Source organism: Salminus brasiliensis, chromosome 17 (assembly GCF_030463535.1).
Source record: "Salminus brasiliensis chromosome 17, fSalBra1.hap2, whole genome shotgun sequence".
NCBI classification, from domain to species: domain Eukaryota; kingdom Metazoa; phylum Chordata; class Actinopteri; order Characiformes; family Bryconidae; genus Salminus; species Salminus brasiliensis.
The window spans coordinates 15,718,287-15,862,465 of NC_132894.1; the positions used below are offsets into that span (position 1 = coordinate 15,718,287).

General features: G+C 40.5%; 4 protein-coding genes across 8 annotated transcripts; 1 reads left to right on the forward strand and 3 right to left on the reverse strand.

Annotated features, from left to right (window-relative positions):
• Positions 1 to 11,422: 11,422 nt before the first annotated feature.
• Positions 11,423 to 59,167, reverse strand: xxylt1 (xyloside xylosyltransferase 1). 2 transcript variants are annotated; one of them, XM_072660694.1, is made up of 5 exons: positions 59,021 to 59,167; positions 58,078 to 58,636; positions 50,086 to 50,233; positions 38,310 to 38,442; positions 11,423 to 15,048 (listed from the first exon to the last, which is right to left on the reverse strand). In XM_072660694.1, the coding sequence occupies exons 2-5, from the start codon at positions 58,579 to 58,581 to the stop codon at positions 14,652 to 14,654; spliced, it is 1,182 nt and encodes a 393-aa protein (XP_072516795.1). In that variant the 5' UTR covers positions 58,582 to 58,636; positions 59,021 to 59,167; the 3' UTR covers positions 11,423 to 14,651. The 2 variants fall into 2 exon arrangements, with proteins under 2 accessions (XP_072516795.1, XP_072516796.1); XM_072660695.1 differs by having other exon boundaries at positions 58,078 to 58,742.
• Positions 59,168 to 61,674: 2,507 nt separating this feature from the next.
• On the reverse strand, positions 61,675 to 80,046 carry pik3ca (phosphatidylinositol-4,5-bisphosphate 3-kinase, catalytic subunit alpha). 3 transcript variants are annotated; one of them, XM_072659820.1, is made up of 22 exons: positions 79,674 to 80,046; positions 78,223 to 78,360; positions 76,536 to 76,940; positions 75,787 to 75,996; positions 75,089 to 75,339; positions 73,742 to 73,987; positions 73,238 to 73,323; positions 73,017 to 73,122; positions 72,568 to 72,720; positions 72,182 to 72,316; positions 70,237 to 70,361; positions 70,036 to 70,117; positions 69,002 to 69,166; positions 68,807 to 68,910; positions 68,135 to 68,306; positions 67,803 to 67,909; positions 67,582 to 67,703; positions 67,387 to 67,465; positions 67,118 to 67,288; positions 66,907 to 67,024; positions 66,664 to 66,818; positions 61,675 to 66,133 (listed from the first exon to the last, which is right to left on the reverse strand). In XM_072659820.1, exons 3-22 carry the CDS (start codon positions 76,885 to 76,887, stop codon positions 65,863 to 65,865), a joined length of 3,210 nt encoding a protein of 1,069 aa, XP_072515921.1. In that variant the 5' UTR covers positions 76,888 to 76,940; positions 78,223 to 78,360; positions 79,674 to 80,046; the 3' UTR covers positions 61,675 to 65,862. The 3 variants fall into 3 exon arrangements, with proteins under 3 accessions (XP_072515921.1, XP_072515923.1, XP_072515922.1); XM_072659822.1 differs by having other exon boundaries at positions 76,536 to 78,360; XM_072659821.1 differs by lacking the exon at positions 79,674 to 80,046 and having other exon boundaries at positions 78,223 to 79,666.
• A 757-nt stretch (positions 80,047 to 80,803) lies between these two features.
• zmat3 (zinc finger, matrin-type 3) lies at positions 80,804 to 97,045 on the forward strand. Its single transcript, XM_072660616.1, has 6 exons — positions 80,804 to 81,102; positions 83,368 to 83,723; positions 84,575 to 84,721; positions 84,977 to 85,143; positions 88,772 to 88,869; positions 93,001 to 97,045. Exons 1-6 carry the CDS (start codon positions 80,985 to 80,987, stop codon positions 93,207 to 93,209), a joined length of 1,095 nt encoding a protein of 364 aa, XP_072516717.1. The 5' UTR covers positions 80,804 to 80,984; the 3' UTR covers positions 93,210 to 97,045.
• Positions 97,046 to 108,315: 11,270 nt separating this feature from the next.
• On the reverse strand, positions 108,316 to 120,058 carry s100p (S100 calcium binding protein P). 2 transcript variants are annotated; one of them, XM_072660393.1, is made up of 6 exons: positions 119,597 to 120,058; positions 119,369 to 119,485; positions 118,399 to 118,569; positions 112,885 to 113,080; positions 109,581 to 109,861; positions 108,316 to 109,462 (listed from the first exon to the last, which is right to left on the reverse strand). In XM_072660393.1, exons 2-6 carry the CDS (start codon positions 119,419 to 119,421, stop codon positions 109,390 to 109,392), a joined length of 774 nt encoding a protein of 257 aa, XP_072516494.1. In that variant the 5' UTR covers positions 119,422 to 119,485; positions 119,597 to 120,058; the 3' UTR covers positions 108,316 to 109,389. The 2 variants fall into 2 exon arrangements, with proteins under 2 accessions (XP_072516494.1, XP_072516495.1); XM_072660394.1 differs by having other exon boundaries at positions 108,316 to 109,861.
• Between the last annotated feature and the right edge of the window lie 24,121 nt (positions 120,059 to 144,179).

Sequence of the window (144,179 nt, forward strand, 5' to 3'; positions counted from 1 at the left end):
GTGTAGACCAAAAGAGAGTGTGCAATTTAAGATATCTCCAAGGTTGTGGACATGAGGAAATTACTTCATGTTCACATATTAATTGCAAAGCAAATCAGCTAGATGTCCAAGCTTTGGTGCCAACTAAGGGAATCTCAGTTGTGCAAGTGTTTAGTTTTTAAATATTCATTCAATACTCCATGATTTCACATCGTAGAGACTGTTAGATAAAGCAAGTGGTGCTATAGTGTTTGGAAATGGCAGAGGAAGACAGGAACCTTTCACCTTTCTATCCTCTATTCTGCTGATCAGCTGTTTGCTATTAGGGCTCCGGTTACATTCTGAGTGGGAAGAGTTGGGCCTAGGCCAGCTTTTAAAGGTAGCACCGGAAATTCTTTACAGGCCACTGTTGTCTACCTGACATATTGCGCTTCGTGAAGCACCTGATGTTCTCTACTGATATATTAGAGCAGGTGCTCAAAGGTGAAGGCTTTAGCCTTAACAAAAGACATTTCCAAAACACACCAATTAGCAATTGTCTTCCAATTTGGACTTCCTGCAACTCAATACTCTGTTCAAAAGATGACTTTTACAGTCAGCTATTGAATAACTACCCTGAGATCTGGCCCAGGTCAACCCTCAGCCTGCCTCGGCAAGCCTTTTCTTTCCAGATGTCAAATTAAATGGGATTTGGAACCAATACAGAAATTGTCAGTGGCAGTCTGTCAGTGGCAATCCATATGCCTACAGCAAATTCACTGGCTGCTTGACACAATTTAAGACAACACCTGTCAATAAGAATTTTGGCCTAACGCATGATTTTGAAAAGCTCAAATAGCTAATTTGCAGACATCAATAATGCACAACTCCAATAATGGAAATAAAGAGATTTAAACATGGATTGATGGACACTTTTTTTTTTGCATAAAACAGCTTAGTAATTAGTAGAGCATCCTTGTTGTGACCTGCTACAAATGTGATGCATCGCCATACACCAGCTTTTGGCAAGATTCCAGATGAATCTTACTCCATTCTTCATGGGACATGTTCATTTTGGGGTTTTCTTGCTGCAACCATCTTCTTTAAATCCCACTTATGGGGTTCAAGTCAGGTGACTGTGAAGACCACTCCTGAACCTTCCAGGACAAACCTTGGTGGACTTTGAGGTATGCTAGGGATTATTGTCCTGTTGGATCTATATAGTCACAACTGACCAACACACAAGTTTTAAATGACTTCTAAAAAGATCACTGCACCTTGACTTCCGAAAAAGCACCATGAAGGATGATATGTAAATAAGTTCTACCAGACAGACATCACTTTGGAAAGAAATAAAACACCACTAATCTATTCAGAGGTGTGGCAAATTAAGGGACAAATAAAATGCATAGTGTAGTGTCCTTTCAGGCAAGTGCACTGCATTACACAACTGCATTAAAGACCCTACCAAGCTCTTTGACCATTGATTTTGGATCAAGACCGAAAGGAAAAAGATCTAAGTGACTTTATAAGAAGGTTCGATATTAAGGAACACACAAAGACTGCTCAACTAGACAGTGTTTCAATAATGTATGTGACTAAAGTGACATCTAGGTCTATGGAGAAGACATCAGTAAATAGGATTAGATTGGAAATTGTGGCCAACCATGTACACTTAGTGAGCATAAGGTGCCTTGCTACAATATGTAAGGAAAAACCAAAGAGTAACTGTTCTGCAGGTGTCTGAGAATGTTATTGCAGGATGTAATCATACTGTATCCACTACATAGAGCAGGATATTATGAGTAGGGAAGAGTCAGGACCTTCTAAGCCTTCAGAGAAGGCCTAATTGTTTCTGGGAATTATAAATTACATGGCTGAGCAGCGACAGAAGCTTTAAACTCTTACAAAAAATATACTGTTACACAGCCAGATGAAAGGTAAAAGATACACACGCTTTAACTCTGCGGCATCCAATCTTGTCTGAAAAGGGTCAGTGTGGCTGCAGGTTTTCATTATTAACAACCAGCAGAACACCTGATTCCACTTGTTTAATCAATTGCATGAGTGTAGCGACACATTAAGTAAGTATAATGAGTATAATGAGCTTTGCAATAAAAATCAACAATATAAGAGGGAACAGGAGCAGGAGCACAGCCAGCCTTTTTAGTGTGTGGGTACAAGCAAGAAAGTCTGGATTGGGTGTAACCAGAGCACGCTTTCGCAGTTATAAAAATTGCTGATAAAGAATCTTAGCCCATTCCTAATGGCCAATGGCCTCCAGATCATTCATATTTTTGGATTTGCATGAGCCACTGATGTACAGATTTGAATTGGGAAAAGTGATCTGGTCAGATTAGTCATCCTACTCCGTGTTCTCAACCAGCGCTTATGTGGCTCAAGAAAATAGCAGAAGTCTGAATGCTTGACCTTACACTGAGGTTGTCTGATGACGCTGTTTTGCTGTGGTTGGGAGGGAGGAGTTGCTGGCATGGTTTGGGTCCACATGTTCACATGGATATAAAGGTCACTGCAAATCAGTACAGAGGTATTCTGACTGATAACCTTTATCGTATTACGAAATTTCTATTCTCATGCGAGTGATATCTTTCAGGATGACCCACGAGGGAAGAGACAATGAGTTACTGAATGGTTTGATGAGAAGCTAACATTTTTTCAAATCATATGCTGTGGCCTTCACAGTCAACCAAATTGAGACCCTCTGGGAGCTCCTGGACTGACGGGATAAGACTCTTGATTATCAGCGTCAAAACACCAACGTGGGGGAATCTTTTGGAAGAACAATGTTCCATTCCTCTAGTACAGTTTCACAGACTTGCAGAATCTGTGCCAAGGCACACTTGAGCTAATCTACAGCCCAACATCTTACTAAGACAATTCATACTTCTGTATTTATTAATTTCCCTAAAAATAATATTTTAATTTGTGCACCCACAAATGGGAAGACTGTTACACTTCTTGTCAAGCTTGTCCTTGTTTTTTTTCCTTCATTACATTCCATCAAAATTCTTTCCTGATGGAAAATACACCATAATGGAAAAGTACAATGTCTCCTGCCAACGTGAACAAACGACGTTGCAGCAATCATAGTCTGACACTGCTGACCTTTAAACAGAGGAGAAACCCTGATATCCGCCGCTGAAAGACTGCCCTATATGGATGGGCATTTACTGTCCTTTGTGAATGTTAAATGCCGATCTACAAGTCCTGCTTGGATTTCATTCCATGTTGGCTGAGAGCAGATCTGTTATCAAGCTGTTGTGACTCAGTGAGACTCATGCCCCACTGCTGGTGGGAGCGGTCAGAAGGTTGCATTTCCCAAGCCCACCCGCTGTCCCAATTCACCCCACTGGCAAAAACATGAAGGCCGGGGCCGGTAGTGATGTGGCAAAAATATAATCACATAACTTTTTTTGTGATCCACATGATCCATGTAGATTTGGCCTCCAGATCATTCATATTTTTGGATTTGCATATGATAAATGCTTGGGATAATTGTCCTGTTGGAAAGCCCATGATGCCCAGGTTTCATCTTCTTCACAGAAGGCATGACGTTTTCTCCTAGGATTTCCTGATACTTGATTAGTCTATCTTGTCCTCCACACCCTGCAGATTGACAGTGCCAGAGGAAGCGAAGCAGCCCCATAACATCACAGAGCTACTGCCGTGCATTACCGTGTTCTTTTCAGTGCATGCTTCATTTCTCCTCCTCCAGACATACTGCTGATCCATAGACCTGAAAAGTTCCAGTTTTGTTTCATCGCTCCACAGAAGTTTTGGGATTTATCATCTGTGTATTAAAAACACTTGTCATGAAGGGATTGAATTCTGAAACTGCAGTAGTCATTCAAAGTGGCATTTTGTATTGAGTTAGGAGAAAGACTTGTTCTATTAGTTGTGTTGCGATATTTAAATGGTTCTTGTCCGATGGGTTTATTGCAAACAGCTGGACATTTGTACATTAGTCTAATAAACCTAATTTGCCATTTTGCATGCAACTGTACATGTAAATATAATGCCAATATGGCAAAATCAGAACTACTATGAAGTAAACTTTGTTTCTCTTTGTGGTAAAAAAATAAATAAATCAGCAGAATATTTGTCTACATTTATTTATCTTAAAGCAGCATTATGCAAAAAATCTTGCTATTTGGCTGCCCCTACAGTCAGGATGTGTAAGACAATTTTTACACACAAAAGTTTGGACAAGCTGAGAGGTACAGAACCACCACTGAAAATGAAAGACGTATGTGGACTGATGTGGTAGAGTGAATTGCAGAATTGTACATGAAAATGATTTGCAGCGTTACACAGTTTTTAGAAGAAAGCGTTTCACCAAAGTTACATAGTGCAGCATCATAAGCCAAGTAGCAACGACAGAGGCACTACTCTCCCTATTACAAGTCAGTGGAGCATCATCATGATTTTATACCTGCTATTTTAAGGTACGAATGCTACATATTATTGACTGCTAGTCATAGTAACTTCCCATTGCTATTAACTTGGGTTAGCCTACCTCCTGCACATTGCTCCCTCTTTCTCTTGCAAGTGGCTGGTCCCTTTTTTTATCAATGATATTATAGTAATGTGTGTATTATTTAATTTACTATTGTTTGGTTAGTATACAGCTACATACCTGCAATATCCCTGTTGTATCTGTCTTGGAAACAGACTATTTAGCATTAACAGCAAACTGATGAAAAATGGCCAGTGAGGTTATTTAACATAAAACCATATGGTAGCATTTGACACAATAATCACCATTTCAATTACACTTTTATATGATACCATTGCGATATTTTAGAGGCATTGATGGTAATGGATGCATAGGCGAAAATGGGAAACTGACAAAAATAAAAGAAGAAAATAAGATAATGGCATAATGGGCTGGCATCTATGTCACAGTTCAAGCAGTTAGCATACACTGGTTGTTCTTGTTTACAGACTTTCTATAATTGGTCTAAATTCGTAAATGCAGTTATTCAGTGTTCTAGATCTACTGATAATACCAGAGCATATTTTATTTTTGCCCATCCCTTGCCTTGCTTCTTGCTGACCCCTAGCTTTGGGTGACCTGACCAGCTGACAGCATGTGTGTATGAACAGCAGGCCACTCATAGCAAGCCACCTTCTTCTCCACACGCACACACAAGCACACATGGTGCCAGAACGGCAGCGAGAGGCAGGGGACTGATCTTTTCCAGCTGGCAGCAAAAAGGTGATAACGTCAAGCAGGTTCAGCTTATGCCAATGCTTACATTATTAGGGATCTGAGGTACTGCAGGCATGCCTGGCTGTATGTAAGTCAGTTTCATGGCGCATCTTTGAAGTGAAAACTGTAAGCTGTACTTCCCTGTACGTTTTTTCTGTGCAATGTTACGATTTTGCTTGACATTTTATCACATTTTATCACTCAAAGTGTAGTTACAGTGTTCCACAGTTTTACTATACCAGGACCTCCTTTTTTATTTTTTTAAACAGTGCTTCACAAATTATTTGGCCACGGGCCAGAGGGAGCTCTCATCTGATTTTCACAGAAACCATTGTCTCATTATTTCAATTTCAGACAGAGCATTTTTAACATTTAACCTCAGATGCCCAGAAAACCAGACGAACTGTGTCTCAAGTCACTGCCATGCATGCAATTCTGCTTTCCTTCAGTCATGAGCTCAGAGTTGAGACCATTTAAAACTTAATAGATATAATAATAATAATAATAATAATAATAATAATAATAATTAATCATTTATAATAAATATTATAAAACCATCCTTTGTGGTGTCTTCTCAGTCTTAGTTCTTTTCAATCACAATCCTCCCTTAGGTGCTAACTGATGACAATAGAGCTAATGATACTGGTTGTCCTCAAATGCAGACACTTAACACAGTGTCAAGTCCACTGACTCTACACAGAACTACATTGAGTGTTGAGAGAAAATATGCCCCTTTCTAACATTATTTTCCTATGGTTTCAGCCATGTAGAAAGTTAGCAAATGGTCATCTTACTCCTTTGTTTGTATTCCTTTAAATACTTTTTGTCTGCTGACCTGAAGTGGTCACTCTCCTTCTTTGTCTGTTTGACTACCAACTATATTAATACAGTTAACCCCCTGGAAACTGCGGATAGTCACCCACCTTTGCAGACTATCTTCAAAACCCCCCCCCCTTTGTTGCGTGATGACCATCAACCCCCCCCCCCCCAATGTTGATTCTCCAAGTACTCTCACCTTTATTACCCTCCTACCCCTCCTTTAACTCCTCTTCATCATCCTTTCCCCTCCCACAGTGTATATAAGGTCCTCCCGAAATATCCCTAACCAGACTGGATTCGATTAGACTGGATCAGATCAGACTAGTCTGGGTCGGACTGGCCTAGAATGGACTGGTATGGTCAGACTAGACTAGACTAGACTGCCCCGCGTATATGACTTCCTGTCTGCACGTGAATAAACTCCAACGCTAAAGATCCAGTCTCCTGAATCTGCCTCCTGTATTTCTAACAGTGTGCACTATATTGTACGTACACATTACAGTATTATCAACATATAAGACAAGAAATATCTGAAAAGGTCCCTTGCAGTCATTGTTTGATTGTCCAGTAGCTTTTCTGTCCTTGAGTTAAGCTTATAAAGCTAATGTCCTTAATTTATTTTCTTTTTACATTTTATTTTTCCCTAAGAGGAAGCAATATGCAGTCATAAAATGGCTCTTAACAAGTATTAGAGATTCAAAGAAGCGTTTATTTCCTTTGAAACTTGAACAAAACTCTTGAAAATAAGGGGTTTTTTGAGTGATGCCATAAAATTATTCAATTCAATTCAATTCAATTCAATTTCACAAAGCAGCTTTACAGAGATCCGGGTCCAACACCTCCTGAGCAAGCCAGAGGCAACAGTGGCAAAGAAAAACTCCCTCAGATCTAGAGGAAAAAAAACTTGAGAGGAACCAAGACTCAAAAGGGGAACTCATTCCTCTCTGGTCGACACCAGATAGCAGAACAAATGACAGAACAATAAAAATAGACAAAACAAAACAAAACAAAAAAACAATGATGAACATGTGCGTGAAATGTAAAAGTCTGTGGAGGTAAACGGTCATATGCACAGCCATGCAGTGAGGCGAGAATGAATCAATGTGCAGATACAGAGCAGATGACCACTTTTTGTACCATAAAGAACCACTTTTTTGTAAAAGACTGCAAAATGGATTTGTGTCTATTTTACTAGATGAACATTTACTTAACACATCTCTGCAAAAACGGTTCCTCTATGGCGTCACTAAAACAACCCTTTGTAGCACCTTTATTTTTTCAGAGTGTGGATGTTGTTTACAAGCTCTAAAAGTCCTGATGATATCCAAGATGCACACACACACATTTAATCTCAACTAGAACTCACATTTAAGTACATTAATTTTTTTTCAATCCTATATTGTATCTCATTCAGGTTGCCAGCTCTTTATTACATGCATCAGAACCTAAAAACCTGTGAAAGACAAAAACGTTAAGGTGGAAGTTCAAAGCTAGAAAGCTGTAGAATTTCTCATCTTCTCTCTGATACTTCCACAGACTGCAAGCCAGATTTATATTACTTTCCTTTCTTAACTAAAAATGAGTCTCTTTTGAGTCACGACTGGTTATTTCCCATTTTTATTTTTGACAAAACCTAATGTCCGAAAGAAGCACAGGTTATGAATAGGTGGCCATTCTGAACTCTATCTTCATAAGCACTGCTATTCTTCTCAAAAGTAATACTGTTACCTCCTCCCTCTGCCTGTAAAAAAATAACGAGAAATGAAAATCTGACACTCCATATCTTGATTAAGATGTGCGCTGTGTAAAATACTGTGGTCTGGGGTTTACTTCAGTTCAGTTGGTGACAAATAAGCTCAAATTGATCTTGCCGCCCCCCTTTTAGAAACAGAATCATTCAAATACATTTTCAATTTTGCTGCTGCCACTCTCCACCCTATACCCCCCCCCCCCCCTAATATACCTTGCTTATTTCTTAACACCACATTTAAAGGCCTAACAGCACAACATCTGACAGATGAAGTACGCCCACGCTTTAAACCTTCAGGATGTTGTCTTCCAGAGAAAAATGGGTCAGTGTGTTACAAGTATGTAGGTCAGTTGTGCTATCACCTGTATCCTACAGTGTTTGTAAGTCCAAATGACTGACCTCTCAAAGAAGAAACCTGGCCAGAGAGAGAGGGGACAAAAATAATCATGAAAAGAAACACTACAGCGTCCATATCCCCATAAGAAGGGACTCATGGAGAGAAAAGGACGTTGCCAATGCCACGTATGACATGGCCCCTGGGAGCCTTGAGCTAGAAGGACTAGCAGGCATGCTGTGTAACGCTCCTTATTGCAAAACACAAGCACGTCTTTGTGGCAGACGAGTGAGCGGCTGGCTAGAGGAATATTGCATAAAGACAGACGAGGTCTGAGAGTTTGACCCATATTCAGGAGGACCAGTTTCATCTTCATTTCCTAATCTCATTCTTACTCACTTATTGCCCCTTCTTTTTCATTCCTGCCCCTTCTTCACCTGGAACACAATGAAAAGATGAGTAATAAAAACAGACCTCATAGCTGGGAACTGCACAAATACAAAGATATTATAATACATAATATTATATAAAAATATAACAGCTGCCCGACCAAAACAACAAATGACAGAGAACAGACAATTTAAAGGAATGCCTTTAAAGGGTCCATATGAAAATTCTTCTTATATTCTTTGTATAGGAGTTTATAAGCATACCATGTGACATTGCAGGATGTGCAATGTCCTGTGAGGTCAATTAAAACAAATGTCATGCTACAACATTTTGGCTGCAAAAGGAAATTTTGCACTGTTTTGCACTGTTTGCACAGAGTGGGAAGGACAGGAATGCCATTCTTCCATATTACAAATCAGTACCAACAAAATCATACTTTCATTCTTTACAGTCTTTCATTTTCAGTGGTGGTTCTGTGTCTCTCAGCTCGTCCAAATTTTTGTGTGTAAAAATTGTGTCTTACACTTCCTGACTGTAGGGGCAAGAATATTCGCATAATGCTGCTTTAAAATAAATACATCTATAATCAAGGGCTGGAAGGACTGGGAAGTGGTTAAGTAAAGGCAAATTATAAACAATTTTTTCGTTTTTAGAACATAAACCCGACCAAATGTTTTACGTAGACCTTAGGTGAAACCATAAAATACAAGAAAAATGTAGGATATGGGCTTTTAACTCTAAGGCAAGCAATAAAAACATCACATAGTCATAGCACTTTGCATTAAGTGTTAAGAGTTTTAAGAACAAGCATTGTTCCTTTCACAATAGCCAATAATTATGTACACGATTAAGGATCCAAACCAATTAAAATTCAGTTACAGGTGCACCCTGCACATCGTCCAAAAGCGAGATACAATCAGTGCTACTTAATGAAAAGCTCTATGGGCTTTTAAACTGAAAGGTTGTTAATAAAAATGAATAAAGACTGCTGTGTAACTATTGTGTGCTACTAAATGTACAAAGCCGGAGCTGTAATACTAACCTACATACCTACAACCTACAACCTCAAATTTCATAACAAGTACAGTTGTTTACATACATTCATCATAGAGATGAATGCAATGGGAGTACTGGGCTTTCATTGAATTTTTTGAACTGTTCTTTTTCTGGGACAGAATGAGTGAACTGGTACATTGCATAAAGTGGATGGAATAATGGAGGAGGACTACCTCAGAATTCTTCAGTATAACCACAAACCATCAACTAGACGATTGAAACTTTTGGAACAATTGGATGTTCCAACAGGACAATGAGCCCAAACACACATCAGAGGTGGCTGCGGATGAAGAGGATAAAGTCCTGGTGATAACACACACTGCACGTTTGAAGCGTCCGCAGTGTACTGACAAAGCCTATGATTTATATGTATACACTGTATGAAAGTAGGCTAAAATATGGGTGCTCACACTACAGAATTCTACAAGCATTCAATTCAGCAGAATGTGGTACCCTGTATATCAAAGATGAGCATAGCAAAAGCGCCTTGAGATGTCAGAAATCCATTCGGCCGTCCGACTGCTCACTCTGAGCTTGTTTTAGCAGTTAATTGAGCATCGCTTTCCCTCTCACACTATATGTCTCACGTGCCAGCCGACTGAATTCTGATCGATCCTGAAATTCAGGGGGCTACGACCAGATCAGGCTTAAAAACTGGCTAAAATTTATATGACAGGGAGTTCCGGGCCATTTTTTCTATTTCAAATCAGAACCATCTAAATAATTTTGCTTTAAGGGCTGGAAAGACTGGAAAGTGGTCAGGTAAAGGCAAATTATGAATTCAGTTTTTGGAACATAAGCCCAACCAAATTTTATGTGAAACCATAAATACAAGAAAAATGTAGAATATGGGCAAACAATGAAGACAACACAGTCATAGCACCTAATAATTGCCTTAATAAGTATTAGAGTCAGCTAGCCGACTGATTTCTGGGCTATCCTGAAATTCAGCTAGCTCGGGCCAGATCGGGCTTAAAAAACTGGCTAAAATTGTACAGTGTTAGGCAAACTTGACATTAAGCTTTTGGAGTGGTCTTCCCAAAGTCCTGACCTCAACCCTACAAAAACAGACAAATTTATTTGAACTCTACCAATTCTGCCAAGAAGAGTGCTCAGATATCTGAACCAGAACCAGAAATCTGTCTGAAGCCTTAATGTGCATTTGACAAAATATTAGGCGTGTTGTTGTGTGCATATATGTTGACCCTGTATGTATATTTCTGCCATTAAATATGTATGTTGTATACTCAATCTGCCTCATAGACCGAACATGACATGACATTCATGTCCATGATGAGTGTAGGTAATCGTCTGACCACAACTGTACATTCTACACTACTAAAAAATAAAGGTGCTTCAAAAGGTTGCCATAGAATGACCACGTTTGGTTCTTTAAAGAGACATTTTGTAAAAGAGGTGTATGAGGGTGAAGGACCTTTCAAAAGTTTCAAAGAACGTTCATAGGATGTAAAGGTTCTTTAGGAATTTAAGGGATCTTTACACTCATCTATTTTATGAAGTGGTTCTTTAGGAACGCAGAAGTGGGTTCTTCTACGGCAACACCGAAGCATGCTTATTTTTAAGAGTATATATTGACATATACACATCATTTCAACAAAGTTCTGCTTAAAATGATCCCTGTCCCAGCTTACTAAACATTGAAAACTGGGACTTGGAGCACTTCAAATATAGGCTACAGGCAAGAGAAGTGAGGAATGAGGCATAGTTTGAGCACGGCTGACAGAAATGGGTCTGTGTGAGTCAGTAAATTCTTTATCTAAGATGATGTGCAGGAGCCTTAGCAGTACAGAGAAATATGAGTGCACAGCCAGTTCAAATGTACGTCAGAACTAAAGTAAATCTGATAAAAAATAAATAAATAAATAAATAAAAAATAAAGAGAAGAAAATCTATAAGGTTTAAAATCGAATTAATCCCATGTCTTGTACATTTTAGTTTTTTTATTTCAACCAGTGTCAAAATATCAAATGATCAATGTGGTTCAAGATAAAACACTGAATGACAGACTAGAGAACATTAGTGCATACAAAAGGAAGTCCATGAAACATTCATTTCTGTGCATATTCTGAATATATTCTTCAGCAATTCAATGATATGTGATGAACAAATCAAAGAGCAGATGGGTCACATGCTAACAGGAAATGCTACTCTTTGGTTTTCATACATTCTTCTTCATTTGAACATTCAAAAATGAAGAATTCTTCACATTTAAAAGAATAGGAAATCATAGACAAAAGCAAAATGATAATAAAAAGTGGTTTGGTTTAGTCAGGTATTTAAATCAGCCTTCAAGCCTCTAGATCCACAGAAGACTCCATTGCATGTGTTAAACGGCAGGAAGTATTTTCCAGGAAGATATACTATTTTTTCATTTAGGTGATCTGTTTAAATGCTTGCAGGCAACTGACTACTGCTGTCTTAAGTCTTTTGCTCTTTGACACAAAATATTACTAATAAACAAAACACTATGGGTCAGATTCAGGAAATGCTATGCCAGACTCACCGTGATGTTAAGCAGAAATAGCACTGCGGGAACTTTAGCTCATTTATAAAGTAAGATTGCTGACATGCTGTATCGTGTGTGTGATATGCATCATTTGTTTGTGCCATTAGCCATTCCTATTAGCCAACACCACACCGCTTCGTAAAACACCACCACATGAATGAACCTACAGAACACGCTTAAACACATAATTCAACAAAATTGGCTTTGTACACGACTTGATCAGATCAAAAACACATATGTAAACAGGGGACAACATTTTTTTTGGGCCAGTTTCTCAGACATCAATTAAGTCTAGGACTAGTCGAGGACTACACAACATTTCAGAAGCTAATTTTCCATTGAAAAGCAAAAACTGTCCAAGACTAAGCTTAATATCCATCCTGGAAACCGTCCAACACTCCCAGCTAATGTGCAGTTTATGTAAAGAACTGGGATGGTGACATAGGGATGTGTTTTTTTTTCTTTTCTTTTTTTTCCCCTTGCCACGATTTTTTGACAAAAGATGGAGGTTACTGGTGCACAGTACCAAAACTATTATTACCAAACAGTAGTCCTCTTGTAATTTTTGGTCTACTTTGAAAAGAAAGAGGCAGAATTGGTCATTAATATGCATTAGCACATTAAATGAGGATTTTGATTGCCGTCTGAAATACTGTAGCGGTAATAAGAGAGAGAGATGTGCTGGGAATGCAAACTGTATTAATTGCATTTAAATATGGTAACGGATTTAAATTTTGCAAAACTGTTTTATGAGTCTGATCCAAAAAGGCAAACACAGTGTAAACAACAAAACACATGAAAATGAGGAGGTTTAATAATAAAAAGTAGTCCTGGAATGCTGTAAGGGCTGTAAGAGCTGGAATGCTGTTGAATCACGGACTACTTTGCTCTTGAGCTGAGCTGGCAAAATCAGGCGGGGGGATGGGTGGGTTTTGTCATTGCTATCAATTCCCTTTTTGTGTCAGAACGTGTTGCTTGGCTCATCTGGACTAAAACCCAAACTTCGGCCAGGTAGCACACTGAAACGTTTGGTTCCAAGGGATACCCAACTCAAACAAAATCTCACAACATCTAACAAGCTACACCACACAGCCAGGACCAGGTCTCATGACCTGCTGGCAAAACATCAAGGAACTCATTACAAAGGACTTTAAAAGGCAAGAGAACTGTCTGCCTCTGATGCTGCGCAGATTATTACATATTTTCAAAAGAGGAGGTGGGGTGCTGGCAAAAGCAGCACTCAATCGGTAAGTGCCAGCCAAGCACATCTAGCATGCTGCCTGCTCCTTGCACCAAGTAGAGGTTAATCCTGCGGGAATATCTAGAATCCCATTTCCCACCTCTTTCACTTATCCCTGTGCCTCACTAAGGCACTAAGGCTGTTTTCCCGGAATCTGGAGCAGAGGCCAGACAGTGAGAGGAGTCTGCCTTTCGAGCGTTCCAAGGTATTTTGGCTTCTGTTTTGCTTACTCCTGATGATGCACAGAGCAGAGCATAGCATCCTAATTCTTATCAGCAGTCATAACCCTGCACGATGCCAAGAGAGTTGACTGTCAGGTTCCTAAGCGCAGTGGGTTTTCAAAAGTGGGTCAGAATGCTTTTTACGCCTTCCCATCTAGCATCATCCTTGCATAAACACATCCGCGTGGTGGGGGCTTCTTGACTAGGACACATCAGCTGCTTGCTCTGAAGGGATGGCTTGAGGGGGGCTATTGTACCGCAGTCAGGAGTGCAGAGCTAAACCTAGCTATCTGCACAGATGAAAGCCAGGGAAAAGAGGAGATAATCTGTGCCAGTACTTATCTGGCTGCATTTGCCTGCATGGAGGAACAAGAGCCAGCGTGACATGCCACAGCGAAGACCTTCACCGGTAAACAGCAGAACAAGGCATCAGTGGGCAGTGGAGAAAGATTGCTGATTGCTCTTAACCCTGCTGTTTGCAAACAACTGAGCAGATGGATCAGACAACTCAGCGTGGAGCATCTTCAATGAGCACAGATAATAGCGTTGTTGCCTCATTTGCACGCAGAAGCGCAGGAGAGTAGCTCGGTTGACTGAAAGCCATGCCAAAGCTTGGTTAAAACTCAAATGGACAAATGGATAAATTGCAATGGGTAGAAAAAGCAGTGATCATTTAGAGAACACCAAAAAAAGTGATAATCAAAGAGAAAATAATGGTCTAGTGCAGTGGCGTCAAGCCCATCTTTAACCCAAATCTAACACAACCCATTGAACCAACCAAGTTCTTCGAAAGATCGGGTGGGATGGCTCTAGGGTTGGATACAAAGACTGTGGGAAGGTATCTCTCCAGGAGCAGGGTTAGTAATCATTGGTCCAGTGGGTGCTGAAAATTGTTATTGTGGCTTAATGTGTGATATTATATTCGATGCAAAATGAATAAACAAGGGATGACCTTCTGTTGGTGTAGCAAATATCCTCATTACATCCCTTCTGGACCAGCATTTTCCACCTAATTAAAACCTTGAGCATGTATACTCGCTCCTCCTTCATTAAGGCACACAGAACCATGCTGCGTTCCCTCAGACGGTGTAAACTTTAAGGCATTAAAAACTTGCTGTCGCACTCAGTCGTCGGGTATAGGAGTGTTGCAGTTTCCATGATAAATGAACACTGGTCCATCGCAATGGTAGTACAGCTGGAAGATGTCACCATAGCCATGATCCCTCCACCAAGTGCACAGCTGCCTGTTCCAGCCGCAGGCTAGCTGGAAGAACAGCTCGGGGTGTTCCATGCCAATCATGGTAAAGAAGTCTTGGTCGCCGAGGTGGCCCCGGAAGTGATACTGTTCAGCCAGACGGGCCACTCGTTCAGGTTCTAGGAGCTGGTTGTACAGGGCTGAGCGCTGCATGGCCTCCAGATCCAGCAGCATCACCCCACTGTTAAAGCCCGGCAGACCATGTGGAGGTGGGTCGCCCACTCGGGACTTTGGATTCTCTTTGCGGTACTGCCAGAAGGTGTGCCTGGAGGGATAAACACAGGAAGGAAAATCAGTTTAAAGAACAGGGTTCTGCCCAGTCAATTGCCACAATTATGCCCAGTTCTGCTCCATTTCTGCCACATAGAGGCAGCAGCATTTACTGTAATACTTAAATGTTCATTTATTTGTTTATTTTTATCAATTCCCTCCCTAAATTAGTCACGTCTAATTAAAATAGCACATAATACATCCAAGTTATGTGAAGACAGTTAATATAAAATTGTAATGCATTTGTGAAAAATGGCAGCTTACAGACATCTGCAATAGCTAGCATTGTTTTGAGCGACATGGGGGGTGGGGTGGGGTGGGGGGGGAGTAATAATATTACTCTGATGAAAACAAAACTCTTTGTATCTCCAGTGTCTGTGTTTTGACTGCTGTAATGCTAACTGTCCTTCAATAATAAACTAGCCAGCTGTGTTCAAGCTGTGTACAAAATACAAAAAAACCCAAATAAATACATAAATAATCAAACAAATCTGTTCAGCATTCTGAAGTAACTAGTAGTCAAAACAATCAAGATGAAAGAAACTAAAAAAAATAAAAAGTTTAAAGATTCCATTCCACATCTAACCATGAACTCAAGGCAACTTCAGTCTAGTAAATAACATTAGTTGTATTTTAGTTGATGACTTACAGCTGTTGCTGGAAGTCATTGATGACAGGGTTGTGGGTTCGATACCCACGCAATACACAATAACAATAATAATAATGATAATATTAAAGTAAAAAGAGCTCTTGTACTGAAGTCTGTTTCGGTATTGCCAGGTACTGACATCAGATTGGAACCCATTAGCCCATCTCGATTTGTCAAGATGTTGGCCAAACTGACCACAAAATGCTCTGGGTACAATCTAATACCCAACTGCCAAGACTTGACAGTTTGACTTGATTGATTGTGTGAGTAAATGAAACAATTAGCATCAAAGCAACCCAACAAAAAGTTAGTACTTTATGGGAAATCAAGTAATAATCGCCAAGACACGCGGGTCTAAGTGCTTTAACAAAGGCGAAAATCTGGTGTTCAGGCTAGCATGCTTGTCTCTCCTCCAGCTGGCAGAAACTCTAAGGACAGTACTGCAGCTGAACAACAACAAAAAAAAAACAACAAAAAAAAAAGAAAACATGACTTGCACATAACAGGAAAAATGAAGAAGCAGGAGCCAGATGGTATGCCAAAGGCCACTGCCAACTCAGCAGCCCCTCCTCCACCCACACACTCTTTCTACACTGAGGCAGCCCTAATTCAGCAGCCATCCCCTACCAACACAACATACCACTCTCTGCATGGAATCCCAAGGGACTTCTTCTTCTGTTAGGACTTGGGGAGTGAAGCTAGGGGACTTCTTAGAAAAACAGACTTGTTACAAGTATTACTTCGAACTATGATCCCATGACTTTGATTTAGGAGGTTTTAGATTTATGATCGGATCTGGATAGCAGAGAAAACTGTATACGATATATTCGATTGGTTTTTAATGACAACATCAGCAACACTGTGAATCGAAATCAAGATTGTACAGCGTTAAAAGTATTAATTGAGGCACTTTTGGAGGTTCTTCAAATTGAAACTGTGGAGGAACCTCTTAAGGTGCTTTGAGGAACCTTCAAGAAAAGGGTTTTAGAAGAGAAGGCTCAAAGCACCTTAAGATGTTTCTCCACAGTTTCAAAAAAAAAAAAACTTAACAGTGTAACATTCAAGTGTACAGAATAAATTATTTAAATGAGGAATAAAAGAGGCATTTTAACAAGGCCACAGCTTGTATGTTTTAAGAGCAGATCGTCCCAGTTGATGGGTTATTTCTGGGATATAATCGTGAGACAGAAATCTGCTAATATAATAATATAATTATATGAATAACTGGGAGATTCCAATCAAACCGTTCTCATTTGAAACAAGAGCTGGTCTTACCAAACCAACACCCCCAATCACAACATGGGCAATGCTCTAAACCTAGTGTCCATTTGAGGAGGGGGGGCTGAGCAGCTTCCCAGGGCAAAGGGCAGGGATCTTACAATGCACAGATTTATAGGTTCAAGGAATCCCCTTGAATCGCCAGCATTCAGAAAATTCTTTTTTGCTCAGCTATGCCCAAATGTGGACTTTGAGAGGATTCAGCAGTTCATAACTGCAGCAGGATGGCCGGAGGAGCCAAAACACTACATAACTTCTAATGAGAAACACCAGGAGAGTCTGAGGGCTAAGGAACCACGGCATAGAGGCGAAATCCTTCTGATGTCAAGAGCAGTTCCCTTTTCAGAGAAAGCTTTGGAGGCAGAGGTTCAGAGCCGCTCTCGCTGCCTTTCTCAAAAAGAATGAGCTGAGGGAACAACAAAGTGATCGCCCGGGCGGCTTCTTATGGCAGGTTCAACTGACAGCAGAGGAGCAGAGGCTGAGGAGATGACACGGCAGCACAGCTTTTATCTTCCTGTCTCCGACTTCAATTTAGCGGAGCTACCAAAGAGGGCTGCTAGAGCTGAGGGCTGCTGAAGTAAACATATATACGAGTGCGCCAAGTTATAACACAAACACACACACACACACACACACACACACACACACACACACACACACACACACACACTTTCAAAGTGAAGCCTTAATGAAAAAGTCTGAAGAGTCTGTGTTCATTTTTCTGTTCTTTAAACCTTTAAACTGAGAAAAGGATGCGTTCAGCTTGTCATTTTGATTAAAAGTAACATTATACACTGTTTTATACTGTATGTGGCTTCCCAAAAGTTTGCAGACACCTGCTTAGTCAACATTTCTTCTAAAGTATATAAAAAAAGAAGTAACTTTCCTATTATTTCATGGCAGCCTTTTACAATGTTGTAAGGGAATTTGAGCCCATTCATCTCTGCAGAGCTATGTTAAAGCAGATCTATTATTGAGATTTCAATTCCACCGCTTTTATCAATTTTAACTGCTTGCACCTTGTTTTGGTTTGGTTTGAGTCTGGATTTTAAGTAGGCTGCCGGAAAGGTTTATCAGTAAATCAGGTCAATGTCTTGCTGAACACGATTCAGCTTCAGCTTCAGCTCATGGCCAAAGGAATAGACAGATGGACAGATGACCATCTGATTAAGAATTCTATTATATAGAGCAGAATCAGGTTTCCTTCAGTAATAGCAAGCTGTCCATAGCCTAAGGCACCAAAACATCCGTTAACAGCCCACCACCACGTCTGAATGTTGGTATGGTGTTCCTACTGTACTGTAATGTAGTACCAGCCTTAAGTCAGATATAAAACAACCTGTCCAAAACATCAAACTTCAGAATGTCTGTGTGTCCATAGAACATTATCCCAAAAGGCTTGGGGGAAAGAGTTGGCACGCATTGATGCTTCTTTTGGTTGGAAGTGTTTTCTGCTTTGCTCTTCTTCCATTAATGGCAATTCTGTCAACTCATTTACTTTAGCTTTAGGCCTTGGCTTAGGCTACAAAGACCTGCAGGTCCTCAGATGTTCTTCTGGAAACTTGGTCATTTTCTGGATGATCTGCCACTGAGCCCTTGGGAATATTTTGGGAGAGATGGATCAATGTTCCTATTACTACTCGATTTATAGACGATGGTCTACTGTGCTTGTTGAGACCTTTATGGCAACTACATTACTGTGATAGTAAGGTTCAATATGAGTGCCTTCTACAGTCACCTGGACTGGCTGCCTTCAAGCCTGGCTGTGTACATTCAGCTATATTTCATTATGAATAAAACTTGAATAAAATGTGAACTGCTGAAGGAGGCAGTTACAAGTATTTTATCTTCACCTGTAATTTAACCTTAAATAAACAAAGGAATGTTTGGTCTAATATTACATTAGGTCCAAATATCTAAAAAGAATTCACATGCAACAAATATATAATAATTTGTCTTTCACAGTACAGCTCCATTTTCCTCTGGGCTCCCATTCCAATTTTGTCCTGACAATGTACAAAAACACAAGCTGTCACAAAAAGAGAAATCTGTTGGACAATGTTACTGTAAACCGCTACATCACATGGCCAATTAAAGCCAGACATATTGGACACCAAAACAAACTGTTAAGAAGAGCCATCGCTTGGCTATCCATCTCAGCCAAGAGACCAATCAAATCTTGAGTCCAGTGCGGATTACTTCTCTGGCTTAGAACTGAAGTAAAAGGCTTCTGTTTATGTCAGACTGGCTCTACTTGGAGAAATGCTCTATCACAGACAGCTGCATGTGTGTGATCACACTGAGGCTTATTTTGAGGAGATCACGCCATGTCTTAAGAGAGCATGACATTCTCTTTCACCCAAAGAACACCAGAGCACAGCCTCTAAATCTAAACAGTCTTCTGTTTTAAAGTGCTGCTCTTCATCCGAGGACAAATCACTGCTCCGTTCAGAAAGAGGGAGAAAGAGAACAAGAGAACGAGAGAGAGAGGGGGACAGGGAGAGAGAAAGAGACAGAGTGTAAATATAAAACAGAGGCCTGATTTTCCACAGACAACATGCAACAAACAAACTACGTCAGTTGATCCTACATGTCACAAGGACTCAAGGGTGTATGCAACAGGCATGTACGTACATGTACATACACACCGAAAAATACAGATTTCACAGCAAGAAGAAAATCTCACGATCAAACTTTCAGAGAATACCAGTCGAGGGAACTCACACGCCTCCATATTACAAACATATAACAATCTATGTACAACAACTGTTAATAATAATAATAATAATAATAATAATAATTCCAACCCAACCTCAATGTAACTTTACAAGTTAAAAAGTAACAACTACAACTACAAGAGAAAAAAAATAGAACATAGGGCTCCATATGACAATTATATTTTTATCATTTAATGTAACAACTATATTATTCTATATTATTCTCTATGCTTTACATACAAAAAAGGTTTTGTATGTGCATCCTCTAATAAACTATTATAATGAGAACAGTATTTCTATTGATATTTCAATATTTTCTTCTTAAAACACTTATTCTACAAGAGCAAATACTGTCATAGTCACCCTGTACCTGAAAATAGATTATCAATACCTGTACTTACAATAAACTTAATTAAACTTGGTTGTAACTTCCAGTACAGTCACTGGGGTAATATGTAGTTAAGGTAATCACTGGCAAAAAATAAAATAAAATATAAATAAATAAATAAATAAATAATAAGAATAATTACAACGATTTACAGACTGTAGCAGTATCCGCAATCAGTGACCCTGATTACAAAAGGATGGTGGGAGTTCCAGAGTTTAGGTGTCACTTCACTACCCTGTGAAAACTTTCGGACATATATTTTTTGTTTAGCATGTTTTCATTGCTGGTTTTCAATAACTTAATATGGTAAAGCCTCACTAACATATTGAGGACTGGGGGTTTTCTCCCTGAACAGCTGAACAAAAAAACCAAAACTAACTGCCAGCTTTGAGATGTCAGCTAATAGACGCCCAGACTGGCTAGCCTCATGGTGAATAAGGGAGGGGCCTCCAACCCACCCAGAGAGAGAGAGGCCAATTGTGCTCTATGTGTACTGGGCACGGATGGCTGGACCAATGCTTAGATGGCGGCGCCACACAGGAGCCCAAACCAGATTTATTTTGAGGGGAAACTAAAACCACACATAAATATTACAGTGTTACAGTAATGAGATAATACCAGCACAGGACAATGTCACACCCCACAAATTTGTCCCCTTGTTTTGATCTCAGCAATGTTTTTGGATACTTAGAACTGCATCTATAGTTGCAAGAAAAGGCAAGTAATGCATTTGGAGTTACATCTTCTGTTGAGGAAACCTTCACAGTGCAGGCTAGAAAAGAATTGACTTACCTTTAGCAGCCATCACCTCCACAAGCCGTTAATTATGATCTCCCTGTAAATGTACTCATATATATCTGGCATGTCTGGGATGTCTTGCACAGCCCTCTTTGGGTCATGCCACAGTATTAATAGAGTTAAGATCTGGGGTCTGCCTTGGCCATTGCAACAATTCTTTCTTCACCACCAAACATCTCTTTAACTTGAGGTCATGGACAAGGTCTTGCTCTTACATTCTCCTGTAAAACGTTCGGATATATCTTTGAATTCATTGTTCCGTCAATGATGGTAAGGCCTGCAGGCCCTAAGGCAGCAAATCAGTGCTCTATTTATATTTACTGAACTTTGCCTACCCCAGGAATGAACAGCAGGATCTCAAACGATAGTGGTGATACGTGTGACAGAAGGGTTGCTAGTCTGGCTTTCGCCTTCATCTAACAACTGCATCTCCAGCACCACCTCAGTAAGAACCTGCTGCTGAAAGCTGCTCATAAAGTCAGGACGTTATTAAGCAAGAACTCCTAATTTCTGGGGCCCACTAAACAAATGCACAGCAGTAGCGTGGGAGAAGATGGCAACTTCCTATCGCTGCTGCTTCTTTTGTCTCTCCTCCTCTTTTTTTTCTTTTGGCCTTATTATAAATAGCTAAGTTTAACCGCACTTCACATTCGTCTGCTTAGTGAGAGGTCCAGGGATCAATCCATAACACTTGAGCAAAACCCAGAAGAGGGCTACGTGCAATGTAACACAGACTGGACAGGAAAGGATGTCCAGTCTGTGTTGCATTGCAACACAGATGTTCAGCACTTGTAGTGGACAAACAAGTCAAGCCCTAAGTGATATTACTAGGTGGTGACAGAGCAACAAGGATTTATGAAGTGAGAAGACTAAACAGCAAAAGTTCAAAGCTGGTGAGTGTTTTGCCGAACGGTGCAGCCTGGCTAGGACATTTTGGTCCCCACAATGCACATGTACAATGTCCACAGACAAGTCTTCACAAGGTCAATTCAGAGCTCCGTGGAAATACAGCACTGAGAGAAACTAACCTGTTTCCTATTGCAGTGAAACATAGCATTAGCCAGGGAGCTAACAGAAGTACATAAGGCGCAACAATACTTCACCAACATCCTACTGCAATACTTATTATAGTTATTACTTTACTTTTGCCTAAAATATTTACATGTAATTATGTAATGTTACATGTACATTAATTAAAGTCACACAACTCAATTAACACTCTGTCTACTGATTCAAGCCTGCATATCTGACCTTGTTCTTTGTTTCAATATCAAGAAATGACAAAAATGTGGTTTGTATGTACAACTTTGACCCTAAAAGAAACAAGCTGAACTGATACCATACAAGAAAGCGTAATGAGGTGCATTATTTCTCACTCATACATCATTCAAACAACCTATCCTACACTTTGCATCAAACAGGAAGTTTGTAATAAAAGAGAAAATTCATAAAAACAAAGTTGCTTGTTGTTTAATGCTGCAGTATTTTTATACATGACCACACAGAATGAATTCACGTAATTTGCATATCTTGTATATGTACCTGTTTGACTGTCAATATGGACCTAAAATCATAACCAGAGCCACAGGTAAAAAAAACAAACAAAAAAAAAAACATATCCATATTCAGGGACTTCCAGATTTAATGAAATTTTTGCAGAGCAGCAGAAATCTCTCTTCTCTCTCATTTTAAAACACTTGCATAAACGTATTAATATTAATAATACATTAATACACGCTGACATTCTTTTCAAGAACGAGAAGCTTGTTTTCACTGATTTTAAAACCAAGTATGTCGGCTGGTTAAACCTATTGAGGTTCCTACCAGAATATTCGCCACTGCGTTCATCCACACGTGTCAGTATTAATGTGGTCAGTGTGGTTTATGAGTCACTATTAGCCCATGACAACAAATAAGGGGAATGGATCACTGGTGCCAGATTGCCCCAAGTGCTAAAACAGGCTGCTAATTTCCACTAAACCTGATAAATCTTTTGCTATGACATTAAACCTTTTTCTTGGAGGCAAGAAGGAGGACCTTCAAACCCAGCCAGAGAGGAAAATCATACTCTCTAGGACCCCCAGTCATGGATGGCTATGGCATCACTAGGGAATGAACTGACTATATCCAAATGATCGGGCCAACGTCTGGATGGCTACGAAATATTTTCAATCAACCATAAATATGTACCATAGAGCAAAAGCTAGTGCTATTCAAGGTGTGGCTCATTAGGTAATTAAACATGGTGTAGAGTCAAGTACCAGCACATTCTGACATGCGTGGCCACCTGTAGTAGTGGAGGTGTGGACAAGCCAACTGGACTGTACGAGTAGCACTGTCCAATGCCAAGCCTGTCTCAATGCATTCTGTCCACTTCTGTGATTCTGTTACTTTGCCATTCCACACTGGACTGCTCCCTCTCTCCTTCCAGACCAGGATGGTAATTAGTCAGCCAAACACTCAGCACTGAGCTGCCAGGTCATCTGCTCTTCCTCTGTGCTTAGCTGAAACAGCTAAACACCACCATGAAGTCACTGTGAGGTGCTCCGAGAGAGAGAGCAAAAATAAATGACAGAACAATCTGTACCGCGCCCCAGCAGAGACAGCCGATGCCTGCCACACTGTTCTCTCAGAGAGACAGCACAGGTCTCGCTGCCTCTCTGAGTACTTAAAATAAAAATCAGGACTGAAGACAGTCTGCTTACCCTAATCTTCTGTAATAGTTTGTGGTCCAGAACATAATTAATCTATCAATTACTCAAGACTCAATACATTCACAGCATTATAATTAAATGCTATATGTTCACATGGGTTCATTTATTTACTTATATTGTGTTTGTTTGTGTTTTTTCCAAAGTTCCTTCCTACCAGAAAACAAGCATTCATGAATATTCATTGGATTTATTTAAAGTTGCTCACAGCCCTTCAGCAACTGTGATGTGTGCACTCCCCAGGAAGCTGACCTGCTGGACTCCACAATAAAATATCTGTGTAGAATTTGTGCTTGAGCACAAAGTTCAAATAGACTGAGCAGGACTTTTTTGGAAAAAATACATTATCTCGTAAAACCTTGTTCAATGGAAGTCAATGTAAAATGAATTTACTGTAAGTCATTTTCTATGGGTCCATTAATCATGAATTTAAAAAAAAAGGAAAAAAAAAAGATTTTTTGCCTGACAGCTACGATATGCAGCATGTAATATGTTATACAGCATGCTTTTCTTACTAACCACTTGAACTCAATTTTTAACTTAAAGAACTGTTTTTCATTAACATCTAAGAACTATTCAATACTCAGCATACATGATTTAGCATCTACAATAAATTATTCAGTATTTGGTTTAAATGATTAAGTATCCAGAAAAATGATGCAACCTTTACAAAAAATGGCTTGGTTTTTACCCTAAATGATTCAGTATCTATAATAAATAATTCAATATTTCATACAAATATTCAATATCTTGTAGAAGTAACGTTGTATCAATAATAAATGATTTGGTCTTCACCCTAAATGATTCTGTATCTACTAAAAACAATGTGGCATTCACAAAACATTATTTGGTCTTTACAATAAAGGATTTAGTATTTACATACAAATGTTCTGGTGTCTAGTATAAATTATGGTATCTACTATAAATGATTCAACATTTACCATAAATGATTCAGTAAGTAATATTTTGATGGCCACAATTTGAATGAGCTCACACACAGGCCTAGGGGTTGAAGGGTTAATACTGCATGCCAGTCCATCTAGTAAACCCCAAATTAAACTTGTGCGAAACAGGTTTGAGTAGATTTCAATATCCACTGCCCTATATTTCAAGCAAACATGTAACTGGGTGCAAGAAATCCAACAGGGATCATTAATATAATGACTGTAATTTTAAACACATTTACTGCAATTTGCAATTGAGGAGAGTTGGCTATTGATTGGGAAAGAGAATATAGGATAACTGAGGCCATTAACAGTGTGAAACATGCCAAATGGCTTGTTTTGATAAAGTGAGCCTGTTTATATAAATCATTTGTCATAGACATTTAATCATGACCTCCGGATGTGATGAAAAGCATGTTCAATACTTCTAGATCTTCCACCTATATGAGACATAACACAGCTAGTAACTGTGCAAAATGAGAACCGAATAAAGTCCTATGAACTATGCTTGGGGTACACAAAAGGACTCTCTTTCTTAATTCCAGTTGCACTGAGCTCTTTGCTTCCATCCGCAAGTGTAGACAAGTCCACCACAGACCTCGTACTGGAATATATTCTGAGAGAATAGCAAATTTTGGCTGTCACAAAGTATGATTGACTCAGTCCACCCACCATCACCTAAAAGGTGCACACTCGGAGGTCTACCACTGGCTGAAAAGGCACACTGGAGTGGCACACAGTCAGACCAAGCCTTGGTGCCAGAATGTTTTCACACAGCTGGGTATCACTCCATTTGACATTCTCACAGTTCTGTCTTAAGACACCTGCCGCTTCACATACCCATGGCCCTAAGCGACAGGCCATTTTTACTAGTTTTTCTTCGTAAGCCAGGCATATGAGTATGAATATCTAATCATCAGCTTGGTGCTGAAGGTGTTCACCAGATGGATGCAGGATAAACTGTGTCCACTGAGAGCAAAGTCTTGAAAATCCTATTGGTTCACTTAATTGGCTTGTATATGTTCCCACAGGGAATCAAGACATGGCTGTCATATTGGCAAAACCTGGAATCACTTCTTCCACTGATGAGAAGGATGCCTGGTGTTCCCAGTTAGGAGTCTTGTGCTTTTTGCAGAGGAGTTTCAATGCCGACTTTGAAGTTGACTGATGATTCTCCCCAGACAGACCTGTTTGTTTGCTACAAGCCTCAAGACTTTGCTGTCCCGACACCCAGGTGGTGCAACAGACATCTCTTACCATCTTCAAACGCCAGCTGAAGACCCATCTCGTTCTTAAAGTACTTATTAAAATGACTGTAATTGCACCATTGACATGTCATATCTACTTTAGATATTTTAAAATTCAGGCATCAGATATTGTATGTCTTTATGTCAGGGATCAGCAATGACCTTTGTTTCAGGCAGCATCGAAGTTCAAGAGTATCTTTACTATCCCTTAGGTATAAGGGCATCTGCTAAATGCTGTTAATGTAAGTGTGAATGCTACAATGGAAACCAGTAGTTTCCTTCCACTGGTATGGGTGGATCAGTCACAGCAGTGCTGCTGGAGTGCTTAAACATTGTGTCCACTCACTGTCCTAACTATTAGATAACCTTACCTATTAGATACCCTTACCTGAGAATGACCCACCACCCGAATAATACCTGCTCTGTGGTGGACCTGTGGGGTCCTGATCATTGGGTGAAAGAAGTATGCAGAGAAACAGATGTACAGACTACAAAGTCTGTAATTCTAAAACTACAAAGTGCTACAAATAAATTCATGATGGACAATGAGTGCAGAAACAAGGAAGTGGTGGTAATATTATGCCCAATCCCACAAAAAAAATGGAAAATGTTCTATGGACAGCTGGAACTTTTTAACATGGTGCCATGCTGTTGCAATAACATGTTTAGAAGGCTTCCTAAACTCCAAGTGTCTAGGGCCTTTTTTGGATCTCGGGTTGATATCAAAAAACAACGGACTGGATATCTGAGGGAGAAACAGAATAAAGGTTGATGCCCCACTAAAAGGAATAGCACACATTCACACGGTGTAATGTCATGTTGGCTGTGTATTTCTTCCACTTCTAAGGTCGAAAGGTCACTTTAGACTGCACGCAAATACCTTTGGATCAGCACGACTGGCAACCTCTCATCTCCAAGCCAGACATGATAAATCTTAATGAAATGTTTATGGTAGAACTACCGGCCTGCCCAGCTTGCCCAGCAATCCGGGACAGGAATGACGTGGTACCAGGCTCTAAGACGGTAAGGCCCAACCCCAACATGCGGTAAGTGATGTAAGCCCTTGCTGTACCTAGAACTGCATGTGCCGCTCTTACGAGGGTTCCCCCCTAATTTACGAGGAGGGAAGTGGGACACAACATGTGAGGACATAGATCTGTTTACATGGACGAGAGCTTCTCACAGTGCTGCCCGAGGTACTGGAAAGCATTTCCTGCATAAATATCTGGCACGAGCGACAACCATACTGCCTAGGGTGGGGAGAAAAAACAAACAAACCAACAAAAAAAAAAAAACAGAGAATTTTGTGTACGTCACAGAAAAAAGCAGGCAAACAACATACAGGCCGAAACATACTGCAGACAAAGACATACCGAATGAGTAAAGGATCTGCGGCTTTGTTTATTTCATGGAGAGAAAGGAAATGAGTTTAGGCTGGCTCAACAAACAATGGGCATTCTGAACGGAAAACAAAGCCGCACTGATATAGACACAAAAAGCCACATCTTAAGAAGCAAAGTAGAGCCTAGCTCCAAATGTAGGAGACTGACCACAACTCCGGGAGAACTTTGATCATAAATCTGTGAATGTTGAGCTGTAGGATCCAAAATAACAGAACCGTCATAACCCAAGCGGCTACCGGAGAATAATTCTCGGTGACCGTGGAGCTGTAGATTTTTAACTTGATCATAGCCAATATTCTCAGTGCTTGCAGCTGCACCACAAGACTTCTATTAGAGCTGAACCACAGCACAATGCATCAAAAGTTTCGAGTTAAAACGACAGACATAATTCACTAGTAATAAAAAGATCAATATAGAACATTTGTCCCTTCTATTTCAGCTTGTCCATTTGCATAAGTAGACATTTTGGGGAGACACCATTTGTTAGAGATGATGGAACACGGAGGCAGACAATTTATCATGCAGGCACAGTGGTCTAGAGAGAATGCATTAAAGTGTTGCTGCTGCACGTGCAGCGTTTGATGATATGTGAGCCCAGCTAAATTGGATCTTTTTGCTCTCCATTTCCCTCATCAAGCACAAAATCTTTCACGTCTTCCTTCCATCTCTTGCTGGGAGAACGTCTTCCCTTCAGTGTTGATGGGATGTCAAACAGTGAGAACAATAGTTTTGCCAATTAAAACCCAATCTTCTCATTGGCACAGTCTTTTCTGGGGCAATGGGAACATAAACTTCATATGCATATGCGTTTTACTCCCATGAAGACACCCATCTGACCCACTGGTCTCCAAAAAATGCATGAGTCATGAGTCGTGTTTTTCTTTCCATGTCAATGAAGAAAATATTTTGTCTCTGCTGACAAGCAAAGATATGAGGCCTGCAACTCTTCGTAGCGATAACAGAAGCATGATGTAATTTCAATATTGCTGTCAACATTTTAACATGATATTAGAGCCATCGTGTCTGAACTACACTGGCTGCTTGTGCACTGTATTCACGGCTGAATCAAAAGCTCCCACACTCTAAAAGTGCATTAGATATCTAATAGTATAAACTGTCCTTTATTTATTTGGTTGCATGACTTCCTATTTAACGCTTAGTGTAGTATTTGCATATAAGACCAATAGTTTCATGATAATATAAAAAGACTAGGTAGTGGGTTGGAATTTAGACCGTGCCCACATGAGCAATGCCACTAAAACTAGCAAGGTTAGCACTGGAACCTAGAACACTGGACAGCTGGATAGCACAATATCCTGTATATAGCTATACAGAGCAAGAGGCCACGGTCTATACTATACACATGCGTAATATGTCCAAATGTTTCTGGACACCCCTTGTAATGAATGCATTCAGCTACTTTAAGTTGAACCAGTCACGTTGACACAAATGCACAGCTAGTCCAGTTCCTGTAGAGAAGTAATGCCGAATGAATAGGACTATCTATAACTACCTATAGGCACCATGTCTAATGCCAGGCTTGGCTGGAGGAGTATAAAGCCCCCCAGCATTGAGCTGTGGAGCAATGGAATATTAGTGTTGGTCCAGTATGTTTGGGATAAGTTGGGGAGTTGGGGATGCGCTGGGTGGTGATCATTATTATCGCCTTCATCCCTGAATGCAATCAAATCCTCACAACAATGCAGTGAAAGAAAGCCTTTATCTGGATAGTAACACAAAAGCAGGATAAACAGTTCTTTTAATACCCTTAATTTTCCTCAAAGAAACAAGATGAGAATAATTCTATGGGCAACTTCCTGTGACCGCTGACCACTGGACACAGTGTTTAAAAGCTCCAGCAGCACTGCTGTGTCTGATTCGCTTGTACCAGCGTAACAACCGAACACACGACCGCCATGTCAGTGGCCATCTAGAAATGAAGCATACTATGTCCTTACATGATTCCCATGAACACGGGAACACGGGTACAATAACCAGAACATGTTTGGTCTTAAAAGTAACTTAAAAGGTAATATTAGTCAATTGACCCAGTTAGCTGGACCACTGTCTGTACTGTGGTGTTTAACCTGCCAGCTTATTTATCTGAGCCTACCTAGCCGGCTATGAGTTCAAATACGGCATTTTTCAATTCTGAATTGCAACCTTCTGTCACTTTAACACCAGGATCTCTCAGAAACAAGTTTTTCTAACGCTTGGCCGTAGCGCAGCAGTCAGTCAGAAAACCAGCTACACTGGTGGAAATCAGTGGACCTGTAGCCGAGCTAGCTAAGCAAAGGTTAGCTTAGAGAGAGGGCAAACGATCAACAGTGGGTGGGCTACAGGTGTTGCCCTTCCAACACCAGCCACTTGATCAGAGACATTATCGGGTAAACTTTTAGAAGTGGTCAGCCAGACTAGGTGAGTAGAATGTTATCATGCTAACTTCTTTCTCCTGATTCAGCAGTTTAACATTTGCAACTGTTAAATTGACATTTTTTGACATTGAAATTTTAACATTGTTTAAATGACTGGTTTAAAATTGTGCAGGATTTTACTTAGTTGGTTATCGTATAAGAAAACTGAACTTCGTATTCAATAGTTTTTGGTGGTGGAAGAACTACACAGGACTAATGTGTAATGTACGCGTACAACCAGCCGCGAATAGCCTCCCCTCGTCCTTCGGTAATACCTTATACCTCGCTAATATTCGGAGATGGTTTCACAGCATGGATATGACATTAGTTCTGATGATGTGTTCACATCATTAAAGTAATGTTTTTTAATTATTAATACCTTCTTATTATTTCGTCCATATAGGTATTCAGCATAATATTTTGTTTTATTTAATACTAATTATGATTAAATATATAAATGTGAAGCTTCTAAACTTTCCATCAGAAATCCCGTTTGGCTTCAAGTAAAACGGCAGATATTTATAATGACTTGAATTTATTGAAAAGGTGCTGCAGACAGCAATACAACCAGACACACTCACGCGAGGTATTGTATGCCACAACAAAGTGCAGATAACGCCACTGTCTGTCATATGCGCTTAATAATATTAACTCACGTGGGAGCTGTCTTTGTCTAGTGCAGCAGGCAGGCACAGGCACCCCGTGTAGTTGACCCTGTTCTGATACGTGTTCACTCTGCCAGTGGCATCCTGTTTTCCCTAAAGAGCTCATGTCAGAAAACAGCCCTTCAGTCTATCGCCTGTTGTCGCATTCTTGTTTGGAATGGCACGTATACACAACGAGCAGCAGAACAAAAAGGGAAAAAAAATAACTCCACCATGCTGCTGTCAACTGTAGTGGAGTCAATCCTTCCGGCAGCCACGAGGGACCCATTTACCTTTGGTAAACAGTCTGAACCTTGCATTGCCTCAGTTCCTCTACAAGCCGGCATTCAGACTAGCAACAATCAGCCCAAGTTCAAAGAATACTTCTTATTGCTCCATCGTTTTTCGAGCCACGGGTCAGATCATTTTTCCAGATCAGCCAAAAATGAAAAGGGAGACAAATATGACACTACAAGCTTTCATTGTTTGTGTTACTGCTACATTTGTATGAGTGGCTTTTATTTTGACATGGTCTGTAATATGGTCAGGCATGGTAGCATTTGAATGGAGCAATTGTGTCCACACTTGTTCTAAAGCTGCCCGCATCAGATTCAAAACCCTGATGCTGGCCTACAAAGCCAAGAAAGGACCAGACACTCCGTATTTGTCAAAAGCCCTTCAATGCTTCAAGTATGGCTCGGCTTGACCCACCATACCCTTAAGCTAGAAAACTAGCTAAGGGTATTTTCTGAGTAAACAGTGAAGCACTTTTGTAAGTCGGTCTAAGTAAGAACATCTGATAAATGTCTTAAATGTTAACGTATTTCTCTCATGCTCCTTTTTATTTTATTTTTCATTGCGCTACACATTAAAACTCAATGGTCAAGTCCATCGTTCTGAAATTGACTAACTTGATGCCTTTACACTCAGCCTGTGTCCATCTGAGACTCCCTGCCTCACACTAATAGAACTCTGCTGTCCACTTACACACCAGAGTGAGCTCACTGCAGATGCGTGTCCCTGCTCGATGTACTGCCTTATGGCATGTACGGCACAATGTTTAGAAACACTAATGGTTTTTATCATAAAGTTTTATCATCACTAATGGTTTGCATCAAGAGTTAGGGATTTACTACTGTAAAAAAAGTATTCCATGCTGTTATGGTTAAACTGTCATTTACTCATGTGCATGAGCATGTGCATCCCGAACTGTGGGGGGCAATCCATACAGAGCTAGTACCACTAGTGCATCACTAGATTAGCGACAGTACTAGTGGCATGTTAAAAATAAATAAATAAATAAATAAAGTAAAGGTGCAAGTATCTGTCACTGTACTATGTACAGCGAAACGTGTCCTCTGTATTGATTCCATCTATGGTAGTGAGCACACACACATCCAGAGTCAGTCCAGTCAACTCCAGCGCCCAGGGAGCAGAGAGGGTGAGGAGCCTAACCCTAACCCTAACCTAAGGGCCCAACAGTGGTAGTTTGCCGAGCCCGGGTATCGAACCCACAACCCTCTCATCAATAGCCCGGAGCTCTAACCGCTGAGCCACCACTGCCAATAGCGCTTTTGTCTACTGCCATTTCGTTGATTGGCATTTTCGTCTATAGAGGCATTCAAGCTCACTTACCCTCACTCTCATTATTGTCCATTTACACTAATCAGTCATTAATAATCTAATAATATAATATAATAAAATTGAATAGGTCCCCTCATGCCTCTGACCATTCAAGGCATGGACTCCATCAGACTCCTGAAGGCTTCCCGTAGTATTGGCCTGCAGCTGATCCTTTAAGTCCTGTTAGTTGTAAGGTTAGATCTCCATGAATCGCATCACTGAGCCTTAGGTGCCCAGGACCATTTTTTTTGTTAGCTACTGACCACTGCACACCAGAAAAAACCCAAGTCATCTAGCCACCACAATGTGTTATTCTAGTCTATTTCAGTCTCTTTTAGAAGCAGAACTGCATATACTTTACTTAAAGCTTCATGAAATGTTTAACTGAAAAACATAAATAGTCATATAAACCTTATTTTTTGGCTTGCTGCCTCGATGGATATAAATATGTTTATGGATTATAAGATGACTCAATTCAAGATTCCGTTATTGTTAGCTTCAAATTTAAAACAGTCCTCGATGCTGCTAACGATGCTAACAGTTAATGAGGCAAATAACAATGGTTGCTACGCAGTGATTGAAGAACAAACAAACAAACAAACAAACATAAATCAGAAAGCTTGGAAATGGTCTATGGAGAAAGTAATTATTTTGTTATTTAGTGAACAGACTGTCACAGACTGCAGGAGCAGGCCAAAATGTATAAATAAAAAGCGAGAGCATAAAATATTATGCCGATTTTCTGTATGGAACAATTGGTATTCATGAAAAAATTGTTTCGGTTCCAAATTAACCAAAATTAAATAATTTGAGCCCCTTCTCACCAGGCAGAAGACCAAAAAAATGTAACTAAATACAGCTACTTAACAGAATATAGGACAGAATGTTAATTACATTATTCAAAAGCTCAAAAAAAATATCCTTTTTTATAAATTCAGAAAATGTGATATATCATCATTTATTGATATATTCAGAAAGAGAGGTGAAAGATGATTGGTTCTCCTCTATCTGAAGGGAATGGGCTCCCAGATGAATACTACTGCTGGCTTGAGCTAAGACTGTGCTTTAATGTTCCATATTGAACCGAGCAGCAGAGAGGGAGGAACTGTCAAAAGCCTATTTCTGCTTGATGAAAGTGGGGTGTATGTGCTTCACTGGCACCACTGGTCAGACACATATAACTCTATTGAGCATTTTGATTTCACCTCGCTTGATACTGTGGGAAAAACATGATAATGAACAACTTCTTTTGTATATCACGTCGCCCAGACCACTGGTCGCTCACCATGCTGTACTCTATTGGCTATAGTTGCTTTAGAACATAAACAACATCAAATCACACACCTTCCAGCCCGATTTTGTACCACAAATCACACAATAAACCTGGAGGGAAATCATTTATGTATAAATTCCACCATGCATCACTGTCTGTGCAGTCAGTCTGAGAAGACAACTGCATTAGTTATTGGTGATTAGTAGCGCCTATTTGCAGCAAAACTGCTGCTGCCGTTTTATAAAACAATGAATTCAACTATTCCGAGAGTTGGTGCAAAAGTTGCAGCTTAATGACGCCAGATTCACCAACATCTTTTGCTCGAACACATATCTAGGAAGCACGTGTCACAGTGGTGGATATAAGCCTGCAGCACCCTGCTTGGTTATCGCCACAATGCTTCGCTTCTAATTTGCAAAAGATTTCTACTTGCTGACTTTACCCACTACGCGCTGTCAACGTTCAAGGTGCCTCCTGTTGTCGGAAATCACTGCCTCTCATTAAAAATGAATAAGTACTGGCCACTTAGTCGCATTGCAACACTGCCATTGTGAATGTAGGGTTAGAGGGGGATATCACTGAACTGAGTACAACTTGCGTCAGAACCTTTTTTTTTTTTATTATTATTATTCCAGTGAAATTATGGCCAAATTCATGTCACAAAATCTGTGCATATAAGCTCAGCAAAACAGATGGAGGGTATCAGGTTCCTGACCACATTTCTGTGCAAGAGAAGCCACATATGTCGGACACTTACTTCCCTCCTGACATCATCAAAACATGACCCAGTGGCCTTTAATCCAGAACAAAAGCATAATAAACCACTGTGCATCCAGTCACTGCAGCGGTCTCAATAATCTCCATTCAGTAGCTGCAACCAAGGGCACTCTTTCAGACCACTCAGTGGTTTGGAGTAGATATCTCCTTTTCATTCTCCTCTCTCTCAAACCTTCATCAAAAGATGAGAGGAACATGCTGTGCTCAAAACGGCTGTGATGGCACTAACTCCCATTCAGAGCAAACCAAACTAAGCAGGGGAGCGGTGGACCCAGATTGTTGTTAACATACTGAAGGTAACGATTCATTTAGCAAGTGCCCCGGCTTCGTGTTTACCCTCATACCAAGCCGTACGAGCAGGGTAGATTCCAGACACTTGGCAGCCTGCCCCGGTGCATCTGGTGCCCTGGAGAGGGCAAGGTTTGGCTCAGGCAGGGGAGAGGCAAGAACTTAAGAATGAGCATGTGGAAGGTGACCTATGTTTTTTTTATTTTTTTTTTTATATCAGGGCTCAAATAGTTTGCTCCATAAACAACTCTGAGAATCAATGAATTGCCCCATGAACGACTTATATATAAGATACCAATCTGGCAAAATGAAAAGTACTGTGACTAAGGGCCACGATATATTGAGTGGGCATTTAAGGATGTATGCCAACCAATGCTGATAGAAGAAATATCTCTCAAAAACACAAGATCGCTTTTCTCCCCCCATTGTCTTACAGTGAAATGTTGCACTGAAACCACAGCTACAGACCACAGCTAAGCGCAGACACGTACAAATGTACAATAATTCAAGGTCAACTGACTGAATGAGTGCAGACAAGACTAGTGGTAACAATGTGGGGCATACCTCAAAGAACTACAGGTAAAAGTAATAATAGAAGTGGAATAAATTCCTGAATAATTGATGTTTTAGAAAGAAAGAAAGTCATGTGTTTGGCACAACATTCAATCAGAACGTTTTGTTCTGGTGATGTGCCCAGGGGTTTGTTTAGCTAGGTTTGGGACACGGAGGCTTTTGTCAAACAAAGAAGTGCATCTAATAGTAGAGAACAGTATGTGGCTTGGGAGCTTAAACCTCATTAAAATTAGTAAACGGGCCACTAGCTTCTTCACTCTGCATATCTGAGCTGAAAAGCTATAGCTATGCAGTGCTGAGGGCTGTCAAACCTGCTCTACTGACAGCTAATAAAAGTTCCAATACCTTGTATGCTCTGCAAACAGTGAATGAGACTCTTGTCTAATGCCATACAGAGAAAGCATGTCATTCTCAGGAATAACATAAGCGCAGCTATATGAAACACCACTTAATTAGCATTTTCTTTTAAAGGATGTTTAAGGGAAACCTACAGGTTTGGTGTGTGGAGCTGTTAATCACTGTATGCAGACATTCTCCATAGTACCAGCACAGCAGAAGTAATTAATTAGGCCAATCAGGGCACTTACACCTGTACAACTATTTATTCATGCAATTATCTGATTAGCAAATCTCGTGGCAGCAGTGAAATGCATACAGTATGGGCCTACAGCTTTCAGGTAATGCTCACATCAACCATCAGAATGGGGGAAAAAATATATGATCTCAGTGGTTTTGAGTGTGATGGCTTCCATCAGTCAAGCACAAAAAGATAAGGCTGCAGTCTGGACGGGGTTACTAAAACTGGACAGCCTGGCTGATTTTTGCTGAGACACAAAGATGGAGTCAGTAGGGTAAGAATGTGGCACTGACAGCATGAATCCATGGACCAAAACTGCCTTGTATCAACAGTCCAGGTTGGTGGAAGTGGTGCAATGGTATAAGAAATGTTTTCTTGGCATGCTTTGGGTTTGTTAATACCAGTCATTTAGCATATATGCTATGTTCATCCCTTCATGACCACAAATGACCCATCTCTTAGTAGCTATAATGCATCATGTGACAAAGTAAAAGTCGTCTCTAACTGGTTTCATGAACGTTCAGGGATCTTCAGTAGTCTTCCTAGTCACTTGATCTAAATCAGGAGATTCACAGCATGAAAGTGCCCCTAAAACTAGAACTTATGCATTGCAATCACATCAACACTGACCAGAATCCCAATAGAATGTGTCCAACATCTTGTAAAACCAAGAAGAATCCAGTACCAGAGTACCCGAATACTAAATTGCCCAAGTGTCCAACAGGTATTTGGAATACTGCACCAATGAGAACACAGTGAATGGTGCTTCCTATGCCTGCCAGAAAAATAGGTACAAAAACAGTGGAAGGGAATGTTAAGAGCCTTGACTCTTACTGGTGTAAGATGCCCAGACTGGTGCATTTGCCCAGAAAAAGAATCAAAGCCCAGTCTGCCTTTTGGAGTGTGGCAGTGTTTCACTATACTAACTGCATGAAATGTGCCAGCCAGGCGGAAGGCGTGGATAGTCCAAACATTAATTATTGTGGCCCAGGAGAGTAGTCCTGTTGCCGCAGGTGTAAGATCTTATCTCCTCAGCTGTACCTACCTCTTGCTGACGCACTGTTAATATTTCGGTGGCTGATTACAGACTCCATGTTCTGGAGAAACAACTCTCTTGGGGATGGCTCTTTCCACAAGCAGAACTACACGTCATAATGTTTCCCAACAAAACTTTAACTTACCTGCCACTGTCCTTGTAATGATTCTCTCTTTTTCAATATATGTACTCACTGAGCTCAATGAAACTGCATCCATGGGCCTAAGGTCAAACTACTTAGCATTTTTCTATCTCAATAAAACACATTTAAAAGAGAACACAATGTCACACTGATGCGTGTGGTCAGATGTGTCCCTTTGTATAACAAAAGGAAACATGACTGCATTTATTGATCTATTGCAATGCTCTGCATTTAGAGTCATCTCAGAAGTGGCTGGCCTTTTACAAACCCAGAAGTACCTGAGTGGGTGTCCTTGAGTAGAGACAGCAGTAGTGAGGAAACAAATCAGAAGAAACAAGGGAAGCGGGGGAAGGGTGAGGAAGAGAAGAGAGAGCAGTGTGTAAACAGCTCCAGCTGATCAGCTGACTGGAGCGCCATCTAGTGCTGCTTAGAGCTGGGCTGCACATTCGTGCCTAAGGTTTAACCTAAAGAACTGATCAGAGAAAACAGCTCATTTCTACATAATCTTTTATGTAAACTATGCCAATACAACATTTTCAGCACGTTCATTTGTTTTCAAAGAAAGGTCCAGAACATTGAATATTGTGTAATGCCCTGTTTCCCGGTTTCCCTCTTTTGTTCCACTGAAAACCTACAAGAAAGCAGGCAACTTAGGTATAAATAACCATTAAAGCATTATTGCCACTAATGCCATCGTTTTCAGCTGGGTCTTTATGTCCTTTTGCAAGTATGTGTGTGTATTATGTTGTGTACCCAGAAAACTGGGCAGCAACATTCAACTAGAAATCTAACCTGCCCTCCAGCACAAAGCCAAACCTGATGAGCAGTACACAGGCATCCTGTTGTTATAGCTCAAAAAGTCAGACTGACTGACTCACACACACACACACACACACACACACACACACACACACACACACACACACACACACACACCACTCCCCCAAAGGAACTTCCTTTGTTAATCCCCCGATACAGCTCTGGCTCTCCTTCTTGTGTTCCAACAGCTCTTAACAGTCAAGCTCGAGGGAAGCGGCCTCAGAAAGCTCACTCCACTGGCACTTGATGGTCAGTACTCACAGGGGGAAACTTTGAATGGCTAACACCTCCATTTGGCTTTTAACATGCCCCAGTTTTAGGGGTGTGACACTGCCCAGCCACAGGAGGACACTGATCATATTGGCTTTTCTCCCCATGAGAAGCATACTGAAGTAGGTCAAGTTACTTGGAGTTCTTTAAAGTTTTGTCTTTTCTCCCAAACTAAAAACACAATACGACTGCCCTGTGGCGTGTCCAGCACTGCCTTGACTAACAAGCCACCAACAAAGCAAGTGCACCAGTGTTACCTGCGTTTGAATTCTTCTACGGCTCCATAAAATTTGCTTTCAAGCTGTGTGTATGTACAACTGGAACCAGAAGTTTACATACACTATATAAAAAGACACATATGCATTTTTTTTCTTACTGTCTGACATGAAATCAGAATCTTTTCCCATTTTAGGTCAATTAGGAGTACCAAAAATATTTCTATATAATATTTTTAATAAGAGGGGGCATTTTTAAGGAAATTTGTATTACTTTCCTCCAAGATTACTATGCCTTTAAACAATTTGGGACAGCCCATATGACTACATTATGTCTTTGGAAACTGTGAAACATGGGGGTGGCAGCATCAAGTTGTGGGGTTGTTTTACTGCAGGAGGGACTGTCATATGTGTATTTTTATATAGTGTATGTTTCAACTGTATGTGTACATGCTATGGATGTGTAATACCTGTATACTGGCTGCATCTCTCTGACAATTCCAATGACTGCTTCTGGAGGGAAGTGTCTGAACTCTTGAAAGAGGTCTCGAATGTTCCTCTTGTATTTCAGATCCAGGTCCAACTGCACAATACGCTTCATTTCTGGGAAGAGAACAGGAAAGCCTGTTATTTGCAAATTGTAAATGTCCTATTGGTATGTGCAACCAATGACTGACAGTGGTGTTGGAGTATCTTCTTGAATCAGTTTCACTATCCCCTTATAAACGGTCACCGAGCTCTTTCAGCAAGTGTTCTATTGGATTTAGATCTGGTGATTGGAAAGGCCAGTGAAGAACACTGAACTCATTGACATGTTCATGAAAACAGCTGGAGACAACTTTTGGCACAAGGCAGGTTTTGTCCATGTTCATGCCACATTCTGACTGTTCGATCCAGCAGCAACTTTATCAGACTGACAAAATTGTGGAACTACACCACAACAGTGGTTATCTGACTTACCACAGCCCTTCTGCCACACAATTAGCTAATTAGAAAATTGTATGAATGTGTTGGTCTACAGGTCTTCTTAATAAACTTATTGGAGAGTGTATATTTAAGACCTTTCTCTAAGACGGTTCTCAGGGCCCAAGCAGACCACATTTTACCTCTGCAGCAGGACATATGGACTGGTTTGGGAGTGATTACTTTAAGATGCACTCTATGCTGACCGTTTTGTAGAATAGTTGTAGAATAGCACTGTTAATAGTACAGGACCCTCTGGAGCAAACACATATGAGCCTAAGGTTACCTTGGTTCTGTTCAATGTAAAGTGGAGTATAAAGACCCCCAGCGCTGGGTTGTGAAGCAGTGAGACGGCAATCACTGGAGTTACTTAACACCACCCAATTTTACTGGGATAAATAACTAAGCATTTAACATAAGTATCTGACCCCACTCTTGTGCAAGCAAATACTCATAGCAATGTTCCACTATCTAGTGAAAAGTCAGCTTGTACTCAGAAGAGTACAAGCTGTAACTGAATCCAACTGATTTCACAAGAAGGGTGGGCAGATATCTACAAATATTTGGGATGGAAAGTATATCTAGGTTACTGCTTGAATGATGCCATAAGAATAAATAAAGACACTAACAAAACACACAGTATAAACTTGAAATTAAAAATAAAAAAGAGGGTAAATTAATATGCTGGCAACAAACAAACTGAATTTGTTCAGAACCACCACCACCAAATTTGCAGTTGGGAGGCTCTCAAGACTTTTTTACAAGCATAATATTCTGAAGTATATTCCTGGCTATTGGGAACTACTTTTTTGTTCATTACCTCAATTAATCATCTTCTTTAACTGCTAATAAATCCAGTGTAGTGATTAAGCCAGTGGTTCTCGAAACAGATCATCAATGATCGCTAGAAGGCACAACCTTTTGCTCCAATCCAACCATGTGGGGATCTATTAGGACCAGCAATATTCCTCTTTATTTGCAAAAGCCTTTGCAAACAGTAAATCTACTACTGGTATGAGCAACCAATAAATTGACTGTGGTGTTGGAGTCTTCTTGCATCAGTTTCACTATCCCCTTATAAACAGTCACCAAGCACTTTCATCGAGTGTTCTATAGGATTCAGATCTGGTGACTGGAAAGGCCATTGAAGAACACTGAACTCATCTCCATGTTCATGAAAACAATTTTTTGCTTTTGCTTTTGTGGTAATTTGTAGTCATGAAGGGACACACATGGTTTAGCAACAAAACTTCAAGTATCCTCAAGTATACAGTGTAGTGATTAAGCCAGTGCTTCACAAAACAGGTCTTTAAGGACCCCTAGAAGGTCTAACATTTTGCTCCATACGAAGCAAAAACATGGACCATGGGGAATCCATTAGCAATATTCCTCTTTGCAAAGCTATTTCAGTTCCTATATATTTCTGCCATGTTAGAATGCTTGTCCATTTCTTAAGGTTAAAGGTTAAAACATGGGCTCAACTTCATTAAAGCAGCCAAGGCCCGCTCTAAATATGACCCCAGACAATAGTGTTTGCTAGGAAAAGCAAATCTAAGCATGTTGGAATTAGAACAATGAAGTTAGAGCAGCAGCCAGAGACAGAGAATCGGCCTGAGGGATTTCAGCCTGAAGTCAGTCCAAACAAGAGGCGGAAACTGACTGAAGAAAGCAAGTCAACCATGCTCTCCTCTCTTCTGCAAACACGGAAGCCAGCAACACAATAACTTCACACGTTATGCTACCAGGCTAAAAGGACAGATGAGCTAAGGTTCATCCACAGAGGATGACCAGGGGCCTTGTTTTCACAGAGGACTTGCTGCACATTATTTGTGTATAATGGACCTGATGGACAGTAAGGGAATTGTTATGACATTATCTGTACTACGATCACACGAGAGCTGAAACGTCATACTGAATTCAAATTGACAAGTGATACGAAAGGGTAAAACTAATTAGAACATTAAGTGCATACAAAATATTCCAACCAGACTGCAAGCTGTCAAAAAAAAAAAATGACACATAGCTTCACGGAGCACATTGCTCCGTCCTCCATCAATTCTCGGAAAAGAAACGGCGCAAAAAAGAGAGAGAGAAAATTCTCTCTCTCAGAGGTGGTGCTACACCTTTAGGCCAAACATCAACAGATGAAGGTACCTGAGGGGGTAAACACTGAAAAGCTTTAATGGTGTGTTCGTGGTCTGCAAGACAGAACTAATTCATCTCACCAGGGCTTCTCAGCCAGGGGCAACACTGATTTCTCCGACACGGGGATCGGAAGTTCACCATGACCGTGCTCACACAAGCATGTGGTGTAGCATGCCCGCATTCCTGTTATACATATAAGCATGATCACCAACGCATGACTACACTCAAACACTGAACATTGTGATGTGGAATTTAGGTTTGTTTGACGGAAATGGAGACATAGATTACACAGTATTTTGTAAAAGCTGAGGTAACACAGAAGACTTGCTACTACCACCTCGTTCTAGCACCCCACTACAGGCTCAAAAGACAATGGCATTGCTTTAGTTTCAAATAATACACATATCAGGAATATTAGAACATTTTCAAGAGCCATAAAGGTAAAAAATAAGCATGTTGTTTAATAACAGAGCAGTAAAACTGTAAAATCTGAGCATATTTCACCCTAACCAAAGTCACATAGTAGTCACAATTTATACAAAATATCAAAAATAATTAATATTTCTATAAATTCATTCTTTGGTACCTTTAAAGAAAAATGCAAGATAAAGGCCTACACTCTTAGCAAAAAATAGGTTCTATATAGTACTGAAAAATGTTTTTTTTTTTACAATAACAATGGTGGGACAATTTTTAAAAGACTCTCTCTATGTATTGTATTGCATTGTATCTTTATTGTATATAAACTATATACAACAAATATTTTTTAAATCACTTTTAAATCTGTACTATACATACCAAATGCCTCTACTAAAGAACCACTGAATAACACCTATTCATAGGGATGTAGGGTAATGCACAGCAACATTGCTTATTGCAACATTTCTCTTAGTCAATAAGCTTTGTCTAAACTTTCACTTTCTGTGAAAGTGTCACTTATTCAAGCACATTCAGTGTCACAGGTCACACTCCCAGCTCCGATCTCATGGTGTGCCACCATCATTGTTCTTTATTCAAATTTTGTTCAAAATATCCTGAGTCATAAATTGTAAATGACCATGAATTTAAATGTACCCAGAGTGCATCATTATACTCCTAGATAACTAGGTAAAAGACAGTCCATGGCAGGTCACCGACTATTGAAGACAGCAAAGCTCTGATGATAATACAGCATGTGGCAGGTGGGAGTCCATCTGGATTTTGTGGATTATGGCTTCTCTCCGTCCCCCGCCTCATTTCCCCGATGAAAACAACAGCAAACGTTGCTTCACACTGATACTCGAGACAAATGTAGGTCAACCTCATTATGGGCTTAATACCTGGCTGTACGTGACCACCCTCCATGCACCCTGCCTGCACGCCGATGCTGCCACTAATGAGGCATGTAGGGAAGCAAAAATGAATCCAGTTTGCATAAGAAAAGAAAGTCTAATAGCTGTGCTATGTATTAACACAGACACGAAGACACCACAGAAGCAGAGACAATACAAGAAAGACTGATTGTGTTTCCCATTGACAAATGAAATATTTGAACCATGTGCCAGACAGACTTTCTTATCGGTAAAACAATATTTGCATACACTGTATACAGTCTCTATATAAACATAAACAGGGCTAGACTCTGGGCAAGATTATGTAGTTTGTGTTTGAGATCTAAACTTTTCAAACAACTTAAAATATGGCACCTTTTGTATCACAATCCACCATTCAAAGAATACGCCAGGAGCCGAAATATATAGGCCATACCACAAGATGCAAGCCACTCATAACCAGTAAATATCGGAAGGGCAGTTGAAATGTGCAAAGAAATTCAGAGTTGAGCCACAACTAATTTTTTCATGGATTGATGAGATCAAGATTAACCTCTACTAAAGTGATGGAAAGGTCAAAGTGTGGAGAAAGAAAGATCGGCTCACAATTCAAAATGATTTAAAATAGATCATCTATTAAACATGGTGGAGGTAGTGTCATGGCTTGGGCTTGCATGGCTGCATCTGGATGGGGCTCATGAATCATTCTTTGGTAATGTAATTTATGATGGAAGCAGCAGAGAGAATTCATCTAATCAAGAGAAATGCCATAATGCATTGAACACTGTTGCAATTTTAGGAGGGACATGGAGTGAGGGCTTTTGGATTTTGAGATCATATTCTTTGTGATTGACGTATTTAGCCAACAATTTAGCAGGCAATAGGAAATGCTATAAGGTTGTGATAGGCATGTGTTTCACTATTACTACCACATATAAGAAGCATTAGAAATGTGATCCATGAGAATTTTGTAGTTCTTTTTCAGCTAATTGTCTGAATAAATTTATGTATGTAGACTGTTACCTACCTTCATTGCCCCCTCCCCTCTTCCTTGTCAAACCAAATCTGCACCCCTGAGCAATTACCAAAAACTAATCAAAGAAACCAGTCAAACAAACAACAACTGAAAGAAAATCACAATAGCAGAATGCAACAGTTTGGGGATGTTGGTGGGTCGCTGGCTCGATGCAGTTATTGCAAGGGACATATAACCATTTATCATCTATTTACTATGAGCTACAGTGTCAATCATAATTTGATTTCAAACAGTCTTTAGTGGTTGTCTCAATGTGTTTGTTTCACTGCTGTCCCAATACTTTCAGAGGAGGCTGTAGGTTCAACAGTATTAAACAGTCTCTCAGTGGGAAAGGGACATCGTGTTGATGGCTTAGCATTCTTCTCATGTCTGCATCTGGAGCAAACATTCATACTGTGTTTTCTTAAGGGCCTTTTCCTCGTGATCTGTTGAACACGTGGGGAAAAAAAAGCCAACCAGAGATGAGGAATGACTGTCATCGCTATCTGTGTTGTCATTTTTAAAAAGTTTGCCAGTGCGCTTAGCCAGAGGCCAGATTTACTTTAATGCAGAGCCATTAGACTCACATCATAGGCCAGTGATCAAGCGTGACTGAAGCCCAGCATGACACAATAAAAGAGAGTAAGAGTGGAAAGTTTTTCTTTAAAGTGAATTTATCAATGGCCAGCACGTGCCTGGTCTTTCCCTTTAACTCTAATGTTCAAGACGGAAAATGACTTCACATGACTCCCATTGAGAAGCCAATTCACGGACAAGAGATAACTTCACTATTATGAACGATCTATGACGCCAATGGCCAGCTCAGAAACTTGTTCTACAATGAGATAGACAGTGTCACTTTCTAACATCCAACTCCAGCCAGAGCCATTTTAGCTCATATTGATTAGTTCATCAGAAAGTGTTCAATAGCTGGAACAAGCCTGGCAGGAGAGAGAGGAAGAGTAATGAGAACAAGCAAAATCCCCCTGGAATACCTGACCGCAAACATTCTTGGAAGCCTGCAGGCCTCTAACTGCCTGCAAATAATGAGTCTGTAACATTGGATTTGATGGTTCTGTCCAATAAATATTAATGTGAAGAACGTCAGCTTTAAATCAAGGTAACTGACATTTATACTGGGTGAACCATATTGGACAACCCTGTTTATATACAGTGATTATAAATAGCTGGCGAATTGTCAGTTAACTGTGTCCATCGGTGATGCAATTTATTTATGTAAAAGAAACAATAACCAAAAAAAAGCAAAAAAAAAAAAAACCCAAACAAACCCCAAACCAAAGTTGAATGTAGACATACCACTGACATGTGGGGTCAGTTGTCTGGGTTGCCTCTAAGTGTCAATACCAGTAAAGCAGGCCATAAAGAGGTTTAAAAATCAGAACAAATCAATTAGAAACATGGCCAGGGCATTAGGAGATAATCAATTAGTGGGTCTGGCAAAAGCAATCAACCTGGCAGGCCAGTAATGGATGAACAGTAGCATGGGCATGTGTAAGTGGAGCTCTTCTCTTTATGATCAGAAACGTGCTACTTAAGCAACAAGAGAGATTTATCAGGACCAATCAGTGCAAGATTGAACTCCACTGAGCTTAATGACATTGCACACATCAACACAGCATCAACAGCGAAGGTGCATGGACCTGATCAATATATGTTTAACTGACAAAACTGTGCTTAGGGAAAATTCAGCAAACATTACATTAGATTATATATATTAAAGAGCAATGCTCAGTGAAAGCCTGTTTCGGGTGTCAAAATGGACAAACAAATGCTATGACAAACAAAAGCAAAAGAGCTCATTTCTCCACATACTGTTCAGTAAAAAAGCAGCAAAACAACATTTGGTAACTGAATATTACTACTATTTTATGAATAAAGCTTTGTGTTACAAGCTAGTCTTTATTATGTATAAGAAATTCTAATGGAAGCATCCACCCTGATTTGAACAGTGTGAAGGAAAATGAGACCTTCTCCTCCAGTAAATACATTAAAAGAAATGGAAATGCTAGCAGAATTGTTATGGTTACATTGTTATTGGTGTAATGTCCTCAACCTGAGGTGTTGTGTATGGGGGACAACTCTGGGAAATCATCATTGTCTGTAGTAATAACAATAATAATAACAATAATAGTAGGTTGTACAACACACACCACAACCTCTCAGAAATGGCTGCATTAGGACCATCGATGAGCTCCATTGGCGTGAACATGTGACCGTGAATTAGACTGGGAGAGCACATGCAAGAGAGAGAGCACAAGGGTGAGACCACAAGAGAAAAATGCCATAAATATGGTTTACATTAGCAGTTATTTCCAGAGCTACTCTTCTAGTAAGTGTAAGGCAACCAGTTCTTAAAGCATGATGGGTACACTGGAACCCGGTTCTACGAAACAGAGTTGGCAAATCAAGGAAAAGATCAGTTGAGCGTCCAAGTTTTGTATTAGCCTTATATTTTAATATAATTCATTGTATTTGATTAATTCTGCTTGATTAAATGCCTTGCAATGTACACACAGCCTTCTATGACAATAAGAGTTGAGGATGTAAACCACACTGTTGTTTTGTTAGTTGGATTTTTATAAATGAATCACTGCAGTATGGAGTGGATTTATGTAGTGAGGAGACGATCCATTAGGTAGCAATAAAGACTGTGAAGAAGTTCTGAAATTGCTGTTTCATTTAGGGTCAAACACACTTATACATGTTAAATTTGAATAATCTGAATCATTTATCACCAAATTGATCTTGTCGATACTGAATTGATTTGTATAGCATAGGAAATGGATAGCATAGTGTATGGAGGTGTCTGTTTTATCATCTGAAGGAGAGAGATTCGCACCCCAATTAACCCTAAAAAAAACTTAAAATAACAAGACAATTAAGTCTAGCAGGAAAATGTACCTTCAAATACTGTCTTTTAATGTGCTAAAACATTATATGGTATAAAACATATACCATGGTGACGAGATAAGCACCTAGTAGATTTTCACAGCTGTACACAATATTCTCACCCTAATACAGCCTCCTACCAATATGAATATTATGAATACTTCTGAACACACTGTGGATAATACTGTGTGGCCAATTTCTACACTACAATGCACAGCAAAATCATTCATTCAAACATCTGGGAATTTAAACAGTGGGAAAAGAATAAAGTGTGCTGACCTACTTCTCAGCAGTGCAAAAGCTAGCACTAATGTTTGTGTGTCTCCAGCCACTATGGTAGAAACCACCTGTCCACAAACATTACCCATACACACCCAAAAAAAAATTAAGCTTTTTTCTGTGTGTATCTATTTCCCCCTTTCCTCTCCTCTCACAGCACATACACCTCTCACTTTAGCCATGAGCACTGGAATTCCCTTAGGTTATAAACAGCCTCTTCACAAAAGAAAGTGAGAGGCACAGCAGGTTGTTTTACTGGATGAATTAGGCGAGCACAGATTTTGAGCTGTGAAAATCCAAACGTACCCTTTTACTTCAAAATATAAAAAATAAGTCATGTGTGCTTGTATTTAAACTCCAAAGCAACATTTTTTTGTGGAAGAAAAGTCTAACCATATATTTCTGCTTTAAATACAACTGTCATGTTTAATTAATATAATTTTCTATTTTCAGGAAATCTATGATCAGCAGCAAATAATACTGGCACAATGTTGAGGAGGATTTTTTTGATCTATTCCTTTGTTTCAGTTCAACAATATTTATGGAATTAGAGCCCCAGCATTTCGATAGGCTTAGGGTCAAGACTATGACTAGGCCATTTTTCTTCAACCATTCTTCAGTTAATTTACTTGTCTGCTTTGGTCTGTTTAATTGTTGCACCACACAACGTCTCTTTAGCTTGTACTGCGGTTCTTACATTCTCTTGTAAAATGTCCAGGCCCTCTGGGATTGCCTGATGTGCTTTTATAGTAATGCAATGGTCATGGATTGTGTTTTGTTAATATATGGATTAATCATCGTCTTTAGCAAAGCACCCAATCTTATCTCCTTAATAGAAACACCTTTTGTTATTAACATAAAGATTCACTCACCTTGTCTAGCCTGCACTGTGAATGTGTAATCAATGTGCTCAATGTTGGTGTGTTCTTACTTTTGAAAGAGTGTATTTTGTAAATAAATGTGACTTAGAAAACAATCAGACCACATTTTATTCACAAGCAGTGCAGAAATCTGAATCATTCCAAAGATTTTGCTGCCTTTTTTGCAACCATATGAAAAACACTCAATGATTCACCACTTAAACACCATCTGGCTTTCTGTACCTGATAAAATGAGTGTAAGTATGAGATAAATGTAATCTAGCAATTCAGCGTATATCAAAAGCCAGATAGGTACACAGACAAGCCAGTATTAAGTAATATGATCACCTGCCTAACAGGTTGTTGGTACACCGTTGCTGCCAAAACCATTGATTCTACACAGCACTTCACAGGTGACCTTCAATTGCTCTAAGGTTGTGTTATGACATTCATATGTTAACTGTAGTTGGGCAGGCGGTTTGACGGTTACACATCGATTGGTGCTAATGGTTTGGTTTAGATAGGCAGGTAGGTAGGAAAATAAGTAAGTAAGTAGGTCGGTAGATAGACAGACAGACAGACAGACGCAGATATATTTCTCACTCTTGCTTTGCATTTAGTAACCACATCTTCATTACAGTGTCCACTTCTTCTGAACTAGTTTAATTGCTCCATCCCCATCTCTTGAACTGTGCCCCTGCCTGCAGACTTCCATAGACCTCACTGATCTCTCCAAAAAGCCCAGGCTGGTGTTTTGATGGTAGGGAAAGCAGTCCCAGGCTGCACTGCTGTCAGAAAGTGAAAAAAAGCTTGGCGGGGTGGACGGCATCAGCGAAGCCTGATGTCCAGGTCACTGTATGAGGACAATCAGAAGCTCCTCTCAGCCCCCTCCACTGCCTGAATACCGTGCCACGTGTTAGTACAGCACCTGTGAATGTGACAGCCTCTCTGACTGACCCCCCCACCGCATCCTCCTCCCACCGCAACAGCACAGCTGACGCTGGCACTGACCCTGTGTCAAACTACTTTCTCTGACTCACTGACTGAAGGGCTATTGTGGATATCCACATCTGTTGAACGTTTTGAACACTGTTACAATGCCCGGGGCTGCTCTACTTTTGCTCACATTATGGAAAACTCTGGTCTCATGGTTTGTCAGGTGGCGGACATTGCTTTCAGTTATAGGTTTGCATAATAGTGTTTAAACATGGAGCTTTAAAACATGTTTATGAGAGATTCTTTAATTTATAAGGACAAATAATATTTCACACACACACACACACACACACACACATATATATATATATATAAATATATAATGCTCATATCTACTATTGCGCATTTTTAAAAAAAATATTACCGCCCCCAATAATACAGTCATTTCCACAACAGCCTGTGATTTCTGTAAGCAAGATTTTACAAAGTTAACACTTATTTAGGCGTTATTAAAACTAAAATGGCGAGTATTTTAGTTTTTTTTTCAGATTTTAGAAAAACAAAAACAAATTTACTGTTCACATTATTTATATGTATTTAAATAGCATCTAAAAGCAGCTGTTAAGTACTATTAGTACTAATATAAATCCATTTTTCTGGCAGTGAACATTACCGCCACATGTCATTACTGAAATGTTCTTCTAACAAACACCTCATTAACATGACTAAAACAGTATATTGTCTATACATCGAAAAGGCACAACATTAAAACCACAGGTTCCCCACTAATATTGTCCACCTGCCTAATAAGTTGTGCCCCCAAAAAACAGCTCGGACCTGTCAAGGCCTGGAATCCACACGACAGCCAGCACTGACTTTTTCAGCTATTTGTGCTACAGTAGCTCTTCTGTGGTGGCTCTTCTGTAGTCTTTGCTCCCCACATGTATTTTTTCCTGCTTCCAACAACTGCCTGAAAGTCAATTGGCAGCCCCAAAGACACTAATTTGTCCATTTCTATCCTCAAGCGATCGTCGCGAAACAAGAACACTCCATGCAACTGTTGTTGAGTTCTTTACCAGTGGCAGACAATTAAATCTTGACTACAGTTCATCCACATGCATGTGGGAGACTGGAGGTAAACTGCAATAAGGAATAATGGAGCCTTTTGGTCATCAGACTAGACGCTAAGTCTGGCGGACACCATACACATGCACATCGCCACAAAAACGCCGCCCCCATTGTGAAGCATTCTCGATAGCAGACCCTGGAAGGCTTGTTTAGGTAGAGGGTAAAATGAATGTAGCAAAATATAAGAAAATCCGGGAGGACAATCTGATTCAGTCTGCAAGAGAACTACAACTTGGACGAAAGCTGCACAGAAATGTTTTAAAGACAACAAGGTGAACGTTCTGGAGAGGCCAAGTCAAAGCCCAGAACTCAATCCAATAGAGAATGTGTGACTGGACTCAAAAAGGGGTGTTCAGGCCTGACCCCTGTGCTACCTAAAAGAGCTTGAGCAGTCTTGCATAGAAGAATAGTGTAAAATTGCTGAGCCCAAATAATCCTTCACTAAATACGGGCTGGGGGTGAATATTTATGTAATCACTTATTTTACATTATATATTTATATTTTACTGAAATGACGTTGTAGGAATCTGTTCAGTTATTGACACTGAACAAATTGATTGATTGATCCCATTTCTAAAAGCAATGAAAGGGGAAAACATCCAAGGGGGTGAATACTTCTTATAGGCACTGAAGCATATTCAAGTTATGCATCATGAACATCATGTGCTTCACTTCTGCTGTGTGTACTTGCCCATCTTACCTGTAGGCATGATACGATGCATGGCCACAGAAAGGAAAAAGATGGCATCGCTGTAGTAGGCCCCAGAGCCTGCACTAAAGTGCCTCTGCATGGCCTCCACAATGGGGAACAGCTTCCCTGTCAAATCACCAACATCATGGAACACCACCTGGAACAAACAATCAGACAAAAGCAAATCTGATAAACAAAGATGTTGTCTGGCGTTGGCCGATACAGCAAACATCTGACACTCGCATGTCTGCTTTCAGTTCACAGTGTTCACAGCCACATTATCTAGATCAACCCTGTCCAACACATAGGTCCCCTTCTCCCGATGGACCTTCATGGCGACCTACTCCACCATGACGCGCCCCCTTAACGTCTCTCCTCCGTTTTAAACCGAACCAAACACAATGCCTTTTGGATGTCTGCAGTACGAGCAGGGACTTAATCCTGCCCTGTGCTGTGCTGCATGGATTTGGCAGCCAGTCAGCACTCACAATCAGATAATGTGGATCTCTCGCTAGATTACACAAAAGAGGATTGGGCGAAGGGGGGGGGGCCCACAGTAACCACACATTTCCCATTAAAGCTTTTATTCCAATGGAAACAAATATGTTCTGGAGTGAGATTACCATTCACCATTCAGTCCAGCGAAGTACAACAGCACAGATTCAACACAAGCTCCCGATTCAGGATTAATCATCAAAACAGCTACCAGATTCAACATCCTCGCAGTGTTTAGAGAGGATGTGCAAAGATTATTTAAAAACATCAGGAGAGATTAAAACTGTCTAAGCACTGGAGCAAGGGAACGGATATCATATACGGCTTGGAGTCATCTGTTAGATTAGATGCTCGAGGAAAGACAGCTGTGTGAGAGACACAGTGAGAGATACTGTTGCTCTATTCACAGCTCATATGATAATATTTAAGGAACAATTAGCAAGTCAGTGATGGTTTTAACCTAACATGGTTTGAAGGTCATTAACGATACTGGCTTCCAATATCTCATAAATGGTTACTTTTTAAAGATTTCTCGAAATCTGCCAAAATCAAAACTAATTTTATGTCATTGTTAAATAATGCAGCAGCTTACAAAGTGGTCAAAAGTGGTCATCCTGCTTGTTAAAGGAGCAGTCTTACCAAAAATGCTAATGCTAATGCTGCAAGCCAATAGCCACAGTTAACCCAAGACCCCATTTACACTGGGACATCTTATCCTGATAAGATTTTAGTCACATGCATCTCCAGTTATTTCGACTGAAATCCAGTTGCCGTGTGGGACGGAACAGGCACATTCGTCCGTTGCAAGGCAATTATTACTGGTGTTTCATTTGTACTGGAGGATGTTTTGGTTGTGGGATGCGTCTTGTAGAGACGGATGCTACAATGTGGCTCAAATGCATCTCAGACCACCTCCTGAAGTGTTTTGAGTGTATTCATTTTAAACGTGTTCTTGGGTGTGTTTACACTTGCAGTTTTTGTGGCTTGGCCTTATCCAGGAATAATCCTGATACTCAAGACGGATAAAGTGACCAGGTGCAAACAGTGTCTAAAACAAAAGATTAACTGTATAATTAACTGTCAATTAGTGTTATCTAGCCTTATCTAGGCTGATAACTAATATTATCAAATATCAAAACTGTTTTTATCGTAAATGTGTTCTCTTTCACAAGCCTCTTTCTCTTTCTTTTATTTAACCATCCCCTTTATAAATGTCCTTTTGCCAGTATTTTGTTTGACAACCAAACAAATGCAAAAAAAAAAAACGGGATGGAAGTGCTTGAAGCTTGCCCAATTGGTAATTATACATATTAGCCATAACATTAACAGATGGAGCGCATTACATCGATTATCTTGTTACAGTGGAATCTGTCAGGAGGTAAAATCTACATATTAAGCAGCAAGTGAACAGTCAGCTCTGGAAACTGATGTGTTGGAAGCAGGAAAAACAAGCAAGCAAAAGGATCATTGTGACTTTGACACGAGCCAAACTGTGATTGTGGCTTGATTGTCTGGGGTCTTCCCATTATGCAGTTGTTAGTACCTACCAAAAGTGGTCGAAGTATGTGCAACCTTGAGGTGGACTGGGGACAAGGTCATGGGTGTCTAAGCCAATCACTTTTTTTACCTTCGATTTTGGAGGTACAAGTGGGACCTACCCAAAATAGGCAGCTGTTTTTTTCATGTTATGACTGACTGGTGCAGGGAAAATGCAAGCTATAGAGCTATAGGGTGATTGTAACTGAGTTGGATGCAATAATATTGTTAAATTGTAATATTGTAGAAATTGTGTAGAGTTTTACATATGACTAGGAGGTCTTCTGAGAGGCCTTCTGAGATAATTCACTCTAAATTTACAAGAGGACAAAACAGACCCAAAACCCAGACCTACCACAAGTTTTCAATTGCCAGCACACATCCAAATTCCACTAAGCAGTTTACCAATTTGTGTGTGTTTGTGTGTGTGTGGGGGGGGCTGAGCTTTCTCAGCATATAAAGCACCTTGAATGACTTGCTTAAGGACGTGCGCATTATAAAACCACAAGGCTGCTAGCTGTATTAAATCCTGAAAGTGTGTCTATTGCAGCAATTGTGTACACGTCCAGCCACAGGCCTTTGAGAACCAATATGAGAATATGACAGCATTTTATAGTTCTCTCTATTAAAAAACTAAAAAAACTAAAGCAAAGACCTGATTACTAAATCAACAACACTGGATTTCTTTTCCAAATTCCTTAAGCAGAGCACTAATCTCTTCAGTAACAAAAGGGGAAAGGTCACGGCAACATGGAACAAAGTGTGCAGGGCTCTTACTGGTAGAACACTTTCATTGGGCCTCCAGTCTGAAACCTCCACAAGGGAAGCCCATGTTATTTCTGACTTCCTTCAGCACTCTTCCTGGAGACGCAAACCATCTGCTGCGGGGTCAGTGTTTGCCTTAAGCTCCTAATAGTTCTGATGAAAGCTGAGGATGCGAAGGCTGATCCCGAGTCAGCTAGGCGAAGAGCATAACTGCGGCTTCCTGAGCAGCTGGCCTGGACTGAATCTGCTTCCCAAAAGCTTGACCACATAACAACTGTCGCTAGGTGAAAGACAGACGGTTTTCCAGACCCAGATTAAGCCTAAGCTCAGACTAAATAGGCTTATTTGTGATGGTGGAACGCCATTAGCATTGCACTTTAGTCCAAGGCTACCAAAGACTACTTAAAAAGAAAGCTTCATGAATAAATAGCTTTAGATAATTGATATAGAAATTTTAAATGACATGCCAAATGCAGTCGGTGAGAGGAAACCTCGGTCGACAATACTGTACATACACACTGTTTACTATGCAAAACCACCAGTTAACCTACAATATATCTATATGTAATGTTGACAAGAGTCAAATCCTGCTAAACCTAGGTTGAGATGGGACTGGCTCTACATGGTGATAATTACATTTTACTACAGGATGTCTGTATTGTTAATGACTGATTCACATGGGTCCTTGACTGACACATCACCATAACACCAAGGAAACCTCCATTTGAGAGTTTAGTGCCTATTGTACCCTAAACTGTGGTGGACTAAACTCTTAATACAGCTGCCAGAAGTGAATCTGCCACAGACTTGTACCAGCTACTAGATTTGTGCCTTACGATGCAGGTTTCACCTACTTACATTTTACCACACATACAGTCAGGTCCTAAAGTATTTGGACAGTGCCAACTGCCCTTATTTATCAAACTTCTCAGAGAAAGAATGCTGATCTGGGCTCAGGTAAGGTTCACTGATTTCATTTGGCCAGCTGATTAGAGGTGATCTTAGATCAGTACTTTTACTCTGAGATGCTGAGATGCTAAGCGAGGCCTATTGCTTGTTATCTTGCCTTTGTACAATGGCTCAATGAATTTAAAATGTGTCCATTTTCATATGATAAAAGGTAATTGGTAGTGATGCTCAATATATCTGCAGCTGATATATTATTTGTCGATATATGTATTGTTTCAGTTCTCTGTTGCGGAGGACCAGGGATTCCGTCGACTGCCTGAGCAAGGATTGATGTTTACTGCTATGTAAAGTGAATTACTGAAAAAGGTATATATTATAATGTGAACTTTTTTTGAATACTAAAAAGGTTAAGTTGCCGGTTTTTAATATTGGCCACAACAATGTGCTAACAATCGGTTATCATTTTGGCCCAAGAAATTAGCTAAAATCACTAAGATATACCAGTAATATAAGAATATTATATTTATTCCTAGTTTTACCCAATTATTCCTAGTTTTACCCAATTTTCTATGCAATTTGGAAAGCCAATTACCCAACCCCACTCATACGAACTCCCCGCATTCTTTGCCCCCCAACACTAGGAGAATAAAGACTGGCACATGTCTCATCCGACACATTTGACGCCAGCAACTGCCTCTCTTGGAGGACGCATCGCTAGGTTGCCAGTGTGCTCGGATGAAAAGAGCGGCTCCCCAGCTCCGATACAACAGTTAACAGACACCTGTGGTGACCAACATCACACCAGGAGTGATGTGGGGAGGAAGTGCCATCAACCCATCCCTGAGAGAGCCAGGCCAAATGTGCTCTTGGCAACCAGCAGGGATTCGAACCAGTATGTGTTATAAATGTAGTCTATTCATAACCATTTCATGTAATAATTTTGTGTGGGAGTTCAGAGCCATAAAACTCTTCAGACATCTGGTTCAAATCACCATCACTGTGAATAATTCTGATTTGATAAGTTTCTCTAGAACATTTGCAGGTCACCTCAAACCACTCTGAATGGCTTTATGTGCATCGCAATCATTTTAATACGCAAAACTTTTCATTTAGGAAAATCAATGGAATTCCCCTTTAAGCAAAGTGTAAAAGTGGTTCTTCTATGGCAGTGCTTCCTAATCCTGTTGCTGGTGATTTACCTTCTTGCACAGTTTAGTTCCAACCATAACTTAATACCTGATCCACATGTTAAAGGTCTTTCAGGGCCTTCTGAATGATCTGAACTCCCCAGGATGGTGGATCCCCAGGGCTGGGAACACTTTTCGGCACCTTTATTATTTTTACCGTTATTTTTCGCCGTCCAAGAAACAAGCCCAGAGAGATTTCAAACTAAGACTTGCTCCAACATGTTATGATTGTTGCTACTTTTGGGAGAACACAAGAGGCTTTAGCTTGTTTTCTGAGCACTTACCTCACTCATTCGGTTATACTGGCCAAGCAAAGCACGAGTATAGCAAGCACTCACCACGAATGTTCAGCCACAGCTGGTTTGATCTTGTATTCCCAGAGCCTACATGCCATTGGTTTGTACTAAACTCTCTTTTAGGAAGGGGGGGCGGGGTGAGTGTGGGAGCTTGAACAGCAGACTCCAGAACTTTCCATTCAGGAGTTCTAAGTGAAATGTGCACTTGCATGTGAAGAAAATGTGTGTGTGTGTGTGTGTGTGTGTGAGATGTGGAAACCACTTGTATATTCTCTTCCTAATCAAAATGCCCACGCTAGTCGAGAAAGAAACAGCACTGAAGCTGTACACTTCAGAGCCTTATGCTACTCATCTGCCTACAATCAACCAGACTGTATGTCTTTCTGTAATAAAGCAGCATTAATCAAAGTGCTCGGGAATCACATGGTGTATGTGCAGAGTGGATTACTTTGGGATGTTCCATTAAGCCCTATGCTCATTATCTTGTGGTGTGTGCATATGTGTGTGTGTTTGTGCGAGCGCGAGTAGGCTGGGAAGAAGTGGATTAAAGGCACGATAAGCTGGACGACCGGCTAAGAGCCAACTGTGCTAAACTGAGCAAACTATCCCTTGATCCAAGGCAAAGGATCATTCTTAGCAGGGATGTTGCTGGGCAGGGGAAGCCATTGTCCACAAGGAGCAAGAAGCTGTGGCTGTATCAGTACAACAGCCTCTAACAATAGAGAGCAGGGTCCATTCTCCAAAGTCCTACTAGACCCCGGTTACACCTGGTCATGTGACTAGCATCCGGACTGTATCCTGATAAGATTTCAGCCACATGCATTTAGATTCGATAGTCAAATGCATCTCCGGTTAGTCGAACTGAAATCTGATTGCTGTATGTGTGACGGAATATGCAAATTAGCTAATTGCGCAGTGATTATTACTGGTGGTTTCGGTAGGACTGGGAGGGGTTTCGGGTGTGAGATGGGTGCATTTACACTGCTGTAACGTGGCTCAAATGCGTCTCTTCAACGAAGTGGTCCGAGTGGATTTGAATCTGTTAAAAGCGTCTTGGGTGCGTTTACCCTTGCAGTGTTATGTGGCTTGGTCTCATCCAGATATAATGCTGATCCTCAAGGTGCATTAAGCAACCTGCTGTAAACGGGGTCCTAAACATTTGGCTTATTGTACACTCTGAAGAAAACTATGAAGAAACATTTTAATTAAACTCAAGTTACAATGAAGTGATTGAAGCCAGCACAGGTAGCTGGCACATGTAGCCAATTCCTTTAGGGGCCAACAGACATACATTCCTCACATACCTCAGTCTATTCAAAGGTGCAGCCTACAGAATATAATCTGAAGTAAGAACTAGGAAAGGATCCTGGCACGGACTCAACAACAAGACAGAACAACACTGCCCCCATGTGACCGGAGCTCTGCAAACACAGCCTGTTGGAAAATGACTATGTATTTATATGAGTCCAACTATGCTCAACCATAGTGTGTAGATTACAAGGCAACTTTATTTAATGTGTATATATTTAAGATATGTATGGTTTTCACTGACATCTCTGCCTTGTTCCCCAATTCCACTGTATATTGATGCTGCTTAGATTTGGAACCGCTCTAATATTTATGGCCAATACTCCAAAAGGACATGTTTTATATGTTTAGGCTGTAAAGGGCTGTTTTGGTTGTTTTGAGAGTATTAACATATGTAGTATGATCTGCTGATCTTAGAGCATTTAGAGCAATGTCTCTATTAATGCTGCTTCTGTGCCTTAAACGCTGCAAAAACTTGACTACTGTACGCAGTTCCGGTCATGAATTGAGTGTTAAGTGCAATGGATTGGACAGCAATGCACTGCATAGTGGAATCCTTCCTCCAGCAGATGAAATCTGGACTTTCGGTGGTTTTCATGTGCACTGCTGAGACACGAAGGCTAATGATTACGTTGATCACCACTCTGTAAGAAAGGTTTATCGCCAGCGATAGGCCGGGCCTTAGGAGCTGTTTACTACAATGGCACAAAGTCTCTTTATTACACAGTTAAGATGAATCGACGAATGACCGTCTGCCTGGTTGATATTTTATTGAGCTTTCACAGCCATTCACAAAGTGAAGGCTCGGGCACTCCTATACTTAAAACTATTAACAGTTAAAGTTAAGATGTGTCTTCTTCTTTAATTGCCATTAAAACATGATTTTAATGTTCTATGTTCTATGTTGCTTTGTGGCTCAGTTAAGATGATTTGGGTTCCAATAAACAACTATATATGATACACTGTATGTAGAGTTTGGAATAGCTGCTGGCATGAGTCTTCCTGTGAGAGCTTTTGGGACTGAGAGATATATAGTGTTTGTCTCTGCAATGATGCAGAGGAAGTGCCTGTTGCGTGACCTTCCCAGCCTCTGGCACGGGGCACTAAAGATGACGTGGGCTTGTTATGTGTGTGCCCTTCTCTATCCAGCAGTGTCACTGCCAGCTGGTGAAGCATGAGGGCAAAGAAAATTTTACAACCATCAAGACTCGCAGAGAGAATACTGTAAGGTGTCTTAAAGGAACACTCCAGTGTATCAGTGTCTGTACCATGAACCATTTGGCATAGGCAATAATTTTGCAATAACATTTATCCCAGCATGTGGGAAATCAACAGAACAGTGACTCACATTGGCTTCTAATAAAGGTGTGCCTTGAGTCAGTAGGTTTTCTGCTCATTTACAGGGACATGCATCAACATGTACTGCCTGAGAGAGCCAATGGTCCATGCAAACCAAGAAGCAGCAGATCACTGGACTGTTCATTTAGAGTCAGATCAGTTCTCACCTCATACTGAAAGGTTGCTTCCAGCAGCAGCTCAGGCAGCATCCTCATCCCCAACTCCTTGCTGGCTGCGTCAGAGACGAAATGAAGAGCCAGAACCTCATCCTCCAAGAAGCGGCCATGTTTGGCCATGGAGCGCATGGCCACTTCGAACTTGCTCTGCAGAGTCCTGCTCTTGTCGACCTTGGTGAACATCATGAGAGCGTGATACTGCTGCCTCTCGCCTGACCTCTTCTCAAGTCCATCTTCTTGGTGCCTAATCGCCGTCCTTTCCTCGCGATGTACAGACCTGGTGTCCACAGAGAGGTCGGCATCATTGCGGTTGGAGTTGTGACTTGCTTGGGTCTGCTTTATCCGTTTTGTGGTGCTGGAGAAGTTTTGCTTATCCGAGCCGAAGTAGTAGAACGCCATCACCGCCAGGGCTGCGGCCAGAAGCAGCACGATCTGATAGGACCTGAAGGTGCTGATCCTGCCCATAGCGACTGAGAACAAACGCAGGACACTCATAGCTCCACACAGGCTGGGATATCTCTCCTCAAAGGCTACTCTGTTGGATGGTCTTCTAAAGTGGTGGAAAGGTCAGAGGGTCTGTTATTCTGTTGTAGATCTGTGTTATATACAGCTTATTCTTCCTTTACAGCTCGTCTTGTGCTTGTGTGGTCTTGGAGCTGCATTAAATTATGAATTATTATATGCATCATCATCATCATTATTATTATGATATTGTTGCTGTTAACTTTACTCCTGAGAGACTAATCATCCACAACCATGTCACATATTTAGACTGGCTAAAGGCAAAGCTGCGATTACCTCGTCAAAATCTGTAACTAGCAACCAGATCAAAGGGTAGATTCGGTTGCTATGGAAACATTAAAGGAGGGCTGGCTCCGTAACCAAGCCTAATACGACCTGCTTAACTAGCTATAGCTGGATTTCACCCACTTACCGCGGTGTTCAGGCGTTCAGTAATAAAGCTACGGGAGGCAGTTAGCTAGCATCTGTTCGCGACGCTAAATGTTCAAAAACATGCCGTTTCACTGTGAGCAGAGCTCCGCCAAGTGACACTATCTGCCATCTTTGCCCCTCACTTCAGCTTTCCTCTCTCCAACAGCAGCGCGTGAAGCCAGGTCTAGTTTCCCACTGACCGGTTTCTATTTCCGTTGAGAAGAATCCATTTTTCGCCCTTATCGCAAAACTTAATTTAATAAATTAAATATTCAGCACATTCCGAGTAAAAAAGTACAAAAAGTACAACGAGCTATGTACGGATGCACGTAATTATATGTGTTTTTATTTTTGTATTGTACTAATCTATTTTTGTTATTGTTTTGTAGACATGGCTTAGCTCCCAAGATGTAGCATCAATTCCTTAGCTATATTTAGCTATATTTATTATTAATGCTCACTGCAGTAAACGTACCCATTTATGCATCAATAGATTTTGTGACTGAAGGTGAACTTTTCTTAAAAATGTAGGGCTAGCTATCTAGCCAACAGTCTTTTGAATACGAAGCTTTTATTTTGACAAGTTTGCAGCTAATCCCGTGTGTGCTATAGTCATTGCCTGATTCACTACAGCAGAGCAGAAGTCAACAGACCTTCCAGCCGCGTGAGGTCCAGTAGGTGAGCTGTGTTATAGTCACCAATAGTCACCAGTCAAATATAACATAGCTAAATATTACATAAATATGACGTTCATGTAACATAATAACATAAGCATCATTTTTAAAGTATGTCCTCATACGTCTCTGTAAGGCGGAAAAGACGGAACACAATATTGGCCGTTTATTTATAATAACCCACACTTTAAAAAAAACCGTCTTTCAGACGTTTTAGATGTTAAATGGATTTACACAGTATTGCAAAAATAGTAATATTAAAGTGTTTTATTTTTTAGCTGTTTTAGGTGTTATATGTGCTGTTTACTTTTATTGATCTGAAACATGCTTTGTAAAATCTAGAATAAACACAATCTTGGAAAATCCTTTAATTGCTGTTGTCCACAGTGATCTATATACTATACTATATATATACTATATGACCAAACGCCATACCAGTATAAAAGCTCGTTCCATATCCCGTTACAAAAGCATTAAAGCATTAAAGCAGCCTTATGCGAGAATTGGTATCTGGTATCTGTCTTGCTCCTTGGCTCCTCCTACAGTCGGGAAATGTCATTTGCTTTGAGACACCCTTCAAGAAGGACATGCTGAAAGATACAGAACCGTCACCAAAAGTGGAGAACTGAGACATGTAGAGTAAATTTACAGGATACACAGTGTTGGGCAGCGTTATGCAGTTCTCGCGAGTGTCGTCCTGCCCGCTTGTGTCCGGAGCCCAGTGAGTGGCAGTGATAGAGATGCAATTCTCCCCCTATTAGAAGTAATTGGAGCATCGAAATGATTTTCAAGCCGTTATTTTATAGTAAAAATGCTACAGAGTGTTGCTTTAATATGGATTCCCAACCAGCTCTAACAGCCTCCGCTGGTCTGGGAAGGCTTTCCACCACATTGTGATGCATCTGTGGGGATTTGTGCCCTAGCTGTGTGCACAAGAGTTTTCGCACATACGTTTGGTTATTTGGAGGGTTTCCCAACCTTAAAAACCGCTTTCCTTCCTATATCACTGTGGAACACTGAATTATAATGCCCTAGAGCTGAGTATCTCCACATACATACATACACACACACTTAACTACACACACATGTTCATGTTCAGGGAATACTATGTGCAATACCCCCCCATTTGCAATTAAGAGTCACTATATTGTGTATATAGTGTAAATTATTTATCCAAATTTTTGTAACTGAGTGTCTTGCTATCTCTTTCTGCTGTTACACTGGGAATTTCCCCACTGCGGGACTAATAAAGGACTATCTTATCTTAATGGTTGAGAAGAACCATAGATTATGAAGGCACGAGCTTATGCCACCATTGGTTTGTCATTTACCATTAATTTAACATCAGGTTAATGGGAACTGGCCTTAGCTGGGCTTACATGTAGGTAAAAGGTCTTGATCCTGCTCACTATTCTGAGACTGTCAATGAGAGAAGTGTTTAACATGTAAATTCAACACCTCAAAAATCTGCGTTTTTTTTTTTTTTGTATAGAGTAAATGAGTTATATGTCATAAGCACTGAATTAAAGTGCTATTGGTGTTATATTCTGCTCAGTTGTCTTTAAAAGAACATAGGAAACTCGAGTAAATCAAGATTAGAAAGTAAAATAGGCCTTATTTAAGTACTCCCCTTTGTGCGAGTTTGCACAGTCAAGCTGTTGTTGCTTCAGACACTTCCATTTCCAATAATTACACATTTGACCATGTTAAATAGCTAGACTGTGTCCCTTTTTCAATGCTTGTTCACATGCATTTTGGGTATTAAGTGCCTCCCAACCCTTAAAACTGTGAATTATACTGCCCCTGATCTGAGTAGAACTGACAGGGTGCCCTACTGCAATGTCTGAAGGGGAGCCAAATCTTAAAAGGCATCTTAAAAGAATTCACAAAAATACAGCTTGATGTTACACACAAAACTTTGTCTACATAGTTTTGGCTTCTGACTTTGAAAATGCAGATGGAAATTTCAGGGCTAGGAAGATTTCTTGAAATAAGTTTATTTGTACATAGTCACATAACACTCAAAATATTGGAGATAGACAGGATACAAAGCAACTTGTCAACTGAGGTGCACAATGGAACAGTAAATAAATGAGAATGAGGGTAATGTCACTGTTAGCAGTTATAGATGGGTACTACAGAGTGCAGTCTTAGGCCAAATGTTTGCTTTTTAATATCTACATATAACAAACAAAACAATATTAGGGCTTTAACTTAAATCTCATGCAGGATGGATGTATGGAACATTATTTGGCCCGCTAAAGTAGTGTTGTTGAAAATAAATGAAAATATAGTTCAACATGTTAATGACAAAAAGGAAAAAAAAAAAAAAAAAAAAGTAATAGTACTGCCCCCAACGATATAGAAATGTTACCACTCCAAAACATATTAGAATATCAGACAGTTTTGACCTTGCTTTCAGTATACGTTTATACAATTATTCACCTCATTTCCCCACTCTTCACATAGCATGAAAAGACGTTTACTGGTTTTCCTTAGAAATCAAAGAATAGCATTTTTTTAAAACAATAAATGCCTGTAAGAGTTTGTCCAGGAGAAACTCTTACAACTGAACTACTGTAACATTCACAATCGGTATGAAATTGCCTATGCAAGCGAACCTTCAGTGCTACACCACATTAACAGATTTGTTCTCGACGTACACGGTGATGGTTCAGAGCGATGATATTCAAGTACATCTGAAAGTGAAATGAGGTTGTTTTTTTTGTTTGTTTGTTTGTTTTTTCCTCCACTTTTTCCTTTTGTTTTCTTGTAACTCATATAAAAGACGCCAAGAGTCCAGCATCTCAAAAGTTTTCCCGGTTGCAACTGGTGGAAAAAAAAAGAATAATAATAATAAGAAGGAAAATACAAAGCATTTGCACTTATTACACATAGAATTGTCAACGGGCTTTTAAACGGGTCCGGCCCCATTAAGGATCTGTAACCTGTACAGACAAGAAAGGAAAAAAGAAAAGCACACAAACTAGTGACTAGATCCATGCAATAAATGGCTTTTGGAGGGCTAACATAAGGCTGCTTACAGTGACTAACTTCTAATTAATTTGTCTGATCTGTTTCAGGCAGTATAGGCGTACAATTGGTAATGCTGCTTAAAATAAAAAACAAAATGACATGCAAGAGAACTACAGAACTCTCCTTTAGGACCAAAGGCATTTGTAAAGAAGGGGAAAGAAATTACAAAGTGCAAAAGCCACCTGCATACATCAGTTACTGTCTGCCTGTGTCCATTTGTTTTACTGCATATAAGAATCACCGAGTGTTTACAAAAAAAATCTGAAACCTTTAAAGTTTAGCACGTGAATGCATAAGAAGTCTGGAATACCACAACAACTTTGTCGTTTTTGTTAATTACACCAGAGAGGGGGGAAATGCCTTCCTTTTCTTTGCATTAATACGTATTGGTGCATTATTGTCCAGTAGAATTGTACATGTTCTTTACAGAATGTAAGTGAAAAGCAAAAAAATAAAAATAATAATAATCACTGTGGTCTTTGCATGGTGTAGACTGTGTCCACTTGGACATTCATCTGAAAGGCAGGTGGTTTGGCCTCTTCTCCAACTTGAAGGGTAGAAAATTCTTACGTAAACAGTGTCATGTTATTGAGAGCACACACACACACACACACACACACACAAAAAACAAAAGTCCTTCAGACTTTCAGACATAGCTGATTGTATCTTCATTAAAACGATGAGCTGTCCAAGAATACAGGCTGCCCCTTTGTAATGCTTCAGGTGGGTATACAGGCGGAAACCATGACTCACGCGTTTTAAGAACTCTCCCACACATGTAGAACTTTGGCTTGAATTAATAGAACGAAACCAAACGAACAGACAAACAAACGAAGTCGGCCAACGTAGAGACTTTCATAAACTAGTGTACTTTTGAATAAATTCTCAATCTCAAGGAGGTTACCTCACCAGTAGACATACATCCATATAGATAGCTTGATTGCACCTCATTTGTAGATTTTCACAGCTTAAAATGTAATACAACAAAAATAACATCATAACAGGCTTTCTCCAGAACCGTACAGGTAGGTCGGATTAACAGCTCACAACCAGGTAGTGATAACGAGTGAACATGGTTCACATGTAGAACAAAACACACTAAATAAAAGGCCAAGTGTTGCACACGTATTCATGATGAAGCAATCAGAGGCCAGTAGATTTAGCATTTCATTGTTGGACCTCGGTGTCTTTTTGGCATTGTTCGCCGAATCGTGACTGACATGATTTTACATGGATTGTTGAGTTGATATGGAACAGGTCCGCGACTGTACCCCTAAGCAACGGCGCGCAGGCCGCAAATGCTCTGGGGGGTGCACGCTCGCTTCCCCTCCCTGCGATTCAGAAGCTGCTCTGGATAAAGACAGAGGTAAAAACACAATTCAAGCAGTAGCTTCCATCAGCTTTGACAGATGTGGCGCATCATTTTTCTTTTTTTTTTCTTTTTTTTAAAGCATATCTATTGTGTTTTTTTGTTGTTGTTTTTTTTTTTTTCATACCCCCAAGAGTAAACTATACACAACATATCTGACACATCCTCACCACACTGACTGTGTAGCGTACAAAAACTATACTGAGCATCAGAAGGCATGTAGAGGACATACAGAAATCGAACTGTTGACATAGAATATAGTGTAACTGGTAAACCACAACCTGTCCTTTCCAAACCCTTCTTTCCATCCAACACATCCATTTCGTCCAGTCTTTTTTTTTTGTCCCCCTCTCTCCTTCTTTAGAGTAATCTATTTAGCACCATTTGTAAGTTCACACAGGACTGTATAAAGCCATCAGCCAACACAATAAAAGTGACCAGAAGCGCAGACAACAAATCCAGACCAGTCTAGTTAAAATTCAGTGGAAAACAAAACGAGAGTCTTTCGAGCTTTCGATCACAACTGCACCGAACAGAAATCTGCTAAACTGCTCTGTTACTCGAACTAAGCACCATGTCAGCTTTTGCTGTGGCATGCGATACACCTGGAGGGAGGACCGTGCATTTTATCCACAGAACATCAACTTGCATTAAGGCTTTATCTGTACACTGCTAGTATGTCCGCTGGCACGTTTATCTCAACTGCTCACGTATGCTGGGCCAAAAGGTTATAAAGTGAGCAATAAAAAAAAAAAAAAATAATAAAATAAAATTCTGCTCATGTTTCATTACTGAAAAAGAATGCGAATTCTCAATTTTAGAACTATAAAAATGTTCAATTTTGTTAACTTCACTGCCATTTTTACTCTCAGAATTACAGAGAAGTGCAATGGCATGAATACAGAGGACCACAGAGTAGTCTTTGGGTCACTTGCATAATCGAGGACACGAGTGATCTCAGTTCATCACTCAAATGTTGTGTTTAATGGCTTACGGTTTGTGTGGAACTACGAACATTTCCCTCTGCAAATTCATAATTCTAATGAAGCAAACAAATGCCCCTGCAACCGGCATCTCCAGGTATTTACAGACTGTCAGTTGGGCCCAGTATTCATGTAGTAAGAAGAGGAGGATGGGGAGGAGAATAAAAACCTTTGTAGTGACCAAGAGTAACAGCGGGCGTTCATGTAAGATCATGGAAGTACCAACTCCACCACATCTGCTTCATTTTCTACAACAACCATCTTTCTGGGGTCCGTTTGGGAGAGAACGATCGCGAACCGAACGACGAAATCTCTTACCCTGTTTAGTCTAGGAGTTCTCGGAGGTTCCATGCATATTTAAAGGCGTTTTTACTTCAAGGAAGACATGAGTAACCTGAAAAGCATCCCATTAGCGTGTTGAGGACTCTTATTTTCCTCCAAACAAAATCAAACAAAACTGTCATGGTCTCTGCAGGAAAAGAGCAGCAAAAATATACCAAAAGAGAGAAAGAGTACAAAACTACAAGCAACAATGTACAACCATTCTGGACAAATATTAGGATTAGTATTCTTCTGTATGGATGCCACAAAAAAAGGGATAAACAGAGAAGAGGAGGGGAAACAAAACTGGATTGTTTAGTGCTCTGAAGGTCAATTGGGGCATCACCCCATCTTTGTACACGAGGTCTGACACAAGGTCTGCCACACTTCTACTGCCACAGAGTGGACAGCAGGTCCTGGGCATAGGTCCGCTAGCTGGCTCAAGATCCTTCCAGTGGGCTCAGTTCTGGGCATGGTGACGGATGGTGTGGAAGATCCAGTCCATCTTGGTGGTCCATCCACCATGATGAGCGTCATTCATCTGTTTCATAAAGTAGTCCAAGGCCTCCTGCTCCGTCTTGTCCAGTGCGAGGGTCTTACGGATGTAGGCAATGTCATCAAACGACTGTAGCTCGGGCATGCCAGAACCAAGCATCATGGAGAAGAGGTTGATGAACAGGTTTGCATGCTGCCGGATGGCCAAGTACGCCTTGTAGCACATCTCCTGGAACCTGCAGAGGGCGCCAGTGAGTCAGAATTAGGAGGTCATGTGGAACGGAAGGTATAAGGTCATGTACAATCTAAAACGCTGTAGTGTGTATGTGTGTTTCCTGTGTATATTTGTGTGTCACTGTGCACAGTACTCACTCATTATGGCAAGAAATGTCAGACAACACTCCATGGTTTCATTCTGATCCTCCCCCACCCACTCCCCTTTTCTATTTGTGACTGCAACCCAATCTTCCCAAATTATTCATACTGTATTAGTTTTTACTCAACCTTAAAAGGTAAAAAAAAAGGGGGGGGGGTGTTCTCTTAAGGCCTCTTTCTGCAGAAATGACAGATTTGATAGAAAGTGGAAGTGGAACTTTGGCAAACAGTTGTCTGTCAGACTACTGTCAGATGGGGAAGGCTGTTTGGATGGGTTCTAGGGAAACTGTTACACCACATTAAAGGATCTATTGTTACTAAATAGCTCTAAAACACACAAGGGACATTGTCTCCTTTATTCACAAACACAAAACAGACTTCACACATGTACCTCTCAAACTCCCTTGTCTTGGTGCATTCTTGAGTTCCTCCTTTGCTAATTACGATTAAAAAGTCCTGGGTTAACACGAACGGAACACGTTCCCGCTTGTAACCAAACTTCTTCTTCTTATGATCCAAGAAGTGGCCAAAATCTATGTGAAATAGCTACAAAACAAAGAAGTTATTACTGCTTATACACACACACACACATCTATTGATAAAAATGAACAGAAGACCAACTGCAGAAGCATACCTGTCCATCATCCTTCACCATGATGTTACTGTTGTGTCGGTCACCAATACCCAGAATAAAGGTGGCCACACAATAGCCAGCACAGGACCGTGTAAACAGATCAATGGCCATATCATACCTACAAAGACCGCAAATGTATGTACAGTTTACCACCATTATTTAAACAGTGAACTTCAAAGAAAATGCCTTTGCTTTGATCAGGAATGCTCACGTTTCACCCTTGTTCTTGTCCTTCAGCCACTGGTGAAGTGTTGAGCTGTTGAACTGCAGTGCTCCTTTGAGGCCTCCTTTACATTGGATTTGCATGATGGTGTGAGAGCTCCTCACAACTTCGATCAGACCCACACAGTCTCCAATGGACAGGCAACCATAGGGGAGCATTCTACAAGCAAATGAGGGGGTGGAAAAACACCACAACATGAGGTTTTGCTTACAAGAAAAAAATAATCAATTTTTATAATTTTCCTGACAATAAAATACCTGAGGTCCAACCCCTGATTTTGCCAGATGTTCTCCATTATTTTAATGATTTGAAGTGTCAGCATATCTTGCCTCAAGTCTAAAAAGGGAGATAAAAATCAGACATTACACTTTTAAAATAGTATAATGCTTCCTCAGAATTTTTTAAAAACTCCGACATTACACACAAATAGTTTTGGTCAAACATTTACTGACCATCTCCATTCTTGAAAATGATCTCATTGTTCTGGAAGAGAAGTTCTGACATGATGTCAGGGTTTTCCCAGTTGAGCCATAGTGGCCTCTTCGCTGACGACATAATTCTGCAGTCTTCAAGTCTAAGGCCATAAACCATTAAATCAAAACAGATGAAGCAAAAGTAATGAAATGCTTAGGTCAATCTTTACATTAAAACAGTTATTATTAAACTGGCATACCGTAGGTTCCCCAGCTGGTGGGCTGGGTTGAGTGGAGAGGTGAAGCTTTGCAGGGCATCCATGTAATCTGGCCTCCTCATTTGCTCCACCAGAAACTTCATCTGCACCTAAAGAAACACCAAAAGCAACAGAACTAAACAAACACCCTTAGCCCACTTACACATCATCTCAGTTTTTATATATATATATATATATATATATATATATATATATATATATATATATATATATATATATATATATATATATATATATATTACACATACACACACATATATACACACAAAGAGAACTCACTAGCCATGACAATTCAATCAGAGAAAGCCATTTACCTTCTGGGTTTCATCCTTCTTCTCCTGCTTGAGGATGTCTGTGAGGTTGATGAGCTTTTCCATGGCCTCCACCTGCCTGCTGAGGTGCTTCAGGTACATGCCGCAGGCCCGGCAGTACGACTCCAGCAGCAGGCCGAAGCGCTGGCTCACCGTTTTGTTGTGCATCTCTGACCTGCAACATCCACAGTACAGTTATATTCCATTTCAGTATGCACTGTGACCTTACAGAAAGTTAAATAAAGTGCATTTAAAGATGTGATCACTCCATTACCCTCAAGACTTGTCACAAATATCAAATGCCTTAACACAATAATCTGTGTATGACCCCCCCCCCCCCCTCAATACTGGTATTGGGACGCTACTGAAATCATGCAGGAGGGTGCACCTCTGGAAGGTCTTGGTAACTCATTCATTAGTCGGATCAGGTGTTTTGGGAGCCAGGAAAATATGCAGAGAAAAATATTTATCTCAAGTGTAAACAAGGCATTTCCTCAAAGATCCAAGCTTCCATTTGCGAAAGGCAACAGTGGTCACAGCAGTCTAAACATTCCTAGCTGATGAACATACAGACTCCTACGACTGTACCCAGTATGGTATCACATAAAATAAAAGACTACTTAAAATCTGTATCCTGTTTGGAAAAAAAATGGGGTGGGTGGAGGCGTTACTCACTTTAAATGCCAGAAAAAGAAATGTCCAATCCTCTGGTTGGTCAGAGCCCTTTTTAGCAGAAATCGCACCAATGGGTTATCGAGATACTGCTCATACTTCAAAACCTTTAAAGAACACAGACAAATAAGATTCATTTTGCTGTAAATGTATTTTATTTTATTTTAAATGAACCAAGAAAGGCGAATAAAGGCTTACCTGGACCAACTGAATAAGATACTGGGACAGTTTATCATCAGTCAAATACTTTTCAAGGCACCGTACTGCAAAGTCTCGAATCATCGGATCTGGATAGTTGCAGTCAAGCAACTCCATTGCTTGTTCTGGTTTTATTGCAGGCCAGTCTTTAAGCAAGCAGTACATCTAAATGAGAAGGGAAAAATACATATTTATATGTTTTCTGAACATTTACTCCACAAAACAGTGTGAAAACGTGTCTCCCCCAAAAAACCTAAACTGACCCATAAAGTCAATTAGTATAACACTACCATACAGGCACATGCTTCACATGTGTCAAAATGGATAAAATGTCTATTTTACAGAAGAAGTAAAACCTCCATTCAGCTATTTTGGAACATTATCAGCCCATTTTTAATAAAATATTTATCAAAAATATATATTTTTTTATATTTTAAATTATAAACAAAATATATGTAAAAATAATCACATTAGCACATTTCCTGGATGAATTCCTTTCTGGTACTTATCAAAGAAAGAGGGCAAGTTCACACAGAGCTGGGCAATATGACAATATTTTATCTTATTGTGATAAATGTTGTTTTTTGGGACACAATATGCTTTTATGAGTATATTGTGGTTATTGTCTGTGCATGAAGAATACTGATTAACTGCACATGTAAATACAAAGAGTGTAATCAGTCCTATTTAATTGAACGGAGTGCAGCATATTTTTAGTCAAAATCACAGTGATCAGCATGGGAGAGAATTTGGATAGCAGTTTTTTAAAATGTAAGGCTGTGCATTTTTTCTACATGACAAATTATTGTGAGAAAACAAAATGACTTTAAATATCACAATATGCATGTTTCCAATATCGCCCAGCTCTACCGCATATCACCTACAAATGATACTACAATGTTGTAGAGTGTAGAGATAAACAAAATGGAATCTGTCTGCAAATACATACTGTACTGTTAGAAATACGATTATACAGACTTTTGACAGTGGTGTTTCTAAGCAGTTTAGAAAAAGTGTTATAATTTATTAACAACCTGTGCGACTTCATCTCTGGAGTTCCATTTTACTGCAAGCAGAATCTTAGGAAGGATCTCTGGTATATTTACACAATACTGCCTAAACAACACAAAATACAAAAGTATACATATATTAATTTTTAATTAATGGGCATTATCAGAGGTCACAATGACGACAGCACTGTAGAGACATAGTGGCTGAGGGAAGTACTAGCGTACCTGTGCCGCCACAGGAAGTCTTTCTCTTGCTCAGTGATCTCAGAAAGCGGGTCTCTGTTCGCCAGTTGCCGCAGCTGGTCAATATCAGCTTCTGTTATGATGTGGTCTCTTGCCAGTCTGCTACTCTGTGGACAAAAATCCCAAAACACTTTTTGTAAAGCTGCTCTCACACAATTCCTAAGAGATCTACAATGTCTTTTTGATACAGAGCACATTAAAGGGAAAGATTACATTATTTGACATCCTTCTTAGGTGATGTCAAGGCGCCCCAGACTTTTTTTTTTTTTTTTTAATATATCTCTTCATACATACATACAATATATTACAATTAAACTGCCTCCCTCCCCTACAACGCCATTCTTAAAAAAAAAAAAAAAAAAAGCCTAAATACATAACCCACACCCACACACACACACACACACACACACACACACACACACACACACACACACACACACACACAGACAGATAGACAAAAAAAATCATATCCTCATGTTCATTACTTTGGCACCCTTTATACAATAGTTAGAGGAAATGATGTTGACAAACTAGCGTAAATAAAGAAATAAATTCCTCTAATTATGATCTAATTTGTAAAAAATGAAACAGAAATCTGGTGTGATTTTAAGCGATATCCTCCTTTAACACACTATTATTTCTCTTTCAACTACTGTAAATACAATGACAAATCCCTAATAAGCCCACCTACATCTAATCAAACATTGCTTTCATGGATGTTTATCAGTGAAATATTCATCTCTCTTTGCATAATCAATCAGCTTTTATAGAATTTAAGTCCTGACTGAGCTAGAAGAGCACTGGTACTCAAATAGGGTCCAATCACTGTTGTATTTCTTATTTTCACTGATTTCCTATTTTCATATGAACCATAGAAACAGTCTATATGTTGCAACTGGGAAATATTCAACATTTTACACATTTAAACTCGGGGCTGCTCCCTCCACGTTTTGGATAATGATAGCATTTTTAGACAAGTCAACTAAGATCCTGTCAGTTTAATTGCAAGTTATGCTTAAAAACCTCAAGAGTGTTTTTAGTTCTCTGTAATTTATTTTCACTCGATCCACACAGTGCCCCTGTTTCTCTTACAGACTTTAAAGACTTGCTTTAACTGTAATTCTACACCAAAAAAGTGTCCAATGTATTATGTGTATTAGAAACAGGATAATGCGGATTTCCATCAGTAGTTTCCATCAAGATTTTTTTTTTTTACTGGAGTAGAATAAGCATGTCAGTAAGGTTTAGCCATGATAAGCCCTACTTGAAAACAATCTGTCATGTAATGGCAGTTTTATATTATGTCAAAAAGTTAATAATGACTAAAAATGGAGCTACAAGATTTTGGCCTGGCAGCAGTAATTTGTCTATTAACAAACAAAAGCACTGAATTAATAGTTTATATAATGGTAATTATATACATAGAGAAATGTGTTGAGTATCTATGCATTTATGCAAATAATTTTCCAAATAATGCTCAAACTGTCTATGATTATCTCATTTATGAGCAAACATGGTAATTTATATACTCATTCAAATCTAGAGTTTGTGATTATTATGAATATTTTCATGTGCGCGACTGAATTTAGAAAACTGTTCTAAAACAGTAAAAAAAAAAAAAGAAAAAAAAGAAAAACAAACAAACAAACAAACAAACAAAAAAAAGACACAAACCTCACAATACCAAACTGATGTTTACTGGAGGACATGCCCAGTATTGTTTTAAATACTCCTAATTTTGAAATGCTTTTGTGGTACTTATGTGGTACTGGGGCTTATTAGGGGCTTTATAATTGCATCAAATACACATAATAATGTCAATGACATTAAGCTCCTTAAGGTGTGCACAACTATATATATATATTATATAGCAGCAGGAAGTGTGCTGCTATAATTTATTAAGCAGGATGCATGTCGTTGAGCTCACCTGTCCAGACTGGCAGTAATTGTATCCCATCTCCCTGGATATGATCCAATTAGCGTGATCCTCTATTGTGGCCATGTCAGGGAACTTCACAGGACTGCTGAAGTAGTCAAACTCCAGCTCAAGACATGGGGTTTCCTGAACGATGCAGATACCAAAAGCAGGAAACAGGACAAAGGTAAATAAAATAGATGATTAAATAATGAATAAAAACAAAGCTCTTACAAAACACTCTTGAAATATTCATCTGATAGTTTCTAATAGAGAACAGCTCACAAATAACAAGTAATAACTACACTAAATATCTAATAATAATAATAATAATAATAATACTATCACTTAAAAAGGTTCATATCGCAGTGTTAAATATAGCCCTGTGCAGCTCATACCTTGTTGGGGTTGGAGCCTGTGACGCCGATGGGGTTAAGGAGATCTTCCAGGCCGTGTGGTACTGGCCACAAGTTCAGTGCCATCTTCCCGGAGACCAGCATGTGTGTGTAGTCAAACAGGTTCACGTTTCCCCAAGCCAGTGGACAGTGCTCCTGAGAGAGATGCCATCCATTTAACAGTAATTATGAGCACTACCACACACAATCAATTTACACAACTACACTATAGTACAAGACGTTGCTGAGCAAAGCATCAATAGTTAATTTTCTGCGCGTCCTCATGACCTTCCTCCCCCAGCCTTTGTAGTTTCACCAGAGGCTCGGTTACACATGTGCTGGACACACAATATACTAGACACGAGAGTAAACACAGATAAAAGACAACTGCCTGTCAGGTCTAGCCATGCTAATTTCAATTAAAAGGGTATCAACTTGAAGTGAGCCGGCACCTCTTTTGCTCCTTTCCTCCCCTTTACAGAGCAGATGGATAGACAGAGGCGAGCAGCCCGGGGAATGTCAGGAATGTACATGTCATACGTAAGCCACTCGTTCCACCTGAGAATGTGGTAGAGAGACATAGGCTAAACATTAATGGAACACATTCAAGCATTAGCACAATCATGCACGGTTTGTTTCAGGTGTCCCGCCGAAAGATTATGCTGTGCGATACCTCGGGTTTGAACACGGTACGCGCTGGGTGTTTACGTTGTCACACATCTGCTCTCCTCCATGATAGATCCCTGTCCGAACATATATCTATAACAGCACAAAAAAAAAGCTGTAAGCCATCATTAGCTACAAAGAGCACACAAGGCCCCATGACAAGACAAAAGGGGGTAACTTCACACCTTTACATCTACTTTAACTTCCTCTACGGTACATTTGAATTAAATGTTAAACTTTTATGCATATTTTTTTGGTGAATGTAACATTTTGGTACACCATATGGACAAATCTACACAAATGTACATATGTTAAATAAACAAAAAATAGTGGGATTTCTGAAGATCTTCTTTTTACTCGAATAAATAAAGTCATTTTACCAGCGGTGCCCAGACATTTACATACGACTATGGTCGTTAAGTCTGGTCCTGATAATCAGAAAGCATACGACTCTGACGTTTCAGCAGCGTAACATGATAAGATAAGATAATGAGACCATTTAAGTAAGCACCTTATCAATATCCCGAATGTTCACATTGACGTATGTGGCGCAGAGGACGCGTATCCTCAGGGTGCTGTTGATGGTCCAAAGGGATTTGCTGGAGGCTTCCCCGTTCATATACGGCGTGGCTGTGGAGATGCGGCGTGAATAGGAGGGCATGGTGAAGTTGTCCATGGGCAACTGAGAGTATAGGCTATCCTTAGACATTAGCATAAGGTTTGGCATTCGACCCAACATAATGCAGCTCCTTACATACTGTGGGAGAGAGGGGGGAAAAGAAAAAAAAAAAGAAAAAAAAAAAAAAGAAGACACTGTGTTTGTAAACCCTAACCTGTATAATAAATCTGATGCACAATTGTGAACAAAAACCCAATTATCCAAAATCTTACAAGCTCTCTATATATACATATATATCTAGCTGCCTAAGCACTATTTTAGTCTGTGCTGTTTGGTATTTTAAAAAAGAGGACAGTAGGACTTCAAATGTAGACAGCAGATACACTAAGGTACTTATTTGGGAGAATGAAAGCTTGGTACAAAAAGTGAGCGAATATTATGAGAGAATCAGAGGCAGAGGACATATCAAAGTGCCCATGTCAAATCAAACGACATAGCCAGCATTCAGCACTAGGCGTGGCACAGAAGTCATAGTTCGGTTTAAACCACAGTCTGGACATCACAGTTCGGTACAACTAAAAAAAGGCAACCTCAATATGCACAATAATTTTTTAATAATCGTACAAGACCTTTAAAATGGGCCGGAAATCAGCAATGTAAACAGAGCTCCATTTAAGTTCAGTGGTTTTACAATCCAGCTTCCGCAATATCAAAACTACTACTACTAAAAACCCCAGAAGAAAAAGATCATCATCATCATCAAACCCCCCCTCTCCTGACTCACAGTGTACCATGCTGCCTCTCACTTGTGTTGTAATGTTTAATGAGCATGAAAAGAGTCGTATAATCTTGTTTTGAAACCGCAACAATCAGGTAAGCGAATTCACGCGTCAAAGTTCACCACAGCTGAACTCGACCTGAAAGTTTGAAATTGCGGTGCATCGACAAAAACCCTGTGTGATAGGGGCTTTACAGCATAGGTTTCCAGGTAGCACTTGCACTTGTGAAATCTGGTTCCACATTATGTGCATCAATTTCTAAAACAATTCTACTGCATATTCTCTATAAAACTGCATGCACCGAACTGTAATGTATGTACTGTGATGGTTTGGGGCAAATAAATACACCCATATTCAGGATATTGTCCAAATGCTTCAATTGAGACTCAAAATATCCCTATAGGTAATCAGGTGGAATTTGAGGTACTCTGATAGTCTTGAGCGCAGATGAGCTGTTTACCTTATATTGACTGATGGGGTACTTTTCCAGTAGGTACTCGTCGCAGCCGCACACTTTGAGGATGTATTTGCCCTGGTACTCCTGTACGCACATCTTCAGCTGTTCGGCAGACAACAGCATGCTTCGTGTCTTTTTCCTGATGGCTTCTGCTATTACCTGCTCAGGGACGCAGTCATGGTTGATCTTCAGGGTGTACTTCTGTTTGTCGTTGTTGGGCGACACAATCACCCAGATGACGACGATGATCTGACCTGGGTTAGAAAGAGGAAAAAAAAATAAATAAATAAAAAAAAGGAAAAAGGACAAATCTTAGGGAGTGCATGGTTTAGCTACTCTTGTGTACATATTTAAATGTCTAGAACAGATAGATGTTTAAGGGTGGGCACAGATTGTTGGAGAAAAGTAAATTCATTTTATCAATGACCGATAAGTAGCAAAAATAAACTGAATGCTTGGAGCCTGTTGAGCATGCATTCTTGTGCTCCACTGCCAGAGGCACTGACTCTTTCCGGAAAAACAAAATGTCATATGCTTCATGATTACTACGAAAAGAACTTAACCACAAATCCAAAACAACAGCTCGAATGAAGCACTGAACTTTACTGGTTATATAAGAAATAAATATTATACTGACAAAATAACAAACAGCATCAAACCGCATCAAACCCATGGCCACAGACAACAGTGGTCCCCTTTACCTTTGTCTAACTTGCCAAAGATGTGCTTCGGAAGCTCTGGTGATGACTCCACGTTCGGAGGGTAAACGTATAATGCTCGACTATGGGGTCCATTCACATCTCGGAGCTCTACTGCATCTTTGCAGACATTAAGTATGTTTCTCCTGAAGTCCTGCACTTCAGGATCCTTTACTAAATCAAACTCACACACAGGCATGCCGATTGCAAAACCTGAAACACAGCAAATGTAGAGAGTTTAGTTTGACACTGCTTTTTGTTAGTAAACACATAATGCGATCCGGATAGAGCGCCAACAAATTAATACATCAAGCATTACACTGCCATGCCATCAAAACCTTAACACGTAACAATTTTTTTTTTTTCATGTTTACCAAACTAAAAGCAATTGATAAAATGAAAACAAAAAGATAACATAAGTTCCTTATTATCTAACTTTTCCAACATACAAATGTACAAGTTTTTATTGTGACAGCAATGATACATAAGGTAAAATTAAGAAATAATAAGTGCTGTTCATGATCAATTCTACTGGGGTCTAATTACTTCTGGACTGCATAATGGTATAAACACAAGAACTTAAGTGACTTCCACCCACCAAAATAATTTTCCACTAGTAAAAGGAAAGTAAAACTTGGTCCTTGGGGACATTTGAGACCCACCAAGACTATGTAATCAATATTTAAAGGGGGGGGGGGGGGGGGGGTGTAATGTATAAGTAATGTAAGACTAAAATTATTTGGGCTTCCTACCAATTTCTCGGTTGAGAATTTTCTCCTCCCTGTTGCCCACAGGTTCGATGACCTTTAGAAAAGGTTGGAAGAGCCTGAGATCGCAGAGTCTCCTGGTCTCATCGTAAAACTCTTCCCGCTCAGCCTCTTGCGTTACACTGACAAAGATGTAGGAGGTCTCCTCCTGTAACAGGTGGTGGAGGGGGTACTTCCTGGCTTCCTTGAACAGTTCATGCTTGATGGTGATTAGTGTGGCCTCACGGAGGCACTCCAGGGTAAGGATCATGCCGTTGGGTAACAGACAATCCACCAGAATCCTGGGGGGCATCAAGTGGATCCCCCATAGTTCTCCAGAAGAGGGCCTGGGAGGCATGGTCTCTAGTCCTCACAATCTTTCAGTACAAAAAAATTAAAGCTGTTTGTCCCCTGCAAAGAGAGACAAAATGTTTTAATGGAACAATTCGTACCTTCATTTATGACTTGATTTATTTAGATGTAGTGTTTTTTTACTCGGTTTCTTGTTTCTTATAATGCGTATTTCCCAGTTCAACCTTGCCTTTGTACTCCCGACTGACTCTTAGCCTGAGATTCCAACAAAGAACAGGTACTACCTTAAAATCAATGTAAATAAGCAGGTAAATGAACAAACAAAGGACCAATAAAACTGAAAGAACGAGGGAGATATGTTCTAGCTGCCACAGGCATGTTGCACAACACACCTATGACAAGCCTAACATACCTCAAGGGGATATCTGCAACAAGTGTGCTAGAAAAATCATATGCAAATGTTTGGACACTCCTGGTAAAACTGCAGGTCTTGCATATGCACTTTTAGTTCCTGTAGAGAACTTATAGTAGTCTAACTTATAAAAATGTCAGAGGCGTTCAAACCATAGAGCACCACTGCAGACCTGTTTCTCTACGTTCATCAGACCAATGTTTCAATCCAATATTTTAGAATGTATTTATTGTACTGCGGAAGTGCAAAACTTATAAGTAACGATGGGCTGCTATTCTACATTTTCAGCATGTTACCCTATGCAAAGCCACTCAAGATTCCCCTGCCATGCTTATCCATGACTGATGGGTTCCTAGTTTCAACATGATATAACTGTTTATGTACCAGAATCAGCATCAGCAGATACACTGTAAACGTGGACACCTTACTGGCTGCAATAACAAAACAAGACGAGTCAGCCAACAGCTTACAGGAAGAAAGGTATGATCCTGTCTCTGAGTCACTCTGCAATGAAAAGAATTCATCAGTGAGCGAGAGGCAAGTTATTTCCCTTCCACATGGAGCCAAAAACATTTGGCACTTCTCACACAACTGGATGACATGTTTTTCCCCCCTCCTTGCACTGACATAAGCCAGCCAGTCTGACAGACAAGTGCATCTAAAAGACCTAAGCCACCACAGACAAGTCAGATCACGCAATTAAATACAATAATAATAATAAAAAAAAAAGACAGGATGTAGGATAGTCGGTTTAGTGAGCATTAGTCACTGCATTTTAAGGAATCATTTGTCAATCACTGGCCACTCTTGCAAGCAACTCAAGCAGCTCACTAGTCCTAACTCATTTCAACAACAGTATGTGGAAACTGGGAGAGCTGTGAAGAAGGAAAAAAAATAAAATAAAAATACTCTCTGAACCATAGCCAGCATCTAATGTATACCATTAAAGTGTAGGAAAAAAGGACTTACCTAAATCAGTTTCAGGGCAATCTGAACACCTCTGGCCTCATACTGGAAGCCCTCAGCTAAGTTGCTCCTTTAGTAGTTTAGTAGCCTCTACGGTCCAGTGCGGTTTTCTGTAGCGATGGCCAAAGCGAGCACGTTCGCCTTCATGACAAACACAACACAAGCTAATCATATAATCAACTACTCAACAGAGGACACGTGTCCTCACTTAGCGGACAGATGCTCATTCAGCTTAGCGTGTCTTTTCTACAGAGAGCCGCGAGCGAAGTTATAAACTAAGCTAGCTATAGCTAAGTGAGCCCAGATTACACGAACCCAAACATACGGTACAATAGGGGCCAAAACAGGCGCGACAGTGACTCGCTAATCACAGGCTTAAAAATAGACAGCACGCCCGCTCGCTTTCAGAAAGCACAGGTTTAGGAAAAGTGGATCCAATTTAGCTAGATTCGTTTAGTCGGTCAAACGATGATGGTTCAAACTTAGCTTGGTAAATAACCCGGTCAGGAGAGGCTAGCTAACATTAGCTAGCTAGCTAGCTGCCCAGATGACAGTAGTGCTACTATCCGGGCAGTGGGAATAAACAGCGCGGCTCGGGCTGCACCGCCGACCGACAGACAGACAGACAGACAGACAGACAGACTGACTGTATAATCAGTTAATTTGGCTATCTAGCTAGCTATCTTACTAAGCAGCAAATCTAGTTACATTAAACTAAACTCGCCAGCGGTGTCAAGCAAAGGGATGTGTAAAAAAAACCCCCACAAATAATCACTGGCAGGGGGTGACAATGTGGCTAGCTATAGCTAAATATCATGCTAGTTAAGATCAACACCCGCAAACCACATCCGTGCAGCGCATAGGGCGTAAATTCAGCAGCTAATGAGCTAGGATAGCTATACCTATTAAGCAACTAGCGAACTATCCCGTCGCCTAAATGCAAGCTTTTGTAAAGTAAGCTAGCGCTAGCCTAGCCTAGCCAGCCAAGTAGAATGGGAGTGTCCTAAATCGTGAGTGCAGCTGGAATAAACAGATGCCCGACTCCGGTCCCTTGCAATTCTGCTACTAGCCAAGTCATCTAGCTAGATAGCACTAAATTAGCCAGTGGGTTAGCTAGCTATGCTAGCTATAGTGTTTGTTTCAGACCTACAGACCCAAGTCTAAGCAACTGCCAATGTTTGGGAATTACGTTAGCTAGCTAGATGTCTGTCTGCTGCCGCTGCAGATCCATAAAGCAGGCTAGCTAGCGAGCTAGCTAACGTTATCTGATTGTAGCTAACTAGCTAAGAACTTTGCAGCTATAGCTATAGCTACCTAAACAGGTCAGCGTTCACCATCTCTCCAACTCTGCCCCAGTCATTTAGTTAGCAATTGAGCTTGTAGCCATTTAGCTAGATAGTTACATACCCAAGTGGTTAAAGGGACACTGGGGGTTGTGGAAGCTAGCTACATACCCTCCTGTGTTCAAATGTGTGAGCGATCCGCTGCTGGCGCTCTCTACTCCAGTCCCGCACAGAACTACACAGCGCAGGCGACGCTCGGGCCTACCCGCCCCGGCCTGACAGGCGCAGTCTCTCCATAGCAACGACGGACGGCTCTGCTGTCTGTTTGTCTTCTCGCAACAGATGAGGCAGAAATCGCTCATTACCGAGAGCGGACGAAGGACACCGTCCCCGCTGCGCGATCGCCCAGCTCGGACATGCTCGAAAACGCTGCAGTCATGACTGCTGTAGTCGTGAAGATTAGTTCGAGTTAAATGAGCTCCGGCACGGTGTTGGGCAGTGTAGCAGGCTAACCGCAGCGCTGCGCCGGTCTGCCGTGCTGTGGCCAGTTCCTCTCTAAACACCCCGGTCCCGCGAGTTTGTGATGCGCTCGACGAGAATAGTGGAGATTGGGGGGAAACTTCAGGGAGCTCTGCTAATCTCCTCCTCTCTACAAACGAGAAGATTTGGGAGAGAGTAATGAAAAATATAGATTACGGCGCTTTTACTTATTCCCATATGATTGTTATTAGTTTTATAATATTTATTACTTTTTAATATTTTTTTATTAGTTACTATATATACTAATACAATTATATATTAACAACAATCACAAGTATAAACGAACAAACTATTAATAAATAATTGCAATAAAAAATGTATACATGAAGCAATATAGGAAAATAAGTAAAATCGCCGAGTCTAATGCCAGATTTAATCACATGTCATGTTTTATGACCTAAATTCATCTAAAATCACATTTCTTTTACATATTCTGTCAATCTGAAACCAAACTGAACAAACCTGTTTGCAGTTGGATTGCTATAAATGTATTACAGACAAATTTGATTAAATAATATGTCAACCGGAAGCTATTCCTTCACTCGTGTATTTCTCCATCGGTTTGCTTCATTTACACCCTGGTTTCTCCTATAAGATGATCGATGGATCCAGCGCATCATTACACTGAAGTGCAAATTTGTCAATCACATTTCTGAGTTCTTTCTCTGTGGGATGTGGACTGTACCACACCAGACGCGGGGAGCTTCAGTAAGGCGCTGAACTGTGTTTCGCACTGAGCGCTGGTCTCAGGCTGCCCTGATGAGTGTGTTTTTCGCAGTGAAGCAGGGCACGCAGGTGTAAGGCAGTGAGGAGCACGAAGCGCCTCGTCTCGAGTTTACTTTTGACACTTTCCGCATTGCTGCACCCCTGTACTGGAGGCTCGGGGCAGGAGAGCCGCGTCTGGCTGGAAGAAGTTCGGCAGCTTTGAAGGATGCGAGGAAGATGGCGATGAATGTGGGGAACAGAGATGCAGTTTATCCAAGTGCTGATTTCTGCAGCACTTACAACGTTCACCCTGTAACGTACGGAAACAGCAGCCATTATTTCCCTCGGGTAGCAGGTAAGGTGGCCTGTGACATCGCGGTGTCGTTGCGCTGTGGCGAATGCGCTGCGCTCAAACGGTGCACTGCATCATTTAGTGCTGCAGTATCAGGGCTTTGGAAAAAATACTAAACCGAGTTTCTCGTTTTTTTTTATTTTTTATTTTTTTATTTATTCACCCACTGACTGAAATGCGGAGTTTCATATTGGTGTGGTTAGTCGGCGTGTGTCGTGTCTGCAAATCCAGTGAAAAGAGCCGCCTTACTTTCTCTAGGTTCTGTCGGTTTGGGGGCTGATAGCGGTTTCCATATTTAATAACACGTTGAGCTGATCGCCTGTGATTACCGAAGAGCTTAATTCATGTACAGCTGGGTGTATAAATTCAGTAATTTCATGGTAACGACCGGATAAACTTAACATTAGATAATATCGGCAAATTGATTACAGTAACGAATTGCAGTATCTGAGTAGTCGGTCTAATGAGCCAATAAGAACGCCTGCTCCGAAATCTAGACCGCTGATTGGCTGTTTGAAGTAGATCCAGTGTCGTGCAGTTATCGTTAGTGCTTATTGATTACTCTGCATTAAAGAAACTATTTATTTATATAAATATAAATAATGTGTATTTGTCATTTTTATGTATAAGTAATTTATACATGGCGAAATGAGTGATATATAAGGTACATCAATAATAGGAATTATTATTATTATTATTATTAACGGGATGTCTCAAATGTTTCAACATCGACTAACACACTCATAGTCTGTCAAAAGCCAAAGCCTCTCATAATGTGGTATTAATATCACCTGTATTTTCCTAAATGGGAGGGGATTGGAAGGGGATTAATGGAGTTGGCTACAGCAACAGTGAGTCATATTAGTAAGTCATATTAGCCAAAGAGTTTAACATTGGGAAATCCACTTAAACAGCAAAGCCAGAACAGGTTTGGGGCCCCATTAGCAGTAACTGTATTTGCCTAAAAGACTCATATGTTTAGCTGCAGGATTGAGGTTCCTTCACATGCCAGCAATCATTCCTGGTATGAGATAAAACATTGCAGTTTTATTACTGCTTGGCTGCAAACTGTTGTATAGGCAGATAAAGCATGCCTGGTTTGCCTATTAGTTAGGCTACAGCTGGTCAATAGTGTTGCAGTCCTTAAAACCTACAAGGATCGTCAAAAGTTTTTTTTTATGGGGGGCAAACAAGTGTCTTCCAAAAACACAAATGGAAAAGAAATATCTTACAAGTGATCTGCACCAGCAAGTCATGTAAGACAAGCTGCGCCAAGCAGTTTCTACCTTTACCTTCTCGTGTACTCAGTGCACCTTGCATTATAGATGCCTAAGGGTACCGTCTTTCACTGAGTGAAAGATTTTACGCTATCTTCCTCCTGCTCTGATAAAAGTTGCTGCCTCAACTGCAGGTGTGCCTTTGTGCCCAAACCATTGGATACAATCTGGATATTAAAAAAAAGTAAGGTTTTGACCTTGAGCTGCGACTATGTAGGTCCTCCTTGAGCCTATTTCTGGACATGTATTCTCTGATGACCAAGACATATCAGGTTTGTCTTCTGGCACCAAATAGAGCGAGGGGGAGGAACAGGAATTTGCATGGAATAGTACAGTTTGCACATCTAGGTAAATAGCTCAAATTGTTACTGACGGCAAATAAAAAGGTATCCCGACCTCATGGTAATGGAATCTTGGACCATCTCCAGCTAGCCAGATTTCTCCTTCCTTTAAGTTTCTGGGGGTTATTTTTCTCCAAGTGCCAAGTCCTTACGGCACCGAGGCGTCCTCCGCCCGTTCGACCGGAAGCAAAACAGTCTTTCACACTCTGGTGCTATTTCAGTCTACTGAATCATTGTCGTCAGGACTACATCGGAACTGATACAGTGGAAACATTGGGACAGCAGTGCAGCAGCTGACTCTCCAACCCCCCACTCAGTCGCAGATCCACTGGAGCATTGTACACACAGATGAGGGCCAGAAATGCCCACAGTTGAGTAGGCAGGAGTCAGCTGTAATCACGTCTATAGTGAGACGTGCAGAAAAGGCCCACTGTTGCTAGAAGGAGGCTCGGTTTCTTCACCGCAGGGACTGAAGATAGCCTTATGTTGTTCACTAAACTGTCAGCCTTGTACTCTACTATTGTAAAGGGGGCTAATTTGCTGCACTTGGTTGCGTATGCCTTTTGAAGACGGATTGCATTATTGCTTTTTTCTGTTCTATTTTTTGTCCTTTTGTTAAGCTCGAACCTTATGTATGGCTTTGCTTTCAGGTCCAGAGACTGTTCTGAAGCCGCCTCTGAATCTAATGTGTCAGCAACAATCTCCAGCCTTCCAGCCTGTAGCCCCTACCCAGACCCTGGGGCCTCCCCCGGTGATGATGTCCCCAGACTCCCTTGCTTTCCCCCTCTGCAGCCCCCTGCCTGCCAAGCCGCCCCCTCACTTGCAGCTGGTCCCCAGCCCACCCATCACAGTGCCCCCAGTCCCCAGCCCCCAGGCTCCTGAGGAGGAGTGTCAGAGAGTCGGCACTGAGCAGGACGCTACCCTGGAGGAGCTGTGTAAACCTCTGTACTGCAAACTGTGCAATGTCACGCTCAACTCAGCACAGCAAGCACAGGCTCACTATCAGGTGATTGAACTGTGTGATGAATAGGATTTCACTTTTTCTCTTCATTTATTGTTCCCCTGTCTCTTGAATGTTTGTCAATCATTGTACCTAGTTGTAACCCTCACCATTTGTTTTGCACATGTATCATATCACTAATTATTTTAGATCTTAAATACAAAATATTTTATACAACCAGAGTAAATAGAAAACATTATTATGTTAGCCTAATTCGTTCAGTTTTTATGAAAAGCTCAAGTGCAGCTGGGTTATGCAGCAAGACAGTGATCTGAAGCATATGAGCAAGTTCTCCTCTGAATGTCCCAGTGAACACAAAATTATGTTGTTGTTTTGTAGTGACATAGTCAAAGTCCTTGAGATGCTGTGGCAGGGCTTTAAACAGGCAGGTCATGCTCTAAAATCCTCCACTGTGGCTGATTGTAAGCAATTCTACTGATTGCAGCTCAGTTTCTGTGAAAGGTGGAACAAACTTTTCACACTTGATTGTGAAACTTTTTTCCAACAACAAATGAAATGATCATGTAAAACTGTGGATTCTGTTTCCTCATATTGTCTTTGTCCTATACTACACTTTGTTTGAGGATCTGAAACCATGTAGTGGGACACACATGCAAAAATAGAGGAAATCTAGTTTTGATTAAAAACTGATGTAACATACTAATGCTTTCTTCTTCATTTAATATAGAACAAAAAATCATGTTTCCTGGATATTAGATACCCTTTGAACACATGGTGGTTTTATCCCTTTTCGGTGATGAAAATATCCACATTAGGAATGCTAATGGTCTTACTTACAATATTCCAGTTTCAGTTCTTAAAATAAAAGCATGATGCATATGTTTGTTCTCTTCCAGGGCAAAAACCACAGCAAGAAATTGAGAAATTTTTATGCTGGTAGTCAGCAGCCACCCCCTATCAGAATACCAGAGGAAGTAGAGCCAGTTTCACAGCAGTCCCTTTCCACTCCACCCACAGAGACTGCCACTGCAGCGGCCAAGCAGGTAAAACTCCGCATACTGTATGTCTTCTTTTCTCATAACAAGCCTTTTCATGCAGAAAAAGCAGTGTAGTCTGCCCCGCGCTACATGCAAATGCCTTTTCACAGTCAGCCAGCGAACAGCCATGGCTTTAAGCGCAGTTTGATTGCATGGTGTCACTCTGTAAGTCTTCGTTCAGCAAGGCCTGTGTGATAGTAATCAGAGCCAGCCTCTGAGCCGGCGAGCCTTTCATCACTTCTGCCCGTCTCCTGCTTGCAGCCGCCCTTCAAGGGCCCCAGCAGGGTTATCCTGGCCACAGAGAATGACTACTGCAAGCTGTGTGATGCATCCTTCAGCTCCCCCGCCGTGGCCCATGCCCACTACCAGGGCAAGAACCATGCCAAGAGGCTCCGGCTCGCCGAGGCCCAGCAAAACGCCAGCCTCTCGTGAGTCTCACAAAGCCCAAAGCAACATACATACGCTGCCAAGCAATTTTAACATTAGTTTAGGAAAAGAAAATTGAAAAAAGGATTCAACCCCTTGGTGTTTTTTTTTTCTTTTTGTTGCATTACAACCTGGAATTAAAATGGAATTAAGGGGGTACTATTCTACCATTTGATTTACATGCTTTTTTGAAGGTGTCAAATATTAGCATTTGCTATCATGGTGTTGTATCAGAAAAAAAACATTAAAAAATGAGAATTTTATGATGAATATGAACAATATGATGAAACACAGTTTAAAAAACATTAACCCTCTGGTGTCTATGAACGCACCGGTGCGCCAAATGCAATGTTTCTTGACCATTCTATTAACATCTTAGCGATAATACAGAGCACAAATATGGTTCAGACATTTCCTCGATCTGTATAGCCTTTTCGATTGTATCTCATTGCCAGATTGTACGTGACTCACAACGAGTGAGTTACGAGGCTGTGAAGACGAGTCGAGAAACTCGTCTCTGCGCCTGGCCTTGTCTAACTGGTGGAGTCGGGTGTCTGTCATCTGCCTCTCATCTGTAATCGCTGGATTCCTGTGTCCATCCATGGATTGAGTGAAACTGACCAATAGACACTCAAACTTGTCTTCTGCCTCTGCCATCTATATAATATCTTTTTCATACATTCCCCTATGTATGTGAACCTAAGACTCAGTTTCAAGCACCAAAACAATATTGCAGGAAATATTAATAATTTCTAAAATCTGACTTCTGACTTTTTCAGTTTTAGGATCCGAGTATCTTTTCACACAGTGCTCTAGGTCACATTGGGTCTCATTATAGTGAGAGATGAGCTTGTTCTGAACATTTTGGTTAAAAATTGTGCATATTATTTCATATGCAAGTGCTTTGAAAGGCGAATAAAAAACCTTAGACTCCAGAGGGTTAATCAGATCTATCTGAGAACTGTCTAGGTGTGGTCCTAATAATGTAATAAACACGGTTAATACCCCTCCAAATGTCTCTTCCCGCTACACAGCAGAATTAAACACAGCAGTGCAGGAAAGGAAGAATGAATCTGCAAATTGGCAGATGGATGGATGAACGACAGAGAGACCGGCAGAGAGACAGACCAGTTAGCTAACTTGGTTGCTTAAGCTTTAGCTACCTAGTTATGTTTACTTGGCAAGTTTCCTGTCCTGAACGGCATGAGAGTGCTTAAGGGATAGCTTTGTAAAAGCTGTGTAGCTGAACAAAACACATCAGCCCTGTGACTGGTAAGAGTACAGCTGACACAAGCAGTACCCCAAGATTAACACCTTCCTGTTGACATCTAAAGGGAACAACCATGGCCATGTACAAAATCCTCTTTGAATTCCATGGTTTTATACATCAGGACATAATGTAAACATTTGGTCTTACAATTAGGTAAATACAACCTCAGATGATCCCTGTCCTGTTGCATGAACCGATTTCGTCCAATCTGACGCGAGTGCTTTGGTATACAGAGGAGTTCATGGTCGACTCAATGACTCCAAGGTCCCCAAGGTCGAGCCTAACTCATCACCCCTCCACCACCATGATTGACAGTTGGTATGAAGCATATGTATCAGTTTTGATATGCTATAGCCAGACATCTCCGCTTCGCTCTTGTCTTTCCAAAGGACATTGTTCTTGTCTTGTGGTTTGTTCAGATGCAACTTTTCAAACTTAAGCTGTGCTGCCATGTTCTTTCTCCTGTCAACCCTTCCAAACAAGGCATACTTGTTCAGTCCTTTTCTACTTGTACTGTCATGAACTTGCACATTTAACATGCTAACTGAGGCCTGTCGAGTCTGAGATATAGCTCTTGGGGGTTTTGCAATTTCTCTGAGCATTACATGGTCTGACCTTGGAGTGAATTTGCCCGGACGTCCACTCCTAAGAAGGTTTGCAGCTGTCTTGAATGCTTTTTACTTGTGAATGATCTTTCTCACTGTAGAATGATGGACTTCAGATTGATGGGCAGCAACAGTTTCTTCTCTAAGGTCATGGTCAGACTTGCTGATGATCAATTAACCCCTAAAACACTTTTGGCCAGCCGACGGGCTGGAAGTGTTATTACAGACGTCTATCACCAAAGATTAGCCCCAGCAGTTTGTACAAAAGTGTGTAATAAGCCTTTCTGCGTTAAGGGGTTTGATTGATAAGAGCTTTTGATTTACAGAACCTGGCTGCTACTTAATCTCTTGTGTCCTATGGAAGCCTAGTTATAGCCTAGTTTTTGTTAGATAAATAACGACAGAATGTAATGCATCATGTGTTGTTAATCTGAGGCTGTGTTTACATAATATCTACTTAATTTTAGGACCTTCTAAAGATCAGATGTTTTGTATAATGCCCTGATATGACAAACCATAGTTTTTCACATGACTGTATATTGAGTGATCACAAGAGCAAGATTCACCTAATTAGAAAGAAATCATGGATTAGGCTTTCCTTTATGATCAAAAATCAAAGTCTTGAGTGTTCATAAGTATTCAATACTTTTTAGAGCATCTTTGTAAATAGATTCCAGGTTCTAATGCAACAAAAAAGGAAGCATGTTTGCAAGTCGCTGCAAATGCACTTTCAGAAGAATGCAACGTGTCCCAAAACAAGATATAGAACAAGCATTTTGGTTCTATAAAGAAGGTGTGAAGCGGTGTAGAAAATAACAATATATCGAGGTATCACAATATGTTTTGCAATACTGTAACGAGTCTCTAAAACACAGGATTCATTTAGAATTAGTAGTTTAAAATGTAATTGCCAGTGTGTAAGCCCTGTATCGCCAGGTTATATGTAGACAGCCGTTAGACACCAATGGAATTTGGCCTCTGCCTACACACATAAACACTGGTGACCATACGCACACAGTGAGTGCACCGCCGCTGCTGCACCCAGAGAGCAGAGAGGGTTAAGGGCATTGCTTAAGGGCCCAACAGTGGCAGCTTGCCGAGTCTGGGTATCAAACCCAGTTACAACCCAGTGCTCTAATCACTAAGCCAGCACTATCTCCACACTGTATGTGTGAAGAACCTTTTAAAGGTTTATAGACATCAATAGAAAGGTTCTTTATCAGTTGACACATTCATCTCACTCAAATTTGTTCTTTTATGGCATCGCTCAAAGAACCATTTGTAAACAACACAGTTCAGTATAGTTTATACCCAGTAGGAGGAAGCTTATAACTAGTACATAGATTTAGCTTGGAGGAAGGATCTTTTTCCGTTTGGTTTTATCTTCCATGTGTCTCCGTCTTGATAACTGGGGAGCTTGTTCAAATGCCAATGTGGCAGGAGAGTGATAACAAGCACAGGAAGATAGGACGCTGCATCCTGCTACACTGCTGCACACTTGATCATATCTGAAGCATGCTAGTTTCGCCACGGCATTGTAGTAAGAGAAAAATCATGCTAGACATAACTGAAGTGGTGAAGTTTAAACAGTACAAAGTATTGCCTTACATTTTCGGTGGCTGTGTGTGAACATTTATAATTCATAAGCAAGCTTAGTTAGCTAACACCTATAACATTACATTTTGTTCTGTGTTCAAAAATAATCTCAAAAAGGATAAAGATTCTCATAGAGAATGTCCTCTTTTTTTTTTGCAGAGACACAGCAGACCTTGCACAGAGGCGTTCCAGGAAAGAAGGGAATGAGTACAGACTCAACAAGAATCGCAGGACACACGTGCCCACTGCCATGCCAGGTACACACAAGAGCCACAAAGAGCCACTATTAACAACAACAGTTGTTTTAAATAGCCATTCCCAGTCGTTCATAGATTATTTAGCCTGTGTAGTAACACTGTAATATGTCCAAATGTTTGTGGACACCCCTTCTAATTAATACATTCAGTGCATGGCTGACACAGAGCTTGTCTAGTCCTTGCAGAGCAGTATTGTCAATAGAACAGGACTCTCTGAAGCAGATAAACATGAACCTATTGGCACCATGCCTAATGCCAGGCGTGGGCATTGAGCTGGAATGAGATGGGGTGGTGATCATCCAGCATCCTGAGCTGGCTAACGCTCTTGCTGCTCAATGCAGTCAAAATGTAGTAGAAAGCCTTCCCTGGACAGTAGAGACAGTTACTCCAACACAAGCAAGATAAATGTTTTGGTTTTTTTAATACCTTGCTTTCAGAACACGCAGTTGTCCACATAATTTTGTCTGTGTAGTGTGTGTGTATATATATGTTGAAGTGATTGTCCATATTATTTTTATTAAGTTCAATTTAGATTACATTTTTGGGCACTAGCTACACAGGGCCCTGGGAACATTGGATCTTGGATTCTTACTTTCTTACATTTATCTGAATGTCTTTTGACATTGCCTCAAATGTGCCCTAACAGTAAACCATCTGTTAACCATCTAAAGTGGGACCGAAATAGCATTTTACACACATTATTCTGCTTTGCATCTTATTCAAAATTTCTGTAACACCGTCTCTGGATTTAGGTAATGGAGCGTCCCACACGGTGTTGGTTTCTGGTCAATGGTCAGAGCAGTGGCGCTAAATGCAAAACTTCTGATCTGTGCTTTGGCAGCAGGGCCTTGTTTCAGCAGCTGGCAGCAGTGTTGAGCGACAGTGGGCCGGCCTGTGCGAATCCAGCGTACCGCGGTAGGATCGCTAAATGCAGGCTCGCGGCCAGGCCTTTGGTGTTTGCAAACCGATACTCCACCCCACGTCAGCCTGGCCCTTCGAACGTCACCCACATGGTGGCAGGTCTCAATCACACACATGCCCTCGCTGACCCTTCCACACTTCCCTGGCCTCTCCCCTATCGACACACACACACACACACACACACACACAGACCCTCCATATAGCATCTGCAAGCTCTCAGATGAATCATAGAACACGGAGCACTACCCAGCCTTTGGGTTTAATCATGTTTTTAAAACAGCACTCTAGAAATAGCAGGGCATAAATTCCATCCCAAAATAAAATGTGGTTAAGTCTCTTACTCCAGACTGTAATCCATGCCTGGGGCAGTGTTAAGACTTTTGCTTATCTGGTTAGGTTTTGATTAAAGAATGCACGATTGCTCGTTAAGTTAGCTACGTAAAAATGCCACATAGAGACTCTGCACAGAGCAGTTCTCATGGAAGGCTCATCTTCCCCTAAGGCTACTGGCATCTGCTCTAATCAGCTCATGCTGAACACACTGGTAGAGAGCTATTAGCAACTGTATGTGGCTGTCGTTCTCCGTGTCTGTGGATCTGAGTGCATCTCTGTGCACTGAATATGTAATGGATTGAATTGACCATAGTCAAAGGTAAACATCCTTTCCACATGAATTAAATATATCACTTCAATCCATTTACTGCCAAAGGTGAGTTAACATAATAATCAAATTTGGTCAGTGTATTATATTTTACTCCAATAATGGAAATTATGCCTATATTCTCATAAGATCAAAGTGCTATTATGAGATCATTTGTGCTATTCTCATATTGTGCAAAGTGCTAGTCTCATAAGATCAAAGTGCAAGTATACACAAGTTTTGAATTTCATGTGATTTACTTCACCCCCTGTGTAGAAGAGGAAATGAGGGTGGTGGTGGTGGTGGGGTTGCTCTCTGAAGAACAATGCCACCGCCAATGTTCTGTAAAACCAAGCCATTTAGTATGTACAGCAGTGGTCACCATTCTTCCACCTGGAAATCAAGGTTTCATCTCCATCCTTCCCCTAATCAGGCAATTCTGAAGGCAGTAATTACATGGATTGGAGCTATAATCTGCAGAAGGGTCGTTCTTCATGTAGATCACTGACATACAGGATGATGGGGCATAGGCCAATGCACAGTGACCAGGAATAAATTGGAAATTGAGCTTTTTTTTAAAGCACAAAAAAGAAAACCTTATGAATAGGGAAATGTATGGGGAAAGAAGCCACTCAGGTAAAGCCATGTGTTTACAAAATGTATGTATTTTCAACAAGATATTAGAAAAGACAAATTACAGTAAAATAAACGTTTTCCTGTTTATTAATTATTCATTTAATCAAATCCTAATGCAAAAAAAGCCAACCTTTAATTAGCAAATCAGGCTGGAGGCATGTCACCATTTGTAATTAGGAACTGTTAGCTGAATGAAAGTTCCCAGCTTTATTAATTCTCTGACTCTCCATACCTTGTACTCATCAAACATGTGCTCCTCTAAGCAGCTGTCTAAAGATCTGAAAATGAAAGCAGTCGATGCCCACAAGGCAGAGGAAGGCTATATGAAAGCAGCCAGGGTGGACTGGGAAACTGTGAAGCTCATGATAAGACCAAGAAAACTCTCAGAGAGGACTGTACGTATGCTGGTGAGAGCAATCAAACCCCCCATATGACCTGCAAGAACCTGCATAAATGTTTAGCTGAGTCAAGCAGGTTGTGCACTGTCCCATAGTACAGAATTACTTACACAAAAATATTGTTCATGTAGGAGTCAGAAGAAGGTCGGTATAAAGGTATGAAAAGAAGACCTTGCCAGCTGTGAAGCTTAGGGTGGATCTATCATGCTTTTGTACTGTCTTGCTTGCTGTCTGGCATGATTAGAGACAGAAACGGATTCCACCACATACCAGCAAATTCTGCATACAAATGTCAAAACATTTGTTAAAATGCTGAAGCTGATGAGCTGATGGCTTCTACAACAGCAGGATAACGATCTAAAAGATGCATAAAATACCATGACTACGTGAAGAAACTGGACAAACTGAATTTTTTGGAATGGCCTTCACAGTCTCCTGACCTGAACAGCATATAAACATGCAGATAGACTTTAAACAGGCTGTTTAAGAAATACAAGAAGGCCTGCAAATGAGAGTGGTGGGGGTGCAGCTACAAGATCTGAAAGACTTTTAGCTGCCAAAAAAAACAAAAACATTTGCAACCTGTAATTTCTCCCAAAGACGGTGTTGCTAAGCACCGAGTCTGCAAGGTGCCCCAATGAATGCTGGAACAAAGCAGCTTCACAGAGACCCAGGTCTGAGCCTTTTTTGAGCAAGCCAGTGAAGGGCGACAGTGGCGTGGTAAAACTCCCTCAGATCGAGACTGGTCGACACCGGATAGTGGAACAAATAACCCGAACAACAAGAAAAAGAAAATAGTGAAGAAAAAACAATAGTGAATTAAGAGCTGTGGCAAATGTGACATCAAGCCATAGTGATGAAAATGTATGTAAAAATGTGTCCAAGCAGGTAAACGGGGACAGAACAGTTAGAACAGGGAAACAGGGAAAACAGAAAGGAAGAGAAAACACAGGGGTCAGGGAGGAGCGCTGCAAAATTAGGGGGTAACCGTGCATTGGGATTTGCTGAACGTGTTGTGCTACACATTTAAAAATGACAAAATGACAAAATGTCATTAAGCCGAAGGTGACCAAACATTTTACATAATACAAATGGTGATAAAAAAGGTAAGTAAATGTAAGTAAACCTGCGCTTAAAGGAATGGCAAGGGACACACTTGGGCGTGATTTTCCCTCGCGTTGCGATAGCGAAGACACAGGCTGACAGGCTCTAAATCAAGCTGTGCGTTGCGCAGTTCACGACTCGCCTAAAAATCACTAAAACAGGTCCCCTTACCTTACTGACCCAAACGTATTACACTCTGCACAAATTAATTAATTAAAACTACTTAATAACAATCCATATATTACTATTATTTAAAATAAATACCTCATCTGACCCCCAACTGTTTCTAGAGGGAAAACGTCTCAGTGCCATTCATTCAGAATTGAATAAGTAGTTTTATGCTAGAATTAGCATAGCCTGTTCAGTAAATGTGTTGCTTTGTTTACTGTGGCGTGCTCACAACTCCTCATGCTTTGTGGCTGTGCATCTCAGGGCCTTACTACAACCCCCGGCCAAGGCAGCGCATCCCACGGGATCTGGCCATGTGTGTGACGCCCAGCGGCCAGTTCTACTGCTCCATGTGCAACTCCGGGGCTAGCGAGGAAGCCGACTTCCGCCTGCACTTGGAAAGCAAACAGCACAAAAGCAAAGTTTCCGAACAGCGCTACCGCAGTGAGATGGAGAATCTGGGATACACCTAGAAGGCCATCAGCAAAAGAAGGCAATACTGAACAGGGAATCATCCATGTAATTCTCCAAGTGCCCAATATTGGCTTTGGTACGGAAGAAGAAGAAGAGGAAAAAAAAAACAACCCCAACATTGTCTGAATTGTGTGCTTTCACTGAACCAGTCTCATAGACTTTGCACAGAATGTGAAAACAGTTGAACGAAAGCTACCTCTTGCAGAATTACAGGTGATTTTAGTGTCAGATTGTGCAGCTTCCTTTGGGGAAACATGGTTGAAGGTTGAGGATCTTTTATGGTACACAAGGAGCTGTGTTTGCTCCGACAATGTGACGAGGCACTTTTATTCATGAAGAAGGCAGGTGGTCTCAGAATTGATATCTAGGATCAGTTTGCCTTCATTATGATCTGACTTATATCAAGATATATTAAAAAAAGGTACGAATCCTAGATAAGCTTATGAGAACTCATCAACCCAAGAAGGCCAGTAGAGTTCCTGGTTCAGCTGTTTTTTGATAGTACTTTATGCTAGGAATATTTCATTCTTTCATCTATTTCTTTAGACATGTTTTGTATAGGTGGTTTGGTGTAGTATTGTGGACTGTTTCTTTTTCGTTTATTGTTACCTAACACCAAAAGTGGTTCTTCTACAGCATCGCTCTTCTAAAGCAGTGGATCCCAGGGTCCAACTTGCCTAACCCATCACATGAGGAGCTTGTCAGTAAGTTGAATTAGTGCTTAGTGTGGCGTTCCTACAACTGGGATTGGGAACCCCTGCTCTAATGAATCCTCTTTGGCACTTTTATTTTGAGGGGGGGGGGTTAGGCTACTTCATATTCCTACAATCCAATGCCTCAAAAACAGAAAGGCTAGGAGCAAACCTCTAGCTCACTGCTAGCTGCAGTTTCACTGTGTTACTTCAGGAATAGGAGCTGAGTGCCGAAACCCAGAGCACTTTCTGAAGAGATTAGCGCTAGCATATCGACTAGGCCTCAGGTTAGCAGGTTAAATAGTGCTGCAGGCTTCTAAAGGACCTGCTGAATGTACTGTGACTGCGATGACAATAATCTTTTTTTTTCTTTCCTTCACTAGTTTTGCACAAGTGTGTTGTAAATGCAGTCAGAAGTATTCACACCTGCAGCCACTGTCCAGTTCATATGCCTAGCTGGTATGCACCCCAGAAAAAGACGAGAAACGCTTTGTCTTTTTGCTCTCAGTCCACAGACTGCTGTTCATCATGCAGCCCCTGTAGTTTTTCCCCATAGCAAGCTTTCACTTTCTCCCAGTGCAGAAAAGCTCAGGGGAACCCAAAGCAGAGCTATTTTTAAAAAAAAAAGGTGACTTTGGGTCAGTCCCTCTGCGCGCCCCTACCTCAAACGTGAATGGTTCTTCTTCTGAAAAAGTAGTCCACAGACTACCTTCAGTAGTTTTCTTAGCTAAGACAGAGTGAAATTAGCAAGCCCACCTCAATTTAATGGAAAATGTAATGTAATACATATAATATATATTGACAAAACATAAATATATTTAAACATTTGTAATTTTTTGTAAGTATTTGCAGAGATGGAACTAAGAACTAAGAAAGTTAAATTTTTGTTTTAGCTATTTTTTCTAAGGCCACTTATGTGTCTTGGCTCAGTATGTGTTTAGTTTTGTGAAGGAAGAAGTTTCCGTTTTAATTTCACTGTATTTTGTAGCTAATTCTATGTGTACAAACCTGTTTACATTCACAGAGTAATATAGATATTGATAATATTTTATCAAGGGTATTTGCAATATGGAAGACTGTCGGTATGCCCCCCTACTATAATAACACTCTAGCCATTCCAGTTTTTGTCTGCCTCTGAATTCTGCCCCTTTTCACTGTTTAATCAATCCTCAATAACCTGCATTGATCCCTGTAGAAACACCTCTTTGCTCTGCGTATCAGTAAATGTGTATATTTAGAAATGATGTGAGCATGATAACATTACTACCGTCGAGTATTTTGTAACGAGAGGACAGTGAGGACCGTGCACTACAAGAGAGGGAGGGGGATCAATTTCTCAAGAGCATTTGCACTTGTTTAAGAAGGGGGAGAGGAAACATACGATGGTGGACAGTTTATTTATTTATTTGTTTTATCATTTTAGTTTTCATTTTTATGTGATCCTAATCAAATGTTTACAGTGGGAATATTACAGGCCGTCTTTGTCCCATATTACTCTACATGGTTCGCTCCACCATAATGAGATATTTGAGGACAAGCATAGCTTGTTCCTAGCTTACTACTACAGACTACTAAACTAATACTCTGGGTTTTTTTTTTTTTTTTTTCTGTTGCTGCACTAATATAGTTGTATGGAGTTTGATCCCATATTAGACTGAGAACTGCTTATTTGTGTGCCTCTGATTCGAAGCACATTTCTTATGGAAGTTCTGTGTTCAGCGTTCAGCTCGTTTACAGTCATTTTACATACTGTAGTTGTTGTTTTCCAACCCCCATTAATGTTGGTTCTCCTGTATGCACTTATGAGGGTTTTTTTTTAGCTCTGCTTTGTTGCTGCTAAAAAAAAAAAAACTCTGGAGTGTGATTAGGTTGCGTAGTTTTGGTCAGGCCCTTGTAATGGAATACTTAATTAGTTGACCGTTGTTTGACAGTTTCAAATCACTTGCCATAATAATAATTATTGGATGCTGTTTATAATATTCCTTGTCCAGTTATCTGCCTTGAGATTGAATCACCACCCATGTTGATACTGTACTACACTGTGTCATGTCATATCTCATATCGGTGAGAATTACAAGGTTGCTGCATTTATCATGTTTTTGTAAACATACTATTTCCAGTAGAATATGGATACTTTACAAAGTGGAAAATTCCAGTATCATGACATCACCGTCACCATCATGAGTTTTATTATAACTTTTATTCACAATTATAGCATCATTCAAATGCAAGTTATTAATATCCTACCAGAATCAGTGCATATTTGCAGCAAACTTGCAGTTTAATATCACTGAAATCAGTGACTTCAAACTTCTGAATGGTGGTATTCTACAGTGTGCCCTTGGTAATCCTCAGACCTCTGTTTTGAGGCATTCATGCTTGCTAAATGAGGCAGAGCAGCTTTCAGATGTAAGGGATTCAGACGGAACATGTCGCTGGCGGCTGTGGGTCGGCGTTGATTGGAGCTCCACGGGTCGGCAGGCGGGGCGTTTCCTGTTGTGAGCAGGAGCAGCGGCGCACATGTCCGCTGTGTGGGCAGGAAGCGGTGACCCTGTGTCCAAACTGGCCTTCCCCACGGAGGCCGGGCCATCTCCAGAGAGAGAGTGCTATCCACAGACAAGCCGATCTGGCTTCTCCCAGCCAAAACCAACATACACTACCACCAGGCTCCTGCTCGTTGTTCACCCTTGCAACAGAGTGATCGAAGGCTTTCCTTTGCCTTCTTTGTTTTCTGTGAAGTCTTTGTGGAGACGCTGATGTTTTTTCTGAAGGGGTTTCGAGTTTGTTTTATTTTGAGACCAGTCAAAATAAGATCTAACTGTAGTGCCTTCTGAAACCACATTTTCATTTCATGGATGCCTTTGGGAACGGCGTCAGAGCGATATTTGGGTTGTTGTTCGTCGAAGGCTGGAATGGTCATGGTGCAATATGTGGCAATATTTGATTTTATTCTGTTTTATTAAAAAAATTTGTAAATGTTATATGAACTCATTTGAAGAGAAAATACTACAATGTAATGAATGTACTGTATGAAGAAGAGTGGATTATATAACTTCACTGGAGAGAGACTGCTGAGGAAAATGGTTTATTTTGAAGGTGTTATCATATATGAACAAATGTTTCATTAAAAGGGGATTACTTTAGAGCTTTGTCGTAGTCATTTTTGCATGTGTGAACATGCATATTGCTCATAACCACCCGCCCATCAGAGGCTTCAAGCATCAAAACAAGCCACCTGAAGGTCAGAGAGGCATTTATAACTTTAGGCCATGGCACATGGAGTCTCCTCCAACTGTTCATAAACAGAGCACAAAATGTTTTGGGCTAAAATAATATCATTATGAACTCATGCTATGGTTAGCAGCCCCACCCATAGTGCGCCTGTGAGATTCCAGGCAGGCCATGGTGAGTGGGCCGCATTGTATAAGGAGGAGTCAGCTGACAAACTTGTGTGCCTCTCTGTTTATTGAGTGTTGTACTGACTGAACCCTGCAGACTGCAGCAGTGCGAATAGTCACTAGCAGCATCTAATGAGCTGACAGTTGTGCGAGAGGGTTTCTTCAGAAAAAGTCAGCTGAAACGGACAGTGCAGCCTTTAATTCTCTATGGCTTCCAAGCTGGAAGTTGAGCAGTTGAGCAGAGGCCAGTTCTTCTTGTAACGGTTAATGACTTGGGCAGACGCTGCTCCAACATCAAAACCAAAACCTTAACTACCAGAAGCCATTGCTGTAGTTTAAGCGTCCGGCTTGCGGTTTGAATTTGGGCTTCTTCAAATGAGCGTACCCTAACAGTTAAGACAGATGTTAGCATGCCAGATATGGGTGAGTCAGGTATGATAAACAACCTGTGATGTATCCAGCTACGGAAACATTTAGAAGGTTCTCTCTTTTTTTTTTTTTTGGATGACGTCACAAAAACTGTATTTACATGTCTACGCATTTAGCTTACTGTGGTTTATGTGTCAGCCTGGACTACTTTTTGGGACCCCAGTTTTCTCTCTGGTCCATAAACCTGTATTCATTAACCAACCATTTCACAACATCTCATTTACACAACATTTTTTTCATATTAATTCATTTATCTTCTTATCAGAGAGTACCTGCAATCATCGGGCACGAGAGCCAAGCCGTCACAGGGTCCGACATACACTCATTCATTCACACAGTCACTCCTATAGGGGCAATTTAGCATAGCCTGCCACAGTTCACCTACCATGTGTTTTTGGAGGTGGAAGGAAACCAGAGTACCTGGAAAACAAAAGAAAAAGAAACAAAAAACACACAGACACAGGAAGAACACATCACACTCCTCTCACACAGTGACTGGACTGAGGATTGAACCCACAGCCCCAGGCCTCTGGATCACACCTCTGGACACACACTCTGCCCCCTTTAGAAATAAACAGGCTATATTTTTGTTGTTTGGTTTGATTAGGCTTTAGATCAGGTCTTAGTTTCCGTGCTTGGATTATTTGGACTGCCAGTGAATGGTACATCTCGGAACATTAATGATGCTCACAAACTACTTTTAATGTTTGCCATTAAAATGTACCTTTTAAATGGAACTTTTTGAATCTTGTGACGTTTCAGAGCTTCAGTAACAATAACACTGTAAGATGACTCTTCACCACTAAGTGTTGAAGGGGGAACGGAATGGCTGTTTGTTCTCTGTGACATGATCTGTCCTGTCAGCGGTTTTCAATGTTGCCATCTGCTTCCTTATTTATGTTTTTTCCCTTTTTTTCCTTTTTTTTTTAAACATTTCATCTCCGCTGCTTATCGGTCCATCAAGTTTAATTCCAGTCCCGTCCATCAGTACAATTGTGCCCCTAAAAATACATAAAATAATATATTAAAACTAATTACTTAAGATAAGTGGAGATTTGGGGGTAAAAAACATCACATTATATAGGGGCATAGACAGTATATTTGTACATAATTGACAGGTTTTTATCCACTGGTAAGCATGTAGGAAGACATGGTTCTAAACCTGGGATAATTAAAAATGTAATATTATATTTGCATGCGTATTTGTGTTATTCATAAGTTATTTTTTCACACTTCAGTTTTCTCTTTCACACATCCAAAAAATAAGGTATTCAATTAATGAGCATACCCAATAAGTGGCATGAGTTATTTTTAAATTAGCTCAGCTTACTACCAGGTTTTTATTTTTCAGTTTCTTTGTCTGCAGGGATATCTTATTGAGTCATTCGATTTTTCATAGTGAAAATTGTTATAGATTAAAAGTTTAAAAATAATGGTTCAAGTGGATAAAAAATGACTACAAAAGTTGCATTAATTAAATACATTACTAATAATTGTGTTAATGTTATGTTTTAGTCATGTATAAAATGAGTCAGGCATTTTCTATTTAGGTCCAGAAGGGCCAGTGTCCAGCAGTTTGGTGATTTCTCTTAAATTAAACCTTTAGACTAAACCCTAGAAACTAACAGACTAGCTGAATCAGCTGTGTTTGAGCAGGAAAATCATCTGTGTTGGACTCCGGGCCTCCAGGACCAGAAAGAAAGAAGCCTGGCGTACATTTGAACTCAGTGCATGACTTCTTCAGTGTGGCAGCTAATGGATTGCTGAAGGGGACAGCAGAGGGAGCCAGATCATTGCATTAGTAGCCCATGTAGACCTGTCTAGCCATGTGTGACACTCCATTGCCAGAATCAAACACAGTCCTCCCTGATGAGAAATCCTTCTCTGATTGGACACTCCTGCAAACGTCCAAACTGTTTCATTTTCTACATAGTGTGCTACTAGTGTGAGACTCATTTGTTGTGTGTGCATCACAACAAATCCCCTCTTTCCACATTGATTTGTTAGGTCAAGCATTTATTGGCACCCTCCACAAATATATATATATATATATATATATATATATATATATATATATATATATATATATATATATATATATATATATATATATATTTGTGGAGGGTAACTACAGGGTTCTACTGAGCCACCAAAAAGAAATTGTTTCCCATGTTATCTATGTAGCTGCAGCCAAGCACAACTGCCTATTGTATTAGTTGAACCGCCAACTTAAACAAACACATGTTGATTAACAGTGAATATTCCATCAGAGCAAAGATCACTCAGGCTTCCTGGAAGTCTCAGACATGTCACTGGCTGTAAATACAAGCTGTAGTCAAACCAGGATTCAGTTAGTTGTTAGAAATAAGAACCGACGGCTGCAACTCGGTGCCAAAAAGGTTGCTTTTAAGCTTCAACATGCAAGAAAATGTTCTCCTAATCTCTCATAAAAGTTTAAAATGTCTGTATTTAATTTAATACAGTCTTAATCTTTCTAATTTAATTGAATTTGATGTCATGAATTGCCCTTAGCCTAGTGTAACAATACTACTACAGTCTCATAGGGGCCTAGCAGAAATTAGCATTATCATAGAGGTGAGTTTTACCTCCAATTTATTGCCACCTATTGCTTGAACTTAAGGCCTACTTCTAATAGTCACTATTCTCCACTAGTACATAGTACTGGTGTCTGTAAAATCGTTTCTTTTCTTTTCTCTTGCTGCCTGTTTGGATATGCAAAGTTTTGTTAGGATAAATATAATAGGAAACAATGTCTTAGCTCACATCCTGTATAGAAACCGACTTGTGTGAATACGTGTTTGTTTGTATGTACTGAAAGCATTAGTGACAGCACTTAATCATCAATGGTGGTTGTGGAATGTTGTGCTCAAACTGGTGACTGACACCTTACACCCTGACATATGGCTGTTGCAACCAAACTGGCATCTGATGTCATTCTGACTGACCTGTAGGCAGCCTCCAAAACTGCAGACTTGACCCTGCCGCCAAGGGTCAAGGAGCATGTCACCAGGGCCAAGTGGCCACATCAAACAAACAAACTCATTAAACCCCATGACATGGTCCATACACCATAACACTCTCTGGTATCCTAGCAAGCTGATACTGGACTATTTGTGCTGCTAAGTGCCATTACGCAACACAGTTTAATGATCTACGCCTATTTGTCATTCAGTGGTTGACTAAGAGGCGAACGTGTAAATGAACTCTTCATATTCTGCAAAGCAAATTTTCAGCAATTCAGCAAATTCAGGTGTTTTTGAGTTTTGAGTTAAGTTGTTAAGCATGAACAGCCCAGCATCTCAACAGGATAAACTCAAAACTTTTACTTTGGCCACTCCAAAACCTTAATTTTGTTTCTTTTGAGCAATTCAGAGGCGCTCTTGCTTGTGTGCTTTAAGTCATTGTCCTGCTGCATAACCCAACTGTGCTTGAGCTTTAGGTCACAAACCAAGGGGCGGATGATCTCCATCTGATGGAGAGCAGAGCTCATGGTTTTTATCAGTTATCACAGGTCATCCTGCAAGACTGTTGGTATGATGAAATAAGACCAGTACTGTAATCTCCCACATGTTAAACACAAACATGATTATCATGAATGAAGATAAATTAAATTTACGAACATGTATTTTTGGAATTCATATAAATCATTAGGTCTTCTCTGAAGGCCTAAAGTCCCTGTGGGTTGACCACTGTAAGATTTGGACTATGGATGAGGTCAAGGTTAGTGTTAGGGTTACACTCGTTGGGTTGAGGTTAACATTAGTCTTACATTTGGCCAGAATTATTGATAACCAACCAATAAGCAATACATCTGCTTCACAGCCCTCAGCAATCAGCAATCATCAATTCAGAAACTGCCTTTTCTGCAAATCTTGTGCCGAGCCCTGGTTGCGAGCAATGTATACCACTTAAACTGGAGGCTTATTATTTAGTGATTTTCATAATAAAATATTTATTATGAGAAGATAACGTTTATGCCTCCATTCTCTATTGCTTTTAATGAGTCAAGAAAAGGGCGGCATGGTGGCGCCACAGGCAGTGCGTGTGTCGCACAACCGTAGAGGCTTGGGTTGTGGATTCAATTCCCACTCCAGTCACTGAGTACTTTAGTTTCCTCCCAAAAATGCTCATGGTGAGTAAATTGACTATGCTAAATTGCCCCTAGGTGTGAGTGCTTGTGCTTGTGTGTGGTATCATTCAGTGAGCTGGTGCCCTGTTAAGGTGGTATTCCTGCCTTGCACCCAATGACTCCCGGTATGCCTTTGACCCACCATGACCCTTTTCAAGACGAGGTAGATGTGAGGATAGATGGATATATGTACCAACAAAAAGTGCTTTCAGACATAGACCTATGTGGGTATAAAAAAAAGAAAAGAAATAACTATTAATAAATAACTAGCAAATATGACTTTTATTTTGTATCAGATTTGACACTTCAGGAATTTATTGCTCATAGCAGATGTATTAAATAAACTAATGCATATAGAAAATTGCATTTTTCAAATTTAGAAATCTGTTATTTTTATATACATTATTTAGTATTTATTTAAGATAAATAATAATTTGATTATTAATGATTCCACAGGAGCATCAAAAACTCAAATATGTAACAGATATGATACACAATACTGACCTGTGTTAAATACAGTGAAAGTTTTTTTCTTCATGATTATGCTTGTGCCAGCCCCTCCTGTTTAGGGCCCTGCGCAGATGTCCTTGTTTAGTGAGCACTGCAGCTGCACGGCCCGAGCACAGGAAGAGCTGTATTTGTAAGGAAGTTTTCGTCAGGCCTGGGCTATGTTTCGTTGCCTGGGGAACAGCAGGAAGTGTGCGGCTTCCTGCTCTCTAAGAAAGAGTCCTGCCTGCTGTCTGCTGAAACCACTTTAAATTCCCTCCCCGGCATTAGCTCGGATGTTGTGTACACCTAAGTGCTGTTAATCTCCTACACTCTATGCTCTCTTCCTTTTCTGCTCAGTGACACAGGCTTATCAATCCAGGCTTATCAATCAGTAACTACGATGGGTTCTTCAGTTCTCCACTGTGAAACTTAGAAGTAATTGAGGTAGTTATATATGACTGATGTAATAAATATGAACTAGCTGATGAGTCTCTAGAGCTTAAGCTGGTAAATGTTGTCTAGCTGAGACTAAATATAATTAGTTTAATCATAGGTCAGCAATACATTTCTATATTTAGTGTACAATATTCACTTTTCCACACAAATTAGGTTAGAGAAGTACACTTGGCCCCAAAAGATTTGATCCCCAGTGCCAGCAACAAATGGGGCATTGGAAGTCCATTCTCAGTACACCTAGCTCTAGAACATTCCACAAAATTAAGCAAATTCAGATATGCTACCACCCTTTACCCACTGTCACAGTCATATCAGTATGTTATGACCATTCTTGGTTTGGAATGAACTCGGCCCAGGACATCACAGATGCCACTTCTCGGCGTTTGCTGCACATGTAAATATACGAGCACACCAGTCATTTGTAGCAGTATGAAAAATGATTGTCACTGGCAAAGGGCACGATTTGACAGATGTCCAAAAGGGCATGATAATAGGGGGATAGCATCTCAGAAAAAGAGGGACACGTCACAGTGGAGGAGTTAACCTCTATAATGAACACCTTCCATCACCTAATACAGTCCAGGCCACAGCGTCTTGCGAGTGTCAAGTGTGGTTATTCCCACTATTAGGTTGATGGTTATAATATTCTGATACAGTTGTGTGTATATAGCACAAAGATAAATAATGTGTATGCTGAAATTATTTCAGTATATGTATTATTAGTTGTTATGTCAGTTATTTAAGTGTACAGAAACAGATTTTCAAGTGTTTTTAAATAAGGGGTGGGACGTAATATCACAAAGATGTAAAGGGATGGGGTTACACAGTTCTGGGCCTGTCACACTAAAAGCAGGTGGGAGTTAAGGGATTGGGGAGAGCTTGGAGGTGAATACCTATCAAGAATAACGGTACGAAGACCTTGCAGGCACAAAAAAGTTTTTTTTTTATTTATTTATTTTTTTTTACTATATACGGAAGTGGAAGTCTTTTACAGTAGGAGTGATATGTTCCTGTTGTCTGGTCTGTGTAAGAACCCTAGCAGCTGCATTCTGGACATACTGCAACCCACAGACAGGAAGGCCAAAAAGAAGAGAATTGCAGTGGTCACACCGAGATATGTAGTGTAAACACAGATGAGGGCCTGAGTGACAGAGTGGGAGAGAAAAGAACGTAAAGTAGACCAGCAATGTTATCAACTGTAACGTTTGTAATGTTCGTAATGGCATTTAGCAGACACTCTTATGCAAAGCGACTTACAAAGTGCTTTGATGTCCATTATGGGAATAAATCCTAGCCAGAACAATATAGGTTGGTTTTGAATCTGATGCGAGTGCCTACACAGAGCCAGTAAAGAAGCGCAGCAGAGGCGTGACATGAGTACACTTCAGAAGGTTGCGACTGGAGACCTGGATATCTGAATACTGGAGACCTGCATATCCGACCACTGGAGACCTGGATATCTGACAACTGGAAACCTGGATATCTGACCACTGGAGACCTGGATATCTGGCCACTGGAGACCTGGATATCTGAGCACTGGAGACCTGAATAGCTGACCACTGGAGACCTGGATATCTGACCACTAGAGTCCTGGATATCTGAACACTGGAGACCTGGATATCGGAACACTTGAGACCTGGATATCTGACCACTAGAGTCCTGGATATCTGAACACTGGAGACCTGGATATCTGACCACTGGAGACCTGGATATCTGAACACTTGAGACCTAGATATCTGAACACTAGAGTCCTGGATATCTGAACACTGGAGACCTGGATATCTGAACACTAGAGTCCTGGATATCTGAACACTGGAGACCTGGATATCTGAACACTGGAGACCTGGATATCTAACCACTGGAGACCTGGATATCTGAACACTGCTGTATGCAAAATAAAGTGGATGATGCTTGGACACTGTGCTGTTAGAACATGTGATTCGGTTGTTGTTGTTGTTGTTAAGGCAGCTAATGCAGAACACTGCAGATGAATAAATTGGCGTTCATGCATCACATGCTGCAGTGTTAGTTTCAGTGTGCTTATTTTCTTGTTTTAAAGCTGCTCATAAATGCTCATCTGTAGGCACCATCATAACATCAGCTTGCATTTCAGTTGGGCAGGGTGGGGGTTGAAGTCTTGTTCTATGTGGGCCTATTAAATATACGCTTTGGTTCAACAAAATTGCAAGTGACCTTTTTATTAGTATTAGGCAGGCCCACCATCAATCAGATACATTGACTGGTTTTATGACCAGTGACAACCAACGGAGGCATCTGATAAAGGAATTAAAATTCACTTACTCTCGTGATTGATGGACAGCAGTGGTGTGGAAGGACCCTGGCAATGCAAGGACTTTAGGTAACTGTATATTCTGCATAGCTGATTCTGGCTGTGGTGTTTCCTAAATGAATGGTTTCCTAAACCTAAGAGTTTGTTATTCAGTTTTTGTAACAACCAATCAGTAAAGTAGATATATACAGACCCTTGCATTTTAAAGGGATGACATAGTCAATAGCTATGTCAGCAATTGCAGCACAGTCACTGGGTATGTCACTCCGCCCCAGCGATGTATTTTGTGCAGGTGCGAATGGTCACAATGTTAGATTGGATGTAGTATTTGGGTTGCTCTGTTTTTTTTTTGTTCTTAGATCTACTAGTGTTTGCCTTGTCCTAATATAGGCAACTCCAGAATTATTGGCACCCCTCAAAACTGGGCATCAACAGTCATATAAAATAAACAATACATATAATGATGATGAGTGTTTCGTTTGATTAAACAGTGTACACTGTTTTCCTGCGAAGTAAATATTAAAGGTTGTACACATGTAAAATTCCTTACACTACCTGTTCCTGAACTCACCTCTATAAGTTCGAACGAAGCTACGAAGTGTAGCACTTGAACAGCAAAATGGCACTGGAGTTACGACTGAAATCATGTGACGTGGTCAGGGGAGATCAAAATCTTTCATTTTGCAGTCACGCAGACCAGCATCACTTTTGGCAAAAACATAGGCACTGCATTCAAGATAAAGCAAATGATACACACTGTTAAATGGTGGTGAACCGTTGATGTTTTAAAGCAGATTTGTTGGTAGTGGTCCAGGTGATCTTGTGAAACTCATCACATCAATGTTCACGATTTTGCTACAACACACCATCAAAGTTCTGCAATGGCCTACTCAATCTTCAGAAACCTGTGGTGTGTATTAAAAGGCAGTCCACAGAAATACACCCCAGAACGTCAAAGAAAAGGAAATGCTCTGCATGGAGAAGTGGTCCGAGATCCCTTAGCAAGTGTTCACCAGCCTTAGTAAGCGTTAAAGAAAATGAGCAAGCACCTAGCAGCCAATTAGCAACACCGTAGCATATTTAGTATTTAAAGTACAAGGCACTATATATTACTAAGACTGCACTTTTGTTTCTGGTCAAAGGTCATCATTAAAGGTCATCCATTTGTACACCCTGGGCTTTATAGATGACTGCTCTGTACTAACTGTTGTAACTGTGCTTTTCTAAATTGCAAAGCAAAAATAGAAACAGTATTCTATTCCAAATCAATCAACAAATTTCAGTCACCTAATTTACAACACTTGCTTTCGATGTGAAATTGTCTCCTCTGGTCAACAGTTACCACGCAGTGGTTTATGAGCAATCCCTCATTTCACATACCCCATAAACCTCTTCACAATGCAGGGGTTATCAACTGGAGAGGACTAATAGTGTGTCATTGCAAATGGACCCGAAGAGAGAGTGAGAGCGAGACAGCGAGGAGAAAATTACACAGTCATCATATGATTCTCTTGTACCCTCCCCTAGGCAAGTGTGAATGAGTCTCTGTCTGAATAAGCAGCCACATTTATCTTCTGTCAATAACAAATTCTTTGGAAATTGCCTCATCAGCTCCAAATAACACGGTACCACCCAGCTGTGCTTTTGTTGTTGTTTTTTTTTTTTTTTTTAACGAATAATTACATCTACGAAGCTCCATCTCAGACAGGATGAAAAAGAGAAAGAAGAGTGTGTCTGGGAGGCAGCTGTCAGAGAGGTCGGAATAAATGTTGTGTGGCCAGGCGGACCAGCCGTCTGATTAGTCTCCGACACTGGCCGTTTCATCACAGCCAGTCAGCTGATTGCGCTTTTAAAAGGTGCCCTTTCAAGATACTTTCAGGTACCATTCATTGCAAATCCATCTCCCAAGGACAGTTAAATCAACAGCTGCTGAAAGCACCGGGCCACGCCAGACTCTCACACACAGAGGTTTAGGTTTTACCTTTGAACTACACCACAAGTCGTTAGTACTTGTTATATCGTCCACTGATCTTTTCTTCATCATAAGCTTTGGTGCGATTTAAATTACGCTGAGGGATCTTCAAAGATTACACTGGCCACAGTCGAACAATGAAAAAAGGGTTTCAGGACAAACGCCATCATTTGAAGATGACTGACTGGCCGCTTCGTCAGAAACCTTGTAGGTTCACATTGCTGGTGTGCAGTTAAGCAGTGTGGTTCATCTTTTACCATGCACATTTGAACTTTCTCTTAACCCTTTTGCCCTTTCTGGTCTGTTTCTGAGCAAAGAATCGCTCTTGGATGGGTATTTTTGGGTGGTGGACCACTCTCACTTGGCAGAGACACTCTAGCTCTTAAGATCCTTTGGCCCACGTGGGTCTTAGTGGTCTGTTTGGGATGGTGTCCTGTTGGAACACCCAGTTGTGTTCAAGTTTCAGCCGTCTAGCTGATAGTTTGAGGTTATGCCTAAGAAGTCTGAGGTATTCCTCCTTGTTCAGTAATATTGCATCCCTTATGTGCAATGTACCACTTACAGCCCCAGAGTAGGTTGCTATAAAAGTTTGCTTAACAGTTGGTGCAATGCTCTTTGGGTTGAATGCCTTACCTTTACTCCTACCAACATCTTTGTCTCATCATAAAACTTTCTTCCAATAGGCAATTTCTTTGTAGTTTGTTCATTATCGGGGGAGTTTTTGGGACAGGGGCTTCTTTCTTGGACGCCAGCCTCTCGTCAGTCCATGGCAATGTAAAACTTGCTTGGCTGTAGACAATGACAATGCTGTCCCAGCAGCTTCCAGTTTATGGTAGGCCTGAATCAATTTCCCTTTTAGGTTAAGGTGACAGTTTGGGTCTTCTTACAGACCATGGTAAAGTGGCTACACCTCCCATTGTGCTGTATGTTGGTCAATCCAAAGAGAGCTGCTAAATAAACTAAAATCTATTATGTGGATGGTAGAGAAGCTACCGACTGCAGTTAATCATGATCACTAACAGGAAATTAGAAGGCTTTGGCAAGGTAAGACATGTTGGAACTAATACTAATAACTAATACGAATCTAATTGGGCAGAAATCATAAAGGAATCACTGAAAGCCCAAAATTGATATGACACTTATGTCCATGATGAGTGTATGTACTGACCATAACTGTCCATCTTCTTTCTGTGAGCAAATATAGAAAGGATTGGGCAAAAGATTGGGCAAAATGTTCACTGAGGTTTATGGTGACACTGTAAACATTAAGTCTGAGCAACACATGAGCTCAATTTCACAGGCATTTATGGCAACAAATGGGGCATAATTAATAACCTCTTTTTAAATGGATATATCTTCAATATAACACTGCTCTTTAAAGAATGACAACAGTCCAATGCATTTTCTTTATATAAATATAATGAATTCGTTCCGAGTCTGTTCCATTTACTTAGGAATTCAGGAATTGTTTTCTTGGGATCTTGGGAATTTAGAAAATCTATAAAACAAATATTTATTAACTAAGGCAATCATCAGGGATAAAGAGCATACTCCATTAGCTACGTACTTACTGATGCATCAGTTATTGAGTGAAATGCAACGCATAGCAGACAGCGCAAGTTAAAGTTGCCTTCTTGTGGAAAAAACTGGACATGTGACCACAAATGAATCAATGTGTGGCTCAATAAGATGTGGACAGAACACAGAGCTGTAATTAAACGCATCATTCATCTTCGCACATGCAACAGCATTGCTACTTGATTACAGATTTGTGCTTTTTAAGTTCAGAAAGGTAACTGTGCTTTGGGTCATTTATCAACTTGTCAGATGCTACTATTGACCTTTTGTAAATGCAGCAGTTCATTTTTTCTAGAATGTCATGAATGACTATGATCACAGTGCCAACGGGCCTGGTTTATGGCGTTTACTCCAGTTTCTGCAAGTGTAATATATGCAGCAAGTCAGCTGTTCGGGGGATATGTTAACCAGTGGCAGTTTCTTGGCCTGTGACCACTGAAGGCTCCACTGGTGCTCAAATGTCATCGACACTTCACCACATCTTCTTTTCAGGGTTTCAGTCAGATGGACTTCATCCAGTATGTGTTGTGTAATTCCTGCTCATGCCATCAGAGAACGTCCAAGATGGCCCGAGACAAAAGCCTATACTTTGTCACCACACTGTGGATTGATTACCAAAGTAGATAGGGGCTCAGCTCAAACGCTGGTCTGCCCAGCCCTCATATGATTGCGCTGCTTCCTGTCCACCATGCAGTCTTTATGCTGTAAAGGTTCCACGGCCACATTCAAACCACGCTGTCGAACTTCGCTGCACTGTCCTTGGTGGTCAAGGCATCTGCTAGTAGAGAAAGACCGATCCTGCGAAAAATACAGCAGTTAGAGATAGTTTCGCTCTGTGTTCTCTCTCGTTCCATTGCATGCCTCATGGTTTCCAAGTCAAACAGCGGGCAGTCTTAGCCGGACCAGGCCGGCTCACCTTTTGATGCGGCTGATCTGCTCGCAGAGAATGGAGAGGTACTGGGTGAGCTTCACCATGGCAACGATGAGCGTGCCCATCACAAGCGTGCACGTAGGCCACAAGAGTGAGGAAAAGATGGCGCTGCGGCCATACAGCCGAGTCAAAAGCACATTGTCCTGCTGCTCGGCTGGGTCGTAGTAACACGGCACCTGGTGCTGAGTCTTCAGACGCTCGGAGATGTTCAGCACTAATGTGTGCATTGCTGTGTGGTCCTTACGACACTTTGGCACATAGAAGCACTGCACGGAAAAAGAATGAGGTGCATTTAGCTACAGGTACACTGTGCTGAAAGAGTAACTTCCAGACTCTACAGCCATTTAAAACAAACAGTGCAAATATCCACTAAACTAAAAGTATTGCTATTGTACTGATACTTTACTTGGCTAGAAATAAAAGCGGGCCCATTAATAAACTATTTTAACGAAGAATCTAAAAATGTATTTATTAAATACAAAACAATACAACATCTCAGCCAACAGATGGTGGAACGTGGGCTAAGTGGGTTCCAGGTGGGTTCCAGGTGGGCCTTGGCTCTGTGTTGTTACTTGGACATAGTTGGGCTTCCCAAATGGGCACCATTATTACAGCCCACCCAAATCTCACATGGATGCCATCTAGGCACCATTTGCGGTGGACAACCCAGATGGGACCCATGTTTAACACTTCCTGGTCCCATCACTGACCCTGGTGGGCAACCATATGTGGGGCAGACATGACAAAATCCAGGAACTGGTTCCAATTTGGGCTAACATGGTCATGTCATCTGCGATATCGGTAGGACCCATTTACATGTATTCAAATGTTTTTGAAAATCCTGACAATGTTCACCAGTGCAGGGTTGTTGCTGACTGATGACTGGGCTTACTTTTTCACTACACTGAGTCACAATGTACTGTTAACAGGTTTTTAACTTGATTGCAAACATTAAAAAATCTTAATGAACTATGACTTGATCATCATTAACCAAAGTCTAATTTGGAAAAAGCTGAATAAACATTTCTGCCTGATCAGGAGTGTGTATGTGTTTTGGAGAGGACCAAGATTGGGGTCCACTGCTGTAACTGAGGGCATTCTCTGGTCTGGTTCAATCAGATTCTGGTTCATTTTCACCCTTGGTGCGATTTGTTTGAGCAGGTGTAAATACTGTAATCACACAAAACAACCACACTGAGACCCTCCAAAGGAGGTGGTCTCAGTCCGGTCCAAAACAAACTCTGGAGTGGTTTGTTTGTGGTGAGAACGTGAGCTGACCCAACTATTTTTAATCTTGGTGCTCTGCTGCTTTGCTAAACGGCTAAACAATTTTCATAGCCTAGTGTTAACCTGGTATACTGCCCAGATAATTACTACAGCTATTAAGTTAAATTGTTAAATTGCACAGGAATACACACTAGTCCAGAACACAGGGCCTTCTTCCTGTATTTACTTTCTCATAGGGTTTGTCGTGAATCATTTTGGTGTGCTTTTTTCCCTGTGTGAAAGCAAAGGGGAAAATGCTGATTCAGACCAGAGCAAACCTACACTACACCTAACCTAACACAAACCTAAACTACAGGTGTGAAAATGCCCTAAAAACATTACAGAGCTAAATATTCAGTCTCTTCTCCACTGTAGCCATGAAATTAGTACCTGTTTTGGGTTCCCCAGTAAGCAAAGTGCTTATTGATTTATCCTCACACGACTTGTAATTCCGCCGGGGCAAACTGCATGATCAATTAACCAGGACATGAAATACTAATGAATGTTTAACCACTAATACATGTGAGTGCAATAATGACTCAGCAGCAGTTACTGAGTTTCAGTTTTTGTCTCACCATTCAGTGATCATGAGGACAGAATGCTCTTGCATTAACTCAATACAATGATCTGCTTTTCTGACACACAGAACATGTTGAACTGCTTAAAATGAGCTGTGTGTTCCTTTTACAGTGACATACAGTCATATACTGGAACTTTTCAATGAACATGTCAAGTTTAATACCATTTAGAGACGAGCGCTGTTTTCTGCTTGTAAAGAAACTGCAGTACTGACCATCGTAAAATACTGTTAAAGTAGTACCACAGGGAGTAGAGAAGTTAATAGGATCCTGGCTGAAAAAGGAGGCCGTATTTCTGCTTCTTTCTGTTTCCCGTTGATTTCAGAGTGTGTAACTGCTTCTGCTATTTAAGACATTTTAACACTTTGTTTAAAAAAAAAAAAGCCCACATAGTGACTTGCAGAAGCGTTAAAGAACATGCAAACGTACATATTTATGAACACCTGAATGTCAGTATCCACACGATGATAAGATGTTTAATAAAGCATATTATAATTACTTCTATTGGTAAATTACTAATATTATATTGACATATTTGTAACACCATAAGGTAGACAGCTGTTTAAGATGCTCTAGAATGGAACATTGTATTTACCTTGGCATAGTTGAGAAATAAGAGTTCATGGGACATGCAAGAGACATAATGTGAACCTCAAACGCTGGTGTGTTCTCTTTCAAAAGCAAAACCCAGGTAATGGAACTGTACAACAGGCCAATTCCAATTGTGTAACTGGCCTGGGCCACTTCCCAAAATTCATTTATACCCCAAAAAGGATGGAAGAGTAGGCCATCCACGAAAAGCCTGTGCATCCATGCCAGGCTAAAAGCCTACCCTAGCAGACCTATCTTCAGCTAGCTAACTGCACATGGAGACGAATGGACATTGAGAGGACACAGAAGGGACAGCAACACTGTCCTGTAAAACTGTCCTAAAACGTTACCATATTGGTTACATTTACATTTAAGGCATTTAGCAATGTTTCGCTATTTACCCAAGAATAACCTCAGCTAGTTTGAATAGACTAAAAATTCAGTTTAGACACTACAAAGCACAAGTCAATATGGTTACAATGTAGCTACTGTGAGTTTTCATGGTGATGTAAACCAGGCAGCAAAAGCAGTTCTTCTTTTTTTTCTCCACCATAAAAGTCAAAAAATCTGATTCTAAATAAAAATGCCATAAATTGGTTCTCAACCAGAGTCACATACGTAATATTTCTATATCAAACAACAGCCTAAATACTGAATGCATGCATTCTATGATACACTGGAACACCAGATGTTGATATACTGTAGCTTAAAATTAAAATCAAATAGCTTCCTTATATTCCCAAAATTCCCCTAGACGATTCTAAAATGTCAGCTGCTCTGACTGTGCGTAGTGTTTAAGACATTTGGCCTATTCCTTGTATGCAGAGTGTGGGTCGTGTGATTTATATAAGCACCTCGGGGTTGGCCTCCTGGGCCTCCTCATTGTGGGAGAGGCGCAGCACTCGGCCGGAAGAGTTCAGGCTGACGTACACCTGCAGGCATGGATATCTGGAACTCTTCCAGCACTCCGAACCACAGCTGTAGCTGCAGTTAATCTCCGATATTATGCTGGAGTTTAACACTGTGCAACTCGACTCCTCTGTCCACACACTGAGGGAGAGAGAGAGAGAGAGAGAGAGAGAGAGAGAGAGAGGGAGAGAGAGAGAGTAATTTTGAGCATTAGGACCCTTAGTTTGGCTTTTTAGTCATATAATAAGACCATGTATCAGTCCAACAAGATAATAAATCAGAAACAATCTTGAGACATATTATGTTGTCTCTCGTTATATGTAGCACTGTTGTAGAATAACCATTAAAAACACCCTTCCTTCATCTGCGTGTGTATAGAATTATTTTATAACAAACACACTATGTGATGTTAGACAAGGCCGTGGGCCAGTGTGCTTATACGACGCTAGCGATGTTAGACAAGGCAGTGGCAGGCTTGTTTATGATGTTGGATGAGGCCCTTGCTGGTGGTAATGCCATGGTTTCAATGTTGGACGTTTTGGATGCTGTGTTTAGAAGTTAGTGGGTCGGCAAACTGCCTACATCGCTATCGCAATGTTAGTATGCTGGCTAATTGGCCTTGTCCAACTATTGTAACCTAGCACATCATTTTGAATTTTTGCGTGAATTCAAATATTTCCACTGTACCAGCAAATATCTGTTTAACCCTAGATGGCTATCCAAGCGTTGCAAAATTTGTACGATACCATGAGATAACGTCATGGCAAGTAATTAGCAAACTGTTGCTACAATTACTGTTGCTGAGAAAGCCAGTTCTCACAAACATTCACAAATGGGACAAAACAATGCCACAAAGTCATGTTACCCATCTATCATCCCTTTTCATGTCTTTTAACATTCAGAGGTCTCTCCACTGTCCAAATTCCTCTCCAATGTGTCTTCGCCCTCTTCTGATCTAAGAACTTTTCTTTTTCTTGGATTTTGTTTGTCAGATTTTTGCCTTTTTGACTGTTCCTCGGCCATCTCTTCTTAACGATGCATGCAGTTCAAAATGCAGTCTCCCCTGCCCCTCTCCCCACTGCTGATTGACTGGAATAGTGTTGTGTGGCTTGACCCGATCCTTTTTTTTGTTTTCCATTTACAGAGCCAGGGCTGAGTGGGAACAACTGACTTTTTTGCCTAGCACCCAAACAGAACAGAGAGCTAGCGAACTATGAGCAAAGCATTAAAGTTCAAATACACTATAAAATAGTATACAGCATAATTAATTGCTCCTACGTAGTTAGTATTACATGTATGAAACTGTTTTTTACTTCACAAAGTCATCTATCCCTATAACATCTATTCCTAGTAACACTGTATACGCTAAGGTTACAGAGCACTATACCAAGTTCTGGTATACTCACAACAGACTTTTTCAAAGTACATCTGGCAAAAACACAACAATGATGACAGAAGCACAATCAAACTGTCTGGCTACCAAAGACGTTTGATTACAGGTAGTGGAAATGAACACAAATCATCTTGGTACAATCAACTGCAGCATTGCTCTCCCACATCCCAAAACAGCATTTTCTCTTCAGTCTCATAACTATTTGAGGCAGTGCTTCACTTCAGTAAAAAGTGACCATGCCATGGCTTGTTCAAGGGATTTTCAATAAACTAGGTACTTTTGACCTAGGTACTAAGTAAAGTGTCCTGAAATGTCCTGTTTGTGAATCACTATTAGATGTAAGTAACAGTTTAAGCCTCTTAAGAATCCTTTATTCCTAAATATGACAATCAAGCACATTTAAAATTCTCCACTTATCCCCTTAACACTCCACAACTGGTGGGGTATTCTCTGGGAAATGAAGCTGGTAATAACACTTTTGGCCCACTTTCAGACTTTTTTAAGCTCTAAAAACCTGACTGATACTGTATTAAGTGTCATAGGCACATTCCATTGTTGTCAGCATTGTTTTTTATGAACAACTGTCATCATGAGTCACACAAATTATATAATCTTGCTATGCATGTAATTACCTTGACTTAGGGAATATGCCAAGCTGTCATGCCGGGTCAGGCGTGGCAGGGAAAACAAGGAAACACTTGCAGGGATGAACAATGCAAGACTTTAATGACAAACAGGGCAATGTAACAAGAAATAACTGAACAAAATATAACTAGGGGTGTACCAAACTAGCTTCCCCTGGGTGTCCGAACGGCCGAGTCGCTCGCTGTCTTCAAACGCAGACTGAAGACCCACCTCTTCCGAGAATACTTGGACGTATAGCAGAGTACTATGGTCACCTTATTGACTTGTGCTTAGTAATATCTAAAGCTTAGAGGTATCTTTGAACTATTAATCTATTCTAACTAGCTGAGGTTTTTCTTGGGTAAATAGCAAAGCACTTTTGTAAGTTGCTCTGGATAAGAGCGTCTGCTAAATGCCGTAAATGTAAATGTAAACTAAGAGACAGAACCAGAAAGCAAAAGCATAACGTAGCAACACAAACTGGGCAAAACAACACACCTGGGACTGGGAGGAAGCTGAGTGAGATACAGGGGAACACATAAAACATACAAAACAACCAAAACACTAGGTGACTAGGCTTGGGCGTGGTGACAAACACAAAACAAGAGGGCTTCGGCAAAAATAATGAACATACGAACAGTGGCGGTGACAAGTGGTGGCAAAACAGAATCAGAATACCAGGGCAAACAAGAGAGCAAGGTTACCAGATACTAGACCAGACAGAAAATGCCTAAGTCAGAATAGGGGAACCTTGAACACACCGTGGAACGCAGTGGTACAGAGGTTGCAACAGAGCTAAGAACGAGTGGGAAATCTTTATATAGGCCTGTGGGCGGAGTCCTGGGATCGCCCCTTGGGAGAGATAACGAGGTAACGAGGGCCTGACAGAAGCATTCTACATTATTATGTATACTGCATAAGGCTTTCATATAACATTATGAACACATGATCCATGAGAAGCATTACTCAAGTGTCAAGTGGTGAACTTTGGAAAAAACTATGTGTATTCATTTATTTATTTCAATCCTAATCAAATCTAACACTACTCGCCATGCAGAACTACTAGTGTTCATACACCTTCAGCTCCCCTTGGCCCCCTTTCCTTACCTTGCTACAGAACATTTGTATGCATAGAATGCAATGACATCAAACTCAATTACATGTGAGGAAGTCCCCCTTTAGTTCCAGCGTCACCTCTGGATTATCCCATTTCCACACTGATGACTTATTTTCCCCTTGACTGCAGGTGAGTCTTTGGAAGTGTTACGTGGCAAGTGGCTTTACTTTGGGAGTTCCAACAAAACTTCTGTCATTAATCAAAGTGTACTTTACTTGAACTTTGTAGAAGGGCGTGAGACTGGTTTGCTGAGACTTAGAACACTTGTTTCTTGGTTTGTGGCGGTAGTGTGGCCTATCATCAGGCCTTAAATGCCTTTCTGTATCACGAACAGCCCTATTTATTATAGTGACCACAACAGGTGTGTCCATGATAACTGTTCATCAGAGTGCGGCGTGACATACCGGAGCTCTTTTGTTTCAGGTGTTTGTGTCGTGGATCACGTCTCGCCCCTTTCTGCCGACCAGGCCTTCTATCTGACACTTGGTGTGTATCAGAGCTCCATCCCTGAGGCTCAGCTGTGATATTAACTGCCTCTGGCACTTCATGTCAGTGCTTCATCCATGTGCATTCTGCGCTGGGTCAGAGGTATTTGCACATGCTCACAGCAGCTCAATATTAGCCCCTGACATAGTGGCTCAATCTGAAGCTTACCCCAGAGTGCTTGACCACTGTCGTCAATACAATTGGCTATTTACACAGATGGAGATGGAGAGCCTCTAGGGAAACATACACAACAAATGTGCATTACAGATTTTGGACAGATTTGGTTCATCCACAAAGGCATAAAAACGTTCGTTTTGGATCTCTCTTGCAAGAACAACAGCACTGCCACACAGAGTTTAATAGTTATATTAAGAGTTATAATTCCTATGAATTTTTTTTGTTATTTTAATTTTCTTGCTTTCTTTGCTTCTCTATATTCTTGCTCTTATTCTTGCTTTATTCTTAGCAGTGGTTTCTATAAATATTCTCAATAATGAAAGCATGGTTTAATAAATAATAATTTATTTAGCATTGGTAGCTCACTGAATCATGGAATTTATCCCAGAAGTGTGCATTCTCCAATCATCTAAAATAGTTATATAATATAATGTAATATAATATAATAATATAATATTTACATATTGTTTTACTGACCCTATTCATTTGTTTTTGGTCCGCCTACCTTTATTGTGAGTGAATCTTTTTTATATTGCTTGGTTATCGATTTTGCCTCATTACTGTTGGCGTGTGGGCGTGTTGCCTGCTACTGACTGCTAGTCACTGTACCTGCTGAGTGTATTTCTACAACAGCGGAGTAGTTTTTTAGAGCAGTAACTAAATGATGTGTGTTACATTTAAACTGACAACATTTGTTGCATTTCCCACTTTCAGTGGTTGTGCATTGCCAAATTTTGCACTGTATTGGAATGTAATTCTTAATGCCTGACTACTGGTGAGAAAACTCCTGCCTGAGAACAGTGGAAGAAATCTATCAAGAAAAAAAATCAACAAAACTATAATAATAAAAAGGAAAATGCAAAAAAAAGGAGGCAGCCACACCCTGAAGGTTAGAGGAGCTGGCCTTATGACAAGAAAGGTCACTTGGTTTGATCCCCTGAACCAACAGGACATGACTGAAGTGCCCTTAAGCAAGGAAGCTATCCCTCAACTGCAGCTAGGGCTGCCCATCACTACAGGCATGGGTCCTTACTATTGGGTTAAAGGCGTAGGTCAAATTCCTGTGTGTCAAAGAACTGATTTATTGGTTCTGAAATTCTGAAATGCATTTAGGTAAAGCTGAACAATTCTTACCAAATGTCCTGACTTGCACAACAACTTAAGATACACATTAGATATTAACACCAACTACATAGCGCCAAAGCAACATGTTTAAGACCACTACAGAGCTTAGCAAAGGATGGTCAGAATGCAAATATGCCTATCAAATATCTTACAAGCTACTTATCACAGTTACATGGAACAATTTGGCAGTCTTCACTGATCCTAACTTTAACCTCAACTCAAATTCCAACCCTCACCATAACACTGTTAAGTATCGACTGAGCTTCAACAGATAGGTTGTTCATAATTTTGACATGTGTAGATCTATGTACATCTATAGATATGTTTTTTGTTATTTCTAGAAGAATTCAGATGCTCAGTCAAACCTGTTAATACAGAATCAAATACTAAAGATAATTCATATACTGCCTTATATGTAATAATCTAATTTTATAGCTACATTTGAACAACATTGTCTCATCATTGTCTTTTAAAGCTCATACCTTTTACACACACTGAAGGTTAGTAAGTACTAGGAAGGTTAGCAGGTGGCCTTACCTGTCTGAGTAGGAGCGCACCATTGTAATACACAGGACAAAGTACATCATGACAGAAAAGAGGATCATGCTGAGGCCCAAAAGAATAGCTCTGTCCTCTCCAGCCTTCAAAGCGGTCACAGTCTTCCTCTTGTCCAGAATGTCATACTCCCTGATCTTCTGATAAATGGTTCTGGTAAAATGGCATAAATAATTGGTGGTATCAGAACATACATGAAAAAGACAAGAATCAGAGAAGAAATAGAGTCTACATACAACCAGAGTATAACGCCTGAAAAGCCCACACAAACACACATACATACACATACACACACAGAAAACAAATGACTAACAACTTTGCTTTTAATACCTGACTGACATTCAGTCAATAAAACTCCAGAGACGTAATAGAATTTAACCTCAAAATCCCACTTACGTAAACAGTTCCACTGAAGTCTATTAGAGATTAAAGAGCAATCAATGAATGATCAATGGTAGAATGGTAGAAAGTTAAAGTGGGGCTGAATCACAAGCTCTGCCTCAAGAAGCAAGTGCTTCATGCAAAATCCAAAAAACCTTTACAAAAACCCAATTTTAAACCGAGATCTTAAAGCAATATTTGCCTAAATGCAACTACAATTTGCTTTAACATTAAATAATGTGGGTCTGGTTATTATTACAGATATTATTATGGTTCAGCTTGAGTGCTGGCTGTAGACAAAGAGATAAAAAAAAAATAATGCCAGATTTTTTCCCCCCTTATGCCTCATTTAACCTTTGTGTTTAACAACTGGAATGCCATTATGGGAATATTTGAAATATTCTTGAACAAAGAACATTTGATGCATCGATGTATGGCAGCTTTATCAGCTCCAACCAATGCTCTGTTTTTCTCAACATCCCTGAACAATGAACCACAATATATGACCAATTCTTGTTGTTTACATCAATTGGAAGTTTCCTCTTTTATTCATAATGACAAAGTGTCGTACCTTCTTTCGTTTCCTGATCCCTGAGCTCCTTTGGTTCCAGCCCACAGGAACATCCTCCCAGCCGCTCCACTGTGTCTGGCACTCTCCAAGGCACTGGTCAAGGACTGATGGGACAATCTACCAAGGAAGGAACACACACTCGCAGTCAACCATGAGCTCACAGATCTCATATCTCACCATTGTTCCAACCAGTGGTTGACAGGAGCTGGAGAAATGTGAATCTCTTACAAGCAAGTACTTCTCTTCGTGTCAGGTTCCAAATCCAGGTCCCTCCCAGTGTCCCAAGATACTTCCCCCAGAGCAGAGGGAGGGTTAACCTCCAACCCAACTTAAAGCATCAAAGAAGAGTCCCCATCAATGAAACCTCTTCATCGATTAAGTTTTAAAAAGCCCAAGCCCAAAAGCCGTAGTCCTGAAGAAAAGTTCTTCTTTTCCAGAGCAGGAAAAGAGCAGGTGACAGCAATTAAAGGATAATCCTCCAGTGGAGTGAAGTCTGTCTACCTGAAAAAAGCAGCTCTCCACGAATACGGAGCACATCAATCGGCGGGGCCGCCTTCATCTGCTCCCTCATTTCCTGCCCGCTTGTTTGTTATTGACTATTCATAGGCGTCGAGCAGCGGGATGGGGGGATAATGAGGAGAGTGGTGGGCAGGGAGAGGAGCGCCCACCACGCCATTGATCCCCGGCTGCGCGAGTGAAGGGACGAGTAAGGGGAGAGCGAGCAAAGCTCTGCTCTGTGCCTCCTCGTCCTAAGCTGCCAGACTCTGATTGGCCTTGATGGAGAGCGCTGTAACACAGTGGTGACACAGGTGTTTGGACCCCTTGCGAGTCGCGACTGACTGCACACCCCTGCACGTGTGATAAAGTGGGCTTACTTGAAGTCCATTTGATTGTGCTGTGTCTGTGTGTGCGTGTGTTTGTATGTGTGTGACCCAAGATGGGATATAAAAGTTCAATGAAGTCCCTTAATAGACCTTTCATTTGCAGTGCTATCCTCTTTAAATTCTAGGCTTATGTTATATTTTTCTGACTGTCTACTGTCAATTATTCAGTAAGTTATGTAGGGATGGGATAGAGGAACTGAAGCCTAGAACCTGTGTCCAATGACAGGTGCTTAGAGTTTAAGGAGTTACTTTATTTACATTACTATGTGTATGTGAGAGAGTGAGTGAGTGAGTGAATGACTGAGGGAGTGGGTGATTATATATGTGAGAGAGTGAGTGAGTGAATGACTGAGGGAGTGGGTGATTATATATGTGAGCGAGTGAATGAGTGAGTGAATGACTGAGGGAGTGGGTAATTATTTATGTGAGAGAGTGAGTGTGGGAGTGGATGATTATATATGACCGAGGGAGTGGATGATTATATATGTGAGAGAGTGAGTGAGTGAGTGAATGACTGAGGGAGTGGATGATTATATATGTGAGAGAGTGAGTGAGTGAGTGAATGATTGAGGGAGTGGGTGATTATATATGTGAGATAGTGAGTGAGTAAATGACTGAGGGAGTGGATGATTATATATGTGAGAGAGTGAGTGAGTAAATGACTGAGGGAATGGGTGATTATATATGTGAGAGAGTGAGTGAGTGAGTGAATGACTGAGGGAGTGGGTGATTATATATGTGAGAGAGTGAGTGAGTGAATGACTGAAGGAGTGGGTGATTATATATGTGAGATAGTGAGTGAGTAAATGACTGAGGGAATGGGTGATTATATATGTGAGAGAGTGAGTGAGTGAGTGAATGACTGAGGGAGTGGATGATTATATATGTGAGAGAGTGAGTGAGTGAGTGAATGACTGAGGGAGTGGATGATTATATATGTGAGAGAGTGAGTGAGTGAATGCCTGAGGGAGTGGATGATTATATATGTGAGAGAGTGAGTGAGTGAATGACTGAGGGAGTGGATGATTATATATGTGAGAGAGTGAGTGAGTAAATGACTGAGGGAGTGGATGATTATATATGTGAGAGAGTGAGTGAGTGAATGACTGAGGGAGTGGATGATTATATATGTGAGAGAGTGAGTGAGTGAATGCCTGAGGGAGTGGATGATTATATATGTGAGAGAGTGAGTGAGTGAATGACTGAGGGAGTGGATGATTATATATGTGAGAGAGTGAGTGAGTAAATGACTGAGGGAGTGGGTGATTATATATGTGAGAGAGTGAGTGAGTAAATGACTGACTGAGGGAATGGGTGATTATATATGTGAGAGAGTGAGTGAGTGAATGACTGAGGGAGTGGATGATTATATATGTGAGAGAGTGAGTGAGTGAATGACTGAGGGAATGGGTGATTATATATGTGAGATAGTGAGTGAGACAGTGAAAGAGTGAGTAAGTGAGTGAAAGGGTGAGTAAATGACTGTGGGAATGGGTGATTATATAAAGTGACAGAGTGTCAGTGAGTGAGTGAATGTGAGGATGCAGGAGTATGCAGAGCTCCAGTTACCAGCAGGCAACAGGTGGGATTGTATGACAGTCTGCAAAGTCGCCATCTCAGTGACCCCTCAACCATTTCATGGCCTGTCTCAGCCTGTATCGGCTGCAGAACTATTTAGATGGACGGGACATTTTTCTGTCTGTCTGCTCTGGCAGAGTACCACATTCTGCTCTCGGAGCGTGTAATTCCATTTGTGAGTGCTCCGCTAGTCAGACTGAGCCATTTGTTTACGAGCTCGGCTCACAGTCGTGCCAAGGGAAACTGGCAGCTCTGCAACTTCTAATTCAGGACGAACGCTTGATAACCCGCAATAAAAGATTCGGACCATGCCCTGTAGGAGAACATTGGCAATGCCACTGATGAGGAAACTGTGTTTCTATGCTTTATTGTGGAGCTATTTTGATTTGTTTTGTCACATTAAAACTCGTTATGGCAAAATCTTTGAACCCATTCTCAAAAACAACACACAAACACGAAACAACACTTAGTAAATTATAAGCTTTAAGATGTTAGCTTTCTAATATAGGATTATATTAGGAGGTTAAAGGTGAAATTTTACTTATTGTACTCTTATTGGTGTAGTGCAACACAGTCACCCAGACCGGGAATCAAACCCCAGTCTTCCACATGGTGTGGTAGCTCTCTGGTAGGTAGTGGTGTTATCCATAGCGCCACACCAACCACTTTCATTGGCTGGCATCTGTTACATTTACATTTACAACATTTAGCAGATGCTCTTTCCAGAGCGACTTACAAGTGCTTCACTGTTTACACAAGAAAAACCTGAATAGACAAAAAATTCTAAGATACCTCTAAGCTTAGACACGACTAAACACAAGTCAATATGGAGACCATAGTACTATACTATTCACCCAAGTATTCTCTGAAGAAGGTGGGTCTTCAGTCTGCGTTTGAAGACAGCGAGCGACTCTGCTGTTCGGACATCCAGGGGAAGTTCCCTACACCACTTTGGTGCCAGAACAGAAAAAAGCCTGGACGCTTGTCTTCCATGGATCTTAAGGGATGGCGGGTCAAGCCAAGTCGTACTATTAGCTGGTGTTGTGAAGCTGGGGACCTTGCGCTTTCCTCCGAGTGTGTCAACTGTGCAACAGTATTTAAAAAGAGGCAGTGGCTGACATTGCATGTATTGGTGGAATCATCAGTGTTAGGTCCTTACCCTCTCAGTGCCAGGGGGAGCTACAAATGGCTGGGTTAACTAGCAGTACCAAATTGAGAGAATAAAGGGGAAAAAATTACAAAAAAGTCATTTTAGAGAATTTCAATTGGTCCAAATTTGAGATTTGGAACATCTACCCAAACCAAATTATGTCAATAGGTGAAAAACTGGAGATACAACGTTTCCTAATAATACTACTTACTACTTTAATTAGTAACTGTCCTGACTGTAATCGTAGCATGATATTGTTACATTAATAGACATTTTGACAACTAACATCTACCATGGCTTTAATGACATCTTATATAGCAGGCTTTAAATAATACGTGACTGTTTTTTCCTCAGTTTTCTCAAGGTAGTACCATAAGCATAAGCTGACATTTAAGCTCAAGCCTCACAGCCTGCAATGCACAAACCCATGTTGCTACTGAATGCCTTGGGGGGTTAAAGCTTAAACACTGTATGTGTAATTTCCTCTGAAGCTCCTTCACCTCTCAGTCATTCAGCTGAGCCCAGAGGACTGCTTTCTCAATCACAGATCAACAGCAAGGCTAAGTCACCCTGACTGGACTGGAGACCAGAGCCAGTGGCAGTTTTTTTTTCTGCTCAGACGGAACTCTCCATGTGCTTTTTATTGTCTGGCCAAATGGTTGGTTTTTGCCCTTGTAATCACCTTGCAGCCAGCCAGTGTCTCATAGGAAGCTCTTGTGTTTTCGCTAACAATGACATTTGGAGCATGTCCAAAACATCTGGACCATTCTGAAATTGTTGGCATGGATCACTGGATTCGCCAAGCCCTTCCTGACTCCAGTGCACACTGACTATGCCATCATTTGTAGAGAGCTGAGCATTTTACATCTGTGTCCTAGTGAAAGATAATGACTTTTCTGCATGCAGAGCAACAGTAGAAGCTACACGCCCCTGGGTAATGATTCTGCAGAGACTAATAAACACCTTGATATGTACATTGGGATGTCGAGGTGCATTCCTGTAAGGTGCAGAGCAGACAGGAGTACAGTGTTCCTGTGAACATTAGCCCATGTGTCAATGTGTCTAGCTAAATGACGCCAAATGCTGCCTTCTGGAGGCCTGACACATGGAAATGATAACTGATTATTCTCCTCTTCTCTAATGACTGTCTGCTAGCACTTGCCACCTGAGCTCTCCTGAGGAATGAGAAGTGAACCATTCACTTATTTTACCATCTAAATCAAACATAAAGCTGAGGATAAAGCAGAAGGTTTAATAGACATGTGTTCCTATGGATTTCCAAGCTAAAGCCCTGCCTAGGTAATGTGCTGCTGCTCAAAGTGAAGAAAGTTCAAGCTAAGAGAGTTCTCTAACAGACATATGCTGCAGTGTCCAGTGAGTCTCGTTAGCAATGCTCTTTTCATTAGCTGTAAGATCCCCTGCTTATGCCACTTATTTAACACATAATTACATTCCTAATCGTGCATGAAATTGTGGCACTAATGACAACAACGAAGGTAAACTCCAAAGGACAACATTGTTGATGGGGTTAAAGGCATTCAATTAGGTGCTGTTATCTCAAACAATGTTGTTGTGTTAACAGCATATTGAGAATCATTATCAGCGGCTCAGCAAATCCAAGGCATGACAATGCATTGCTCCAGGATAAAATAGCATGTATGTGACCCCCTCTGACAGTCTAACCATTAGTCCTGTCACCACAAGGTCACATGTTTGACCAGTAATACCACAGACATGTGTGGCTAGGAATCAAGACAGGGCATAATTGGTCTTCCTCTCAGGGTGGGTAGATTGGCCCTTCTTATCGCCAGCATTATGCTATCTGGCGTTAGTGTTCTCCTCCAAGCATGTTGAGCTGTTCAGTGACATTTTTTTTACAGCAGTCTGAAAAGATACAGTGATGCTTTACATGATATTTTTTGTTGTTTAGTCAAAACAAAACAAAACAAAAATATAAATACCATATATTACAAACAATTAATTCCAGAAATACCCAAAATGTATTTTAAATGTTTTGTTATCTATTGCAATGATTCAGTAAATAATAGCAGCATAATAGTTAGCAATTTACTAACTTTATAACTTCACAAGTAACATTATTTACATTTTGACCTCATTAGCATTAGCTTAGCTATGATAAACTGCTCTCAGATATGTGCTATCAGATCTTTTTTATCCTCTGAACATGTGTTATTTGAGCCTCAGTTAGTTGGACATTTATGGCTACACATTTCTGTCCATGGACCATTTGGTTCTTTAGTAATTTGGTTGGATTGCTGCTGAGTCCAGCTTCCTTTAAGGAGATAATCGCTTGTTTGATTCTTGGTTTGGCCTTTTTTTGTAATAAACACAGCCTTATTGCAGAATGTTTTAACACTCAGTCCAACTAAACAGGTCATGTTCCAGCGGGGCATCTATGGTTTGCATCATTATTTACTTTTATGATTAGGATCTCATCTGGTCACACTGGAGATGCATGTTAATGACAAATGTTAACAGAATCCGGTCAAATTAGATCCAGATACTATCTGGATTTTTGTTTTGTGCACTTCTTTTTACAAAAATGTAAATGCCAGATATTACAAACAATTAATCAAAATGTATTTTAAATGTTTCGTAAACTATTGCAATAAGTTACAGTAATAACAGTAAATATTAGATTGTTATCGATTTATAATATTTTTTGTTAAATCATCTAAATGATCTATTTGAAATTTCAACTTCAACTATCTTTATAACTTCACAAGTAACATGAGCATTATCTTAGCTTTGGTGAACTGTTAGCAATACTTTACTGTATGACACTGTATTTCTAAAGAAGCCACCCAAAGAGACTCATTCTAGAGACTCTAGAGGTTTAGAGAAGTAGTGTATTGGGTGTTTTGGGTAAAAAAAAATCGGAGGTTCGCATTGTCCTCTAGTCATGTGACATTTTCTGTTACAGGAATGTGTTGTAGAACCCCCATTGTTTCTCTAAACAGTTCAGTTTTCATGTAGCAGGACCATTTTGATAAGAAAATGAAAATAATGTATGGGTTGTTGTGCTTTTAAGTAAAATTGGATCTCATCTGTTTACACCTCTTTGGACCGCATATTGAGAGTTCCCAGACTGAACGATTTGAATAGCTACCAAATGCAAACTCACGCCTTTTAGGTCCCTAATTTGTCATAAAATAACAAAGAACCAACCCACACATAGCCATGAAACTGCCTATCAGTTAATGGTTTAACCACTTTTGAGCCTTTGTCCAAATACTTAAGGACCTGACTCTATATTTTTGCTATGTTACTGAGAGTGTTTATTTCATTTCAAAATAAATGCACCAAGCACATCCAATCCAATTGTTGTTTCAAAGTGTGACAACATTTTTTCCCTCTCTATTAATTCATCATTTTCATCAAGCAAATGTAATTACATTTTAATGAGACCATTTTCAGGTCATTACTCTAATGAGAGTTTTATTATGGAAAGTTTCTACACTGTTGGCCAGAAAGGGATGCAATCTAAACACATGCTCATAAAAGTGCATGGAATATTAAATGCTCTTCACTGCTCTGCTGATGCAAATGCAGGTAGATAAACAAAAGAGCCCGCTATGCAAACCGAGCAGCCTGGAGATCTGAGAGTGCAGCACAGCAAGGCCTTCCGTTGCTGCTCAAAAAACTGAATTATGCAGTAGCAAACTAGTTCAGTTGGTTAGCAACACTGTTTGAGCACCTGAACGACTCAGTTTTATAACTCTTCTTTTAGTGAGACATTTAGACAGGTATTCAATGCGTCATGGAAATCTATCCACTATCCTGGCCTGCGCTTCTTTTTAAATCACTCGGATCACTGGTCATATTAACATTGTTTATTATTATTTTTAAGTATATCAATGTTTTACTCATCATTTCAGGTAATTTGGAAACAAGAAAGTTTATAAGAATACATTTCTGAGTCTTGAGATGCATACCAAATACAAGGTAATCTGCATATATATATATAAATCTTTTTACATTCATGATGTTATTAAGTTTTCTTGCTTGTTTTTTATGATCTATAGCACTGTTCTGTGTTCTGCACACTAGCATTTCTAACACCAACAACTAAGGTATAACAGCATACTACAATTATTCTATACATCTTGAATCAGATTTTTTTATTTTATTAGAAAAATGTAATCATTTAAATTCTTTAATTTTAAAATATGCTTTTTATTTTCATCAATGAGATTCATTTTTTTCTTGTCTTTTGGCATAGCTTACTTAAACTGCTCATGAATTCAGTGCATATTTGTTGTGGAATTGAGTAGAAACTCTTCTAGTGGATCCCAAGATGACCCTGTTTGGGCCTACAGATCGAGGTAACCTAATTTTTCGAGGTAACCTAAATTATTTTTGCCCCCTCATCCGATTTGAGTACCTCAATGCTGACTGTCCACAGATACCGATCCAATCTGATCTTTGTGTTTATACAAATAATTAACACTAGCAAACACTAGTAAAATCACTGTATTTTCAGTTTCTATAATCCATTCTGATCTGATTCATTTAGTTTGGGAGCAACTTTTTAAAATGACTTAAAATAAACTTTTGTTTAATAGTTTATAATCCAGTCTGACTGACCTTCCTGACCATTCAACTCCCAGTTCCTTTCATACACTGCAATCAAATCACTTTGCATATGTGTATGTGTGTGTATATAGTGGTACAAACTTTGAACTGATAGCTATTGCTGTTGGTCGATTGCACATGTGAAAGACAGAATAAGTGGTGATTTGCTTTTCTAGTATGTGTTCATTAAACTGCAGACATTAGTCAAATTATTGTACTGTCTACAGTTTTTGCTGTGTTTACATTTACAACAAGGTTCTAAGATAAGCTGAATTAACCAAACCTTATGCCCAACCTTTCTGTCTGACGCTCTTTTTCTAAAACTGACCTAAACATTCATACTTTCAGCCTTATTTCAGTCAACAAAACAAAAAGTGCTTTATTTTAAGCAATATGTGTGATGACGTTACCAGCTAGCAGCCAAAACAAGTCTGAAACCACCGTCTAATTTTAACTGTCCATTCCACCTTAAATAGTGCTGACGTTACAGTGCGTACATTTCTACAGCAGAACGTAACTAGCCCATCATTTAAGGTGGAACGGAAAGTCCGAGTAAGGGGACAACCTCAGCCTTGTTTTGGCTGCTAACTGATAATGCTACCGCACATATCAGTTCAAATAAAGCTCTTTTTTGTTTTGTTCACTGACTTTAGAGCAGTTTTGGAGTTTCTCGCTGTGGCTGGCGACTGCTGAAATCACATGGTTTATCCCCTCAAGCAATCTATGGCCTGTCGACAGGCCCAAAATGTGTTCTTCTAATTTTCTCTTACCAAACAATCGACCCACCAGTTTGTACAGACGTCCCTGTAGTTACTGAATAATATGCCTTAGTGTACAATAAGCCTTTCTGAGTTAAGGAGTTAATGGCACCTACAGGACTCCAGAGGGCGCTCCGCTAAACAAAACTAGATCTGTCTTTAATAGCCGACACTCAATCTATTCAAATATGTCTGGATCTGCCTTGATCATCCTTAGAAAACAGCAGTGGTTATCCACCACCATACTTCACAGTGTGGACTAGCTGCTTGTCTGTGTGACAGTCTTCCCCGTTTACGCCAAGCTCATTTCTGGCAGTTGTTATTAGTAAGTACCAGTAGTTCATCATTCTCCCTTATGCACTCTGCTCCTGCAAAGCACTATGATCAAAGAACTATGATCAAAGCCAGTGCAACATCAACTGCAGACATTTCTCATGTATCACTTACATTCATATTTTTCAGTGATTGCTGGGGATGATAAGACCCAAGGCCTAGACATAAGCAGCAGGGTATATGAAGCCTGGAGAAGGTCAGTGGGCTCAATGGCATGATGTTTAAGCTGAAGAGGGTCACTGCATGTTTTACAGCATGATGCTGGGGAAAACCAAACCAAACACAACACTGTAGCTGCACAGAGGCATGCCTCACATTTCACAACATGTAATTTACAACCAGATGCTACCCTCATCTGCTCTGAAAGTGTGGCGGATCTAGACGAAGGGGAGGGGGAGGAGCCAGAGCTGGAATCCAACCTTCGTGGGTGTATTTGACAAGCAAGTGCTGAAATATTTGTTGGTTGTAAATAGTGTCCAAGACATGTGGCTGGCTTAAAAAAAAGGCAGTTGTTTTCCAGCTTGGCCCTGTTTGAGTACTGGTGCAGCGTAATGTAGTGAGGAATGACTGGGGAGAAGAGGTATTCTGGTTGTGACCAACTGAGAGAATGACCTGAAGATTATGATTTAATGTCAACTATTGTTGTTAAAAGGTCCACAAACACACCGGAGCCTAGATCTCATACACTCCACATGTAATGTGTGTTTTGCATTCTACTCCAGCTGGGGGCTATTTTTAAAAAACTGTGACGAGAATTCAGGGAAACAGATTTTTGGTATACGAGATCATTGTAATTCTGCAAACAGGCTGACTTTCTTTTTTGAGGATGTCCTCTTTCCGATCTTTATGTAATTTTACCCTCAATCACTCCCAGTTAAACACATATCGTCACACTAAAATTACTCTCCACAGGCCAGTGTTCACCATCTAAATTACATGCTACTGGAAACCAATGAGCAAAGCCAATTCCAAAAAGGAAATGTTCATTGCAGCACATCCAAAACATCCCAAACCTTCTTTTACACTCTTGGCAAAGCAATAAACAGTCAAACCAGAGCTGTGAAATTACCTCCTGCTGATTCAATGTCAAAAGGACAAAGGAAGGCCCTTTGCTAACCTGCATTTCTGAATGACAACAGAGCTTTAATCAGTGAAAACAGACACTACTGTCCACTACTTGTAGTACAATACAGCTGTAACCAAAAAGGCGCTATCACACAAAAACCTCATATATCCAAAATAGTAACATTACAGTAAACGTAGAAGGAAGAAATTAGATTCCAGATTATCTATCTATCTATATTTATAATTTTGTTAATGGTTATGATGAGTGGGCCAATAGAAATGCTCCAATTTTTTTTACATTGGCTTCCATTGACAGTTTAGGAGTAACTCACAAACAGTTGCCAATTTGAATGCAACACAAGGTTTTTGCATAATCGCAACAATATGCTGTTAAATACAAACTACATTCATCCAATCAAGCCAATTTTAGGCATTACATTTACAACAAGGCTCTGAGCTAAGCTGACGTATTACATGCTGTGTAGTTTTTTGACATTATTATGACGTTTAGGGACATATTTGGCTGAAACAATGAATGTATATCATTGTTTCAGCCAAATATGTCCCTAAACGTCATAATAATGTATAGTAAATGTTTACAACGAAATGCTGGTTATGACTTTTACTCTTTACAGTGGAAACTCACACCTTAAACCATAAAGTAGAATAAAAGCACAAACCTTTCCTTCGTCTCTTAGTTGGCCCCATGTAAACGTAAAGCGCATCAGTTACTGCCAACATAACTGTTGCTTGATTCACTTTCCACAAAGAAACAAAAGTAACAAAAAGTATCCTTCTAGCGCCAGTCCTACACTCGCTCAGCAAAGTAAATACTGAAAGACCGAACGAACGCTCGTCAGCATTGTCAGTGATTTTTTGTTCAATGCCACCTAAGGCTGCTGTCGGGTAGCAAATATTTGCTTCGCACTACGAGAGTGGCCCGCTTAGCAGAGCCGGCCGAGGCAATTTCCTATGCGAACAATAAATCCTCTCTCTTTATCTAATGTCGTTAGTCAGTTGGGCTTGCATGTTGAAAATACCTGGAATCACACGGACGTCCCTGGCAGGTACAGCACGGGGTGCAGTCAGAGTCAGAGGCGGCCATTACTCGCTCACTCTTAAAGTGGTCAGGCTTCTGTCAACAGATTACTCTGCAGGGCCAGGTTGACTGGCAATAAAAGGCTGACATGCCACTCTTGGGAAGAGTGCAGCGTGCACGTTTGTCAATATTGTTTTGTGGGCTGGAGGGGAGGGCTTCTGACAGTGGCCATCAATTGGCGAATGTAAAACTCACTGTGCTCCTCCGGCCCAGCCTCCAGCCGGGAACCCACTCAGCAGGCTGTTAATCTTGCTCATTTAAGTCCACTCAGGCTGAGACAGAGCAACAGTAGGGTAATAACCCTTAAACAACAGTGATAAATCCAGGTCAGCCCAAATGCACATGGCAGGCCCACAAAAAAGTCTTGAATTGCTCACTTTAACAGTTACACACTCAGTCGTGTGCCACTCAGGTTAATCTTCTTAACAGTCTATGGAAAAAGATGCAGCTATTGATTATCAAAAATTATATTAAGTTGGTTTTGACACGGTCTGACTAAATGTGACTTTAATGGAAAAGCACTAAAAACACACCAGGGTCAAATTTCTCAATCCAGGTTTGTAGACCGCTAATCACTGCTCTGATTCTGACCGGCTTTTGGCTATTTCTGTAGCCGCTGTTGATTGTTGTAATCAAAGCCAGCCTGCAAAAGAGTTCAATAAACATATTCCATTCATTAGCTGCTTCTATGCTGAGCAATCAAGCCAAAAAAGAACTCGGCTTACAAAATTAGCTTCAGTCACCTTTGGCTTTTCATAGTTCCAGCTGTGGGTGCCAGTGGCTGTAATACAGACACATATCTGTAGATCACGTTGTCTAGGTTATCAGCTTCGACTGGGCTCAGCTGGGCTCTCCCAAGTTCCTCCATACACTTTGAACATTTACCACAGATAGTGTGCTGAGAACTGTGGTTGTTGCTCTATAGTTATTCACATTAAAACTGTAATGTATATCTACTTGTGGTTCATTAGGGATTCATCAATTAACTGGGTGATTCTTTAATTGGTGGCTCATTTTGTTAATTTAACTGTTGAAATAAAATGATTCTTGTTTTAATTGTGTCAAAATAATGTTTACATGCTTTAATATAAAGCATGTAATGAGCTTATTTAGAATTTAATATTTTATAGTTATTTGCCAACCAGCATAGTGCAGAAATCCAGGTAATTGCAAATGGTTACCGTTTCTTAGAATTCTCTATAGCTCTCTAGTGATGCTGTACAGCCATACTGAAGCCATGCCTGAAGAAAAGTGACCATTAGCTTTTAAGAAGTAATGCATTGTGAAACTAAAAACATGTCATTACCATCACCAGGTGTCTTTAACATCTCAGTTTTGTGTTGGTAATGACAATTATCAGTATTAACACCCTAGATCATGGATGTCCCAACACTACTCAAAAGCTAGTACAGACTTTAAGTACATATTAATAATATGAATGTTTTTTTTCTGATGATGTTAATGATGCTGAATAAACCTACTCCAAAATGGAAAAGTTGGATAGAAATAAACAAAACTAATACAATGTGTCTAGGTTATTAACCCCTTGCGACCTAAGGATTACTAATGGGTAACTACATGCAAAGCAATGCAAACTGGTGGTTTCAGGGAGTTTAAGAGGTTAAAACTGGAATATTATTTAATGAATTATTTAATGAATCCATCACCATCATTTTATTGGAGCAGAGAAGTTTCAATGTCCAGTTTGGGGACAAGGCCAAAGTTGCAAAATATTGGAAAATGGAAAAAATTTAAAAATGTAATGTAAAAGTGTAAAAATTGAAATCATAATGATAATGATATTGATGCATCAGTTTCTGGATGATGCAGGTAATAACATCTTTAATACCAACACAATAATATGTAATAATAATATTACAATGTAATTTGTAATAAAGCATTTCTAACATGAATTTATAAACTGGGGTCATAAAAGTTCCCCTAATTGAAGAATCGCCCAATTACAGAGTCTGCATAAGAATCAGCTGACCTTCTATTCCCAACTTCTTCACTGATTTCCTATAATCCTGTTTTATGACATATCGGTCACATTCGAATCAGAAGACACCTGCTGAAGAACTTACACTATTGTTCCAATAGAACACGATGACATCAGGCCTGCAAGAGCCAAACATCTATATAAAGTAACTTCCCCATCACCCAGACATGTAGCTAATTCAACCACTCCAGTATCAAGTTGTATACAGTTGCATTTGCTAAGGCCACCATTCCTTCATGGCTCGGCCAGTAAAGGTCGCCTGGAGCGTCTGTGCGATCCTTTCTGTCATGCATGGGGAAGGGTGCCCGGTAGCCGGCGGCATATTTTTCGAAGATTCCCCTCATAGCAATATAAGCCCACAGAACGGCAGCGCGGGGCTTGAGAATGCTCGCCTGGTTGCTGCGGATTGTATGCTCGTTGTTCTACATCCAGCAGACACCTTCCTGGCTGCATAACCCAAGACAGACAAGGGCCTCTGCACTTGTTCGCTCTGTTCGATAAAATGTTGAAGATTTCTGAGAAGTCACGGTACAGCAGGTGTCATGCAAAGCTTACTGCTGGTGTCATAACCTTGGGACTCTGTCAGAGATATGCCAGTTATTCACATGCTTTTCCTGATATAACTCTAAACAGTGGCTTGTCAGCGGTAGTGCTGGTGCAAGTTTATAAACAGGGCTTGTGAAGGTCGAGTGGAAAATTCAGCCTGGTTTCACACTTTGGCTTTTCATGTACCGCTGGTGCACTCCAAGGTACAACACATCATCACCTTCATGCTGATCAGCACACAATGCTTTTAAATATATGCTCCATAATTCTGGAAAACAGCTGCTTCAAATAGTGCTGAAACTGACAGCAAACACTTCATCTCTGGAAAATCTTAAGTCATTATTACAAAGGCCATACTTTCTCAGTTCAGTTGTAATTTTACAGGATTATTAATTGTGATGATGCTTTTTATTTAAAGTCCAAACTATCTTTAAGAGGAACTGTTCATCATTGGTCACTTTCTGACTACAGGACAGCTGTTCACCAGCTATCATTCTCAGTTGTAATGAAAATGGGCATGACAAAGAGTGTCTCTCCCTGCTCACAACCTCACCTGATGAAACTAATCAGTTAATTAACTACAGGACAACTAACAGAAATTGTGCACATCAGCATGTTTCTAACTATATATCAGTAGGATGAGCCTATAAGGAAGGAGTTCTGAGTGTGATGCCATCAAAGATCCACACACAAGGACTGCCTCTTTGCCTAGAAGAGGCAATTTCTTGTACTGACAACATACTGAGGACTATTATCCACAAAGCTAACAAGTATACATGCTGCCAGGAGAAGAAGGGAAAGGAGGAGAAGGTCTCCTTGCTTGAAGTATTATTGTAAAGGGAAGTGGTGCGAAGACAATGGGTCAACGGTGTACCGCACAGCTTGATTTAGGGCGTGTTAGTGTGTCTTTGCTATCGCAACGACGGGACAAGTATGCCTTGCATGACTTGAAACGCGCGAAAGGCATGTACTAAGTATCTTAATTAATCATGGGTGTGTTTTCAGCGTAACAACGATTTCCAAAGCAAAGCAGGGGTGTACGCGCATTGGGCACGCACCCGTGTTGACAATTTACTGCCAAGATAGCAATGAACGCCTGACTGTTGACGTCTGCCTAGGTTGTTTTCAGTTTGTCAGTGGTGCACCTGTGTTTTCCGTTGCCAAAATAGCAATACGGCAGAAATTTACCTGAACACACCTCATTTCGAGACCACCGCGCCCATCGGCATGGATGTATTCGCAAGCACCGTTGCCATTTAAAGGACGCAGGCGGGGGGATGTGAAAATAGATTGTTGGCGGGGTGTTGGATGCAATGAGCATCGCAATACGCCTTGTGCAGGGTGTAAGATAGGAACCATACTGTGGCATTAATGTGTTGGTAAAAGCCTGTAGCAACATGTTGACTCAACATCACTACTGTGGCAGTAGCAGCATGCTGGAGGCTAGCCGCCCCCTGCAATTCTACCGTGCATCCTTACCAGCATCCTTACCATAGTGTCAGCATTGCTACAGAGCCCAGCATCACTACCGCGCGTTACCACCCCATCATTAGGTTCTAGTAATTTAATTCCTGGACATTCCAAGACATATAAGGAGGTTCGTTAAACATTTAAAAGGTTCCTCACACTCACACATTTTTAATTATAATGGTTCTCTAGAACCATTTAAGAGATTTTTTGGTTCTATGTCATCACACAAAGAAGCCATTATTAAATCTCTGGTGACTTCGGGGTCTCTAGTGACTTGAAATTGCTAAATATAATTTTTCGGTATCAGAAGGAGGGTTTTCAGTGGTTTTGACTTTTTTTTACACATTTTTCTCCTCATTTGTGCTGTCATTTCATTACAATTAATCTCAGTCAATAAAATACACTATTTTGCTTGACCCAGGGCCCTTAAGATATGTTTATTTCCACCACAATGCTCTCCCAATCTTTTTAAACACAGAAGTCACCCTCGCAGGCCAGAATGTGAGAATGTGAATGTGATAAATGAAAATGAAACCCAGCACAATCCACTTGTCATTCTCTTGTACCTTCTGTGACGATGGGTGCACTAAACTACTGCTCGGTGAGAGCTCAACAACCTCCTCTGGGCTTTAAAGGCTAATGGGACGTGACTATGCTACATGCCAGTATGATTCATGGTGTAATACTGCTATAAATAGAACCAAGCAGAAGTACAGTGTATGCTTCTTCTGGTCGGCCGAAAGATATAGCACAGGTAGGATAGTATAGAAAAGCCTGGGAGATCTACATGTGAACCGAGGTCCCTTCAACACAGATGGGCCACCATCAAAGACCTTCTTTTGGGTGGAGTCACTCCATGTGATATTCTTTAAACTTAAAAACTACAAAATCAAAAAAGTGAAAAATGTGGTATGTGTTACAAGGCCGTCTCAGGTAAGCTGACGTTTATGCATGTACAATGAGTCCTTGAAGATGCTGCAAAGTTTGACAAACAAACAGAATGAGACTTGAAAGCAATAAGCAATGAGTGCCTCAAGGCTAGTAGTAGTATCTATCCTCAACCCATCTCACATATCATACTCCTAGCTACAAACTCGGTATAGGTATAAAACCTAGAAGACAAAATCTGAGATTTGACAGCAAGACACAGGATATTGCCCCAAAATCTGACAAGATCCTTTAATTAATCCTAATAGCATTTAATTTACTGACTAACATCCCAAACATATCAAGAAGAACTGCTGGTATGCTGTAGAGGTGTAACTGAATATTTATATATTATATGAATATAATAGTTTTCTCCGTTGTTTGAACCCTGTAACTGCTCTGTACATTGTGTAAATAATTCAGGGTGAATGGACCAATAGAAATGCTCTAAGTGACTTTAAATACACTCTTATTTTACATTAACTTCCATTTAAAGTTAAGCACCATTTTTCGGGCCTGCAGTTCTGCACCATGTTTTTCATTGGACAGTGACAATATGAATTCCCATTATTTGAAAAGGAATGATAGCAAATTCTAAACAGGTGCAAATATTGAAATATTTTGACTTTTTTTGTATTATTTATTATTTTTTCATTTGTTATTGTTTTACAGTGCAGTTTTTAATTATTTGGAATAATACAAATTACTTTTGTTAGTCCACACCAGACATTGCCTCATGTGTCTCTTCGGCCACTTCCAAATAGTTTACTTAACGTCTTATGCTCTTATGTGACTTTTATGACATCCTAAGGATTACTGTTCTGTAACTACATGCAAAGCAATGCAAACTGGCTGAGTTGTTCCTAAGCTATGCCAGTGGAGAACAAAAACCAGGAACCACCGGTGATTCCGTGCTTTAGAGATTAATCTTCCTTTCCTGTCTACTTTACTTGATTGTGCCTGATCTGTAGCTCAAGGCATGACTAAATACACTTGCAGATCTAAGCAACTTATGGATCCTCATGGCTACCAGATCAGGAAACTCTAGGAAAGGATGTTTCAGTATTCACAAAATAAGATATTCCCATAACATGCTTTTATTGACTGACTAATTGTATTCACTGACTCAGAGCCACCACTACAAGTAGCCCATGCAGATCACATGCTGAGGGCAGCAGATCTCTGATGAGATAAATTAAGCACTTTCCATCAGTTCTAGAGCAACTCAAACATCAGCATCACAGTGTTATTGGTCTAAATCCACACAATGTACCAAGCCTCTAAACGAAACAGTCAAAGACTACCTATTCCACTGGCCAGAGCCAGGACAGACCCTTTGAGACCCTTTGAGAAGTACAGGAAGGATTTAAGTGCAGTTCTAATGCATTAGAGTGTTCATGCTGTTGAGCCGTCCTACCTTCAGGTGTTCCAAGCCAGAGCCAGCCAGCACTTGTCAGTGGTGGTTTAAGCGTTTCTGCGGATGTCCTATTGGTTAAGCCAGGTTCCGTGAGGGACTATTAGTGACACAGCCGTGCTAATGCTGGGTGTAAGCCCCCATGCTTGAAATATTTGACATAGCTTGTAGTGCAATAGGAGTGACAAGCACAATAGACTCACTTGCTCTCGCACTTAAAATTAGTCATGCAGTGTATGAGTGTGCGTGTGTATGTGTGTGTGTGCATAAGTGTTGAGAGAGGAGAACCCTGGCAATGGGAAGTTAAGGGAAATGTATTACACATATGCACACAGTGTACTTTTACAACTAGAGTATATTTACTTCTACTTCTAGTATGGGAGAGCAGAGTGAACTCACTTGCCAAAATTGTTTGCCAAAAATGAGCAAGTATTAATTACAGTAATAATTCCCTCAATCTGGATGCAGAGCTGCAGTGAAACCATACAGACTGGTTTGGATAAAACGTTACTGAGCCATAAGCCAACATGGCCACACATCTGCAATGCCATCACTCTGGTGTGTGAGTGGAGAGGTGTGGGAGTCTCGTTATAAATGAGGAAATGGTCACTGGTTGAAATATGAAAATAGGAGTTCTTGCAACACTCAACATGGCGTCTGTTTACGGATAATGAGCCATTCAGCACGCTGGTTAAGCCTAAAGTCCCAGAATCAATCAGCTTGCTGGTTATGAGGGGGGTCAACGATATTGTGGCTCCGGCCAGACCCTGACGGAATAAAAGTCACTAATACAAACGAAGCAGTAACGCATGCATACATACTTTCAGACTGCTAGCTAACCTGAGGTTATTTTTATGGCTTGCTTTACAGAAGGTAAAGGGTACTGTAATATTTACTGGCATGGCGCATTCGGACGGGACTAAAATCAGAAAAAATCAGAGAAAATATTTCTAAATAATTACATTCCCCCACTTCCTCATGTAAAACTAATCCCATCCAAACAGGACTGTAGTTAAAATAAGTTTGTAGTTTTTAAGAAGATGTACCATCTTTATGAGTCTCTGAATGTCCTAATTGTGACTGGCCTTCTCTGCAGTCCACACATCTAGAACACTCCAGAAATCATCACCAGGTCCTTCCTTCTATCACCGATCTGTAGTTTGGGGGTACAGAGCCTTTATTTGACTGGCTTAGCTGCCATCTAGAGGAGAAGGTATTACATTACACAGGATTATTTTTCCACAACCTAGAATACAACCTAAATCTATATCCAGTCTCACTCACAAATTATCTTTAAGGGAACATGAGTGAACCTGACCTGGATCTGAAATTACATAGAACGTTAAATTTACAGTACCTGCTTTGGTGGGAAAACATGTTGTACTTGACTCTCTTCTTCTAATTCAGACTAACTCATAGCTTTTTAATTAACCTTAGCCCACTTGTAATTGTAATATTGACTATAATAATCTATCCTTTCTGAATATCATCCATGATCATAAATGACATAAATATAGGTTATCTTGGTCATCATAGTAACCCTTCTCAAAAGAAATGCCAGACGAAGTACCTACATTCCTCTAGTTTCTGCGTGGGCAGAGCTTGCCACAAGCCTGACCTGATAAAGATCAGCACAAACCAAAACAGTGCAAAAACCAAGACAACAGATCAAAAGGGAGGAGGTTAGACATAGTGAGGAGGAGAGAGAGCAAATGAGGGCGAATTGAGAGAGAAAGTGAGAGAAGGAGACAGGCAGACAGACAGAAAGAGAGAGAGGGAGACACCGGAAAAAACACCTTACCCCTCTCTTCTCACGACTCTTTTCATGTGTCTCTCTTGGAGCATGGTGCTCTGTTCTACCTCGACCCTTTGGTGCCGGTCCAGACAGGAAAGAACTAAAGGAAGTTGCACTGATTAGCTTACACGGGTGTGGGGGAGTTTGCTATCTGAATCAGGAGTGAAAACACAATCAACATCTCACTTGAGTCTCTTAACTATTACAGTCAGACATAAAGACTTGCAAAGTTGTTTTGCATCATTTTAGAATAGAATTATATTGATGACACATGATAGTATAGGCCTACAAATACTACAAAACCTCATGGAGACAATACGAAAGACATTAACCCCTAAAAGGGGAATTATTTCTGCATAATTCAGTGGTTGAGATTTCTTGACAGAAGTGGGGATATGAACCAGGGCCTACATTATGAACCATCTATTCATACATCCATAGATCCATCATTCTCACAACTACATTGCTTATATAGATGTGTTACTTACATATACTTAGAAGTATACTCACAAGTTAGCTTCATAATAGTTATTACATACATGTAAATATGGGCCCATATCCTACACTACGTCTTTCTTTGACTTTTGCTGGTTTGTGCACCAAATCCTATTTATACAGGAACTTTTTACTATTTTTAATTTCTTAGAATTAAACCTAGTAGATGTGCAGTTGTAAATTGCTTATCAATGTTTATAAACACTACACCAAACATGTTTATTTCAGAAGAATGAGGAAGAAGAAGAATTTAGTCTCTTCATTTTGTGAAGTTTTGTGGGATTAAAAGGGAACTGTGGTTTGAGTCAATGTTTTTCTTTTTTATTAAATACATGGAAACATACCATACTGTATACTAGTTCACATACTGTATGCCAGAACAGGTACTGTATATCAGACATGCTGTATACCAGCAGACATATTTTATATCAACAAACATACATACTGCATATCAGCAGATGTACTGTATACCAGCAGAGTACTGTATAACAGCAGATGTACTGTATATCAACAAACATACATACTGTATACCAGCAAACATACTGTATACCAGCAAATGTACTGTATATCAACAAACATACATACTGTATACCAGCAGACGTACTGTATACCAGCAGAGTACTGTACACCAGCAGGCATACTTTATATCAACAAACATACGTACTGTGTACAGCAGATGTACTTTATATAAACAAACATACTGAATACCAGCAGACATACTGTAGAGCATACATGCTGTATACCAGCAGATGTACTTCATATCAACAAACATACTGAATACCAGCAGACTTACTGTATATCAGCATACATACTGTAGAGCAGATGCACTGTATACCAGCAGGTGTACTTTTTGTCAACAAACATACTGTATGCCATCAGAGTAGTGTATACCAGCAGACATACTGTAGAGCAGACGTACTGTATACCAGCAGCCGTACTGTATACCAACTGAACTACTGTATACCAGCAGACATACTGTAGAGCAGATGAACTGTATACCAGCAGACATACTGTATACCAACTGATGTACTGTATACCAGCAGACATACTGTAGAGCAGACGTACTGTATACCAGCTGACGTACTGTATACCAGTTGACGTACTGTATACCAGCAGACTTACTGTAGAGCAGACGTACTGTATACCAGCTGACGTACTGTATACCAGCTGACGTACTGTGTACCAGCAGACGTACTGTAGAGCAGACGTACTGTATACCAGCAGATGTACTTTATGTCAACAAACATACTGTATACAATCAGAGTAGTGTATACCAGCAGAGTAATGTATACCAGCAGATGTACTGAAGAGCAGGCGTACTGTATACCAGCTGATGTACTGTATACCCTCTGACGTACTGTATACCAACTGACGTACTGTATACCTGCAGACATACTGTAGAGCAGACGTACTGTATACCAGCTGACGTACTTTACATTAACAGACGTATCATATATCAGTAGACGTACTTTATACCAGCAGAAATACTTTATATCAACAGACACACTGTATAACAGCAGACATACTGTATACCAGCAGACCTACTGTATATCAGCAGATGTCCTGTAAATAAGATGTTCACAATACTACACAATGCACATATAACTATATTCTAGAGAAGAAACTCACACATTACTGTATCAAGATTATGGTAATAATAGTTCTTGCCATTTTTAAACCTGCATGCTGTGTCCCCAATGAGTTCTACACATGCTATCAGCCACATACAAAACAGCCGCTTGTTTATGACTGAAACAGTTATGCAAGTGTGCCACTAGGTGTACGTATTGAGATGATCTGGAGAGCAACGCAGGCTGCCAGCTTAACACAGCATACCCATATAAAACGGCCTTGTTACCTCACCACCTAATAACATTACTCCTGATTGAATGATTGCTAATATAATCGTTTCAATTGACAGAGAATTAATTTGTAGTCAACGGCTCGAGAAGAAGCAAGCCGACGTTATATCACACAGGCTATGCACTATGCATTTAGGAGAAATGCTGTGAATCTGGTAGTAGACTGTTTATAACTGTTCAAAGATTACACCACTGCACCGTAGTGCCTCTCAATATTTTTAAACAGTGCGTTTTAAGCTGTGTACTCCAACCCCCACCACCTCATTCACCACTTATCCTGTGCTTATGCAGCCTGCCATGTGGTGTCTCTGTTCCCATAGAAACATGACCAAGGACTGTGTTTACCTCTTTCTCTCCACCCTCTCTGTCTTTCTCTCCTTTTCTTGAGCAATGTTCCCTTGGGTTTGGCATTCTATTTTAGAAGAAGCCACAGATATAACATTGATTCAGGGTGTTCTTGTGTTTGAACAGCACAAGGTTCTTGAAAAATGGACTGGCTAATGGAAATGTGTTTAGACAGAGCTGTCCAAATGAGAAAACGAGGGATTGATATTTTACTGTGTGGCAACCTCGTAAATTGCAAATTCAACTTGATTACTGTACTAATTATCAGAAAGTGATTTCAAGGGCACAATAAAAGGAGATGTTGCTTGGTACAAAGTACGGCAAATTAATGAAAGCAATAAGACTGTCCAATGATGTGTTCAGATGTAATCAGCTCTTTTGTTTCCATTTGAGTCTAGCTTTGCACTTTGGTGACCTCTCCTTAGACTAAAGTCTCTGAGGACGTGAGACGTGAGAAGAAAATAGCTGTAAGCCTGTGGCAGCCAGGGGGGCTGCCTCCACCCAAGGGTATTTTGCCTGCCATAAGCCAAATGTGCTATTGATTCGTATCTGTGGTTACTTACATGGTCACAAAAGCCGTCTGTGGTAACAACTAGGACTACAACAACTAATTGACTTAGTCAAATAAAATCGACAACCAAATCAGTTGGCAAAAAAATGTATTTGTATGTATTTGCAGGTGACGTAATCACGCTAACAAGAAATGGTTCTAGACATATATGGACTGTGGATTAAAAGCCAAAGTTTAACCAGAACAGTGTGAGAAGGTTTTACTGCCACAGTTACTTCTAACAGTAATACTTCCCTCACTCTTGATGCACAGCTGCATTGAAAACATAGGCCTCTTTTTCACTGTATGGCCAAATGATTCTGAGCATGGAAGGTAACCATTACAGTGGCTTTTCCGTATGGACACGGTTTGGCGCAGGATACTTACAAACCAGGCTGGTTTTCTCAGCATGATCAGCTAACCGTACTTGGGGCCTCAGAACTGTTCGGTGGGAGGGCTGAATAATGTAGGAATTTGCTGATTGGATCCATTTTATCCATATAATCTTTATAGGTATTAATAATAGTTACAATTAAAAATAGTTGTTCCGTTTCAGTATACTTGAGTCGGCTACAGGCCTCGTCCAATATCACTTCAGCAATGTTAGCACAGCTCGACTACTAGGTTACTCGACTACTAACATCGCTACCACCGTGTTAGCACGGCTCAGCTACTGGGCTCGTCCAACAACGGTACCCTTGCTTTAGCACTTCTCGGCTTCCGGGCTCATCCAATATGCTGCCACAGTGTTGGCACAGCTTGTAAAATATTGTTACTGCGGCGTTACCATGGCCTGGCTACCGGATTTGTCTAACATCGCTACCATGGCATTAGCATGGCCCAACTCACTTAGTGTAAACCTAGCAAGGCAAACACTTTAAAGTGAATTGCTATAGACAAGTTATTTGCTAATTTAGCAATTCATAATCAGAATATTTTTTTAGATTATTCAACTATCAAAATAATTGTTTGTTGCAGTCCTAGTAATCGCATTCTTACTTGTGCCGACTATTAAACTTTGCTTAACAGTAAATCACATAGTGACTACATTGAGTGATTAATCACATGGCTGGAATATTTAAGTGGCGCAGTTCTTGGAAAGCAGCAAACACTATCTGCACTATAGGTAATGATTCTCCACAGGGGTAAATGTGTCTTTTATCAAGGACATTAATCAATATGCTCTCGAAGGAACACAACAGCGTGCAGGACATGGCGAAAGACAGACAGGATCAATCCATTTAGCTCTGTCGCTACAAATACAGTCGGCAGTCTTTTCGCACAGAGCAGAGAGCTATCTGCATATCCCCCAAGACTTGGGGGCAAAAATAGCACAGAGGCCAGACATTTAGTTACATGTGCAGAAGCTTTATATCAGCATCAAACGCTAATCCATATCAACCAGGCCGGATACACACCAGTTTGCTTGCGTGGCTAACACAGTTTTATACAGCACAAGGTTTCAGCCATGTGCGTGATCCATGCTCATAACCTGTGGTGCATGACCCACGTCCATAAAGGTTAGCGACGCGCAAACTCTTACGCAACATCTCCCTGCAGTGAAAGAGCATCTTGATATGGTGATAATAGCATGGGCAGGTGAGTTTGTGGCATGGGATAGGCAGTGTGTGGGCGAGAGTGTGTGTGAATGTGTGCATGAGTGAGAGAGGGAGTAAAAGAGAGGGGCTCCTGTGAGACTGCAAGCTGAACCGAAGTGACAGGAGTGGCTGGGAGAAAAACAAAGCAGCAGAGAGGCTTGCAGATGGAGTCTCCCTTCTCATAAATACAGGCACTCGAAATAGCCACCATCACGCACACGCACATCGGGCCTCTGCAGGGTTGTTTGAAATGAAAATAACATCTTGCAAGTGATACATTGGGAGACTTTGTCTTTGTAACCTTTTAACCTCATTAGAATACGACTGCAGAGTTATCAGGACTACAG

Bases quoted from the DNA above. Each gene is read 5' to 3' on its own strand.
- xxylt1 (XM_072660694.1), bottom strand. From the start codon at position 58,581: ATGAGTGTCCTGCGTTTGTTCTCAGTCGCTATGGGCAGGATCAGCACC. The intron at 38,443-50,085 runs GTAAGATGGGCA...TTCTCTTCCCAG, and splicing joins GCATCGTATCATGCCTACAG to AAATGAAGCGTATTGTGCAG. The intron at 15,049-38,309 runs GTATTACACATC...TTATCCCTCCAG, and splicing joins GAGATGCAGCCAGTATACAG to GCACACCTTCTGGCAGTACC.
- pik3ca (XM_072659820.1), bottom strand. From the start codon at position 76,887: ATGCCTCCCAGGCCCTCTTCTGGAGAACTATGGGGGATCCACTTGATG. The intron at 73,123-73,237 runs GTATCGCACAGC...CCACATTCTCAG, and splicing joins GTACCGTGTTCAAACCCGAG to GTGGAACGAGTGGCTTACGT. The intron at 70,118-70,236 runs GTACGCTAGTAC...TGTGTTGTTTAG, and splicing joins GACTTCCTGTGGCGGCACAG to GCAGTATTGTGTAAATATAC.
- zmat3 (XM_072660616.1), top strand. From the start codon at position 80,985: ATGGCGATGAATGTGGGGAACAGAGATGCAGTTTATCCAAGTGCTGAT. The intron at 83,724-84,574 runs GTGATTGAACTG...GTTCTCTTCCAG, and splicing joins AAGCACAGGCTCACTATCAG to GGCAAAAACCACAGCAAGAA. The intron at 84,722-84,976 runs GTAAAACTCCGC...TCCTGCTTGCAG, and splicing joins CCACTGCAGCGGCCAAGCAG to CCGCCCTTCAAGGGCCCCAG.
- s100p (XM_072660393.1), bottom strand. From the start codon at position 119,421: ATGTTCCTGTGGGCTGGAACCAAAGGAGCTCAGGGATCAGGAAACGAA. The intron at 109,862-112,884 runs GTGCTTATATAA...TTTTCCGTGCAG, and splicing joins CCCAGGAGGCCAACCCCGAG to TGCTTCTATGTGCCAAAGTG. The intron at 109,463-109,580 runs GTGAGCCGGCCT...TATTTTTCGCAG, and splicing joins CAGATCAGCCGCATCAAAAG to GATCGGTCTTTCTCTACTAG.